The sequence below is a fragment of the Erythrolamprus reginae genome, chromosome 3 (genome assembly GCF_031021105.1).
Source record: "Erythrolamprus reginae isolate rEryReg1 chromosome 3, rEryReg1.hap1, whole genome shotgun sequence".
In the NCBI taxonomy this organism is placed as follows: Eukaryota; Metazoa; Chordata; class Lepidosauria; order Squamata; family Dipsadidae; genus Erythrolamprus; species Erythrolamprus reginae.
The window spans coordinates 215253914-215375809 of NC_091952.1; the positions used below are offsets into that span (position 1 = coordinate 215253914).

At 37.2% G+C, this 121896-nt stretch overlaps 5 protein-coding genes, 1 long non-coding RNA gene and 1 other non-coding gene across 10 annotated transcripts in view; 2 read left to right on the forward strand and 5 right to left on the reverse strand.

Annotated features, from left to right (window-relative positions):
• MYBL1 (MYB proto-oncogene like 1) overlaps positions 1-20745 on the reverse strand; it is a 23439-nt gene extending 2694 nt beyond the window's left edge. The window contains exons 1-13 of one of the 2 annotated variants that reach the window (XM_070747869.1): positions 20298-20745; positions 15768-15887; positions 15605-15676; positions 15296-15388; positions 13096-13316; positions 11915-12098; positions 11457-11528; positions 10183-10281; positions 7155-7388; positions 5457-5804; positions 902-1047; positions 413-527; positions 43-159 (exon numbers count right to left, since the gene is read on the reverse strand). In XM_070747869.1, coding sequence (XP_070603970.1) covers positions 43-159; positions 413-527; positions 902-1047; positions 5457-5804; positions 7155-7388; positions 10183-10281; positions 11457-11528; positions 11915-12098; positions 13096-13316; positions 15296-15388; positions 15605-15676; positions 15768-15887; positions 20298-20333 — 1857 coding nt within the window. In that variant the 5' untranslated portion in view covers positions 20334-20745. The remainder of the gene's footprint in view (positions 1-42; positions 160-412; positions 528-901; positions 1048-5456; positions 5805-7154; positions 7389-10182; positions 10282-11456; positions 11529-11914; positions 12099-13095; positions 13317-15295; positions 15389-15604; positions 15677-15767; positions 15888-20297) is intronic. The other variant, XM_070747870.1, reaches the window with a different exon arrangement.
• Positions 20746-21285: 540 nt separating this feature from the next.
• Positions 21286-21379, reverse strand: TRNAY-GUA (transfer RNA tyrosine (anticodon GUA)). Its single transcript has 2 exons — positions 21343-21379; positions 21286-21321 (listed from the first exon to the last, which is right to left on the reverse strand). It is a non-coding gene; the product is annotated as a tRNA-Tyr (tRNA).
• A 2645-nt stretch (positions 21380-24024) lies between these two features.
• Positions 24025-39632, reverse strand: VCPIP1 (valosin containing protein interacting protein 1). The gene is made up of 3 exons (XM_070747871.1): positions 36701-39632; positions 29949-30035; positions 24025-28792 (listed from the first exon to the last, which is right to left on the reverse strand). Exons 1-3 carry the CDS (start codon positions 39366-39368, stop codon positions 27918-27920), a joined length of 3630 nt encoding a protein of 1209 aa, XP_070603972.1. The 5' UTR covers positions 39369-39632; the 3' UTR covers positions 24025-27917.
• A 6615-nt stretch (positions 39633-46247) lies between these two features.
• On the forward strand, positions 46248-82201 carry SGK3 (serum/glucocorticoid regulated kinase family member 3). 3 transcript variants are annotated; one of them, XM_070747873.1, is made up of 18 exons: positions 46248-46376; positions 47442-47512; positions 63260-63455; positions 65916-65999; positions 66132-66204; positions 69948-70023; positions 72344-72431; positions 73879-73928; positions 74552-74609; positions 75582-75665; positions 75746-75877; positions 76373-76485; positions 76657-76693; positions 76795-76881; positions 77461-77556; positions 78842-78997; positions 80125-80214; positions 81199-82201. In XM_070747873.1, the coding sequence occupies exons 3-18, from the start codon at positions 63378-63380 to the stop codon at positions 81367-81369; spliced, it is 1473 nt and encodes a 490-aa protein (XP_070603974.1). In that variant the 5' UTR covers positions 46248-46376; positions 47442-47512; positions 63260-63377; the 3' UTR covers positions 81370-82201. The 3 variants fall into 3 exon arrangements, with proteins under 3 accessions (XP_070603974.1, XP_070603973.1, XP_070603975.1); XM_070747872.1 differs by lacking the exon at positions 46248-46376 and adding an exon at positions 46492-47104; XM_070747874.1 differs by lacking the exon at positions 46248-46376 and adding an exon at positions 46499-46708.
• A 5411-nt stretch (positions 82202-87612) lies between these two features.
• On the forward strand, positions 87613-99664 carry MCMDC2 (minichromosome maintenance domain containing 2). Its single transcript, XM_070747884.1, has 14 exons — positions 87613-87721; positions 87816-87946; positions 88034-88093; positions 89227-89422; positions 89881-90003; positions 90309-90416; positions 93024-93152; positions 94822-95059; positions 95348-95553; positions 96238-96404; positions 96771-96947; positions 97076-97218; positions 97862-97971; positions 99475-99664. The coding sequence occupies exons 1-14, from the start codon at positions 87616-87618 to the stop codon at positions 99639-99641; spliced, it is 2061 nt and encodes a 686-aa protein (XP_070603985.1). The 5' UTR covers positions 87613-87615; the 3' UTR covers positions 99642-99664.
• A 536-nt stretch (positions 99665-100200) lies between these two features.
• LOC139165023 (uncharacterized) lies at positions 100201-108281 on the reverse strand. Its single transcript, XR_011558725.1, has 3 exons — positions 107977-108281; positions 101467-101501; positions 100201-100640 (listed from the first exon to the last, which is right to left on the reverse strand). It is a non-coding gene; the product is annotated as an uncharacterized lncRNA (long non-coding RNA).
• A 3661-nt stretch (positions 108282-111942) lies between these two features.
• TCF24 (transcription factor 24) lies at positions 111943-116597 on the reverse strand. The gene is made up of 2 exons (XM_070747885.1): positions 116233-116597; positions 111943-113450 (listed from the first exon to the last, which is right to left on the reverse strand). Exons 1-2 carry the CDS (start codon positions 116587-116589, stop codon positions 113337-113339), a joined length of 471 nt encoding a protein of 156 aa, XP_070603986.1. The 5' UTR covers positions 116590-116597; the 3' UTR covers positions 111943-113336.
• Between the last annotated feature and the right edge of the window lie 5299 nt (positions 116598-121896).

Here is a 121896-nt window from a genome sequence, read left to right on the forward strand (position 1 = left end):
CTGTATTCCAGAAATTCTAGAGCTACATGCAGTATAATTTACCTCTAGTTTGCATCCTTTATGGACAGATTCTTCTTCTTCCTTGAAGAATATATCTGTTCCAGTTTCCTCTTTTAAAACCTCTCGAATATCTTCTTCCAAAAAGGCAAGAGGCTGTGACTGAAATTAAATGATTAAAATAACAGAAAATAGAATGTTCATCATTTTTAGTTACTAAAATCCATTGGTATTAAGCTCACATTTTATATTTACGCATTCAACTTTTAATATTCTGATTAAATTCTCAAGAGCAAGTGACTAGATATGATAATCTAAGTGGCCTCTTCCTCTTCCATTGCTCAACAATCAACTTTTAATCCTAAAATTAGGTTGGTCACATTACATAAGGAATTTGAATCAAAATGGTACATACTACAATTTTCAGAGGACCATATTTCTTTTCTTGAGCAGCTAAAGCATTCTTAAATGGAGTTGGAGTTCTTGGTGTTGTGCCCAGTAGTGATCTTCTAATAGTAGGTGTCCTAAAACTATATAAAATCCCAAAAATGTATAAGCAATTTTATACGATAATCAAAATAAATTGTTCTGAATAAAAAAAACTTTAAGCAGAATCTATTTATCCTTTAAGTTTAAGTTTAAGTTTAATCAGATTTGTATGCCGCCCCTCTCCGCAGACTCGGGGCGGCTCACAGCAACAGCAACACAATGTACAACAAATCCAATATTTAAATTAATTTTAAAAACCCTACAAGTTAAAACCAATCATACACACTAGCGTACCATACATAAATGTAACATTTTGGCAGTAAATATTAGTTCACTTATATTTACTTCCTTTTTTATTTCTCTTTATTTCAAAAAGCATATTTAATTTCTAATCCACATTAAATTATGTACCTACCCAGCATTTTCCTTTTGATCTTTGGGTGTTACATCTTTATTATGTAGGGGAGTTGTAATAAGAACTTTTTGGCTACAAATTGGAGTTGATGTAAATGGAGTATTTTCAAGATTAAACTGCTCATTTCCACAACATGTATTGAAGAACTGTATATAAAGCAAGAAAATAAATTGTACAATTTAACTCCAGCTGTTTAATGTCTGCACTACTTATGAACAGCTCTATAGCAAGATAATTATTCCCCATCTTATATTACAATTTAAAATATTCTTCCATAGCTAAATAGGCACATCAGAACTTTGTAAAACATATATCAATATGATCTACTTGTCATGACATTATATATTTTAAAGCGGAATTCCCCAAACTCCGACCAACTTCTGGCCCTTGAGCTGTTCAAAACAAGGACACCAAATTGGTGGTTGAATGTGCATGCACCCCCCATCCCCCACTTGCACAAGCCTTAGGCAAGCACCGGCACATTCCATGTGCATGAGTGACAGACACTTTTGCCTGCCGTCCGCATAGAATCATCCCTTTCCCCCCCCACACCCCAGCCAGTCCATAGAGCCAGAAAGATTGGGGAATTCTGCTTTAAAGAGTTGCTTATATAGCTGCATATGCATTTTCTCATAAAAAAACATTAATATTTATATAAAAGGAATAATTTGCCCCAAATATTATTTCCAATCTTAGGACAATTTAATTTGTTTGTAGCAATTGCCAATTGTCTTTAGCAACTGACAATTGCAAGAGCAAGTTTGTAGCAATTGTCAATTGTCTTTATAATCGATATGATTTTTTTCATTCTGTGCAGTTCTTTGTCTTTTCATTTTCATACTCGTTTAAAGCCATGTGTAAGGTAGGGCGAAAGAATCTACAGTACACATTATACAGTATTTCTGGGCATTCAATATACAGTGGTACCTCTACTTACGAACGCCTCTACTTACAAACTTTTCGAGATACGAAGCTGTTCTGCCGGCACGTCTCAACCACCCGTAACTACAAGGTAATTAGTCCAGGAAGACACACACCACACGATAAAAGGAAAACCCAAAAGTTTTTATAAACAGAAAAACAGAAACAGCTCCCTTTTAAAATGTCAAAGGGATTTTCTGGTACACACAAGGCACAGGTTAAATGCAGTCCAATTGCTCACCCAATAACTGGGAAATTGAGTCCAATTCTAAAGTCCAGAGAGTCCACACACACAATCCTGAACAGCAAAAACCACGATCTTGACGAAACAATGAATCAGATAAACTGCCATGAGGCTGAAACACCAGACTGCACTTTTATCTGTAGCACTAATTACAGCAGCCCCACCCAACCACAGGCGGCCTCATTTTCTCTTGTAATAATCCTTCAGTTATTGTCTCCTATGTATCACTCTATGCATGCCTGGATGTGTCATTCATTCTTGTTCAGAATCCAGGGATGATACAGGTGACTGATCTCCTCCTGGGCTGTCTGCCAAACTCCCTTCTTCCCTGTCACTCACGCTTCCTTGGTCAGAGGAGACTTCGTCGGCAGATTCTACTGGGAGCAAAACAGGCCTGCGGCATGTGGATGTTTCCCCTACATCCACCTCCACATTCCTTGAGGCAGGAGCTGGGCCAGAGCTAACCACAACAGAACCGGGTATTCAAGATTTTTTTGCCTCTTCTCACGAACCATTTTCTACTTACGAACCTTCACTTCTCTCTTGGCTTTTGCTGCTGCTGTTACTGCTGCTTCAAGCAGTGGAAAAGGACAATGAGAGGGGAAGTGGTGGTGGTCAGATTGGCGGCCGGAAGAAAAGGGAAAAGAGTGGGAGAGGTGGCAAGCCGAATGAAGCAAGACAAAAAGAGTGGGAAGAGGGACAGCGAGAGGTGGACTCATAGAGCCCAAGAGAGGGAAAAAGGTGTGGGGGAAATGGTTAGAGTGCGGTGGATAAAAAATGGGAGGCAAGGACTCATGGAGCTTGAGAGGAGAAAGGTGTGGAAGAAATGGTCAGAGTGGGGTGGATAAAAATGGGAGGCAAGGACTCATGGAGCTCAAGAGAGGAGAAAGGTGTGGGGAAAATAGCCAGAGTGGGGTGGATAAAAAACGGGAGGCAAGGACTCATGGAGCCCAAGAGAGGCTCTTTTCACCTTCCTTCATTGGGACTGCCATCGACTGCCACCTCCCCCCACTCCATTCGCCTCTGCTTCGTCCGCCCGTGGCTTTTTTTTTAAGCCTTAACGTTTTGGATTTTCCTAATGGGTTTGCATGCATTATTTACTTTTACATTGAAAAATTGCTTCTACTTACGAACGTTTGTACTTAAGAACCTGGTCACGGAACAAATTAAGTTCATAAGTAGAGGTAGCACTGCACTTTGAAGTAAAGTACAGTAATACCTTGTCTTACGAACCTAATTGGTTCGTAAGGGAGAGGTTCGTAAGGCGAAAAGTTCGTAAGACGAAACAAGGAAACATAGGAAACAATGTAAAAGGAATTAATGCATGAAAGAAAAAAAAGGGCAAAAAAATGCTGCCGCCCGGCTGTCACCTTTTGAAACAGCCGGGCGCTTCTCAGCATTCTCCCAAAGCTGAACCCGGAAGTTCAGCAAAAGTTTGGGTTCGGGTGGCCGCCCAGAAGCCCCACCGCCCGGCTATCACCTTTTGAAACAGCCGGGAGGCTTCTCGGCATCCTCCCAAACCCGAACGCCAAACCCGAACTTTTGCCGAACTTCTGGGTTCAGCGTTTGGGAGGCCGCCGAGAAGCCCCGCCGCCCGGCTGTTGTCTTTTGAAACAGCCAGGGGGCTTTTCGGCGGCCTCCCAAACCCTAACGCCAAACCTGAACTTTTGCCGAACTTCCCGGTTTGGCGTTTGGGAGGCTGCCGAGAAGCCCCGCCGCCCGGCTGTCGTCTTGTGAAACAGCCGGGGGGTTTCTCGGCGGCCTCCCAAACGCCGAACCTGGAAGTTCGGGTTTGGCGTTTGGATTCGGGAGGCCGCCGAGAAGCCCCCTGGCTGTTTCAAAAAGCGACAGCCAGGCGGCGGGGCTTCTCAGCGGCCACCCGAACCCGAACTTTTGCCGAACTTCCAAGTTCGGCGTTCGGGAGGCTGCCGAGAAGCCCCGCCTCCCGGCTGTCGTCTTTTGAAACAGCCAGGAGGCTTCTCGGCAGCCTCCCGAATGCTGAACCCGGAAGTTCGGGTTTGGCGTTCAGGTTCAGGAGGACGCTGAGAAGCCCCGCCGGCCAGCTGTTAGCTTTTCAAAAGAGCCGCGGAGCTGTCGGGCTGGTCAGGAGGCTGGAAAGGAGGTGGGGAATCCCAATAGGGAATTCCATGGGCGGAGCTTTGACGTCACAAAGACTTCCTTCCTGGAGTCCACGTTTCGGCCGGCCAGGAAGGACGTCTTTGTGACATCAAAGCTCCGCCCATGGAATTCCCTATTGGGATTCTCCACCTCCTTTCCAGCCTCCTGACCGGCCCGATAGCTCCGCGGATCTTTTGAAAAGCTAACAGCCGGGTGGCGGGGCTTCTCAGCGTCCTCCTGAACCCGAACGCCGACCCCAAACTTTTGCCGAACTTCCGGGTTCGGTGTTCGGGAGAACGCCGAGAAGCCCCCCGGCTGTTCCAAAAGGCAACAACCAGGTGGCGGGGCTTCTCGGCGGCCTGCCCAACACCGAACCCGGAAGTTCGGCAAAAGTTCGGGTTTGGCGTTCGGGTTCGGGAGGACGCCGAGAAGCCCCCCGGCTGTTTCAAAAAGCAACAGCCGGGCAGCGGGGCTTCGTGGCGGCGGGTTCGTAAGACGGAAAAAGTTCGGAAGAAGAGGCAAAAATTTCCGAACCTCGGGTTCATATCTCGGATTGTTCGTATGGCGAGGGGTTCATATCACAAGGTACCACTGCATATTGTAATCAGAAGAACGAAAAAGTTTTATTTTTTAAAACTGCATTTCTATTTAACTGTTTTGAATGAACTAATGGTTAAATCATTTTGTAGTTAAGTAGTTTTTTTTTTCATTTTAAACTCAATGTCTGGTGTCCTCAGTTATTTGGATATCATTCTGTAATCCCTTTATTTTATTTTAGATTTTATATTATGCTTTTACATTTGAAGTTTTCCCTCTGACTTTACAAACTATTGCAAGAGCTTCAGGTAATTGTAAAAAAATAATACAACATACGCACTTAACAATCATACTATTCCCCTTCAGTATAAACAACATTATGCACAGGACAGAAAGGAGCACAAAATAGTAAGTCAAAGAAATCAAAGACATAAGATAATATAAAGGAATACAGCTAAATCTAGTTTACATGACCTCCATTTATTATACCTTCTATCCTTGCAAAACATTCTGACTTATTACACTTCATATCTTCTGTTCTTTAAACTTTTCACACTATGCTTTTTGACGATTTAATTTTCCATCCAAACCGTAATTCTTTGGGCTATTTTTTCCTCTCAACTCATTCATGGTTTCCTTCATACCTTTGTTTTACATTTTGATCAATAATAAATAAAGCTGCAAAACATAAAGCTACAAACAAAAAATATAGTGGTAATCACTATATTTATTTACCTGAGAAGGGGAAAAAGGTAGTGTTTTCACTGGAGCTTGTTTTAAAATAGTATTGTTGCTACAGAGTCCGTCATTCTGTTCGTGGGCTGGTGATTGTTCTTCAGATTTGATTTTCTTCTTTTTGCGTAAAATTGTAGGAGGAGTACTGAATTTGGCTGCATTTGGAGATCTTGATTCTTCTTCATCACGTATTTTTTTGCCATCAAGTACAACACTTACATTAAATTGGCACTCCATGGCCCCATCATTATGCTGAATGCGCATTAATTTTACTGGAGCTTGATTGACTGGTGAAGGAGTCGTATCAGAAAGGTCAAAACTGGTAACATCACTCCATGCTACAGGATCCTCCAATATCCATCATCAAAAGAGAAAAAAATATAATCACAAAATCTCTTTAAAGTAAGAATTATTTCTCCCCAATTGAACTGGGGATATCAATGACTAAGCTATATATATATCAATTTAATATATAAATATAGATCTTAATTTTATTTTAAGGCGTATTTTTAATCCATTTTTATAACATTATAGAGAGTACTTGCTTAACAATTATTTGTTCAGTAACCATTCAAAATCACGATGGTTCTGAATGGAAGGACCGATAACCCATGCTCAAAGTTCCTGGTGTTGCAGTGCCCTCACAATCACGTTATTGTGATCTGAAAACTAAGCAACCCATTCATACTTATGACTAATTGCCTGCTGTGACCCTGTGATTATGTGATCACCATTTGCAATCTTTCCTGCTGGCTTCCTCAGGTCAAAGGCGAAGCTAGCAGAAAGGATGCTGCTGCCTTCCAAATGGACTCCCTCTCATTTCTAGAGACCGGCTGAAAAAGATCCATTTCAAAATATAAGGATTTTGGCAATGGAGATTTACTATCGATGAACAGGTGGGAAGGGTCAAACTCATCATCAGTCATGAGTCCCTGCACACCCACAACAGATCTAAGTGCATCCCATCTTGAATTGTTTTCTTAATTCCCGCTAATTCCCCTTGACAATTAGTGGTTCAGATTCAATTCAATTTATTAGATTTGTATGCCGCCCTTGTCCGAAGACTAGGGGCGGCTCACAACAACAATAAGCTTGCAATAAATCTTTATACTCATTTAAACTGTCCGAATTTCCTGATTTCCTCAATTCTTGGCATTTACAGCCTCAAAGATGTAGCATGGTTAGGTAAGGAAAACAGGATGCCTTAGGGAAGTGAGGGAGAGGCCCGGCAAGGCTGCAGAATTTTGTTCCCATCCAGGAGCTGGAAATCCTGATTGGATTTTGGCAGGAAGCCTTTTCAGCTCCTAAGCAGAGACACTCAGATGTGCCCTGCACCAGGCGTCATGGAGGCAACCCATTCTTCTTATCGAAGACTCCATCTACTTCAGACCCACAAGATTGCTTTACAACTGGAACTGGGAGTGCCAAGATTGTAGTCGCTGACCGAAGCAGCCACGATATCTTGCTTAATGACAATTTCACTCAATGACCACTATTCCAATCAGAGTTGTGTTTATTAAAGGAGGACTACCTGTACTTTCTCAGATAATCCCAACAATTCAGATGCTCACTATCTGTGTATTATTTCTCTCACAAAAATTAATAAACAGTTGATATTGTTACTACTACTAATAGTAAACTATTAAAAATGCATACATTTTTCTAATTTATTGCATTAATTTTATTATTAAGACTTACAGACTCAATGAGTTCTAGTGTTTCTGCAAATTCAGGTATGGTCTGTAGAGATGACAGCACTGCATTCGCTTCCACAGCCAAGTATTTGCTAGGTGAGGTTTGCTGATTTATTGAAGCTTGTGTATCATCTATATCATAAAAGTCATTTGTTTGCTCCCCAAGGCTATTTAAAGTATTTGCCATGTTATCTTCCATGATGAAGGTTCCAGACCAGTTAGAAAAGTTTCTGGCTTGCTAAGAACACAAAAAATGTTGCTGTTTTATTGAAAATTAACCATGAAAGATCATTCAAACTCACTATAAAAGATGCATGATTAATTAAGCTCACTGGCAATTATCAAAGTTGTGGTATAAAAATGGACCAGAAAATCAATATTCAATGTTCCCTTGTTTATCACGGGTGTTACGTTCCAGGATCACCCATGATAAACGAAAATCCGTGAAGTAGAGACACTATATTTATTTAAGTATTTATACACTATTTTAAGTCTTTATAAACCCCCCTCCACACTTTTACGCTACATAAACCTTTCCAATTCCCTTAATAACCATTCCCACGCTGTTCTGTGCATGTATTGTACCTTTACACTTACTATAAAATGTTTTGAATTCCTAAACCTACGCAATGAAATGATGCTCCACATAAAATGGCCGAGTGTAGGAGCAGATTCAGAGATGGAGATGCTGCGCACAGACGAAAAGTAAGCAACGCGCTACTGTACTGAGCAGCATTCTCTGGTTGATCACTTCTCCATCAATCAATGAATCGTGTGTTGTTTACAATCTCATGTTGGCAAGTAGCATCTCAGGTGGGTGAGTTCCGCAGAAATCGCGCGAAGTAGCGAAAATCCACCGTTTTATTTCCATTAATATTTTATAAAAACCCGTGATGCACCAAGTCCGCAAAAGGTGAACCGCGAAGTGGCGAGGGATCACTGTAATATGATTTTAATTAGTTCATAGTACAGTTACCTGGCCCCAGGAGGGAAATTCAGCATGTTCTGACAGGTTCTGGAGAACTGGTAATGGAAATTTTGAGTAGTTCAGAGAACTAGCAAATATCTCTGACTGGCCCCAGTGTGGGGTGGGAGGGAATGGGGATTTTGCAGTAACCTCCCCCTAGAGTGGGATGGGAAGGGAGATTTTGCAGTATCATTCTCTTCCCACGCCCATAGAACAGATGGGGGAATTTTTTTAATTTCACCCCTGCCTGACTCCATTTAATAAAGTGTCCTATTCCCCCCCCCAAAAAAAGGGGGGGGAGGGGAGAAAACTACAAAGGGTTATGCTGCTGATATAGCCATGTGGCACATTCTTAAAAGTCATACTATTTTGTCAAAACCTGAGTACTTCTGACTACTTATTAACCTTCTAAATCAGAGAGAGAGATTTGAATCATTTCATGCTGACCACTCTCACAAGAATTGCAGTTGTGTCTAATTTTAATCTGTCAATAATCGTTATTGTGGTCCAAGAAATCATACTGCTAAATTTCAGTGGCAAACTGCCAAAAACTAGATGTGTTTCATTTCCCTATTTTTAGGGTATATACTCATTCCTTTAAACCAAAAATAAATAAAAATTAATTATCAAAAACACCAAACGGAAGTCTCCAAGGCAGGGCAACATCCACTTGCATGATATTATGAAGTACTTCACCCCATCTCCTGTGCCCTTAACTTGACTTTTTTGATGGCTGCTAGCCATCAAAATATTGCTTGCCCCTGCCTAGAGAAGAAAATCTGGCTTAATAATTTTGCCAAATGATAGAGAAAGCATGCAGTATATAATCCTCGAACCACAAATTATGCAGAGTGATCCTCATGTTTCTCTCTCTCTAGACTTGTTTAGCTTTTCCTGAACCATCAAAGGAGATATAAAAGGGTGTTAACAGACTCAAATTCAACCCCAGCAAGACGGACTGGCTGTGGGTTCTGCCTTCCAAGGACACTTCCATCCGTCTGATCATTACTCTGGGGGTGGAATTTTTGACACCCTCAAAGAGGGTCCGGAACTTGGGCATCCTCCTCGATCCACAGCTGACTTTGGAAAATCATCTTTTGGCTATGGCGAGGGGGGCATTTGCCCAGGTTCACTTGGTGCACCAGTTGTGGCCCTATTTGGACAGGGAGTCTCTAAACAGTCACTCATGCCCTTATTACCTCGAGGTTCGACTATTGCAATGCTCTTTACATGAGGCTACCTTGGAAGAGTGTTAGGAAACTGCAAATTGTGAAGAATACAGCCACACGAGCGGTCATGAGCCTACCTAGGTAAGCCCATGTTTCTCCAGCACTCTGCAGACTGCAATGGCTGCCAATTGGTTTCCGGACGCAATTCAAAGTGTTGGTTATGACCTATAAAGCTCTGCTTGGCATTGGACCAAAGTACTTGCAGGACCCCCTTCTACCACATGAGTCCCAACGACCGGTCACTTGGCGAGACCCAGGGGAAGAGCCTTCTCTGTGGGGGCCCTGGCCCTCTGGAATCAGCTCCCCCCAGAGATTCGTACTGCCCCCACCCTGCTCACCTTCTACAAGAGTCTGAAGACTCATCTATGCCGGTAGGCTTGGGGCCACTAGACTCTAGCTCCCTGGCCGATGAATGTATTGTAAGTTAATTGATTGAATGGGAATGAGAGTTTTAATGGTTTTAAGTTTTTAAATTAATTAAATTAAGCTAATTGGATTTAGAATGTGATATTGTTCCTTTATATGTTGTAAGCTGCCCTGAGTCCTCGGAGAGGTGGTGGCATATAAATCCAATAAACAAACAAATAAAAAAGCACAAAAAGTAGTATGTAATCCTTTGTTCTAAAAAAGTCACAAGAAAAATATAGGCAATATTTAATGCCACCCAAACTCTTTCTTAGTTGCCCATAGCTCATCTGTTGAGAAGTGAAACATGATTTCTTCAACTATACTTCAAATACCATTACAGTGCATTTGTTCATTAATCAATTTTAAAGATGTAGAAAGACTTAATTGCCAATCAGCAAAAACGTTACATTTATGCAAGCAGCTCTTACTGAGGACACTCTCTTTCTCCTGATTTCATTTTCGGCTGACATAAGTAGCAATTCAAGTTCTTTAATTTTTTTCTCTTTGTCAGGATCATCATCAAATGGCTGGTAAAGTGGACATTGAGGGCAAATAGAACACACAAAGAGATAGAATTACATTTAGGACACATCACTAGGAGGTAATTTATAAGGAGCATTAAAATGAAATGATAACAGAACTTTTGTTAGAATTAAAATGATCAAGCAGTAAGTAAACAGTCTTAATGGTGGAAACACAGCTTGTAACATGTTCTTAAAATGAACTTAGCTATCCAATTCCCAACAATATGCTTCAGATTAATTTCAGAGCAAAGTTGAAATCCTGACAGACTTATAGTACAGTCCTTGGTGCTCTCTGAGCTTGGTTTATTTGCTGCAGACATTTCATCCCTGACTAGGTGATATCATCAGGTATAGAAGAGAGTGGGTTTTGCTTTCTGTTTATATACAGTAGCTTGCTTTCCGTTGTTGGGGGAAGCTTATTATCACAACGATGAAACTGCCCTGAGCACTATCAAACTTGAACTGGTACAGTATTTGAAACTGGACCTGATTATTATCAAACAGTGTAGAATTATTATTCTTTTAATTTACTGTCACTTTTTATCAGTCAGATTTAGCTTTGCACTGACATATTTATATATTAGGCTATAGGACTAACTTGCAGAATAACAATAAAAAAAGTAAACAGAATGTGGCAATATTTTAAAATACACATACATTCTGTAGACTGATGTTGATATACTGTATGTATAAGATGGCCAAAAGTAATTATTTTATTTCATAATTGTTCAGTGACAAAAATTATTCTTCAAATTCTTAAATACATTATTCTTTAACAAGATATTACTGAAAACAAATTTCCATTCAATTAAATTAAAAATAAAATAAGCTGTAATTCTGGAGAGAGAAGTAATGGAAATTTCATACGGTAGACCAATATATTTGATATTACTTTAAAAAAAAAACAACCTTCCAGATGTATGCACATCTGCTATCCAAGATCTAAAAATAATTCAGCTACATTAACATGATTTTAAAAAATCAAAACAGTTCCATTTCCTTGATGGAAAAAGTATTCAAATTATTGTATCCCATAATATGTCAATCCTTTCAAAATAACTGGTTGACTGGTGATAAGGTCCATATTAAGAATATTTTTTTCATATAACAAATATTTTTGTGTTGTCATCACAATGTCAGAGAAAGAGTAAAAGGTGAATATAATTACCCAAAATTACCTGAATAAAGTTTGAAGGAGCTGTAACATCTAAACAGCTGCTTTCTGTTGAAACATATTGGTAACCTGGTATCTAACAAATCAATAGTTATTTGCACAAATACAATCAATTATTTCTACACAATTATTTCTACAGAATAACTTTAAAAAATTAATTTTAGAAAAAAATAATTTGAACATTTCAAAGAATTACTAATTTGAGACAAAATAAGAATATTAAGATGAATAAAATTGGAAACCAAATATTTTCAGGGCCAAATATTTACAATATATTTTAAGTTTAAAATTGTATAAAAAATAAATCAATATGAAACGCCTAAACCAATGCTAAAATTATTAAAAGTTCTGAATTCTTTCAAGTTTCTCACCTAAATTATTATAAATTATTTGCAACATAAAGCTCTCACATACATTCTCCTATACTAGTAAAAAATATGGCTATAAAAATTGGGAACCTACATGTGTCTGAACTGGTATATAAAATTGATTTTGGGCATGCAGATGATCTGTAGATACACAACTTTTGTGAGGAAGTTTTGATAAGCAAGGGCGCTCTGTCTTGATTCCATCTTGTAAATATCCTTCTTGTTCAACTTTTCTTCGCATAGTAGAGTTCCAATGATTTTTTATTGAGTTATCAGTCCTAAATAAATAATAGGACATAATCCAAAGTCAAATTCTCCATAGCTACCCTAATTTCAGTGGAAAAGAATGCATTATTTTTGATTGAGACAATGTAATAAGTTGTACTATGTCCATAATGTAAACATTATATTTATTAAGTATTTCATAGAATTGAAAATTAAGCAGCAAGAAATAAGTTACAAATATTAAAATTACTTTTCCAGAATTTCCTAAAATAAAAAAAAAGTTTACATGTTTCTAAAAGAAGTATTAAAATGTTATAATACTTTTATGTTATCCCATCTCAAAAATATGGAAGAAGAAATCATGATAGTAATCTTCTAACAGAGATTTGTACAAGCATGTTCCAGAAGCCAGGACTGTTTCCTGAATTATGTGCAAACCTTCTCACTTTTGGTCTTTAGATCTTTTTTAATAGTTGAAGATGTCTTCTTTACTACTATTAGTTTCACGTATCAAAGGCTCTGATTTTGGGGCAAAAAAAGTAAATATATGTTGCTTCTCATTCAGGAGCGGAGGCACTAGTCTGAAAATGTCTGTTGAGCTTTTTAATATTCCTCTCTATCTGTCCTTTCACCCTTTCAAGTCCTATGTGTCCATGGTACAGAATGGGGTAAGATTGCATAGGATCACTGAAATGTGGTCTGATGAAAACTAGGAAGAAAGGGGTTTCCTGGGAGAGAGCAGGACAATAGGAATAGGAAGCAAGAGGTCTTCATTTTGGGATGAACTAAGATTTAAATCACTGGTGCTGCCCTATCAGTAATATTATAAAGCCCTGTCAGCACTTTCCTAGCATGGGATTTCCTGAAGAAAATGGGCAAAAACTCTGTATTGCCAAATTGAAGAATTAATCCAGTTAATTGTCCCGGTTTTCTACCAGAATGAACAGTTAGAAGCTCTAACTGGGTTAATGGAAAATTTATTAATATATTGTGCAAAAAAAAGGCCATATGACAGTATCATTTTAAATAAACAATTTTTAAAACCCTCACCTTCCAGGAAGCAATTTTGCAATTTCAGCCCATCGGTTTCCTAAACGTTTATGAGCTTCGTAGATGATTCTGTCTTCCTCTTCCGTCCATGAAGATTTCTTTACCTCTGGATTAAGATGATTGTGCCATCTCTCTCGACATTGTTTCCCTATCCTTCCTTTTAAGTGCTTTGCAATCAAAGACCAGCGTTTGGGACCATATTTTTGAACAAGTTCAATCACCTGAAATACCAATTGAATGCCATTGTTTTAAGAAAAAATAGTTCCACGTAGAAGCAGCAAAGGATCTCATTCTATTTATTTAATTAGCCACAATAATTCAGACTTCAAGTGGCTTACATTTAGGACACTAGTGCTAAGGAGAAGTGTAAAAATACAACGGATGAGATCCCACATAATGCTAAGACAGGCATTATGTGGCATTTATAGCATACTTTGTTTTAAAAGCCATAGCAGCTCATATTATTCTGTAATAAGTTGACTTATCTATGTGCCAGGGGTGAAATGCTACCAATTCTGGTCCAAACGTATTGGCAGCGGCGGCTGCCTGTGACTCAGAAAACTGGTAGCAGTTGCAGCGTGAGGTAGCAGCGGCAGCGCGAGGCTCCGCCCATCTCCCCATCTTCATTTTTTTTTTCATTTAACCTCTGCACATGCGCAAAGCCTTCTGCACGTGTGCAGAGGGTGATAAAGCACACACACAGTGTGCACTTCCAAACTGGTAGAAAAGATAAATAGATTTCCTCGCTGCTACATACACACACACATACACCTCACATTATGATGTAGCATTATGTATAAATCAGACCTAAAATCAAATTTAGAAGCTAGCTGGTGGAATGCAGTATAAAATAGAATATCTAAAGGGTAGGATACGGAACATAATTTGAAATAATGTTACAAAGCTAAATTATAACATTCTCTTCCAAATAGATATTGGTGAAATAACATATTTAATCTAAGGAAATAGAATATTATATATGTATCTATCCTTTAACCCTCATCTCAGGTATGTCCTCAAGATGCCTACAAAGTCATAACATTTGGCAGATAGCTGTAAGGAAGGACCGTCTACTCCATAGAGGCATGTCTAATTTAGGCATGTCTAATTCCTCTTTTCCCAGGTGTCTTTATAACTGCCTATACTATGCACGTTTAGTGGAATTTGTGTCTTATATTATCTTCTTAATGCAATTTCTAGTCATATGCAGACTTATTTCCCAAAATGTGCTTCAGGATAGGCAATGACATATATACAGCATCAGACTACACCTTGTTAAAGCCACTGCATCCTTTCTGGGAATCCACAGCATCTCTCCACAACTTCATACAATCCAGAGAAAAAACATGGGTCAGTTGTAAAAATATACTATAATATGCTACCTTTACAAGAGTGAGTACCCCTAAACAACTTATTTGGAATTACCGGTAAACCCAAAATGTTCCATAGCCATACTATTTATTGAATTTTACTGTTTTGCTTTTAACTTTTAACTTGTAATCCTCTTAAGAAACATTTTAAATGTTGGTTTTGTCTTTTATTAATATTTTATTTCAAATTATATTATATTATTATAAATATATGAATATTTAAAATATGAATTATAGAAAATAAAATTAATTTTGGAAATCCTTTTTTATATAAGATAGATTAGGTATATAGGTTAACATCTATTTTCAAAAGGAACAATATTAACAATTACGTGACGGAAGATATTAATCAATATATAATTTTTTGAACAATTATAGGCAATAACTTCCATATATAGGGGAGCATAGGAATAAAAGAATATTTGTTGCTTAAGGTTGAAATCAGGGGTCCTTGGTGCTCTGAGCTTGGTTGTTTTCTTGCAGATGTTTCATTACTGATTATGTTACCTAGTTAAGTTAATGAAACGTATCTAAGAAAACAACCAAGCTCAAATAGCACCAAGATTCTTCAGAACATAGGAATGTTAAAACGTATTGGGTAAACATATTAAATAGGAATGTATTCTAATTAAAGGCCCAGCACAATTGGGGTGAATCTCTATTTTAAGTAGCAAAGAATATGGATGCAAACATTTATAATGTTCTTATTTATAGCCTACTTTGTATTGAACTACATATGGCAAAAGAGGACAATAGATACCTGAATAACAGTACTGTCCTTCCTGAAACAAAATTAGTACTTAGGGGCAATATAAATATAAATCCGATACCCTCTGATCTTCTTCCTTAGTCCATGGGCCTTTAATAAGTTCTGGATTTAGGACCTTCTGCCATCGATGCTGACACTGAAAATCAGAACGATTCTGCAAAAAAAAGAAAGAAAAATAATTATTCTCTGTGCAGCTTGTCATCCTGATTAAAGATGTTATAAGATTCTAATATTTGTACAGCATTTCCTATAATGACTATGTATATAGATAGCTGTCTTCTTTTTTCTTATTGTTTATTCAGAGAATGATCCTGAAACTTCTGAACAGTTGAATACTAAATAAGAAAAACCAAAATAATTTTCCACTTACTTGTAAATGACTAGAAATAAATGTCCAGTCACTTGTACCATGCTGTTCTACTAGTTTTTTAAGTTTTTCATCCTGCAATAAATGATAACATTTTCCATGAATAATTTTTCAAGACTAAACTTAAAACTGCATGGAAGATAAGCCATGTTACAGTTCAGCTCACCTCATCACGGGTCCATTTTACTCTGTTACATATCTTTTTTGCCCCTTTTTGTTGTGGTACTTCATAGTCATGATCTGCATAATGAAGTTCATCATCATCTTCCTCACTGCAAAGTGCAAACTATTATTAAGTTAACATTGACAGTAAATTTATGCCCATGTCTCACATTCTTTAAAGATTTATAATCAACATTTTAAATTAAAAGGTATTGTAAACTTTAGGCATTTGTTCATACACCATTATTGATTGAACTGCTAAAGTCAAAGTAAAACTTTAAGAAGCAACCAAATCAAATCCTTTAAATAACAATAGCACTTATATACACCTTCATATAGTCCTCTCTAAGTGGTTTACAGAATCAGCATATTGCCCCTAACAATCTGGGTCCTCATTTTACCCACCTCAGAAGGATGGGAGGCTGAGTCAACCTTAAGCCAGTGAGATTTAAACTGAAGAACTGCAGCTAGCAGTCAACTGAAGTAGCCTGCAATACTGCACTCTTACCATTCGGTGCAGTGGTCAGTTAATTAAATATTTATTAAAATACATTTATACTTTTAAAATACACAGGATCATACTAGGTATATTTTGAATGATGTATAGGAATACTATGTTTCTGCATTTTTTAAACAAAAAGCAACCTAGGAAGAATGTCCCAATTGGAATATTTCTTAGTTGTCTTTTACTTTTACTTGTCTTTGAGGTCATGCCCAAATTACACCCTCCTCTATTTCACATGCTTGATTTATGTCCTATATCAGATTTTAGTGCTTTCAGGGAAAAGAATAGAGAATTTAAGTCTGAAAGATTACTTTAGTTCCACCAATAATACACTATTTTCTCAGTGTGCTTGACACCAATTGAAAATAAATGTGCCTATATACAATATAACATATGTATTACACAGACAATTCTCATATTGGCATAATCAAACAAAGTTTAGATTTGTGATAAAATCCATGAACTATTGTCATAAGTCTGATTTTGAGAAGACCAAATATACAATCAATCAATCAGAATAGAGTTGGACGGGATCTTGGAGGACTTCTAGTCCTCATGACTATACATGAGTGCTTGAAGGAAACTAATCAAGGCGAGAACCAATCTTCAACTAAGGATAAATTTAGTAATTGTCATATAAAATTGACAATGAGAACAATTAATCAGTGGAACCAGTTGCCTTCAGAAGTTGTGGGTGTTCTAATATTGCAAATTTTTAAGAACAGACTGGACAATTATTTGTCTGAAATGGTATAGAGTTTCTTGCTTGAACAGAGGGTTGGAGTAGAAAATCTGCAAGCTCCCTTCCAACTCTTTTATTCTACTTCATTATTATAAATTGAGTCTCGGTGGCGCAGTAAATAGAGTGCTGTACTGCAGGCCACTTCTGCTGACTATCAGCTGCCTGCAATTTGGCAGCTCAAATCCCACCAGGCTCAAGGTTGACTCAGCCTTCCATCCTTCCGATCCAGATTGTTGAGGGAAATATGCTGACTCTGTAAAAACCGCTTAGAGAGAGCTGTAAGGCACTATAAAATAATCTGAGTGCTATTGCTATAAAATATAAATAGAGGGCAATACTGATACACTCTGACTTTTTTTAGTGTAAGTTTCTATTAGAAAAAGTTGTGTTGCTATTATTTGTGAAAAGGAAAACTGAAGTAGGTACTCATTGGTGTACTTAAACAAAATACCATAATTTAGTTTTTGACAAATAAAGGTCAAAAACCTGTCCCTCCAATTAAAATTCATATTTCCATTGTTTATGGTGATGGTTATATTGGTCTGAGTAATGTACACCGTTGAGTCATCAAATTTTAAATATAATATCCCAACAACAGCCTATTTGTTCAGTTATGAATGAAATGCATAACCAGTCAGAACAAACAACAATTTTCACATGAGAAAATTTCATGAATTAAGGATAACTGGCAGATCACCCAAGAGAAAAAATTTTTAAACTATTTGGGTCACATTATTGATATTCTTCAACTTGGAAGAATTCTGAAAGAAGACTTCCTCACATACTGAGAAAACCTCAAGAGTTGAAATTTGTCAATTATTATTATCACATTACAAGAATGAAGAATTTATTCACAGCATCATGATAGTAAATAAAGCATAGGCCCATTCTTATAACCAAAAAGCATTAGTTCATGGAGTATTATTACAAATCTTAACTGTGAAAAACGTTCAAATTTTGTGTTTTGGCAGAAAAACTAATTTCAAGAATTATTTTCCTATATTTTATTAAAATATCCTTACTTAAATTAACATTTTGGGAGTGAAGGTACTACTTTTCACTAATCGTACCTCTGTACAAATGCCTAGGCTAGTTTATAAATGGCATTTTTCCTAGAGAAAAATAATATATATAAAGAAATAATATTTTTCTACAAGAAAGTTAATTCTATGCAAATATTGCACATTAGGAAACAATAATTAAACAGCAGCATTCATATTCAGAACTATTAAAGAAAACAAGTAAACCTTTATGTTTCCTTGAGAACAGTCTGCCATCTACTGGCTTCATAGAGAACTAATATTTACCAAATTAGGTGTTTCATTTACAATTACAGTCTTCTTTGCAAATGGTTTAAGCCAGATATTAAGTATTATCACATAAAACAGAAAACAGATCCCTTTTTTTCACGGTCTTTTTTGCTCAACTCCTTTATGTTTATTTGTGTCCAGGAAAATTTATATTAAAAAAGTATTTCTCAGTCATTAATATTTCCATTTTTAAATCTTCTAAGAAAATATATTGGTAAGATATACGTATAGGACTATTATATTATGTTTTCAGTTGATACTCTCCCTTTGAGTCAGAGACAGCAGTCATGATTCTGCAATATGGTTGATTTACAATTCCGAACTCTTTCAATCATCTTAGGTCAATTCTTGAATTGAATCCATTTCAATTCTTGATCTGGCAGTTCTCTAACTGCTTCTGGTTGGCACAATAGTGGTTTGGACCTTATCATCTGTCATAACTAAACAAAGTTATATAAACTATAATTAAAGTGGTTCAATTTCCCATATTATAATTTTAAAAGCCCATTGAAAAGCCCATTCTATACCTTTTATTGATTTGGATATAAGTTCTGGCAATTTCAAATTATTTACAAAATTGTATTCACAATTCATAGTTGACAAAATAAAAACTTAATCTAGATATAGGAAATAAATCATAACGTAGGTAGGAATGCCCTTGAAGGTAAACTGAAAAATATATCTAAGATACTGATTGGAACTGGACAAACTAATAAAATGATACCAATATTATATCCTTTGATTTCCACTTTAGGCTCAATTTAAATCTTAGAATTAACTACTGAAATCCATATATTATCTATTCATTATAATAGGCTTCAGGCCAAGCATCCTTGCTTGCTGAAGAATAATACATTGTTGCTTAGTAGTAGCCAGCTGTTTCAATAATCCAATGAAATGCCTTCCCTTGCTTTATTGTCTTTTAATAATAAACTTTCTGCACCTTGGATCCTTTACTCCTCTGTATATTTTAGTGTTATGTTTCATCGTTTTACCTGCTTTTTCCTTTGCATTTAATGTTATTTTTCTTTATGTGTTTGCCGTCCTCTGAGAAATTAATTAAAACAAGAAATTTATGCCACGAACATATCAGTTTGAAACAAATTACAATTATTAATTAGCTATTTACTTTTTCCAATAAATGAGTAGAAAAGCAAGAAAAGATTTCAATATCCAGGCAGAACCTGATTGGTTTACGTGCAAAGTTTTGACCAAAGGCTAATACTTTTATTGTTCCCTTCTGCAATCCTTAAATATTAGTTTTGCTACATGCTCCCATTTTATTTATTTATTTATTTATTTATTGGATTTCTATGCCACCCCTCCCCGAGGACTCAGGGAAGCTCACAACATATCAAAAATACAAAACAGTATTCTTCTCAAAAATATTTATTTATTTATTTATTTGTTTCTTTATTTAGTTATGACCTTTATAAGCCATCCAACTCCAATTGGACTCTGAGCGGCTTACAAAAGATAACAATTAAATGACAATAAAATTCAACCTGCAATAACAACAGCAATTTAAAAAAAAACATTAATCACCGGTAAAGAGAAAGGTGAAATAACCTATAGGAGAGAAAACTAATTCAGCAAAGAACCACGATGCAGGGATACATCAAGTCTCTTTCAGACTCTTCTCTCTCACATACTTTTATTTCTGGTACGTATACATTAAAGAGTGAAACAAGAAGCCAAAAACGGGTAGCGGGAATATCCCCCCCCCCCCCCCCGGTACTTATAGTTTTCCCCGTACAAAGATGCGGCTTGGCAACCCAGTGAGGAAAATAAACCGGAGCAGAAACCCTCCCGTGATCCGCGGAGAGAGGCGGGCTGGGTCACTTCACAAGCCTTCGCCTAAGGAGGGTTGGCACGGCCCGGTTCCCCGGCGGGAAAGAGAAGGAAACTCAAAGAGCCGGGCATGGAGGTTGCCAAGGCGGCGGGAGAGCGTACGGGGAGGGGGGAGAGAGCACTCACCTGCGCGGCCTCTTCGCCATCCTTCGCGTGCACCATTAAAGCAAGGCGAAAGGAACGGGGGAATGGCCCCCGCCGACCCGGGAGCGGCTCGCTCAATGGAAGCCGCCGGGCGAGGGAAGCGCTGCTGGGTGATGGTGGTTGTTTTTTAGCCCCGACCTCGCCTCATTGCCCGCACCGGCGGCATGCCCCCTCCCCACACCCAGACCCCCACCCAAAAAAAACGGTAGGGGGAAAAAGGGGCTCGCGGGAAACCAAGCGAGCGGAGCTCCTCGTCCGGCTGCTGCCCCTTGCTCGGGCCTCCGCCTCGAACGCCCGCTTTTTCCAGAGGCGCCGCCGCCGAGCTCGCGGGGTTTTTGTTTGTTGTTGTGGTTGGTTGTTGTTCTTTTTTCCCCCTTCCCCTTTCCCTTTTTTTTCCTCCTTTCGAGCCTGCCGCCGAATCTCGCGCCCAGCCTCCGTCCGGCAGCCGCCGTTTGAATCTGCGCACGCGGACTGACGCCCCATTGGCTGCGGCCGAGAGCACGCGACCAAATGGGGGGAGCTTGAAGCGAGGGGAGGGAAAAGGGGGAACGGCCAGTAAGAGGAGGGAGGTGGCGGGATCCCGGAGAGGTTGGGCGAAAGGGGAGGGGGGAGGGGCTTATTGGCGGGCCTCCGAGCCCAAGGGCTGCTGGGAATGCGAGTCCTCGTCTCACTGAGGGCGAGAGACGAATGAGGGGGGGGGGGGGGGTTCCATGTGTTTCCAGCGGTCAGCTTATGGCCTTAGCGCATGTGCTATTTTATCTTCATTCATTCCCCCCCCCCACCACTGTTTTAAAAAGAAAAAAAGCTGAGGCACTTATTTTGGTTTTCTTTTCGGATTACAGTAGTTGTATAAAGAGGACAGGTCCGTTTTAAAAGTATGCTTTCTCGGTAAACGTTAACTTTAATCAGGGAGGGTACGAAACTTTACTGAAACACCAGTTTTTTTAAAAAAATCAAAGAAAAATAAGCCTCCTTCGAGCCGGAATCGAACCAGCGACCTAAGGATTCCCGTAGGAAACTACCGCCTCTACAGTCCTCCGCTCTACCAGCTGAGCTATCGAAGGGACCTGGAATGCACTTGTTAATGCCTGGCATACAGATGTGTGTTGGCAGTAATGACATGGAGCATAAGGTTTTGACGTAAGGCCACGAATACAGTTTTATCTTTAATCTCTACTGTGTGGCGCCTGGAAATATATTTCCTGACGAGAAGTAGGTATCTTCCCTGTCAAGCTTTCAACTTTTCAATTCCGACATAACGCTGGTCAGCCACGGAACTCGACGAGTTTTTGGGGCGTATGACCCCAAATCTGGGCATGTGTACCTGAAATAAATATCCCTGGCTTTAGTTCACCCTTACCGCGTTTAAGCGGGGAGAGGGGGGCAAACAAAGTAGCTCGATTTAGTTGTTTGCTTCAAAACTGCGGCACAATTCCCAGATCCATAATGTACATTTTAAAGAAGAGCTGTCTTTAGTCTTTCTAAAAGCAGGTATATAAAACAAAAGGTTTTTAAAAAAGAAAATATGCCTGATATTCGTTGTTATTTAGGAACAAAAAAAGTTAATTGACATATTCTACATACTGCTTAAAGAAAAAAAAATCACCAGCTAAAAATTACTGCTTTTTCTAAACCTATAGTATTTAGAAACCCAGTTATCGTTTAGTTATGATTGAGCGGTTGCAATATTTCTCATACAGAGCATAGATTGTATGTATGAAGCCTGGGAATATAATATAATATAATATAATATAATATAATATAATATAATATAATATATAATATAAATCATCTCGAGGTTCGATTACTGCAATGCTCTCTACATGAGGCTACCTTTGAAAAGTGTTCGGAAACTCCAGATCGTGTAGAATGCGACCGCGAGAGCTATCGTGGGGCTTCCTAGATTCGCCCACGTTTCTACAACACTCCGTGGCCTGCATTGGCTGCCGATCAGTTTCCGGTCAAAATTCAAAATGTTGGTTAAGACCTTTAAAGCCCTTCATGGCATTGGACCAGAGTACCTCCGGAACCGCCTGCTACCGCATGAATCCCAGCAACTGATAAGGTGCCACAGAGTTGGCCTTCTCCAGGTCCCGTCGACTAAACAATGTGTCTCTGTGGCGGCCCTGGCCCTCTGGAATCAACTCCCCCGAGATTACTACTGCCCCCACCCTCCTTGTCTTTTGTAAATTACTCAAGACACACCTTTATCGCCAGACATGGAGTTGAGACACCTTCCCCCAGGCTTTTTATATTTATGTTTGGTATGTATGCATTGTTTGGTTTTTTTAAATATGATAGGGTTTTTATATGCTTCTTTTTAATATTAGATTTGTTCTGCCTTAATATTGTTTTTTACTATTGTTGTGAGCCGCCCCGAGTCTCCAGAGAGGGGCAGCATACAAATCTAATAAATACATAAATACATAAAATATATATTATTATATTATATATATTAGAATATTTCAGAGACGAAAGGGGGGATTTGCTGCATGGGTAACAGTATGTGTGTATGTATGTATATGTATGGGTTTTTAGCCTCTGCTAGCCAAAATGGGGGGCAAGGGGGCTGTGTGCAGCCCTCTGCATCATTTTGGCTGCCAGTGTTGCAGGAGGCCATCCACACCCAAAATGGGCCGGGTAGGGGGATGCAACCATCCTAAATACATGCCAATTGCCCCAGGTTTGATCACATTTTAGTGTGATTTATTGAGTGAATGTTAATGAATGTTTTAAAGTTAGAATTTTAAAAGATTTTTAATTATATTAATTGGATCAATTATATTATTATGTCTTTTATATATGCTGTGAGCCGCCCCGAGTCCTTGGAGAGGAGCGGCATACAAATCCAATTAAACTAAACTTAAATTAAACATGACTGTTGGGACACTGAAATGGTCATTAAGTGCAAGGACCAGTCATAAGTCACTTTTTTCAGTGTTGTTGTAACTTTGAAAGGTTGCTAAATGAAGGGTTGCAAGTCAAGGACCAGCTGTATGTATATTTTTTATTTCTTTGGGCTCAGGACATACTAACAAACAATACAAATTTTGAAAAGTATTTTTTAAAAAATCCTTCCACCCCATTTTCCACTAATAACACATTGTACAATGGTAAATAGCCCTTTAGTTCAAGAGCCTATAATTTATCTCACATATTCTTCATACATAGGAAGAAGTATTCAGTATTATGAAATTTTTAGTATTAGTTTCATTATTATTATTGAAGGTAGTTAAATTTAAGATCAGCCAAGTATTTTATGGGTGGAGACAATCTAGAAATTATTTTAGTACATTTCTTCAAAAATGAAAAAGCAGGATATGTATCTAGATGAACAAATTCACAGATCAATTTTTGACCACAGGTCAACAGTGCTCTAAAAAGTTATTCTAACTTCTATATCTACACCTCTGTGCTCTCCAATCTATAATGGATATGAATTTAAAATTATACATGTGATTGTATTTTCCAACTAACAACTTTCCAAATTAAAATGTCCCTAAATAACTGGCATTCTGAAACAGAAACAGCTGAAAAGTCTACTTAAGATGTAAAGTTGGATAGAGATGCAGTTCTGTTTAACAAGGGATGCCACTGGCATAATTACTCCTATTCCCCTACAAATAAATTTTCCTTGATGAAAGGCATGGAAAGTTGGCCTATAATAATCACCTCAGTAAGAGTAACTTGATACAATGACTAGGAAAAATTTGTTTGGCTTAGATTTTTAATATTGCAATCAAAGAAAATTCAAAATACTGTACAGTAAAATGTAATATAATACACTGTTATAATACACTATTATTACATTACAAATAAAAAAAACAAATTAGTACAGCAATCACAAATAAAATTCAAATGTGCTGAATGGCCAGCATTGTGAACATGGTATCATTACTACTCTAGTTTAATTCAATATGTAAAGCACTTGCCATTTTAAAAGATATCCTAAATATATACAGTGCTAATGCTTAATATACATTTTTTAGAAATCAAATTACTTCCAAAAGTGCACTCTTTTCTGGCAAATAATCCTCAATAAAATAAAATCTAAAAATATTGGTTACAGTTCAGTCTTTTGCTACAATCATGGGGGCAAAGCAAGAATTGTGACTTAAATAATTTTAAATGCAGCACCTTAAAATGTAGAAGACTATGAGATATCAATAAAATTATTGGAAGAAATATTTTTGAATACACAACTCAGGCTACTGATGAAATTCTAACAACCAGCATATCAAAATTATCTAAAAGAAAAACCAGTATAGATTGAGATCTTGTGTTGTATGCTGAGCTGAATATGGATATGGTGGAACAATCATCAAAACATTTTGTTAGATTACTGTATCATAATGAAATTCTTTTTTGATGGGAAAAAATAGTCACTTTGATCTTCAAAAAGCTACATTTTCCATATCATATTATTAGGATAAAGCATTCTTTACTAAAACAGTGAATAGGAAGCATAACTCAGGAAATCCTATATCCTATTTCCTATAACATACTGTTATTTTCAATCAACCAACTAGAATTTAATGTTTAAAGTTGCAGAAGAAAAATAGAACATAAGAAATATTTTGCATTTTTTAAAATGAATCTTTGTTATTATTTTTTTCTCTTGTAAATAATGAGGTACAAATCTTCAAAAGTTACAGAAGACATAGTCCAGCACATAGGATGTTATTTTTAATTGCACATGGCCTATGTTTAAGTTTTCAATAAATACAGAAATGTAACAAGGGGATATAATGTATCATAAAATACATTTACATCTAAATTAAAACCTGCAAAATGCCTTAATGCCAGCAATTTCTAAAATGCATTTTATTTTTATTTGCATTTTTTCCTCTGGTAACACAGAGGCTATTCTCTTAGTAAACCAGTACACTGAATACTGCCAAGCTTCTGTTGTACTAATATTTATATTATTATTTACAGAGAAAAATTCTTTGCTATTTAATAACAAATTTGTTTAACCTGAAAGGAACAGCAGTCTGAATTCAAAAAATCATGATCTTCCAATTATCAAACTGTATACCATTCCCTTCAAGAAAACTGTGATACAGATAGAGTTATACTATTTATTTCTTAATGAAATTCAATTCAGACGTCATTACTATTTCTTTTGCCAGATCCAACATTTTTCTCCATTAATTATTTTTGATTAAATCATGAAACAGGCAATACTACAGCAAGTTATATGAACTTAAGCTTACTGAAATTCAGTTTAGCTGCAACAAGATGCTATTACAGTCAATAGTTTTGAGCATATATTTGTGCACCTCAGTTTCATTAACTTTGATAGGGATCAGCCTACACTTTGTGTGCACAGTTATAGTATTAAACCCTAATATGTAATGTTTACCAAGCATTTACAGATGCAGCAGAAAAATTCACATAGCTCCTCCTAAGTCTTTAATAGTTATTTTTTAAAAAATTGGGCATTTCAAAAATTTGTTGTCACACAAAGGAAAAAAATACAAAAATGAAGAATGTATTCTCTGTCTAGAAAAAAAAATAAGAGTATTCCCTAAAGAAAAGGTTCTACAGAAAGAATACTTAACTCTTAGTCAAACCAACCAGATTAAAATTAAAAAACTATTTGTGCCTCTGCAGCTTACAACTTATCCTTAGTCATACATGAATTTTTAGTGATACTGATCATATTCTGTTTATTCCCTATAATCATTATTCTATTTCTTCATTACCCAGAGTCACTAAACTGTCAAACCATTTTAACAATTTACATTCAAATCAATACAAAATTGCCATTGTTTTTACTCAAGAGTCTTTGAAATGTAAGCCCTGGCAATGCTGTCGTTGCCAAACAGTATTTACTTCACAATAGTTTTAGCACCATAATTCCAAGCATTATATGACAGAAGCCAGATTTTTTTTAAAAAGGATATCCAGTGTTGATGTCCTGCTATTCAGAAAAGGTGCTGCTGCTTTCTTGTTTATATCAGCCTGCCTATACTTTGTTACATGCTAATTTTGAAATTCATTATGGATTTAGCCGATGTCAGAAATATTTATCACCCTGTGAATCCCCTATGAATGTGCAACAGGTTTTTTGGTGTCCTGGCCACATGGTTGTGTATTTTTTATCAGTTTGTAGTAGTTTTCTGATTATGCAGGCATCTTATTCTGTATGGCCTGGATCAATTTCAAAACTGTATATTGACTCTTCTTAAAGAGCAAAATTATGTATTTAAAATTACTCAGTCATGAAAAGTGTGATTTGAAGGCTTTGTACACAAATAGTGCGATACAAGATAAAATCTGGAGGATTCCCTCTTAGGACGAAAGACAAATGGTATGTAAATGCATAAGATATTCAAGTGAATTGAGACAATTGTTCTCTCTAAATAACTTTCCCACATTAAAAAATAAGCCTTCCCTTTTTGGGGGTATTTAATCATAGCACTCCTTAGTAATTTTGTGTGATGGTAACTGCAAAAAGTTTAAACATACTTTAAGAGTACAACTATATAATAAACTTATAGACAGAAAAAAGTCATATGTGCCCAAGCCCTGGATAATAACTATGAACTTAAATTTTATTTCCTATACTTTTCTATATTGTCTTTCACCCATTCAAGTTTATTTTAATCAGATGTAGTAGTAATAATGCACATAAATAAAAATATGCGAAGAGGCAAAAAGTGCAACATTAGCATCAACATAAAGTTCTGCTTTACTGAAGCAGTCACTTTTTCTTAAAAATTAAATCTGGTGAACATGCTGCTTAAAGTGGATCCAGTTTAAGTAAAGTGATGTATTACAGTAAAATCTTTAAGTATGTCCTATGTGAAAGGAATTTATTAATTCACTGAGAAACCCCCGATGAAAGTTCTGTTAAATTTGATTAATCCAACATAGGAAGCATTAATAGGGATCACAGATAATCACACCTACTTGTAAAATGTTCCTGAATCAAATCAAATTGTTATTATTCTGTTCTTAAAATGCTTGCATTTTATTGTCTTTGACCATGTTATAGCACTTTAGCAACTCAAAACAAAACATACTATCTCTTGCCAATAAAGCAAGGAATTATAGATCAGATATTTTTATTTTATGTTTTTTACATACTATCTTCCATATCTTCCTTTACAATTTTAAAGAACTATCAGTAAATGTACTTCAGCATTTTGACTTATCCAACTTCAGCATTTTGACTTATTTCAAATGTCAAGTATAAGCAAATGTTGTTTAATGAAATATGGACTAGTATCTGACAAACAAGTACATTGTCAGGTTTTATTTTCACATATCAAACTGAAAAAATATATTAATGATTTCATAGGGGCTGGAGGATTAAGACTTTAATGGAAAATTACAAAAGAGAGAGAGAGAGATAACCCACAATTACAGATTTTTTTTTCTCAGTGCTTGTTCTAATAATATACAGGTAACTGAGAGCTAACCTGGCAGCAGAATGTCAAATTAAAAGTTACTGTCTATCACACACTTGCTATCATGCAATGAGTAACATATAATCTTTTGAAACATACAAGATTCAATGACTAAATTAATGTGGTCCAGCCAACAAACTACATTTGCACAGTAATCTATTGTTGATATCATCTGCTAGGCTTTTCATGAATGATCCATTGGCTCAGTTGTATTAGTGATTTCTGCATCTTGGCTATCCATCTCTTCAGGTTGTTCAACAGAATTTCCTTTTTGGGCTTTTGATCTTGTGGAAAATGAGGTTGCCAATACATTTGACATATTACTATCAGTTATTTCTGTATTCAAACGACCACTGCCACTTGATAAATTAAATGATTCAGTTACACTCATTTGAGGGCTCTTTGTTTTAACTGACGAACTTGTTGCCTCTAATTTCCTTTGAGAAAAATCGTTTGTTGCCAATTGCTCTGTATTTTGATCTCGCAGATGTCTGTCCATTGATGCTTGAATTGAAGAAACCATTTCCTGCAATTTTTTCCGCTGTGCCTCAATTAAATTAGGATCAAGTTGTCTACTATCTCTCATTGTTCCTACTCCAGGAGCTATCCGTATAAGTTCACTATTTCCAGACTCACCTGTGTACATGGAAGGGTCCAATTTAGCAGAATTGGTATTGAAATCTGTACCTGTGTTTTGCTTTCTTCCAAGTGGAGCTTCCCTAACTTTTGGATGAAGCTGCTGGCTACTGGCTCCACTGCCTAGAGAATGGCCTTTTCCTTGAAATGCAGTTACATTGTGGAGTTGCTCTGATTTCTTTTTAACTACTCCACCACTACCTAATTTTAGCAGTCCATGTGAAGGACTTGCTTCCCTGCTTCTTGAAGAAGCCTCTGCTCGTACTTGATTTAGGGCCTCTTTAACCAAGTCTTCCACATCAGAACCTACAGGGAAATGACCAGCAGCGTCCACACAAAGTTCCAATCTATCTTCTGTTGCATTGTATACAAAGGTCTTGCCAGGCAAGTGTGGAAAAGTACAGTGTTCACCATCAGCCAGACCTGCAAGAGTAATAAAAATGCATATTTATGACTATTTATATTTATAATATACATTTATAATAAAGATTATAAAATCATGAAATATAAAAAAGTAAAGTATTATTTATATATCCCAAATAAATTTTAAAATAGAAAGTGAAAAATAATAGAAGACTGCCTAAATACGATTCAATGTCCTAGTGAAATGTGCATGTGGACTTTTCTCTTTAACATTAACTAGAGATTTTATATAGCCACAACAAAGAATATATAAAAATACATACCGTACTTTAATTAAATGCATGGGTATTTTGTACAAAAGGTACAGCACATGCCAGAACAAATATTAATAAATCTTAATAAAACAGATAATTTGTTGGGCAAATTACTATTTTATCTTTTTTCCTAGTGGTATTTTCTTTTTCAGAAAGAACACAATGATCTAAGCTTCAGAAAGAAGCTATGAAGAATGTGTGATAGATAACCTCTACAAGACAATAACAATATGCAATATTGAAAATGGATAAATTTTAATTAATAAATTCTGTCCATTAAATGAAGGTGAAGATTATCAAAATAAAATATCTAAAAATGGATTCTTCATTTTTATTTTAAGCAGAGAAAAGGTAGAAAGTCTTGAGGGAGGGAAATATAAGGAAAATCCAGCCCTAGTGCCAAATTCAGTTCCTGTTCTTCCCTTATAAAATTTGTGGAGAAATATATTTATGGCTAAAGAATGCAGACAATATTATCTTGCAGGTTATGTCATCTTGCACATTATATGAATAATAGGATTCATCTATCTGTCACTTCTGCTATTGCTAAGGTGAGGGAGAGATTATATGTCTCTATAATGGCATATAGAGACATATAATGTCACCCTCATCTTAGCAATAGCAGAATGACAGATAGATGAATCCTATTACCAAATAATATCAGCACATCCAGTCTTCAGATCTTTAAGTTTTATAATACATTTGTCTTCCATTTTAATTCTATCACAATGGCCTTTTCAGTTCTTGACTTGAATTCACTTTTCAGATTTTTGGTTCTAGATCAAGAACTTCACCATACAGATAATTGGACATATCAGTCTAAGGTAGTTAACACCAAAGTGTTAATATATAAAGCACAGCATGATAGAAAAGATACATTAAGATAAAATTAGAAAATATACCCATTGTTTTCTTCATTATATTGTAGAATACACCACCCTGCTGAAACAGATGAGGAAGCCCCTTTGCATAAGACCAAACATCTTCCCCTGTGAATACAAAGTAAAAATTAATTTAAGAAACAGAATATAGATAGCTTTTTCAGTTAAACCATGTTTTTGAAAAATCAGGATGATGTGCTCTTAATTTTTTTTAAGTAACATTGCAATCACGTCTTAATACAGTATTTTAACTGCAAGTTGCCTTTGAAAACCTTGCAAAAAGGACTATATAAATATTTCAAATTAATGCATGATATAGATATGTAAAGAATTCCACTTCTAAAAGTCTTGATAAGCACTTGCCCTGGATGGTTCCTCTGAGATCTGGATGGACCCTTCTCCATTGTTATTCAGAACAAGTATGAAACCTAGTTCTTCCCTGAGGCATTTGGCAAGGGAAAATAACACCCTTTACTTCATCCCTTCTGGTCTGTCTGACCTGTCACCTTTTGATTTTATTGCAATTTCTTTATTTAACTGTTGCAAACTGTCCAGGCTTTTTGGGAGTTCCAAAAGCTGTCAAACATCATTCAGAAGTACAGTCCAGCTAAATTTCAGCATGATTCAGAGAGAGGACAGAACAATCTGTTGTTCTGCAGAACGCTCCATTCTCTATCAGTGAACTTTGCAAATCCCAACACACTACATGCACACTTGGACACTTCTTGAAGAGTCATAGCTGCTATATCCCACTAAGGTTCAGCATAGCCATTTCAGGAGCCTTCCACACATTCCCAGGAGGCATATGTAACAAGACCAGCAATTCCAGCAGAGGTATCTTTTGTACATTAACAGATTACGTGAGAAAGTCCTTGAAGTACTTACTGTATGTAGCTATCTCAAGTTAGAAGATCAGCAGAACACGGTTCACTTTGTCTACTACAGCTACAAGTTAGATAAGGAAAATCAAGAAACATCCCATAAGAGATTCATTCAGCTTCCAAGAAAACTGAAAGACCATGTCCTTAAAATCATCAGTCCATATCAATATAAAGAGACACTACTTTTAATATACTTATACTCCATCACAATAAAGGCCATTTAAATTCTATCCTACCCCATTTCTCCTACTTTCACTATTCACATTTTGAAAACTCACCTCATACAGGGCTAAACAATAACAACAATTTTCTGGTAAAAAATTCAAGAAAAATTGATTGCACAGAATAAGTATTTGTCTTCTACCACAGATAAGTAAGAATATTATCTTCTAACATTGTTTTAAAACCAAACTGTATCTTTGTTATCAAATTATTGCCATTCTACACCATCTGAAAGTCTATGAAAATTCCATCTTTCTTTGTTAGATTTTATGCTTGAAACTGCCTTCAAGATTACTTAACATGTCACAGTAAATTTAGACTACAGTAGTCCCTCACCTATCGCTGGTGTTACGTTCCAGACCTGGCCGCGATAGGTGAAATCCGCGATGGGGAATTTATCGACTGATAGTACTTATTTAAGTACAGTATTTATATTGTAATTGTTTGGTAAGTTTTCATTGTTTTAAGTGTTTATAAACCTTTCCCACACAGTATTTATTTTAGATACAGTATTTAAATACAGTATTTACAATTTTAGATTTTTTTTTTTTTTGAGAAACCTGCCGATCGAGTTCGGCGGGCTGTTTAAATCTGCCGATCGACTTCCTCAGAAACCCGCGATGAAGTGAAGCCGCAGTAGGTGAAGCGCGGTATAGCGAGGGACTACTGTATTCACAAGAAACCAAACTTTACTAGTTGAAAAATGTCCCAGGCAATTTAACTAACAAGCTTTGTTAAAAGGCATAAGCTTCCACAGCTCACAAAGGACTATAGACTCTCCTCCTACAATGTCAGGCAATTCAAGAATCTGACAGAATCTCTAAACATCTATAGATGAACCATTTTAATATCATATTTACTTGAAAGGAATATGATTCTGAATTTGAAACAATCTTCTCATTCCTCCAAAAATATTAAACAGAAACTATTTTCCTGTGTCCATATTACATTCAGCCTCAATCTATGATGACTTCTTATATTTTTTCAGATATATATGGAACACTTTCACATTTGTAACAAAAGATACATGATTAATCTAGGAAATAACCCCTGATAAAAAGGTCACAGTAACCCCTTCCATTGCTAGGCTATTCCCAATCCAATCTGTAGTGAAAACTAGATCAAGGGCATGACTTGCCATTTCTGTGGCACAATTATATTCCACTTAAAAAATCATTAACAAACCTTCCACCAAGTCTTTAAAACTCACATTTAAGTAACTTGAAAGCATCTTGTACGCAATTAGTTAACACAATTCACACAGTTCAGAAGTAATGAGAAGAGTGTCAGTATGTCTGTATTTATTTCAAACTTAAGACTGTCTCTTGCCATTTTCTTGGTTGATGCACATGAAGAGATAGATAGTTTCTGCTTTTGAACAATTTCCTGTTTTGTCCAAACTTTAATAAATTAAATTAATAATGGTTTTATAACATGATTTATAATAATCCAATTTTAATAATCCAAAATTTAGATATAATTTGTCAATGTTCTTAGTTTGAATAATGAATAAGAATAATAAGTCCTGTTCATAAATAAAGAATAGACAGAGCATACAAAACTGAGTTGTGTACAAGGTATTTACTTATGCTACGATTTGTAATGTTTGAGTCAGGCCACTCCAAAATATACCATTCAGTATAACATACACCACTCTGATGCCTCCAGATGCTTTGAACCCAACACAGATATTATAAAGGTTTCCAATTCTGATAGTAGTAAACCAGGTTGGAAAAAACTATCAATAGTACATTTACTTTTCATACATAGTCACATGCATACAGCCACACATATATTAGATGCACACTTATTTGTCTTCCTCCTCTCCATTTTTTCTACCATACATCAAAGCATAGCAATTTATGTTAATCCAGTTTTCAGACTTTCTTGTTTCTCTCTTACCCACTTAGAGACATTAAGATAAGGAAGAAACATTAGATATTTTGAATGAGGAAGAACACCTGAAGGATCAACTTTTTCCAAGGATCCCTACCCATCCAATTAGATCGAGCAGAATGTGCATGCTACAGATCGCATCAGCCAAAGAGTGTCAGCTGGCAAGGATTAGACAAGATTTTTCTGTAGTGCCCAGTTCTATGAAGAACATTTTTATTGTTTCAAATAATATAATATTTTCAATGAGCTGGATGTCTGCGAATCTCCATAGACATATTTTCAATTAAAAATCAGTCTTTTTTCCTGGAATCAACTTTTCCTCTTGAATGCAAGTTGAAAAATGTGAGGAAGAAATAGCCTTCCTTCAGAGTTTTTATTATTATTATTATTATTATTATTATTATTATTATTATTATTAAATATTATTTAGATTTGTATGCCGCCCCTCTCCGAAGACTCGGAGCGGCTAAATGGCCTCACCCTATTAGACTTTTGTAAGACACCCAAACCTGGCTATGTTCCCCTGCCTGGGGTGCTGAATATGTTAGGGGTCCCATTTCCAGGCTGTCTTGCTAACTTGCTAAGTTTCTTTCTTTCTTTCTTTCTTTCTTTCTCTCTTTCTTTCTTTCTCTCTCTCTTTCTCTCTCTCTCTCTTTCTTTCCTTACTTCCTTATTTATTTATTTGATTTATATGCCGCCCCTCTCTGAAGACTCGGGGCGGCTAAATGGCCTCACCCTATTAGACTTTTGTAAGACACCCAAACCTGGCTATGTTCCCCTGCCTGGGGTGCTGAATATGTTAGGGGTCCCATTTCCAGGCTGTCTTGCTAACTTGCTAAGTTTCTTTCTTTCTTTCTTTCTTTCTCTCTTTCTTTCTCTCTCTCTTTCTTTCTCTCTTTCTCTCTCTCTCTCTTTCTTTCCTTACTTCCTTATTTATTTATTTGATTTATATGCTGCCCCTCTCTGAAGACTCGGGGCAGCTTACAACATATAAAAACAAAACAGAATATCCTAAATCCAATCAAATTTAAAACTAGCAATCTAAAACTCAATTTCCTTACAAATCAATCTTTGTCCTATGTATATTTAATCTGAATGTTTTTAGTGTTTTTATTGTTTTAAAAACTTTTTAGTATTTTTAACCGTAATATATTCTTTGAATTGTAAGCTGCCTACAGTCATTGGCTGAGAGACATGACTGTAGAAATTGAATGAATGAGTGAATGAATGAATGAATGAGTGAGAGAGAGAGAGAGTGAGTAAGCAAGCAAGGTACTTTCTTTTCCTTACATCTTTTCAACTTGCATTCAAGAGGAAAAGTTGATTCCAGGAAAAGTACTGAATTTTTATTGAAAATATGTCTATGGAGATTCTCAGACATCCAAGTAACTGAAAATATGATTTTATATGAAAAAATAAAATTATTCTTCTCTCATACAAGACATATTGTTAAGATTTCAATTCATAAGATTACACAATGAAGCTTTATTTAAAAAAATAATTGCACTGCTTTATTTACTGTATTTTTTGGTGTATAAGACACACCTTTTAACTTCAAAAAAGTGCTTTAAAAATTGGGTGTGTGTTATACATCGAATGTTGCCAAGGCGGGATGGGAAGCAGCGGCTCCCTTTGAAGAACAGCAGTACCGGGAATGTCATGTCAACGCACCAGGGCGCAACCAAATCTGAGGAGGTCAGCGAACAGGCCCTAATTGTGCTCCTGCTCCTTGAAAGGAAGCCGCTGGAGGCGCCTCAGCAGTTGCTGCCATGTCTGCTGCTGCCTTCGGCAGGACCGGCTAACTCGGGTGGCCCTGATCGCCAGAGGGAGCGTCAGCCCCCACCCTAAACTTCTGCCTTCAGGGGCACCTTTGGAAGGGTGTGGCGTCAATGAAGGGCACTTGGAGGGAAGCTGCCTCAGCCAGGGAGAGACGGCATCTGACACTCACCCGGCTCGGCTGAGGCAGCTTTGCTCTGAGCGCCCTCACACCTGCCCACCCCTGCCTTAACCAAGCCGGGTGACTGGTTGTGGCAGGGACCAGTCAGATGCCGCCTCTCCCCAGCTGAGGTAGCCTCCCTGAGGCGCCCTTCACTGTCCGCCGCGCCCTCCGAGGTGGTAGGCAGCCCCTTCATTTCCATATGCCGGGTCCCTTTAGCAGCAGAAACCGGAGCCGTGGGTTGGAGCCCAGCTAGAGAGAGAGATTGAAGAAACCTGGAGCATGGAGCACAGGAGAGGAATCGATCCCGCTCAGCTGGATTTTACAGTAGGAACTGGTGGGGAAGAATGCCCACCGCCGGGAGGTGAGGTGGGGCACGCAGCGGCAGCTACCATAGCAAGCAGGCGTCCTCTCGGTGCTCTGCGCCCAGCGGGCCTTTGGAGGAGGCCTGCTGGGCGGCCCTAATTGTCCCGTCGGAGGGCCTCAGCTCCATCCTGGCTTGGGAGAAGCCTGACTGGTGGAGGAATTCTGGGAGTTGAAGTCCACTAGTCTTAAAGGTGTAAAGTTTGAAGATCCTTTCACTCCTAATCCCTAACTCAGGGGTCTTCAAACTTGATAGCTTTAAGACTAGTGGACTTCAACTCCCAGAATTCCTTTGAAGACCCCTGAGTTACAGGTTAGGAGTGCAAGAATATTCAAACCTGGCAAGATTAAGGCTTGGGGACTTCAACTCCCATTCCTAAAATAGCATGACTGGTGAAGGAATTCTGGGAGTTGAAGTCCACAAGTCTTGAAGCTCTCAAGTTTGAAGTTTATAAAAAGTATACATGGTTTTAAAAAGTATACATGGTTGTAAAATGTATTCTGCTACACTGGTATTTTATTAAACAATATAATACTACACCATTTGGTTCAGAATACTTTTTTCCTTGCTTTCCTCCTCTAAAATCTAGTTGCGTCTTATAAACCGGTGTGTCTTATAAACCAAAAAATACGGTATATTGCCTGGATTGGAAAGTCCATTTCAAATTAGAGAACACAAACAATTTCACAAGGGGGATAATAAAAGGAAGAACATTCTTGCAGGGTTTTCTAGAAACTTGAAGCCATTCTAACATTATCCGAAAAGGGTTTTTTTTAATTGCAGAAATATAATGCTTAAGATACATATATCAACCAGTTTTCTATATGTCATGCAGCCTGCAATCAGTTTTAAGATCTGCAAAACATTAATGTTAATATTACCAATTAATTTAAATGAAAAATTTCCAAAACATAATTCCTAGTAGATCTGGCCAAACAGCAGATAGTGCTTAATACAACAGCTAATTTATATTAATACATCAACTTTGTGAATATAAATTTAGAGCAATTTTCAGATTTAAATCCATATTTTAATTCCCCATGGACTTGAATTTCCTATGAAAAAAGTATACTGTAATCAACAAACATGCCCTATGTTGTACAATCTACGATGTATATTAATATTATATTTTAAATACATAGATTAAAATTGTGCTTAATATGACAGAAAATATTTCAACACCTCACATTTGTGAACATTATATCAGTGTTTCATAAATAGCATTCAAGAGAAAGTGAAATAAAATAGGGGTTTTGTCTAAATTTGCAACTGCCGTAATAGTTTTTCAAAGTTTCATTAAGGCACAGTGTTCTCTAAACAGAATTATTTCAATGAGTTCAATCAATACAGGATTTCCATGTTATTTAATATTAAAATGCTCCTCACCTACATTACTAAGAATTTATCTGAACACTGTACATTTCTAGTTGTACAAATATTTTTATACTTACAAAGGAGATTAGTATTGCCTTACCCATAAATGTTGCAAGAAGACACAGAGAGTACATTTCCTTGTCTATTTGCTCTTGAAGTTCCTTGGAAGAAATTCTGCTCGTCACAGCAATATCATCATGCTTCACAACATGAGCCGAATGCACTGAAGTAGCCTGGTTACTCTCTTCCTTCCCTTTAAGAATCTCTATGGTTATTCTATCCCCATGTAGCAGAGGAACAGGTTCATTTTCTTGCCCTTCCTTAGGTGGCAGCAGCTCTTTGGGAGGAAAACCAAAGCGAATACATTGCAAATGTGGAGGAACATTAAATTCTCTAGCAATGCTTTCCTGCAACTCTAGATATGTGGTAGTGGATTTCAAAGTGAGCATGGTCTGTCGCCCATCATTTGTTGTTATGCGGATTTTCTTTTCTTTTGTAGATATTGGAGAATAAGGAGTCTTGGTGGGAGTTGCAGGTGCAGAGGACGACCCATCAGGAATAGTACCAGGAGACACAGTTCTAGCTGGGCCTTTTTGTACTTGCTTCCACTTTTCACTTTTTCGTTTTTGCATTATAGGTGCTTGTTCTGCAATGTTTTGTTGAATAGTTCTTTCAGTTTTACTCATATTCAGTTCTTCTTTGTGCAGTGTTTTTGTTTTCCGGCCAGTGAGAATAATTTTGGTTGGAAGCTGAGATGCCAATTCTTGTTCTTGTTGCATATCATCAGCTCTTCGGGCATGAGCACTATCAATGTTTACAGGAGTGTAATCATCAGGGTTCTTTTTGGCTGTTTGATGCAGTATTGTATTGACAACTTTCTGGACAAGAATCTCACTACCAAATTCTCCAGGAAAGTGCTTAGTAACCAGCTTCATTGCAACATCATATACATTGCTATTCAGAGATGGATCACTTTCATATTGGAACCAATACACTGTCTCCCTTACCACTCTCCCACCCCACTCTAAAGTAATAGGGAAAGCTTCAGGGAGATTGTCATATTCTTTGCCTTCCCAATAATGTTTGAATCCACAGCCACATTTACCACCTGTTGATCTAGTATTAGTTCTGTCCCCATCCAAATATACAACAGAGCCATCATTTCTCACACGACGCACCAATGCGCCGTGGCACCAGTTACAGGCAGTCAGACTACTCAAACTGTAGTCTGGTACTAGTACATCCTTTACAGGATTATAGGAACATACCAAACTGTTCAGAGGAAAACTGTAATTTTTATCAGGTCTTAACTGACCATGGGTACTTTTTGCAAGATTATACAGTTTCCCTCCTGGAGCTAGCCATTCTGGAGGAACATGAAGTTCTGAAAGAGCACAACAAATGAGACACTTGTGAAGTCGGTTGTCCATTACTGCCTTTTTAGCAGCTGCTGTAACATCTTCAGGCTGAACTCCTATCACACCAGTCCGCCGATAGAAGTACTGATGAACATCAGCTACTAAACTGGGATGAATGCCATGCTTATCCATAAAAACTTCCTCCATGGCTGCAACCAGCCTCATCAAGTATTTATCATGCAAACTTCTGTCTCCTCCAATCACACAGCTACCATCGTCTTCCAATTTAATATACTTTTTAATAAGGTTTTGAGGTACTCCCCAAGCTTTAGGAAGTAATTTCATAGGCAATTTAGGCAAAGCAGCACCTTTTATTCCAACCAGAGGAATATAATGATTACGCCCAGAACTACTCCAGGCAATACAAATTGGTTTGTTTAGCATGCCATCTTTCCCCATGCATTTTTCTTCAGGTATCAATCCAGGAAGGAATGTGGCAGAATAGTCCCCTGAACTACGCATTCCACTTAAGGAATCCAAGAGAATGATGGGCCGGTGTAAAACATTGGCCAGTCCAAAAATGTGGATGTTTCGAAGGCCCATCGGTACACCCTCAGGAGGAATAAATAAGGGGTCACATTCATTGATTATGTCTTCCCATTCCACTGCATCGATGAAATCGTGAAAAAGGGCTTTATATCGGCTGAGATTCTCCATAAAGTGCTTCTTGAGGTTCTCCCGCAAAGCATGCCAGAAGAGTTCCCTACCCACCAGCGCTCGGGAAATTGCATGGACTAAACAATGGCCATCCCCATCCACATGGACTGGGATGAGGCACTCCTGGCTATTATTCGCCTTCTTAATATCCTCCAAGGTGTCCTGCAGGTACAGGAGGCTACCCGAGCGATCTTTGCCATATCCTACAGTGTCAACATGCTCGGGCTCAATAAGAAAGGCACGGTCCCCAAGAAGAGCACAGTCAAAAACGTCTCCTTGGTTCATCTCGGTGAGGAGCTTAGCTTTGCCTGTCTGCTTATCCATGCCATAGCGGGCCAGGATGGGCGAGAGCAGCTTGCAGTGGTAGTTTGACAGGCCCATAACTTTCACCAGCTCGGTGTTCTTCCTAGGGGGCCCCGCCCCACTCACTCCTAGCAGTGCGTTCCGCAGCAAATTGTGCAGCACCAAGTCGGGATCCGTCACCTCCTCCACTCCCAGCAGCTGCCGCTGTTCATGACGCTGCCCACAGTCCGTGCACTCGATGCTCCCGCTGCTGAGAGGGCCGTGCGCCGGAAAAAACAGGCGCGCCTGACACTTGGGGTCGGGGCAAGTGCCCGAGAAGATACGCCGGTCCTTCTTCTTCGGGACCAGCGTTGCCACCGGCTGCTGCTCCTGCTGAGGCGGCTGAGACATCGCTTCGCGCCTCCTCCTTTGCCTCCCTGCGGCTGGTCTCTGTTCCCCCCCACTTCTTTCCGTACGCACCCGGTCACAGCTTCATCCCCGGTTTTTTTTTTCCACCGGCACGCACGGAACCTGACGAAACTCGCCCTCTTCTTATTACTCGGAACAAATCCCTCAGCGAACACGTAAACCTCCGGTACTACCGCTTACTGCCTCTTCACTACCGTAGCCGTTGCCCGCGACGTAACGGCCTTTCCCCTCCCTCCTTCCATGCAGACGGCGCAAGCGCAGCCAGCTAAGGTAGATGGGAATTGTAGTTTTATTTTCCAAGGAAACCAAACGGCGTGGTATCGAAGGCGGAGTAGTCGTAAACTACTACTACCGGCATGCAACAGCGTACAGGAAAAAGTCGACAGAGGGGAGGGGGAGAGAGAATGTTTTTCAACAAAGACGACTGGGAAATGTAGTGTTTCCGTTTCAAAGAAATCATTGGAGCTCCTATGAGAATGGAAACTGAAATGTTTCCTAGAATGCCTTGCTGTTGTCTCGTGACTTTTTTTCCTGAATCTTAACTTGATGTGGAAAAAGTTGTCTAGCTACCGTAGTGCGAAAAACCACATTTTCCTCTTCCTCAATTGATGTGAAGGGTATCTAAATCGGATTTATTTATTTATTTATATTTGTTTGTTTCTTTATTTATTTATTTATCTATCAAACATGTACAAGATAGCAGGTATTGGTATATACATATACATAAGTAAAGTAGATGCAGGTAAATTAGGTAGGCACAATTATGCACGCTACTTATTTTTTAGGTTCTTATTTACGTCTTCCCAATGTAAGGATGATTGATTTGTGTTATATCACTCAAGAACTGTTCACTGAATTCAGTTGCATATAGTAAAGTAGCACAGTAAAGATCATTTTGTACTACCTTTTGTATGTTTTAGTTCCAGTATTGCAGTGTTCACCAGAAATATATACTATATATAGGTACTCGGGAAACGGGTGATGAAGTAGATGGTAGTCAATCAAAGCATATACAATATATTAATCCTGCTACAGAAAAATGCCACAGAACTGTGTATTAGATTGATAACCAGTGTAGGGTTGCAATGAAACCTTAGAAAAGATATTTATTCGTCTTCCACCTTTATTATTTTTACAAATAACTCAAAGCATTGAACATTTCCAATACATTTTCCTCCTATTTTTTTCCACAACCACCCTGAGTTGGGCTGAGAGAAAGTGACTAGCCCAAGGTGACCCAGCTGGCTTTCATGGCTAAGCCAGGAGGGTTTCCCAGTTTCTAGCCCAGCAGCTCCCAGTTCTGTGGAGATTTTTCCATGGACAAGAGGGGGCATGATTTCGTGTGCTGCCTGGATCCCACGGATGGGGCTTCCTTGTTTGTGTGGCCCAGTTTCTGGCATGCCACATACTGGTACTGGTGTATAGACCGAGGTTGGGAACACCTATTCTAGACTATTCTTTAACCACTAAACCAAACTGATTTCCTATTTACATATCATAATGTGCCTATATTTACAAAGAACAATCATGCAGACAATGGCTTTCTGTGTGCCATTATGGAAGTGAAAGTTGGATTTTGAAACAGGATAGAAAAAATATTGATGCTTTTGAATTTTGGTGTTAAGGAAACATCTTAAGAAAATCACCTTATCAAGGCTCCTTTAAATACAATTAATGTACAACCAACTGTATTAAGAACAACAATAAGCCACAGCATGTATCTATGCAAGCTATTTAATAGAAATATGACAAGCATGAATATGGTACATGCAGGTAAGGTATATTATTATATTCCAAATTCTTTCTTAGAGATAAATGTACTGATCAGCAGTCTGAAGTATTAATCTTTTAATAATACAAATCTCTGTTTTGGGTTCTTTTGTGAATATATTCAGTGATATTAGGAAATAAAGATTCTATTATCTCTGAATGACCTTGTTTGTTTTCATCTAGATTACTTCTTTTCCTTGTCCTCCCAATTTCCACTCTACTGCTTTTCTGTTTTACGCAATATAATCAAGAAAAATAGCTGGCAGATTCTGTTACCAGGACACAAAAGAGCCAAGAATTCCATTAGGAAATTATGAAGTGAGTGGCTGAATCTTCTCCCACCCCCAATAATGACTATCAGTGGAACCCAGAGTCAGGAAGGACTAAAATGTATTAGATTATAAAATCCTTGTTTAATTGTTAGGATGAGCTAAACTATAGAAAATAACAGATAACTTGTTAAAGAAGACACTGCACAGCTATTCCATATGTTGGGAACATCATTTATATAAATATATCTCAGGAGAGCATATATTGTACTAACAGATACAGTGTTTCCTCGATTTTCACGGGTTTGAACTTCACAAATAGCCTATACCAGTGTTCCCTCTAATTTTGGGGGGGGGGGGCGGAAAAGTATAGTGTCTGAGCGGCAGTCCCTTCGGGACTGGGCGGCACAGAATAAATAAATAAATAAATAAATAAATAAATGCTGTGTGTCTATAACAGTGAGCTCATAATAGGGCAACTCTATCAATATCAAAATGCCACTTAAATAGTTGAGCTAGTTTCAAACTAGATTTTGATTTTTTTTCTCTCTTCCTTACTCCCATTTTTTTTCTTTCTCTTTTCCTTCCTCTCTTTTTTCTATCTGTTTCTCTCTCTTCCTCTCTTCCTCTCTCTCTCCTTCCCTCTCACTCTTTCCCTCTCGGCTTCTGGGCAGGTTTGGAAAACTCTTGAGTTGTTGATGATTTTTAAGTGAGCGATTGCTCACTGCTCAGCTTAGAGGGAACTATGGCCTATACCACGGTTTTTCAAAAAATATTAATTAAAAAATACTTTGCAGGTTTTTTTCTATACCATGGTTTTTCCTGCCCGATAACGTCATACGTCATCGCCAAACTAATAATTTTTGCAAATAAATAAGAAAAAAAATTATTGTCAATAAATAATTATGTTTATAAATATCAGGATCATTAAGTGTCTTATTCAATAGTGAGTACCAGTAATAATGGTAAGTAAATGGTTGTTAAGGGAATGGGAAATGGTAATTTGGGGTTTTAAAGTGTTAAGGGATGGCTTGTGATACTGTCCATAGCCAAAAATGGTGTATTTACGTCTGCCTCTCTACTTTGCGGAAATTCGACTTTCGCGGGCGGTCTCAGAATGCATCCCCCACAAAAATCGAGGGAACACTGTATTTGAAACAAGAATATTTTAAATCTTGGAAAAGATAATATAATCTCAGGTTATCTGAAAAATAAGAGATATAAAAATTTGTGTAAATATTCAGTTAGGAAGAATACCAGAAAGAGAACTCTTGCTGAAGCAACTTCTGCTATCCAAAATGGAGAAACCCATTTTTCTGCACTTGTAAATCTGCAGAGAATGCTTTACAAGCCTTGATACAGCCTTGTCTTTCAGGGTAAGGCAGTTGCTATGCTATAATATGACACAGAATTGCTCCTACAAAGTCTTCTTCCTCCTGGAGGTATTCAGCCCAAGTTTTCAGAGAGTAACTTTGGGAACCTTGATTGTGTTTCCAACGCTGTCCAGTTCTTGAGGCAGGATTATGGTAAGACTGGTTGATGCTTTGAAAAGAGAAATGTGAGCAAAGCTGTTGCCCCAGCTAAATAATAGTATATTTTTGACATTGAAAAATACCATAGAATTTTCATCTTTCAATCCCAAAAGAAGAAACATATCAACTTATTCCCTTTGCAGACAGGTTTTGCCCTTGTCATTTGGAAGCAGTTGAAACAATGTGTTGTGCACTGTTATACTGTCATTGTGTTGCTTTCCAACTTGAGGTAAATTTACTATGGATTGGGTAATATCCTAATTCCAATCCAATGTAACTGTTGTAAATCAGATAAATTATTTATATCAATTTTCTTCACAATTTTAATAATGACAGTATTTTTATAGTTGCCAACTTCTGCTTTGTAACCTCTGTTAATAGCAAATAAAGGATAAAACTTGGAAATTTATCAACTTTTTATTATTTCTAATGTGTCTGCTATTGTTATTATAAAATTGTATAACTGTTTTCAGTTTATTAACTACCTGACACAAGTTACTTATAATTTAGGATAATAAAATTATTTAGGTTAATTTGCTTTTTGGTCATGGAATACAATAAATGATCTGAACTGATCCAAAGTGATAAGGATGCTATATTTTAATTTATGAAACATACTTAGCTTTTACCCTATATTGAATGCCAGATTAGCACTTCACAATTAAATAAATAGCTCAGAGATAGAGTAATTAAGATTCAGATATACCAATCTTTTTTTTTTTTTGCTTAATTATAGTTGATTACTGATTTCATATAAAATGAGTTGAAATGCTTAAGGGAAATGTTTTGTCCTTTGGAGGAAAAAAGGACATGCGAGTACTAATGAAATGAAGAATCAACATTCAGTTACACTGTATATACACAGAACATTCCCCAAGGTTTCTAGATCTAAACTACTTGGTGATAACTGATGAGTCTAAAAATTTATACTTTTCTGTTACCATCTAACATATTTCAGTCAGAGTGTACCGTAAGCAGCAAGTAAACGCAACTCTCCCTGTCACTATGATTTTATCTGCTAGCTTGGTAACAAAATATCTGCAAGAAATCAGAGAGCATCAAGAATCCAACATTACCTCAAACTTTTTACCTGTATAAAAGAGGCCATATTGAGAGGGGAAGAAAGAAAGTTGGGGAAAGTTAGCACAGAATAAAGAGCTATTGTCTCATAAACTTTCCTGTTTTTCAGCTTACTAATTGAGACCATCTTCAAAAGCTTTCTGCTGTCCCTATAAATAAGAAACCAGAAATTACCTTTGAGCAGTGGCACAACTACTTTAGGCAGCTCATTTTGCATGGCATTAAACTGTTATCAAGAACAATAAATGGGGAAGAAGTTTTGAATATTCTGCTTCAGAAGCCAAATCACACTCAAACTAGGCTTATATACTACAGTATATTATCCAGTTTGATTTAGGGAGAGTGTGTTCATCTCCTAGTACAGATGTTCTTTGGTCAGCACTACTGAGTAAAGTAGGTGGGATGAAGAATTTGTAGAAATATAATATTTATGGAACTTTTCGGCCACAGGCAGCTTGCCGTTTCTAGGCCTTGGACCTTAAGAAAGAGCAAATGAAAGCCTTTGCCATATGGATTCCGAGATAATTAATAAGAGTACTATTACTCTTATTACTATTTTGTCAAGTCCTAGACAAAATGTTCCAGAAATGGTCAGCAAGCAAAACCCACATACTGTATTTTGGATACATGATGCCAGCAGAAGATGGACTAGAAAAAATATATGCTGGTACGGCTGAGGAAAACATAAGGGAAAGACAATGGTTAAGTTGAATAATATGGATCAAAGAGATTAATGTGTTGTCCTTGGAAGCAGTACTATTACTAAAGATAGATCAAAATGCTGAGCTTTTGCCAACATGAGTTGATCCCAATTCAATGGTCATAAAATGAATAAGTGCCTTTATTTGCTGCTTGCAATTTTGTTTTTAAATGGTCTATCTATATAATTTAAATTGTCAAGTGTTTTTCTGGTGCTATTTAATGCAGACTGCCTTAAAATATATGTAAACGGATTAGGTATTTATAACTTAATATATTATTGTTATTATTGTTGCTGTTATTTTTGTTATTGTTGATATTGTTATTATTATCATTTCACCAATACAACACAGCAAACAAAATCACCACGCTGGACTTCGTATTTCATCACCAGTTGGGCGCTTCCCAAGCACATAGGACTGTGTGATGTAACAGCGATTATGTGTGCTAATCCCGGTAAAGCAGCTTTTTGCAATTGACAGAGATTTTTTCAATTCCGATGGTTTTCAAATGTCTGCTGAGATCCTTTGGCACTGCGCCCAGTGTGCCAAGGACCACTGGGACCACTTTCACTGGCTTATGCCAAAGTCATTGCAGCTTGATTTTCAGATCTTCATATTTCGCAGATTTCTCTAGCTGCTTCTCCTCAATTTTGCTGTCTCCTGGGATTGCGATGTCAATGATCCACAAAACTTTTTCTCCACAATCATGATATCTGGTGTATTATGTTTCAAAATTCAGTCAGTCGGAAGTCGGAAGTCCCACAGTAGTTTTGCTTGCTCATTTTCGACCACTTTTTTCGGCTTATCATCCCACCAGTTCTTTGCCACTGGTATATGGTAGTTCTGGCACAGGTTCCAGTGAATCATCTGTGCCACAGCATTGTGTCTATGCTTGTAGTCAGTATGTGTGATATTATTATTATTATTATTATTATTTTGTTGTCAATACAACACACTATCTATGCTGGATTTCGTATTTCATCATCAGTCGGGCGCTTTCCAAGCACCTAGGACTGCGTGATGTAGCAGCAAATTATGTTTATTATTATTATTAATATTACTATTATTATTATTGGATTTATAATATTTTATTATATTATTAGTATATTTTATAGTAGTATAACCTAATTAGTATATTATTAATAATATAATAAGGTATTATAAAGGAAAATAAAAATGAAGACTGCAAATTCTCTTCTTGTCATTTTTAACATTTCTGCTGGGGGTTCTTTCGATTTTTGACAGCCATTGCTGATATTGTATGATGCTATTTTAACAAAGGATGACGGACTTACTGCATTTTGCCTACGGGGCGGTGATTGACGGCGCCTATGTACTAAAAACACACGGATTTTTTTTTTTTAAAAAAATACCAATTCCCCAGGTTCTGAGCCTGAACTACACTTCGCCAGGACTCCTTAGACGTTGCAGCAGGTATCCGCCAGGGGGCGAGAGGTCCTGCCGAGTCCGTGTCAAAGTCACATGAATCCAACGTCGGAACGCGTCCTCGAGTGACCCTGGCGCGGTTTTTTACACTGGGAGAAAAGAAAACCTCATGGCGTCTCTGGCTGTTGTTCCCACAGCAGCCGGAGAAGGAGTCGCCGCCGCCGCCTCCTGGCCCGGTGCAAGCAGAGAGAGGTTCGTACGCAGGGCAGGATTTTGTTCGAGTCTTCTTTTTTTTTGTCCCGCGCTGACGAGCGAAAGCTTCGGGCGGGAGAACGGCGGCTCGTCAGAATCAAACTGCCCCCCCCCCATTCTACAGGGTGGAGAAAGCAAGGCTCCACCCTGCGCAGGCAACCGGGGGTAGGGAGCGATTGGGTGGCGTTTCTCCTGCAAAATTAGCCAAGGGGCGGCGGTGTCCCGGGTTGTTACGGCGGCTATCGGACGAGGGGAAGAAGGAGCATCTCCGCCTCGGGGGTCGGGAAAAGCCTCGTCAAGCCAGGGAAGCGGCCGCCCTCGCAATCTTGGTGGTTTGTATTTTGAGGCGCGCCCTTTCTCGGGTTACCACCACGTCAGTTAAAGAGAAACAGCCCCAAGCGGCCAGTCGCGCGCAGGGAATGAAAAATTAAAGTAAAAAATAAGGAAGCGAGAGCGATGTCAGCTTGCAAACGCTACAAGCCTCTTGTGGTTAAAAAAAAAACAACCCACGTGCTTTGGGGGCTGGGAAAGAGGAAATAAGTTAGGTCGCAACGGAGTTACAGGCAGGGTTTGTACCCCCCCTCCGCCGCCTCACTTCGTTTTTCTTGCTTTTGAGGAAGCAAGTGTGTGGGGGGGAAAAAGTCCCGTTCACTCAGGACGGAGTTATTTTCATTTTCTCTGGGAGCTGAGGAGTTGAATTGTTCAAAATTCCCCGCACGCCGGTAAAGGTAAGCCCGGTTGAAACGAAGTAGACCTCCGTGTAAATCGTTGAAACGAAGTAGAACTCCGTGTAAATCGGAGTCTTCGGAGAGGGGCGGCATACAAATTTAATATATTATTATTATTATTATTATTATTATTATTATTATTATTATTATTATTATTATTATTATTATTATTATTATATGCTGAGCAGTTTTCCCCCTCTGCTGCTAAACAAGTCTTAAGCAGTTAGTGATGGGAGGTGTTTGATTCCTTATTGACCCTAAAGAACCACTTAAGTATATATTCGACCCTACATCTCCCCAGTGTTTATTTTTTTTCTTATCCCTTCCTTTCTTTCAGCTGGGGCTCTGTATAAAGGACTGTTTCTAAAAAGAAAACAACTACAGCATGGATTTTGAAAAGATGCCAAGGTAAGAAAAAAAGAGATCTGTCATAACAAGTCTGACAGGCTTTAACTGGGATATTTGTAGCCTTAGGAAATATATCTGTCTTTGTCAATTGTACACTGTTGCACTTGCATAGAGAAATTTGGTTTAGGTAAGAAAAAAATACAGTACATACTTTCTGTATGTGCAGTACAGAAAGGTACAGTGGTACCTCTACTAAAGAAATTACCATAATTTGTTCCGTGACCAGGTTCTTAAATAGAAAAGTTCGTAAGTAGAAGCAGTTTTTCCCATAGGAATCAATGTAAAAGCAAATAATGCGTGCAAACCCATTAGGAAAGAAATAAAAGCTCGGAATTTGTGTGGGAGGAGGAAGAAGAGGAGGAGAACAGTCACTGCCCAGAGCAAAGGAAGCATTTCTTTTCTCTGGGTGCTGGCAGAGGTTTATTCCCTCTCCAAATGCCCAGAGAAAGGAAAATGCTTCATTTGCTCTGGACTGCCAAAGTCTCCTTAAGTGCCACCGAGATGGCCGGGATTAAAGGGGGAATGGCAGGAAACTGGCCGGGCCTTCATGCCGCTCTCAAATTTCCTGGGAAATTTTTCCGGGTTCGGGTTCTTAATTAGAAAATGGTTCTTAAGAAGAGGCAAAAAAATCTTGGACACCTGGTTCTTATCTAGAAAAGTTCTTAAGTAGAGGCATTCTTACGTAGAGGTATCACTACATATTGAAATTTATTTTGTAAATTTATTTCCACATTTATGCTTTCTGATTAATTGCCAGATAAAATTATGATTGAGTGAGATTAAGTCTTTTTATACAGATTCGTTTTTTGACAGTTCTTAGAAACAAATTAATGCACTGCTCAAAAAAAATAAAGGGAACACTTAAACAACACAATATAACTCCAAGTAAATCAAACTTCTGTGAAATCAAGCTGTCCACTTGGGAAGCAACACTGATTGACAATCAAATGTGCAAATGGAATAGGCAACAGATGGAAATTATTGGCAATGCCAGACCTCATGTGGCTGGAGGGTGTCAGCAGTTCCTGCAAGATAAAGGCATTGAAGCTATGGAATGGCCCGCCCATTCCTTAGACCCAAATCCGATTGAGCACATCGGGGACATCATGTCTTGCTCTATCCACCAATGTCACGTTGCACCACAGACTGTCCAGGAGTTGGCGGATATTTTAGTCCAGGTCTAGGAAGAGATCCCTCAGGAGACCATCTGCAACCTCATCAGGAACTTGCCCAGGGGTTGTAGGGAGGTCATACAGGCACGTGGAGGCCACACGTAATACTGAGTCTCATTTTGACTTATTTTAAGGACGTTACATCAAAGTTGGATCAGCCTGAAGTGTGTTTTTCCAATTTAATTTTGTGTGTTACTCCAAATCCAGGCCTCCATTGGTTAATAAATTTGATTTCCATTGATGATTTTTGTGTGATTTTGTTGTCAGCACAGTCAACTTTGTACAGAACAAAGTATTCAATGAGAATATTTCATTCATTCAGATCTAGGATGTGTTATATGAGTGTTCCCTTTATTTTTTTTGAGCAGTGTATATTGGATCAAGAAAGAATTTAAAAAGAAGCCAACTTTCCTCTGAAGTATAACTGAAAGATTATATTACTGATCTTTAGTTTTGAATTTCAAATTATTCCTAGGGGCATTTTGACTTTGAGACAGCTTATTTACAGAATGTGACACTATAATATTTTAGACACATTTAAATCAATAATGCAAAAGCTCCTCGTGATTTTATTTATTTATTTATTTTACCAACAGATTTTCTTAAATATTTCCAGTGCTAATTATGCAGGTAGTAAAGTAGAGATAAGTTTCTCAAGGCATATTTTTAAAAGAGATTTGTAATTGGAAATCCATAGGAGACTCTGTTGGAATACTATTTTATGCAGGTACTAAATTAGATGTCAGTAATTTTTGGATTGTTGTTTTAGGAACATAATAAAGTATGTCCTATTTCTTACTTACCGTATTGTATTTGTCATATTGAGCTTCTAAAGTATTTAGACCACTGCAGGGAATGGGAAGAGAAAAACTATGTCCAGAAATTAGGACAGAGAGGAACAGATGAGTTTCACTAAGGGAAATTAGTCAATACACAATTTCTCCAGAATTTCATTGTATAAAAACATTGCGTAATTGAAAATGCACTGTAACTAATAAATGAAGATAATGGTATGTAGTTTTTAAAAAACTGTAATGAGTAATGAACAAGCCTTCACATTTTTTACAAGTTTTCATCAAATAAAAAGGGCAAGTGAAAAAAAGAACATGGGAATATCAACAATATGGCAGCACGATGCATTTACAGATCACAATGGCAATTGTGATCTAGAATTGCTGTTGCTAAGTGACGTAGTAAAATGCAACATGGGTACCTTGATTGATTATCACAATTGAGCCCAACATTTCTGTTGCTAAGCAAGACAATTGTTAAGTGAGTTTTGCCTCATTTTACGATCTTTCTTGACACAACTATTAAATGTACTATTGCAGTTGTTAAGTTAGTAACATGGTTATTAAATGAATCTGGCTTCCGCAGTACCACTTAATTCATGGCCTTAGAAGTTCAAATAATCACTGAATGGGAGGTTATGACATTGGACTATCTGTATAGCGCAACTGTAAGACTATCCAAGATACATTTGCAATCTATATTTCTCTTGCCTTGGAATAAGACCCATAATGGTATCAGCTCTTTAGCAACTTCCTCAGATTGTAATTATGTTCAAGCAACATTGTCATGAAATCATCCCTTACAGCAGGAGTCTCCAACCTTGGCAACTTTAAGACTTGTGGACTTCAACTTCCAGAATTCCTCAGCCAGCAGAGAAATTCTGGGAGTAAAAGTCCACAACTCTTAAAGTTGCCAAGATTGGAGACCAGTATTGGGTTCCTACTGGTGTGCCTGACACCATCGCACTGGTAGTGAAAATGGAACTGCGCAGCAGTTCTAAGTGATTGAGGAGCAGGTAGGTGCGTCTGCAGGGGATTTGGCTTCTGCACATGCGCAGGAAGCCAAATCTCGTGCAAGGACATTCATGCGTGCGAGATTTTGCCAATTTTGGGGGGCATTGCTTCTGTGCAGCAAAATGATGCCGAAAATCGGCAAAATCTGGCATGGGGCACATGTCCTAGTGCGAGATTTGCTTCCTGTACATGTGACGTAAAACAAACATTTGGGTTATTTACAACACCATTTCTATCAGAGGTTCTTATCAGAGATATGTACATTTATACATTGCTTTATTAACATTATGATTGCTCATTCTTTGTACTATAAATAAAATTACTTCTACTATTAAACTCTTAAAAGAATATCCATGTATAGTTTTGCTTCATTTATCATTTCTTTCTTTTAACCAGTTATAGAAATTGTCCCATATTCTGTAATAGTCAGAATCCTCTTTCTCTTTCAGTTTCCTTGTGAACATGTCCATTTTTGCACAATCCATAATTTTTTAAATTATCGTTTCCTCTTTCGGTGTCTCTTTATTTTTCCATTGCTGCGTATAACCCATCTTTGCCGCTATCAAGATATGAATAATCAAGCACTAAATTTCCTTTTTATAAATCTTGTTAAAAACACCTAATAAAACATTGGCGTGTGATTGAATACGTATTCTAGAGATATATTTTTACAGTGTCCTCCAACAAATTTACCATGTTCTTTCCTTTACTACCCAAGTACAACTGTTCACATGAGTGGGCTGTAGGAGAATGAAGTTACCTCAAGAGGTTATTGTATAGTGAATTATTTCTGCTCTGTTCTTGGAAGGTGAGGCAATCTTTTCGTTCCCCTAGAAGTAAACAAAGTCTTTACCTCTTATTACCTTCCAAAGGACAAAATGTAATTGCCTAGTGATTTTCTGGGAAGTACAAAATACGTTTTGTTGTTATAAAAAATAAAATGGGAAAGGGGCATTTCTGTCTGTGATTTTTTTAAAGATCAGTAAAACTAGTGAAACAGTTTGAGTTTCTTAGAACCAAATATTTCAGGACGTCAAAAACTATTTTTCATCCTTTCTTTTTTTATAAAGGATGACTAGGAAATGTTCAGCATATATAAAATAGAAGTAGAATTTGAAATAAGGTGAGAAACCTTAGTTTGTCCTGTTATATTGAAGTTACTATTTTGCTATATACAGGGGTGGGCCCGACCCTGAACAGTGGGGAATGCGGTTCCAGTGGTGGCAACCAGTGCTTCCTCAGACCTCCGACTGGCCTGCCCTGCCACAAACACTGCCTTCTCCGCCGTAAGCCCTTCATTCTCCCGCCGCGAGCCCCTCGCTCGCCTCTTGCACCAGCTTCCCCCCACTGCCTGCGTTCGTGCCGGCTCCCCCCACCGCCCTCGCTGCCGTCGTTTGCCCCACCGCTCATTCTGGCTCCCTCCACTGCCCATGCTCGCGCCGTCTCCCCCCTCCGCTCGAGCTGCTGTCATTCGTCCCGCTGCTCGCGCTCATGCCAGCTCCCCACCACCCACACTGCTGCCATTTGCCCCGCACTCGCACCAGCTCCCCCTACCGCCTGCGCTCGCACCAGCTCACCCCACTATCCGTGCTACCGCCATTCGCCCCAAGAGCGAGAGACTAACGAAGATGAACGGCAGCACCGCGGGTGGCCACTTACCTTATTTTTGTTTGTTTCCGGGTGCAGAAGAGAAAAAACCAGAAATCTTGCACACACACATCCTTGCACGAGATTTGGCTTCTGCGCATGTGCGGGGAGGTGCACACAGGACGCACGCTCGCACTCCCAGCCCATTCTGGTAGGGCCGGGAATGGTGGCCCACCCCTGGTTATATAGTATTACATGACTTACTTACTTACTTACTTACTTACTTACTTACTCACTCACTCACTCACTCACTCACTCACTCACTCACTCACTCACTCATTAGATTTGTATGCCGCCCCTCTCCGGAGACTCCGGAGACTGCTAGGACCTAAAGAAATCTAAGCTGACATCTCAATGTGATCAATTATGTTCTTATAGTAAAAAAATTCATTGTTAATGGTTAATGAGCTGTGATACAACTTTATCATAAAACACTGTGGCTTTCTATATAGCTTTCCAAGATGTAATGAAATAAGGTACAAAAAACCCTGTGAAGTAATATTTACGAGTAAAGTTGGAGTATAAATACTCTGAATGCTGACTTTGAAATATGTTCTACTAAATATGGTCAACCTTATTTATGATCAGGGTTTAGCTCTAAAAGAGAGCTTACACATAGGAGTGGGATAAATACAATAGGAGTTCAGATTTTCTACAGTCTTGCATAATTTATGATATGGCCAGAGATAATTACAACATTTTGCTTCTTTTTAAAGGATGATTGTGACATTTCTGGGAAGTGAAACAGCACTGAAAACAAAGAAGTGGCAGGAGTGAGAAAAAAGGCCCTTGAAAAGTAGCACTAATCATTCTTGCATTATAAAAGGGTGGTTTAGTATTATCACATGCAAACAGAAAGTTTTTTAGTATATGAAGAACTAACAAGGAAATCTTTTAATGATTGTGTCATACAACAGAAGAATTTGTCTCATCTTTGTTTTAATGTTTTTCTGTTCTTGTAACTTTATTTCTTTTTTCAGATAATTGTTTTGGAGGCAGTGTTGTGTCAGAAACTGTGAGAATAACTCTGGAGACAAGCTTTTGTCTTGTTCTCAGAATTCTTCGTAAAGTTGAAACATATATAATAACATTCAGTATGTTAATTTACAGTCACTTTAATGTGTGCACCTGGTACTGCTGGTTTTGAATCCCAAATTCATTTATAAAGTAGAAGCTTGATTCAAATAACTAGAATTCACTGAATGTATTAAACTGCTGACTCACACCAGGAAGTCAAGATAAAACAAATCCCCACTGAGATACTAATTTGTAATGCTGGTGTCCAAAGGTGGTTGCTTTGTATCTCCAGAGCTGAAGCAGATCTCAAAGAAGTCCACAGCAATGTATGGCAAAGAAACTGAGCATCAATAATAAGATTGATAGTGCTATTCTGAGACCCATAAAGAGTAAATATTTACGGTAATACAACAGTCTTAGTTTAAAATTCCAGTGGTTATGGTGGTTTTCTTCCCCAAAAGGAAGCTAGCCTTAAATTTAAAAAGTATTCATAAGAAAAAATATATATAGACAGACAAAAATCTAGTCCAAAGCCATTTTTCTCCTTGCCAAATTAAGATGATAACTTTTGCAGAAAGTTCACCTGTCAATTAGGAAAGTAAGGAGAAAGAGAGAGTAATTAATTCAAGCTAGTTGCCTGTAAACAACTTATCCCACTTATAAACTGAATTCTTATCTGGAAATTTCAGCTATTCTCTTTCCCATACATTGACACTACAGACATATACTGCAGGGATGCTTGAAGGCACACATGTATACATAACTATCCTATGGTGGTTCACCTCCTAACACTCCAGTCGATCGCACTCAGTGTTAGTGGGAGGTCATAGGTCGACTCCTAGGTCCCTCCCTTGTGGGGGTCCTCGGGGTTGGTCCTTTCCCCCCTGCTGTTTTATATCTACATGAAACCGCTGGGTTAGATCATCTGAGGGCACAGGGTGAATTACCATTAGTATGCTGATGATACGCAGCTATACATCTCCACCCCCTGTTCACTCAGTGAAGCAGTGGAAGTAATGTGCCGGTGCCTGGAGGCTGTTAGGGTCTGGATGGGTGTTAACAAGCTCAAACTCAACCCCAACAAGACAGAGTGGCTGTGGGTTTTGCCTCCCAAGGACAATTTCATCTGTCCATCCATTACTCAGGGAGAGGAGACTTTTGACCCTCCTCAGACAGGGTCTGCAACTTGGATGTCCTCGATCCACAACTGACCTTTCAGCTGTGGCGAGAGGGGCCTGGTGCTCCAGTTACAGCCCTATTTGGGCAGGGGGTCTCTACTCATAGTCACTCATGCACTTATCACTTTGAGGTTCGACTACTGCAATGCTCTCTACATGGGGCTACCTTTGAAGAGCATTCAGAAATTACAGATCGTGCAGAATGCAGCCGTGCGAGCGGTCATGGGCCTTCCTAGGTATGACCATGTCTCTCCAGCATTCCGCAGGCTGCATTGGCTGCTGATTGGTTTCTGAACACAATTCAAAGTGTTGGTTATAACCTATAAAGCCCTACATGGCATCGGGCCACAGTGTTTACAGGACCGACTTCTGCCGCATGAGCCCCAGTGACCAGTCAGGTCTCTCAGAGTCGGACTTCTCCAGGTCCTGTCAACTAGACAATGTCGCTTGGCAGGGCCTAGGGGAAGAGCCTTCTCTGGGGGCTCCGGCCCTCTGGAATCAGTTCCCTCCAGAGATTTGTACCACCCCCACCCTCCTTGCCTTCTACAAGAGTCTGAAGACCCATTTGTGCCGACAGGCCTGGGGACATTAGACATCAGTCCATGGCTCACAAATGGAATTGTTAGAAGGAGAGTGATTGGTTTTTAAGAAATTGGGATTTTAGATCAGTTTAGTTTTTTAAAATTGGATTTAAGATATTTTGTATTGTTCTTTTATATGCTGTAAGTCTTCGGACAGGGGCGGCATATAAATCCAATAACTAACTAACTAACTAACTAACTAACTAACTAACTAACTAACTAACTAACTAACCTTCATTTCTTGCCAGAAACAGCAAAGAAAAAAAACGTGGACCAAATTTTATATTGCATTTCTATTATAGGTGAGCTTGTGTTGAGAAAGAAATGCCTTTATTTTCAATTGTTTGGGGTTGTGATATTAGATAACTAGGATATTTCATGCCCATGCCTTCATTTATTGCCAAATACCACTGTATTTGAAAACAAAGCCTGTCTTCAGTCCAAGGTTTAGGACAGCATGACTATGAATCCCAGAATCATTCTATGTGTGGGTGAAAACAGTGCCGCGTTTGTATTCATAAGAGTGGAAGAAAGCTACTCATTGCAAAAGCTACCTCTCCTGAACAATTCTTTCTAATCTTGTTTTTGAATATATTATTATCCTTGGAACAAAAAAGCAGGTGCTGGTGTAACACTACATTTGCTGTATCTATTTGAAAAGAAATTGTTGGACCCTTGTAAGCTGGTCAGTGAGATCATTGTTTGTTTATTTATATTTCATGTTTCATTTCTATATAGGTTATTCTCCAACTGGCTCTGAAATCTTGAAGGAGTTTGTTGTGTAAAACACAAGTAAAATTTTGCCTCATCCTTAATATGTCCATTATATTAATGTGAAAATGGGAAAGCAATTATTACACACAGTTGAGACTGCTTTTGGCAGTCTATTCTGCCTGGCTTCATCTATTGATCCATATTGCACGAATTGGACCCGCTCTTAAGTATTTTATTTAATTGCTTTCATGTGCAGAATAAACTTCCTAAAGATGCACCTACTCTCAAGGAGGGACATGAGAAAGTTTTTTGTAGATCGTTCCTAAAACATGGAATACTTTTATTTGAATGGTGTATGTTTATTCCATTTGTTTATTTGTCTATTTCTGTCCAACCTCGACTTGCAGGCAAGGTATATTATTATTTGCAGGACAGATTCATGATTTAACTTGATAGCTTATATTGGAAATCTGTACAAAAGAAAATAGTCTAGGCATCTATTTAAATATTGGGATTAAGTTATTAAAGTGTTGCTGCCTCTGAAGACCCCTGAGTTTGCAATCCACTGCGGTGTTCGGAGCCGTTTTTTGCCCTGGAGTGCGGAACGCCAGAAGGAAAATCAGCTGGGAGGCGGAAGATGGCGGCCGCTAGCTGTCATTAAGAATCTTGACGGGACCAGGAGCTAACTGGGGCTCGTTGGAGCCGGAGACTGAAAACTGAGCCGGGCGGATTTGGAGGACGACTGCCCCTTTCCTTCCTCCCCGACGGGCCCAGGAACCGAGCGTGGTATGGTGGGAGCGCTCGGTGCTGGAGGGGCCATCGGGCGGAGGGCTATTACGGAAGAAGTGGGGCGGCCGTTATGGTGAAGGAAGCCGGAGGAGCGTGGTGGAGGCCAGTGAGCTGTGGCATGGCTTTGGAACAAGAAGGAAATCATCCCTTCGGAGGTGGAAGCCGAGGAGAACATTGTGGAGGCTACTGGCCTGGGCCGAGGTTTGTAGCGACCGAAGGGTGGCGATGCGGTGTTGCGGAGGGATTGGAGGACTGGTGATGTCACCCGACAACTACAGAGACACGGGGAAGAGGCTAGGCGGAACATCGAGAGCTGGGCAGTACTGCTGAGTCAGAGGGGCCGAGACTGGTGGCTGAAACATAGAGAACTACAAAGCCTACCTCAGAGACTTTGGAGGACAGAACCCATATACTTAGAGAAAGACCTGAGGGTGTCAGCCTGTGGCAGGGGTTGTCACCACAAATCTGAACAAAATACACTAGGACTTCTTTCCTAAACATCTTTCCCTGAACACCCCTACCCCAAAACTCTCCCCCCACCCAAAGCCCTCACCTTTTAGATCTGAGAACTGAGGTCTCATTGCTGACCTGATGGACAATTGATTATACCATCAAACAAAATTAGTTTATATTAACTTATAATTTTTATCTTATATTTTTATATACTTATATTTTTAATGTTTTAGTGTTTTAAATTGTTATTAACTGCTATTTTACACTGTTACTAATTTAATTGACTTTTAACATAATTGGGGTTCTAAAGTAATGGATGACTGGGATAAATATGCTTGTGGGTATGAGTGGAATGACTGGTATGATTGGGTGGGGGTGGGTGGGGTTATGGTATGGATGAGTTGAGTGATAGTAGTGTGAATGATAGGTCTGGCCCACCTGACGCTCGGGAGACAGGAGAGGAAGGGGCACCGATCTCTGGAGTGGCAGGGGGTCGGAATATCCCTGTGTTGCTGGAGAGAGGCAGATATGGCGGGGGCCACAGAGTTAGCCGTTCCAGGGGAACGAGGGATCGTTGCTTAATAACGGTCCCTTGTTCTGGCTCTGTGAGCCCAATCTTGGGTACTGGTGGTGAGTGTAACTCTGGCCCTGGGCTCATGTTGCTGCTGCTTAATGCCAGGTCGGTGGTAAATAAAGCTCTCCTCATCCGGTATTTGATCCTGGATGAGGAGGCCGACCTGGCATGTATTACTGAAACCTGGCTGGGCCCAGAGGGAGGTGTTCCTCTCTCTGAAATTTGCCCAGCCGGGTTTCAGATATGGCATCAACCTCGACCCCAGGGAAGGGGGGGGGAGGAGTGGCTATTATAGCCAGGGAGAGCCTTTCCCTGCGTAGACTCATTGCTCCGGAAATTGCGGGTTGCGAGTCTCTCTTGATGAAGTTGGACTTAGGGGTTCAGGTGGGCTTATTTCTCACGTACCTGCCTCCCAGCTGCGTGTCAAAAGCCCTGCCTGTGCTACTCGAGGAGGTAGCCGGGTTGGCGGTGGAGTTCCCAAGACTCATTGTCCTGGGGGACTTCAACCTGCCGTCACTCGGCGAAACCTCTGGGTTGGCACAGGAGTTCATGGCCACCATGACAGCCATGGACCTGACTCAAGTAGTACAGGGTCCGACTCACAAGGGAGGGCACGCACCTGACATGGTATTCCTTTCCGAGCAACTGAGTAATGGTCTGAGACTAAGGGGCTTAGAAGCATTGCCTTTGTCATGGTCAGACCATTTTCTACTACGGCTTGACTTCCTGGCTCCAATCCTTCCCCGCAGGGAGGCGGAACCAATGAAGATGTTCCGCTCCAGACGCCTGATGGACCCAGAGGGCTTTCAGACGGCGCTTGGGGTTATTCCAGAGGCACTCGTCCACAGTTCGGCGGAGTCTCTCGTGGAGGCCTGGAACAGGGCTGCGGCGGAGGCTCTTGACCGGATTGCGCCTTTGCGACCTCTCCGTGGCGTTAGACACCGTAGAGCCCCATGGTTCAATGAGGAGCTCCGGGAGTTGAAACGCCAAAAGAGATGTCTAGAGAAGCGATGGAGGAAGAGTAGGTCTGAATCTGATCGAACACTTGTAAGAGCTTTTATTAAGACTTACAAAGTGCCGCTCAAGGCGGCAAGATGCACGTACCATGCCGCCTTGATTGCATCAGCGGAATCTCGCCCGGCCGCTCTGTTTAGGGTGACCTGCTCCCTTTTCAACCAGGGGGGAGTTGGGGAGCCCTTGCAGAGTAGTGCCGAGGTTTTTAACACGTTTTTCGCTGATAAAGTCGCTCAGATCCGGGCCGACCTCGACTCCAATTGTAAAACAGAGTTGACTGACAACGAGTCAGTCGAGGTGACTGGGGCACGTACTTGTCCACCTGTCTGGGAAGAGTTTGATCTGGTGACACCTGATGAAGTGGACAAGGCCATTGGAGCTGTGAGTTCCGCCACCTGTGTACTGGATCCGTGTCCCTCCTGGTTGGTTTCGGCCAGCAGGGAGGTGACACGGAGCTGGGCCCAGGAGATTACCAACGCTTCCTTGGGGAGGGGAGTTTTTCCAACACTCTATAAAGAAGCGCTCGTGCGCCCCCTCCTCAAGAAGCTCTCCCTGGACCCAGCCGTACTTAATAACTATCGTCCAGTCTCCAACCTTCCCTTTATGGGGAAGGTTGTTGAGAAGGTGGTGGCACTCCAGCTCCAGCGGTCCTTGGAAGAGGCCGATTATCTAGGTCCCCAGCAGTCGGGTTTCAGGCCTGGTTACAGCACGGAAACCGCTTTGGTCGCGTTGATGGATGATCTCTGGCAGGCCCAGGACAGGGGTTTATCCTCTGTCCTGGTGCTCCTTGACCTCTCAGCGGCTTTCGATACCATCGACCATGGTATCCTTCTGCACCGGCTGGAGGGGTTGGGGGTGGGAGGCACTGTCCTCCAGTGGTTCTCCTACCTCTCTGGCCGGTCGCAGTCGGTGTTAGTGGGAGGGGTCAGAGGCCGGCTCCTAGGTCTCTTTCTTGTGGGGTGCCTCAGGGGTCGGTCCTCTCCCCCCTGCTATTTAACATCTACATGAAACCGCTGGGCGAGATCATCCAAGGACATGGGGTGAGGTATCATCAATATGCTGATGATACCCAGCTCTACATCTCCACCCCATGCCCAGTCAACGAAGCGGTGGAAGTGATGTGCCGGTGCCTGGAGGCTGTTGGGGCCTGGATGGGTGTCAACAGACTCAAACTCAACCCGGATAAGACGGAGTGGCTGTGGGTTTTGCCTCTCAAGGACAATCCCACCTCTCCGTCCATTACCCTGGGGGGGGAATTATTGACCCCCTCAGAGAGGGTCCGCAACTTGGGCGTCCTCCTCGATCCACAGCTCACATTAGAAAACCATCTCTCAGCTGTGGCGAGGGGGGCATTTGCCCAGGTTCGCCTGGTGCACCAGTTGCGGCCCTACCTGGACCGGGACTCATTGCTCACAGTCACTCATGCCCTCATCACCTCGAGGTTCGACTCCTGTAATGCTCTCTACATGGGGCTACCTCTGAAAAGTGTTCGGAAACTTCAGATCATGCAAAATGCAGCTGCGAGAGTAGTCATGGGCTTACCTAGGTATGCCCATATTTCACCATCACTCCGCAGTCTGCATTGGCTGCCGATCAGTTTCCGGTCACAGTTCAAAGTGTTGGTTATGACCTTTAAAGCCCTTCATGGCATTGGACCAGAATATCTCCGAGACCGCCTCCTGCCGCACGAATCCCAGCGACCGATTAGGTCCCACAGAGTGGGCATTCTCCGGGTCCCGTCAACTAAACAATGTCGGTTGGCGGGCCCCAAGGGAAGAGCCTTCTCTGTGGCGGCACCGGCCCTCTGGAACCAGCTCCCCCCGGAGATTAGAACTGCCTCTACTCTTCCTGCCTTCCGTAAACTCCTTAAAACCCACCTTTGCCATCAGGCATGGGGGAACTGAAACATCTCCCCCTCGGCATGTTTAATTTATACATGGTATGCTTGTGTGCGTGTCTGTTAGTATATGGGGTTTTTTAAATCTTCAAATATTTTAAATTTAGTCGGATTATTTATGATTTGTTCCACTTGTTGTGAGCCGCCCCGAGTCTTCGGAGAGGGGCGGCATACAAATCCAAATAAATAAATAAATAAATAAATAAATCATGTCTGTGCTGTAACATGGGAAGAAAATAGCACAAGGATTTAAAGACTTTTTCTTTTGCTTTGTATATCAATAGTATACACATAAATAAATACATAGGCATATAATTGTATGTGATTTCAACATATAATATGTAATTGTGGAATTTAATTGTCTTGTGTTGTTTGCACTGAGTTCCATTATTTTACATTCAAGGCTGGGCAAATTGAAACTTCTTTTCTTTTCTAGCTGTCAGTGTATTTTTGTATGAGAATATTATACTTGCATACCAGACTGTATGCCTATTCTTTACGGATTAGAAGTCATTTATTTTTGAACTATTTGCTTAGATTTGCTCTTTGCAAGTTTGGCTGCATAAAAAAATGAATTTCTCAATATGATTTTCTTTCCCTGGACTGTTTGTTTAGTCTCTTGCCAGAGAGATGAGATCCTGCCAGGATCATCAAATCTATTTCTTTGCCCATTATTTGATACTTACATTTCATCATTTGATGCTTAGGTGTTAAATGCAGTACTTAGAGCAATAGCTTATGTTTGCAAAAAAAAACCCCTAATCCTGGGATAAAAAAGGCCCTATAAATCTTTTTATAAATGTGATTATTTATTTATTTATTTATTTATTTGCTCGAACATGTTTGAACAGAATCTAAGCTTCTGGGCGCAACTGAAAGCCTTTGAGCAGATCTAACTCTGAGTCACAGACACAATCACAAGCCAGGTTGCATAAATATTGTAATTCAGCAGCCATGTTTTACGTTTTATGTTCACCAGCATGATACACATCTTAAATTAGCAGCTTAAAACTGAACCAGTCTTTTTTCATTTTTCATGTTTTCTTTTGATCTGTGCATACATTAGGATCCTATCCATTGGGGATTATTGATAAGAGAATTAATTAGAATCTAGCTTTTCAAAGGAAAATACCAGGTTGCTTTAAGGCAACATATCATATTTTATATTAGGCAGATACTAGCTACTCTGAGTAGAATGTTCTGGTTCACATGTTATAGTAAACCATAGTGTGGTTTGTTTAAGGCTGTTATATTGGCCAAGCCCAGCCTTGGTGCTTTATAAACCATATTCATGGTATAGTGTTACACACAAATTCAACTATTATTTTGAATTATTAACTTACGAATATATCAAAAAATACATAGGCTGACAAATAGCAGGCTGCAGACAATCTCCTTTCATTAATGGTAGAAAACAGCTTGGTTGGTTGGCATTTTTTTGCCAGCAGAATAAGGAACAAAATATGTTTTCACAGCATCTGAGCATGTGCAGTGACATCATTATCAAAGCCCACTCTATGTTACAGCATAACTATATAAACGTTTATGCAGAAATATCACTGCAAGATGGTACTTGTCATATCTTCTCCTATTTAGATTAGAAAATATGCATATACAGTGATCCCTCGATTAGTGCGGTCTCGATTAGTGCGAAACGCTATACCACGGTTTTTCAAAAAATATTAATTAAAAAATACTCCACGGTTTTTTTGCTATACCACGGTTTTTCCCACCCGATGACATCATACGTCATCACCAAGAGTCACTTCTCTGTCTCTTTCTCTTTCTTTCCTGTCATTCTCTGCTTCAATCATTTTCTCATTTCTCTTTTTTTCTCCCCTTTTTTCTATCATTTCTCTCTCTCTTCCTTCCACTCTTCTCTCTCTCTCTTTCTTCCTCTCTCTCACTCTCTTCCTTCCTTTCTCATCTTTCTTTCTCTCTCTCTTTCTCTATCTTGCTTCTTCCTCTCACACTCTCTTCCTCCCTCTCTCATCTCTTTCTTTCTTTCCTTCTCTCTCTTTCTCTATCTCTCCCGCTCTTGCGAGCGAGCGAGCGGCCGGGCGGGTGAACGGGCGAGCGAGCGGCCGGGCGGGTGAACGGGCGAGCGAGCAGCCGGGCGGGCGGGTGAACGGCGGGCGGGCAGGTGTTGGGGGGGTGGGGGCAGCCGACATTCAAAGCAATCTTTGTCGGCTTCTGCACTTTCGTTGCTCCCCGGCTCCACCATCTGCGCATGCGCGGTCATGGAAAAAGGGCGCGCATGCGCAGATGGTGTTTTTACTTCCGCACCACTATACCGCGTAAAATCGATTAGTGCGGGAGGTCTTGGAACGTAACCCCCGCACTAATCGAGGGATCACTGTATAGACTTAGTAACCCTTCTCCAAATTAAAGATACTGGACTATGTCGGGAAGAACAGATAAGAGAAGAAATAACATAAATATAATTCTACATTTATACTTTTTGAATTATATCAGTGAGAACATATTTATTTATTGTTTGACCATAAAACCTCAACCATAAAAATCCACCTTCATTATTCTGTTCTTCACCTGCAATGGTATGACAATATGTTATTCTTTCAATAGGGTGTGTGATATTTGTCAGGAGCTAGCAGAGCAAATAAAATACATAATTATTTCATATTGCAGTTTACGTACATACAGTATAGTGACAGAAATATTTCATAGTTCTAAATGTCTTCTATAAAATGTATATTCAGATATTTAAAATATATTTCTTGCGTCCGCATGCATAATCTCCAAGCCTTTTTAAAAAAATGAATATTCTTGTTCCACATTCACTTTATAGAAATATGAACTGGGAATAAATTTTTAAAAGAGGAAGTCAGATTTTATAAACCACATCAGTTCTTGTTGCTCATTTCTAATATTTCATTTTATTTAAGGTTTTCATGATGGAATTTAAGTTTACACAATAACGACTATGTGTTTTAAGTCAATGCTGATGATACTTTCTACGTCCTGGTGTGATGGTCTTGAGTTTTTGCTCGAAAGCAACATAAAATGGATCTGAAGGAAAGCCGTCCAAGTGTTAGCATCCCCAGCTCTGATGAACACAGAGTAAAGAAAAAAAGATTTACTGTAAGTATAGAAACAGAAAGGGCTTCATTGTACAGTCAATTTCATAATCTCTTCCTTGCTTAGTTTGAGGAGACTTCAGTGCTACACAAATGAGAATAGGCCGAATTTAACCATTTTTCTCAGGGTCCAGCCACAGAGGGCTTTGGCTTCAATTCCAAATCAGATATATATTCCTATAATCCTATGCTATTCTCCATTAGGCAGCTGAGACCATTAACTTCTGAGTCAACCATGTTGCAACATATATTGCAAGGTTTGGTTTTAGCCTGCAGTGCTGGAACTCCATATAACTTGGGGATCCAACTGTATTCTCACTAGCAGGAAACCCACCTCCTGGCTCCAAGGCCCTGTCCAACATTTAGTTATCTTGTGAGCACCATAACTGTACAGAACAGGGAGTTGATACTATGAATTGTGTCAGCTCCCTCCCATAATTATAGTGGTGATGTTTTAGAAATAACTATGGTATGATTTTTAATTTTTATTAGTTTCTCAAAATGCAAAGATAAAATTAAAATAATGGGAAGTAATGGAAGAAAAAGGAAGGAGGGAAAGTTTAGACGGCGTGACCTGTTGGCCTCCATATTCTATCTATCATGACTATCTGTAATTACCTTTTATTGGATTTACAAATGAGAATGACTAAAGGCTTGAAAAAGCCTTTGGAGAAAAGAAAGTTTTGAAATGAGACCAAATCAGATAACAACAGTCGATTAAAAATTAAATATCAAATTTGATTAAAAATCAAGATTGCCAGAAATAAAAGGAAGGAATATAAAGTTGGTTTGTTTGACCAATGTTAAAATAACACATGTTTAAAATTCTGTTAACTCTTTAAAGATGTTTTGTTGAAATCTCGACTGAAAAGTTGATATTTTATGGATTTGTAGCTAGATAAGGGATTATGATTAAATATATTTATTTGCAAATTTATAAGGTATAAAGAGCTATTAAGTTAGTTTATACTGACGTGCAGCTCAAAAATAACTTCTCTATATATTTCTTTCTTTCTTCTTTTTCTTCCTTTGCACTGTTTATTCTTTTTATTTCTCCTCTCTCTGAGATTAGTTTGTACTTGCTTTTATTATTGTAATTATAACTTTGAATAAAAAATGTTTAAAAAAAACAAACAACAACACCAGGTCATTTAAAACTTAGGTCTGTTTCTATATAGACATGCCAAACAGAAAAGTTAATAAGTTCAGAACATCAGATTCACTTTTATACCTTTGCATATCTATTAACTGGGATCCAGTCAAATCTATTAATATTTAGAATAACTCAGAACATAAAAGGATTTCGTGATTCTGCATACAGCATGATGTACTGTACATAAACAAATTCAGCATAAAAATATTGTCACATCTTTATATTGGCTTTAACTACTTTGATATTCTATGTTGCATATCAAATTTACTGCATTGGTTTTATTTAAAAAGTAGAAAGAAATAACACAGATTATTTTAAAAACTCCTTTAAATACAAATACATTGCATTAGACATTTCCCTTCTTTGTTAGTCTTGGTATTTTACCTATGCTTCTCTGTTCCTTTCATTGTTTCCTGTTCTTCCTTCCCCACCCCATTTCAATAATTTGTTTGGATCTGGTTTCTGTTTTTCGTTTTTAATTTTGGCATTGGGTTTTCTTTTTAATTTCATCTATAGAGCAAATTAGTTTTAACTTTGGGTCAGTCACTCTTTTCATCTCAGCCCATCTCATATGGTTGTTATTGTGGGGAAACTAGGAAGAAGGAATATTGGATATGTTTGCCACCTTAAGTTATTTATAAAATAACAAAGGTGGGATAAACATAAATAAAATAAAATAAGAAATGATAGAACAAGCTACTATATATAAACAGTGAGCAAATCCTGCCCTCAAACACACTGCTAATGTTACCTTGCTGAATAATGAAACATTGGTGAACATTCAAACACAGAAAGCACCAAGCATTCCACATTTTATTAATCTTTGCTTAACGTAGATTATTAGTAATGTTTCTTAATGCAGTTGTTTGGGAAAAAATATGATCACTTAATTCCATACCTGTATGAAATTTGCACTCAGTTGGTTGTCTAATTTATAGGAACTGTTTTTCCTAGATTTTATAAATTGATGATTTCCTGCAAATACCTCAGTTTCTTTCATCAAACATGTCTATAAATGCATTTAGAAGAGGGGTCCCCAAACTTGGCAACTCTAAGACTTATAGATGTCAACTCCCAGAATTCTCCAGCCAGCTATACTGCCTGGAGAATTCTGGCAGTTGAAGTCCAACTTTGAAGACCTCTGATTAAGTAGAAAAAAATATGAATGTGTTCAGCACTGGAGAATGCAATCTATTATAGCATTAAGTCTCTTGATGAAATATTAAATGATAATTAAGCAAATGGGATGCATATACAATAATCCCAAACATTTTTATAACACGTTTCATTAAAAATTGTTTGTATCAACAGGTCTACAAAGTCTTGGTCTCAGTTGGCACTAATGAATGGTTTGTCTTCAGGCGGTATGCTGAATTTGACAAGTTATATAATACAGTAAGTAGGGAAGTTATGCTCATATTAGTGTGAAATCCTCTGAACCAATTTCTTTTGCTATATTGTTGGTACATCATTACTGAGAATTGAACTGATTTCTGATGTTAAATTATATAATTTTATGTGTTTCAGCTAAGGAAGCAATTTCCTACAATGAATTTGAGAATTCCTGCTAAGAGAATATTTGGAGATAATTTTGATCCTGGTAAGCAGATCTCATTTAGTTCTCATTTTATCTTTATTTCAGTATCAGTGATTTCAACTTGAATTAAGCATTTTTGAAGGTTTTCCCCTCTATATAACAACAACAACAGAGTTGGAAGGGACCTTGGAAGTCTTCTAGTCCAACCCCTGCTTGGGCAGGAGACACTACACTACTTCAGACAAATGGTTAACCAATATCTTCTTAAAAACTTCCAGTGTTGGAGCATTCACAACTTCTGGACGCAACTTCTGATCAATTCTTCTAACTGTCAGGAATTGTCTCCTTAGTTCGTAGTTGCTTCTCTCCTTGATTAGTTTTCACCCATTGCTTCTTATCCTACCCTCAGATGTTTTGGAGAATAGCCTGAGTGCCTCTTCTTTATGGCAATCCCTGAAATATTGGAACACTGCTATCATGTCTGCCTTAGTCTTTTCATTAAACTAGACATACCCAGTTCCTACAACCGTTCTTTATTTGTTTTAGCCTCCAGTCCTCTAATCATCTTTGTTGCTCTTTTCTACACTCTTTCTAGAGTCTCAACATCCTTTTTACATTGTGGTGACCAAAACTAAATGCAATATTCAAGTGTGACCTTATCAAGGCATTACATAGTGGTATTAACACTCCAGTGATCTTGATTCTATCCCTTTGTTAATGCAGCCTAGAACTGTGTTGGCTTTTTTAGCAGCTGCTGCACACTGTTGGCTCATGTTTAAATGGTTGTCCATTAGGACTCCAAGATCCCTCTCAGCGTTATTACCGTTGAACAAAGTACCACATATACTGTACCTATTTTGTTTGATAGCGCCCAATGTCAAGATCTTTCAGTAACTTAAGCCTATATAATAATAATAATCATAATAATCATAATAATCATAATAATCATAATAATAATTTATTAGATTTGTATGCCGCCCCTCTCCGAAGACTCGGGGCGGCTCATATTCTAGAGAGTTGGCTATTCCTGCCAGTTTTGTGTCATCTGCAAATTTTATGAGTTACCTATCTATCCCTTCATCCAAATCGGGTAGGCAAAGTTGGCTCTTCTATGACATGTGGACTTCAACTTCCAGAATTCCTGAGCCAATCATGCTAGCTCAGGAATTCTGGGAGTTGAAGTCCACATGTCATAGAAAAGTCAACTTTGCCTACCCCTGGTCCAAATCATTGATGAAGATATTGAAAAGTACTGGGCCTAAAACAGAGCCTTGGGATACTCCACTGCATACTTCCCTCCATGTAAATGAAGTTCTGTTGAGCACTACACATTGAGTGCAGTTGGCAATGCATCTGGTGGTGTTGCTGTCTAACCCACATTTTTCAACTATATCTAATAGTAGGTTATGGTCTACTTTATCAAATGCCTTACTGAAGTAAAATAAATCGACAGCATTCTTCTGGTCCACTAATTTCATCCAGTCAGGCTGATCTGTAGTTTCCTGGATCTATTTTTTCCCCTTTTTTGAAGATGGAACTACATCAGCTCTTTTCCAGTCCTCTGGCAGTTCCCCAGTCCCCCAAGGTCTTTGAAAAATATAGTTCAATGGTTCTGAGATCTTGTCTATCAGTTGATAAAATTGTGATTAGTTTTATTAGTGTTATCAAAGGTAGGAATAATTCGGTTTTTAAATGAATGAATCTGAATATAGGCAGGTCTTAAAATTCCCGCTTTTTAGTCTGATGCCTTAATCAGTAGTCCAAACTGGTATTGCATTGCGTTGTATTATATTGAACTTTGCTGTACTGTACTGCTACTGCTTGGCAAGCAGCATGCATTTAGAATAGTTGCAGCAATCTGGAACCATCTGATTATCATTTCTAACCTTCCCAATTGGCTCCCAATAAACATAATCAATGAGGAAGCCAGATTCACTTAATGAACACATGATTCACTTAATTACGATAATTCACTTAACAACTATGAAAAAAAATATCATAAAATTGGTTGTGACTCTCTTAACAATCCCCTTGCTTAACAACAGACCTTGTAGTCTTAATTGTGTTTGTAAGGTGAGGACTACCTCTATTGTAGTTCTCAGGTTATAACCATAATTGAGACCAGAGGTTATGTTAATACTTGTATTTTATTGTATTGTATTGCACTGCACTGCATTACATACCAAGCTAATAGCAGTTATTGGAAAAATTTAAATATAAATAGACTGAATATGAATGCTTGTTTTGTACCATCCACATGATGTAATAGGCTTACCAGTATTTACCAATCATGTTCAAAGAAAATTTAAGCTAAAGCTAGGAAATATTACATAAGGAAGCTTAAAATTTTTGTATATTTATTCAAAAAGTTCTGTGTATCTCTGATTACATAGAACCTCTTTCACTGCATTCTATGTAGCCTAGGTAAAATATTATCTGAGTTTCAAAGCAGCTTTTATATATTATTGGTTTTTTTATTATCAGTTTCTTCAAGTGTAATTTAGGATTAATAACTAGCTTCTGATTTGAGATGCCCTGCTTTCTTATATTTTCCTCCTAGCCATGCTTATTTCAGTTATTTTCCCATCCCTGATTTCCTACACAGGACAATGTATTACTGTGCTAATATTAATAAAAATGTGTTTGTATTGATCATATTTTCAGATAACAAAAGTTATATAGGAATGATAGATTTGTTAAAATTTTCAAGTATCTATTCATTATTATTAGTATTAGTAGTAGTATTAATCAAATTTGTATGCCGCCCACTCCAAAGGATTCTGGGCGGCTCACAACAATGAATACCATATTTCACCATATCCTCCTTCTTAAAATGACTGCACCATTAAATCTATAGTTTAAAGGATTTGGAACTTAGAACTAAGGAGAAATTTCCTGACAATAAGAGCAATTAATAAGTGGAATGACTTGCCTCCAGAAGTTATGAGTACTCCATCACAGGAGGTTTTTGAAGAAGAGATTGCATAACCATTTCTCTGAAATGATATAGGGCTGTGATGGCCAAACAATAGCATGCTTGCACCAAGTGGCACGCAGAGCCATATTGGAGGGCACACAAGGCCTATATCAGGTCCAGTACATATGCACACACTAGCCAAGTGATTTTTGGCCTTGGGGAAGGTCGTTTTGCCCTCCGGAGTCTTCAGGAAGCTTCCCTGAGGCCCCGAGTGCAAAAAACCCACCCAGAGGACAAACCAGAAGCGAAACAAGCAAACAGGAAGTTTGGAAAATAGACTTCTGGTTTGCCCGTTGTGCTGTTTTTCACACTCCGAGGCTTCAGGAAGCTTCCCTGAAGGCTCAAAAGTGCAAAATGGGCACAACGGGCAAACTGGAAGCCTGTGCACATGCGTGGGGGTAGGGGGAATTTTGTGCATGTGGAACATGGGTATACATGCATGGGGAAGGGAATGGGTGTGGGCACAGGCATGCATGCTAGCACACGCTCACACACCCTTTCGGCACTCGAACCAAAGCAGGTTCGCCATCATGATATAGTGTTTCTTGCTTGAGCAGGGGTCGGACTCGTTTTCTGTTAGCCTACTATTCTGATACAATTTTTTTAAAAAAATAAAAGGTCTATTTATTATTTAATCTAATCTGTTTTACCTGTCTACTGGTATTTATGGGATGCTGGAGAGCAGCCCTGATTGCACATACAAGAGCAACTTTTTTCCCCTATTTTTAAATGATGTAATCTAAGAAATCTATATACTGTATTTAAATGTATATATTTAAATTTTGAAACAGGCATTCTAATATCTGATCTTTTCTCATTTGTTTTTCAGATTTTATTAAACAAAGAAGAGCAGGATTGGATGAATTCACTCAGAATTTAGTTCGACAGCCTGAGCTTTGCAATCAGTAAGTGGAGCTTTGTTTTACCCTCAAGAGAATAAAATTATATGGTAAACTATATACTGGAAACCACAATCCACATGTACCTTCTAAGTGATATACAGGTAGTTCTCAACTTACAACCATTCCTTTAGCAATCATTCAAAGTTACAACAGGAGTGGAAAAATTGACAACCGGTATTCAGTTAAAACCATCTTAGTGTCCCCATGGTCACACGATCAAAATTCAGGTGCTTGGCAATGGGCATGTACGTACGATGGTTGCAGCATCCTGGCATCATGTGATCACCATTCACAACATTCCCAGCCAACTTCCAACAAGCAAAGTCATTGGAGGAAGCTGAATTTGCTTAATAACCATGTGATTCATTTAACTGTAATGATTTGCTTAACAATCATGACCAAAAAAGTTGTAAAATTGGGCCCAACTCGCTTAACAACTGCTTTGCTTAACAATAAAAATTCTGGTCCCAATTGTGATGGTAAGTCATGGACTACTTATCTTGTAAGAAAATATCTATAACTTTTGATTACCAGATGCTGCACAAAATGACATGGAAAGTGATCACCAAGACATGCTTTTGGCGGGTCAAGGTTAGAGTTCTCAGATGTGGTGTTCAATATTTTTTTTAAACCACTGGAGAATTATTGCAGAATTGTTGCTAAAATCATTACTTAAGCCTTTAATAATAGATAGCCTGAGCCTATCCTTTGATTCATACAGAGGTAAAGTTTGAGCTTTTCTGATTGAAGGAATTTATGGCTGATTAAAATAATTCTTCTGAATAATTCTTCCATAACTTATGACCAGTCACTTAACAATTATTTGCTATGACCAGTTGATTAGCAGTCATTCAAAATTAAAACGGTCCCCCTACCTCAAAAGCTGTTTATGACCCAGATTCAAAATTGCGATATCTGGAGGTCCCTTGGTCGCATTGCTGCACTGTAGCTGTTCGACAGCTGGCTCACATTTACAGACTTTGGCAGCATTTCATGATCACATGCCCATGATTTACAGTGTTTTTGCTGGAAATTGCCATCTACTTCAATTATTAAAAATCAACCCGTTGCAAACAATGGGTTCATTTAATGACAGGGTTTCACTTAACTACTGTCTCATTCAATTTACAACACCACATTGACTTAACGGTTGCTACAAGAAATGTTAAGAAAAGTCATAAAATTAGGTTTGGTCATTGAATTACCTGCTTTACAACTTTCACAACAACACCCAAAATTGTGGACTCAATCGTGGTCATAAGTTGAGGACTAGCTGTACTGGTGGCTCAATGAAGACTAATAAGTTTGGCAGTTAAAATTAGATAGAAAGTCGAGCTAAGCACTATGGCCCTAAGGGTTGGGGATTCCTGTGGTAGGTGATGTCCTGTCCACAAGGTAAGTAAGAGTAGTTCAGATTCAGATTCTACTTATCCCATGGTTGTGTTTCCTCTGGAATACATAACTAGGGGTAAAGAGGTTGGCAGCTTTACTGCTGGTTTACTATGGCTTATCCAATTTCCAATTTTTTTGGAAAATGTTTGGATTGTTAATTCTTTTGAAAATATTTTTAATTGATCAAATTTCTGATACTTTCATTCATATATAATTGTGGTAGTGATTTTTAATGTTAATACAAAATTTAACACATTTAAAGTTAAAAATGACAACAATATTAAAAGTGTTATAATGGAAATTATTTCTTCCTGGTGGTATTCGCAAGTGATCTATTTAGTATACAGTGTTCCCTCGATTTTCGCGGGTTCGAATGACATCATATGTCATCGCCAAACTAATAATTTTTGCAAATAAATAACAAAAAAAATAATTATTGTTAATTAATAATTATGTTTATATATATCAGGATCACTAAGTGTCATATTCAATGGTGAGTACCAGTAATAATGGTGAGTAAATGGTTGTTAAGGGAATGGGAAATGGTAATTTAGGGGTTTAAAGTGTTAAGGGATGGCTTGTGATACTGTCCATATCCAAAAATGGTGTATTTACTTCTGCATCTCTACTTCGCAGAAATTCGAGTTTCGTGGACGGTCTCGGAATGCATCCCCCGTGGAAATCGAGGGAACACTGTATATTGTATCAATGGAAATGGAAATATTATCTTAATTAGCTCTGATGTAATTTACTTAATTTTCTGTTTGATTTCAGTTTTCAGCTATTCATGATCATAATTTATTTTTTGTTTTGTTATATTTATTTTATTTATTTATTTAATTGGATTTGTATGCCACCCCTCTCCGAGTGTGTTATTCACATTGAAAAATATAATAAAGCATTATATAATCAGTTAAATTATCTTTCCTAGTCCAGATGTAAGATCATTTCTTCACATGGACAATCCAAAGCACCAATATGATCCATTTGAAGATGAGGATGAAAGAAACAGTCAAAAGGTAAACTATTTGGGGGGGGGGGCATTCTATGCTTAAATTACAGAAGTTATTTTATTTCATCAACCCTACTGGCCTTTTCAAATGTCTCTCTTGATTTATATTTCAGTGGAATATAATAGTAGCCTCACAATGTTGCTATTTCACATTATTCAAATTTTGGAGTCCTTTACGAGTATTCCTAAACTATTTTTAAAATACACCTAATCACTCGGAAGATTTTGGTGAAGATGCCAATTCTTATATCAGTAAGCATAGGTTTTTGAATCTTTGCACTTCCATCAATGAAATTACAAGAACATCTACAATACTTTGTAATAGAAGAAAATATGTAAGAACATCCTTAGTGTAGTGTGAAATGGAGGGAGTAGGGTGAAAAATATATAGATATAATCAGTCAGTCTCTGACCCAGGCATTTGTTCTGTTTTCTTTGATGGGGTTGACAGTCTATGGGTCATATTGATCCTTGTCATTCTTTTTTTTTCCTACCTCAGAGTCCTGCAGTATTGTACTGATGAAATTCGATAGCAGAATGGCAAAAATAAATCTATAAAATAGATTTATTAATTTTATTTTATTTATTGATTAGAGTTGAAAGGGACCTTGCAGGTCATCAAGTCCAACCCCCTGCTCAAGCAGGAAGCCCTACACCTCCCCAGCCAGATGGCAGTCCAATCTCCTCGTGAATATGTCGAGAGTTGGAGCGTTCACAACCTTGCTGGCAGGCCGTTCCATTGGTTGATCACTCTAACCGTCAGGAAGTTCTTCCTTATTTCCAGGTTGAATCTCTCCTTGGTCAGCTTCCATCCGCTGTTCCTCGTCTGGCCTACTGGTGCCATGGAAAATAGTGTGACCCCCTCCTCTCCATGGCAACCCCTTAAGTACCTGTATACTGCTATCATGTCCCCCTTAGATGTCTTAAACATCTAGAAAGATTAATCCTATCAGTTGTACTTTTAAAATCTTTTAAAGAGTCTGGAAATTTTGATCTCAACAAAAGCTGTAGATATAGTAAGAACATGTCTAAAAGATACACAGAATTCCAAATACCTTTTCAGACTTTAGTTTTTAATCACTAAGTTTCCTTTTCAATCTCAAAGCCGTTTATGAAAACAAGGTGGATTTTCTTTTGGACAGCACACAAAAATATGTGGGGAACGCAGACTTTGCTCCTAAACATAGAAATCTGCCTGAGAAACATTTTTTTTTAAAGGAATTTATACTCAGTGGTGTCAGGAATGTCTCTGTAGTGATAAGGATTACAGTCATTAACCTTTGTCCTTTTAAACACAAAGTTACAAGAAAGATCCCCCCCCCCAAAAAAAAAGAATACTTGAACATACTACAATGCAATCTGAAATCTGAAATGTTACGATTAGACTATTTTTAACTAATGAATTATCTATAAACTTGATTTGAGTTTAATTTGTAATTTTTATTTTTAAACAGATAATTTCTACCTCACAGAACATCAACTTGGGACCATCTGGAAATCCTCAGTAGGTTTTGGTTAAATACAAATTAGTCTTTGCAGTTACTTTGTTAAAGCGGAGCGATAGGATGGGGGCTGGTTTATGGGCAGGTTTAGGAAGAAATTGTTGTAATTTGGAACGAAGAGAATACAGTATTGTCTTGCAAGTTATTAAGTACAAATAAAAAAGGGGAGAAAGGATGAATTTGTGGAAAGTCAGTAAAAGAAATAGTGATGTGGAGGATAATGAGAATGCACATGCATAAAATAGGAATATTATGTAGAATAATTGGTGCTCTAGAACAGTGTTTCCCAACCTTGGCCACTTGAAGATATCTGGACTTCAACTCCCAGAATTCCCCAGCCAGCGAATGCTGGCTGGGGAATTCTGGGAGTTGAAGTCCAGATATCTTCAAGTGGCCAAGGTTGGGAAACACTGATCTAGATGATTGAAATATCGCAGATATGTGATTGTTAAATTTAACTCTGATGGAGAGCACAGTAAACACTGAAGCAATCATTATTGGAGATGGGGGGGAAATAAATCTAGGAAGATAGGAAGAATATGTGGCATGATTGCCATTCAACTATTAAATAGCTACCTTTTATCATTTTGATTACCTTTTTTTCTTTATCCTGAAACTACTCCAGTGCTAAACCAACAGACTTTGACTTCCTGAAAGTTATTGGGAAGGGTAGCTTTGGTAAGGTAAGTTTCCTTTTATTATTATATACTCTTTGCTCATACCACTCCATTTGAACATTTTTTTAAATTTTATAAGTGGGATATATCTTTTTGTTGATGATATAAAAAGAAAACTTTTCGAAATCTAAGATGTATGCCTTAGACCAGTGTTTTTCAATCAGTGTGCCGAGACATGGTCAGGTGTGCCGCGAAGCTCAGAGAGAGAAAGAAAACAAGAGTGAGAGAGAGAGAGAAAGAATGCAAGAGAGAGAGAAAGAAAGAGAGAGAGAGAGAGAAAGCAAGAGAGAGAAAGAGAAAGAAAAAGAAAGAGACAAAAAGAAAACAAGAGAGAGAGAAAGAAAGAGAGAGAGAGAGAGAGAAAGCAAGACAGAGAAAGCAAGAGAGAGAAAAAGAAAATGAGAGAAAGAAGGAAAGAAAAAAAAGAAAGAAAGAGAGAGAGAGAAAGAAAGCAAGGGAGAGAGCAAGAGATAGAGAGAAAGAAAGAGAGAGAGAGAGAAAGAGAGGGAGGGAAGGTGGGAGAGAGAAAGACAGAGGGAGGGAGGGAGGGAGGGAGAAAAAGAGCAAAAAAGAGGAAGGAAGGAAGAGAGAAAGAAAGAAAGAGGGATGAAGAGAGAGAAAAAAAAGAAGGGAGAGAAAGCAGGAGGAAGAGAGAAATAGAGCAAAAGGGAGGAAGAGAGAAAAAAAATTTGTCCAAACTTTTTTTAGCCGCGCCCCCCCCCCCCCCCCCCAATGTGCCCCAGGATTTTGTAAATGTAAAAAATGTGCCGCAGCTCAAAAAAGATTGAAAATCATTGCCTTAGACATCAGAGACCCCAGTTTCAATCTCTGCAATCTCAAGGGTGATTTAAAAAAATTAGAAGTAATCTAATATCACTGCATTATCTCTCTATGGTTGCTACTTGTCAGAAGAGGGGGGGGGGATACTTTAATTCTTCAACAGGACGGAGCATATTTTCTATGAAAATTCTTCTTTAGGTTCTTCTTGCAAAACGAAAATCAGATGGAAAGTTCTATGCTGTAAAAGTGCTGCAGAAGAAAATTGTCCTAAACAGGAAAGAGGTAAAAGGAAAGAGATTTTGTTTTTCCTTCCAATTAAAAAAAAATTCCTATTTACTTATTGACCCTTCATTTCCTCACAGCAAAAACATATCATGGCTGAACGCAATGTGCTCTTGAAAAATGTGAAACATCCATTCTTAGTTGGGTTGCATTATTCATTCCAAACGACAGAGAAGCTGTACTTTGTCCTGGATTTTGTTAATGGAGGAGAGGTAGGTATATTTTTCAATCTTTATATAGTAGTCAAATATCATCAATGTTGGCCTGCAGTTTAAGAGAAATTGTAGTACCCAATTGTAGTGGCTCAACATAAATTGATTCCCATTGCAAATATCAATTCATTTGCTAGCGTGCTACTGTAAATGGAATATTTAGTGTAAAAAGTATATTCATGATTTCTATTAACCAGAAGTTAATGAAATATGGATAGCATTCACAAATAATTTGAAACCAAAATCTTTAAAATCATGGTTGTTGGTTGTGATTATGTGTGAACTACACCATTGTAGTAGTTTTTGTAGCAATTGCAGCTGTAGCTTGCCAAGGCTACAGTTGTGAAAAAATAAGGAAATGATTAAAAGGAAGGATGTGAATAATTATGTTTTTTCATTGTTTTGATAGCTGTTGATAGACAATTGCAGAATATGTTAATCTTATTACTAAGAATAACACTATTTTCTTTTAACCGGCTCCATGCATATTTACAGCTCTTCTTTCACTTACAAAAAGAACGCACCTTTCCTGAACACAGAGCCAAATTTTATGCTGCTGAAATAGCCAGTGCACTGGGCTACTTGCACTCCATACAAATTGTATACAGGTAATGACTTAGACTAAAAGGGAAAAGGAAATGTCATCCTATACTAATATATGTTTACTTTTTTCATTTTATTATTTGTTGGTTTATTTCTTATTAATAGTTACACAAGAGCATGATTCTTGAAAGAGATTTTATTTACAGTGAATTTCCTTCTTTCTCATTAATGCCCAGGGATCTGAAGCCAGAAAATATTCTCCTAGATTCATTGGTAGGCTGTAAATATTTCTTTTTATTTCCAAGAAATTTTAAATAAATGCAATCACTAAAATTCTTCATTGTTTGACAGTAGGTTTTTAATTTTCAATGCAGGGGCACGTTGTCTTAACAGATTTTGGACTCTGTAAAGAAGGAATTTCTACTTCAGAGACTACTGCAACATTTTGTGGAACTCCAGAGGTAAGTTAATTTACTTGCACATTCTCTCTTCTCTCTTTCTCAAGATGACCATCGGGATGCTAGATAAGGTGCTTAAAAAAATTATGGAAAATAGTAATCAAACTTAGCCAACAGTTCCTCAAAAATGTATTGTAGCAGTGTTATCTAATTATCAATATCATAAGAAAGTTACAGACATAATTTCCCTTAGATTTGTATGGCACTTCATCATGTCCTGATTCAAATGAGTGGATCTCTCCCCTCCCCCCCACCCCCAAGCTTTGAGCTAGAGTGGTTATCAAGGTCATTGCAAGATTTAGAAGAATTAAGTTTTGGGTTGACTTTTATTTACATAAAATATTTATATGACTGCCCATCTGAAAATACAACTCTGAGAAACTTAACAGCAGTAATAAAACCACAAACCATAAAATCATAAAAGCAAAGTAAGCTTCAAAATATCAATTGTTTTTGATAATAACATATATCTAAGACATCGATTTTGATTTCTGTTAAATAGTTGAGAGTCATAAACCTGTGCTTAGCACCAAAAGGATTTGTGCCTCTTAGTGATTGGTTGAAGCTATTTTTCCCTTACAGTACCTGGCTCCAGAGGTAATCCGAAAACAACCCTATGATAACACTGTAGACTGGTGGTGTCTTGGAGCTGTTTTGTATGAAATGCTGTATGGTCTGGTAGGTAATCGCATGTTTCAAACTGCATACCTGATTCAATACCTAAAAATATATACTAGATACTAAAAGGAAATAACGGGTCACCATATATCTTAGCTCTTGCTGTTGGAATAGGATATTGATCAAAATGATCCTTATTCTGATCTAGTAGAATTAAGTTCACAATGAACTTATCGTAAGTTTAATTAAGCTTAAATTAACTTTTAATTTTGATATGAAAATATTAAAAACATAAAAATATCTACAATGTGTATGTGCAAATAGACTGCTTTATTCCCAGCCAAGTCTTGTGGTTTAGTCATTCGCTTCTGATGTTCTCTCAATTTCCTGGCTGTAGTGGAACAGATTATGTCACCAAGCATAAAAGAATAAACAGCTGAAATAGCAGTGCTAGTATTTGCTCCTAAAGTGAATGAAATAATTTAGAAAAAGCTGACAGTATGTAGGAGATTTCTAAAATCTTTTCACTTATCTTTTCATTCCTCATTGATAATAGGATAGCATAGATCATTTTTGGTTTTTGTAGTAACTATATTAAACTGTACATTTTTGGTCTTTAGGAAAATGCCTGTTTCTTTCTACCACCAGACTTTGCTTCCTATCTCAGTTATAAAATATTTTGGTCTCATCAATAAAGATATGTACAATAATTTTGAGTGAGAATATCACTCAATCGTGTCACAAGCCATTTTGTTTAAATACATTCTTTAAAAATGCAACAGGATTTTGATCTGAGATCATGTGTTGGAAAAATAGCAGTTATTGCCAATTAGAATGAAGCTATTTTCTTCCTATTGTCCACAGAATCAATATTTCTTACCAGTCCATGGTGTTCTTTTATTTTATACAATGGACCTATTTTTACACCATGATATTCATCAACAATATTTATTTTCCTAAATTTTTAGATTAGGTTATCTTTAGGATCTGGAATCAAATTTGAAACTAAAATATCTTCTAGATCCTATAGAGAAATTAAGTATTCAATTTAAATGATCCCTAATCCTAGGTACTAAGAAGTTCTTATGGCAATTTAGAAACTGTTCTGTTGCATGAGTACCAAGCAAATTCTAAAATGATGGCTCAAGTCCTAAAACAAATCATCTTTCATATCTTTATGATATGCACTTATTAAGCAATATGTTCTCTTCAGTGTTTCTCTGTGAACTTTAAGGGTGAATATTCTGAAGCATGGGTGATTGTTGTAATATCGCTCTCTCCTTATATTTCTTAAACAAGTACACAATTAGCTTTCTTCTGTTATCTTTTCTTAAAATCTCTCCAGCCACCTTTTTACTGCCGTGATATTGCTGAGATGTATGAAAACATTCTTCATAAACCTCTCCGTTTAAGACCAGGTGTCAGTCTTACAGCTTGGTCTATTCTGGAAGAACTCTTGGAGAAGGAAAGACAGCACAGACTTGGATCTAAAGAAGACTTTGTATGTACAATATCTGATTTTAAATCAAGTAGTAAATAAAAAAAACATTTTTAAAAATTATTTTGTTACTATGTGAAATGCAAATATCTGTTCCTTTTTAAAAATATTATAGGTGATCTGAAAATTTTAAATAAACAAATTTGGGTACTACATTTCATTCCAGCATACATAATATATTTGTTTCTTAAATTTATTTTGCGTTTTACTACAAGGTTTTACTACAAGGTGACTTTTACTACAAGGTGACTCTAATCTTCATTGGGACTTAAGCATAACTAATTTTCTTTGAATCAAAAGTTAAACAGCATAAGGTGTTTATGTGGATTTTTAAAAAATAAACAATTTATAGAATGTTGCCCATCTTCATTACAATTGTGTTTTATATAGATGCACAGCCTTTATGGTACTGAATTTCATATATATGCTTAGAGTTTTTATAAACTCCATAGGATAGGTTGACATTATCCATTTTAGGGAGTTAGCCCTAGCCCAAGGCAAGGAGAAGACTCAAGCCTTCTAGGAGAGTTGGGAGAGAGGGAAGGCCTGCGAGCTAGTAGGCCTCCCTAGCTAGCTAAGATCTCCCATCTTGTGACAGGTTTCGATGTGCCAATGGGCCTAGCCAACTTGCAGCTCTCTTGGAATTGTATGGGCAGGTGAGCTACCAAGTTACCAAAGTTCCTGTTCTAAATTTATCTATTTTAAGAATAAACTAAGCAATTTCTAAAATTGAAATTATACAGTGAACAGAAAATTACACGAGAGAGCATTAAAGTACATTATTGTAAGACAATTATGTCCATCATAGCCTTCTTTTTTATACTCTGGCATTGTTGGTAATGAATAGCACCTCAGGACAATTTACATTTACAGAGTATTAGAAGCACAGTTCATTTTAAGGATACACGATTCTGCCCCGTAACTTCAAAAATTAAGCTCTATGTGTTAATACACTCTCACCAAAATGTTTTATATCATACATAGGAAATTCAGCACAAGGTACATAATCTTTTGGAACCTGAGTTTAATCAAAACAGGAATATTTGTTAACTTTGTGTGAATAATAGCAGTTTTTTTATATATTTAAGACAAATTAAATAACTTATATTAATCTCCATTTTGTATTTCAGATTGAAATTCAAAGGCATCCCTTCTTTGAATCTGTCAGTTGGAATGACCTCTTACAAAAAAAAATTCCACCACCATTTAATCCTAATGTGGTAGGTCCAATTCCTACTATCTTATTCATTATGTCATCATAGCTAGGATGAAGGAACAAAATCAGGAAAGGATGAATGGAAATGAACATAGTATTGCATAATTGCAACCAATTCGTATTCTTTGATTGTTGCATAATCTCTAGAAACTAACTGTCTATGTCTATGTATAGTAGTATATTATATGGTGCATATTAGACTGTATGGTGCATGTTAGACTGTATCCAGTTATAATAGAATCAGAATGAATGAATTCCTGTTTCCTTTCTCCACTGCCTTCAGGGCAGAGGGAATAATTGGAAATCTCATTGTTCAAGTGTAGGATTCACTGCTTAACAAGGTAGACTATAGCACTAATGGCGAAGCTATGGCACGAGTGCCATAGGTGGCATGTGGAGCCATATCTGCTGGCACGTGAGCCCTTGCCGTAGTTCAGCTACAAATTGCATGTGTATGCTGGCCAGCTAATTTTGACATGCACAGAGGCTCTGTCATGGTATTTTTGGCTTCCAGAGAGCCTCTGGCAGGATGGGGAGGATGGTTTTACCCTCCCTCTGCTCCAAGGAAGCCTTTGGAGCCTGGGGAGGGCAAAACACAAGCCTATTGGGGCCACCAGAAGTTAGGAAACAGGACATTTCTAGCATCCAGAGGGCCTGCAGGTGGTGGGGAAAGCTGTTTTCGCCCTCCCCAGGTATTGAATTATGGGTGTGGGCACTCGTGCATGTACACTCTTTTGGCACCCAAGGAAAAAAAGTTTTGCCATCACTGGACTATAGTATCTGTGGATGCTAAATCTGTAGATGCTAAACTCTGAGTCTTTGGAGAGGGCTGGCATACAAATCTAATTTATTATTATTATTATTATTATTATTATTATTATTATTATTATTATTTTGTTGAAAAAATCTTTAAAATCATTTTAAATGGGTAATATATGGAAATATAGGTCGCTTCCTTGCAATATTTTACATTTGCTTTATTTTCTAGTTTGGTCCAGATGACATCAGGAATTTTGATGCAACATTTACAGAAGAAATGGTACCCTGCTCCGTTTGCATTTCTTCTGATTATAATATTGTAAATGCTAGTGTACTGGAAGCAGATGATGCATTCATTGGATTTTCTTATGCACCACCTTCCGAAGACTTATTTCATTAAGCTGAAGATTGGAACATTGGAAACTATCTCTAGAGGAGTGATGAAATTATTTGATTATGAACAGTTTCTGAAATATATGCTAAAAGTGCCTCACTTGATCTGCTGAAGAACAAATGTTTTCTGCTGTATTACAAGGATAATGGGCATTTTGCATTCAATTTTTAGACTGTTAAACATGCTGCACAAAAATATTTTTTAAAATGCATTTAAGTAAAAGTTCCTAACCTTGAAATTTTTAAAACAAAGATAATAGCTGTTTTTCATTCACTTTACATTAACCTATCTATATCAGCTATATTTATGATCAGCACACCCATTTAATGGGCTTTGTAATATATTGAATTTCTATGCTTGAAATACTAATAATTGAAATGCAATTATTTTGGTAAACTTCTGTATAAAAATAAGCTTAACTACCATTTGTTTACTTAACTGGCAATAACCATACTAGTTTACTAACTAGGAAGATATACAGTAATGTATACAATATCACTTGGTTTAATGTAAACTTGTGCCGCTATAAATCATGATGGGCATACAAATGAAGTCATTTATCACTTCACAAGTACTTGATTCATTCCAGTTACAAACAGGAATGTATTTTCTAAGTTAAATAATGGTGGAACAAACTATCGTTTAATATTTGTTTACAACACATCTCACAATAACCATTTTTCCTCTTCTTGTAGAAGAAGCTGTCTTTCTCTTCATGAAATATAAATTTAAGCATCACTGTACATCCATTTGTAGAAGTGAAACACTTTCCTTCTATGGTGAAAGCTAATATATTATAATTTGATTATATTAAAACATTATTTCCTTGTTATCTGTATTTTAATTTCAGTTTCTTTTTGTTTCTCAAACACTTGTACAGTTTGCTCCAAAATTATGTACTAATTTCGGGCATGCATGCACATTTATCCCAGTATACTTCGTGATTTGAGGATGTGGGAATGAGCTTCAAAACAGTTTCTTTGCGAAATTTGAATAGTTAATACTTTTTTCTTGGCTTTAACAGCCTCTAAAATTTTTCTTTGAATATAAATCAAATTTTTGTTTTACAAATTATTTTCACTTTAAAATATAAAGATGTTTTTCTTTGGTTTAGTTGTCCCATTCAAAGTAAAAGGATAAAAAAGTATTTGAGACAATCAACATAAATTGTAATATTGTCACTGTTTATTTTTCTCACTAAAAATAGAACTAATATTGACTAAGAAAATGCAAGTAATCATATCTTTAAAATACATATTAAATATATATTTAAGTTAATAAAAATAAGATGTGTTATTTCAGGAAATCTAATTTCAATAACACTAAAAAAAATGATAACTTGTGAAGATGTTTAACAAGATGTATATACCCTCTATTATTACACTGATTAACAGCCTGACTGTAGCAAACAAAATGCAGATAGTCAGATAGTCATATGCCCAAAATTTCTGTTGTTAAGTGAGTTTTGTCCCATTTTATAACCTTTCTTATCATAGTTAATTAAACCACTACAGATGTTAAGTTATTAACACAGTTGTTAAGTGAATCTGGCTTTTCCATTGACTTTGCTTGTCAGAAGGTCACAAAAGGTGACCATACAACCTTGGGACACTATGACTGTCATAAATATGAGTCAATTTACCAAGTGTCTGAATTTTGATCATGTGATCGTGGGGATACTGCAACAGTTGTAACTGTGAACACAGTCATAAGTCACTTTTTTCAGTGATGTTTTAATTTTGAACAGTCACTAAATTAACTGTTGTAAATTGAAGACGGACTTCCATGTATGGTATATACAAACATAATCAAAATATCCAACCCAACGCCCACTTTTATCGTCACCATAACATTCTTCATTGGAGTACTAACTCTTAAAAGAGTCCAGTAAGCTCATTTTAATCAGTTATATTCCTCATACAAGATCCAGTTTTTTCACACAAACCACATATCCAATGAAGTAGCTAGTCAAGTTCATAAAACCATGGAGAATATAGATTATGTGTCTCAATTCAAAATGTATTACTGGACTGGTTTGGTAACTGTGGCGGCACCGGCTCTCTGGAACCAACTCCCCCTGGAGATTAGAACTGCCCCTACTCTTCCTGCCTTCCGTAAACTCCTTAAAACCCACCTTTGCCGTCAGGCATGGGGGAATTGAAACATCTCCCCCTGGGCATGTTTAATTTATACATGGTATGCTTGTGTGTGTGTGTCTGTTAGTATATGGGGTTTTTTAAATCTTTAAATATCTTAATTAATTGGATTATTTATGATTTGTTGCACTTGTTGTGAGCCGAGTCTTCGGAGAGGGGCGGCATACAAATCCAAATACAGTGATCCCCCGATTATCGCGAGGGTTCCGTTCCAAGACCCCTCGCAATAATCGATAACTCGCGATGTAGCGGCACGGAAGTAAAAACACCATCTGCGCATGCGCGCCCCTTTTTCCATGGCCGCACATGCGCAGATGGTGGAGTTTGCGTGTGGGCGGCGGGGAAGACCCTTCGGCCGCCCAACAGCTGATCTGCTCCGCAGCGCGGCAGCAGCGAGGAGCCGAAGATGGGGTTTCCCCGTTGCCCAGGCAACGGGGAAACCCCATCTTCGGCTCCTCGCTGCTGCCGCGCTGCGGAGCAGATCAGCTGTTGGGCGGCCGAAGGAACCTTCCCTGGGTCTTCCCGCCGCCCAGGCAAAGGGGAAACCCCAAGATCGCTTGCCGCTTGCCCGTCACCTGCTCGCCCGCCCCGCTCGCTTGCCGCTTGCCTGTTTGCCCGCCCGCCCGGCTGCTCGCTTGCCCGTTTGCCCGCCCGGCTGCTCACTTGCCGCTTGCCCGTTCGCCCGCCCGGCTGCTCGCTTGCCGCTCGAGAGCAAGAGGGGGAGAGATAGAGAAAGAGAGAGAAGGAAAGAAAGAGATGAGAGAGGGAGGAAGAGAGTGTGAGAGAGGAAGAAGCAAGATAGAGAGAGAGAGAAAGAAAGATGAGAAAGGAAGGGAGTGACGTCATCGGGTGGAAAAATCGCGATATAGCGATTCGCAATGATCGGGATCGTGAAACTCGGGGGATCACTGTAATAAATAAATAAATAAATAAATAAAATTGCCTTGATTGTCCAACCTGTACTATGTGAGTATAACCTTGTTAATCTGGATCACTCAGGAAATCACTTGGCAAATATATGTAGCCATTTAGTAAAGTTGTGAGTTGGGTGCCATCAGCATGCTCACACCATCAGAAAGGGCATGTATACTAGAATTAGAATGTCATGCATTCTTCTTCAATGATCCTATTCCATATTCCAGAATTGGCATGAGAATGTGACTTTAGCAAACTTCTACTATTCTATGGTGTCCCAAATGTATTAATTTTGCCAATCTTATATAATTTCTATATTATTCCATTGAGTGAAATAATCAGGGTCTTTGGGACTAGAGACTGCCTATATGCTAATGATGCCTAGCCCCTCCCACCCTTTTATAATTCATTACTTTTCAAAAATCTTGTATTAAAAGGACAGAATCAGCAACCTCCTGAGATCTGTGCTGCCCCCACTTTATTGGCCTTCCAGAAAGCTGTAAAGACCTGGCTTTTCTGACAGGCATGGGGCCATTGACCTCGGGGGGGGGGGGGTGTTACTAGGGAGGTTGGTCCAAGAATGTATGGATAGCTGCAATAATTTTAAATTGAAATGTTCTTATATTGATCCATGTTTATTTTCGTTGTGAGCTGTCCAGAGTCCCTAGGGCAGGGATAGGCAAAGTTGGCTCTTCTTTGACATGTGGACTTCAACTCCCAGAATTCCTGAGCTAGCATGATTGGCTCAGGAATTCTGGGAGTTGAAGTCCACATGACATAGAAGAGCCAACTTTACCTACCCCTGCCCTAGGGAGTTGGGCAGCGTAGAAATAAATATAAACAAATAAACACTTCAGAAACTATAGTGGTGAATAGATAAAAGACCAGTTAAACTAAGTTTACGAAGAGGGGCGGCAAATCTAATAAATTATTATTATTATTAATAAACCGATAATTGTTAAATATTTTACTATGAGCGGGCTATGCACATAAGGAGCGTTTACTTTTTTCTGTAGGTTTGCTTATATTGGCTTTAATGCTAATCAAGCTAATCAACATCAACGAATGTCTCATGAATAAACTCAGTGTTTCTCAGCCTGAGCCACTTTAAGCTGTGTGAACTTCAACTCCCAGAATTCCCCAGCTAGTATGCTGAAGTCCACACATATAAGGTTGAGAAACCCTGAATTAACTGATCTGAGGTAAAACTTATGCCTGAATTTGTCAAAGCTGCAAAATCTTGTCAAGCACAAGGTTGCTGTACAGCATTGTGAGATTGGCAATGGGATTACCAAGCACAGGGCTGTGAAGCAGTATATAAATCTAAATGCTATAAAATCCGCTGCTGCTGAAAGAAAGATGAATGAAGCAACCTTGTCAGTGGCAGAAATACATGAAGGAGAGGAGGGAAGCGGAAAGAAGGCCGAAGGAGGAGAAACAGGCATAAATGTTTAAGAGAAGATACAGAAAGTTTATTAATTAAAGAGTTAGTTTGAACAACCGTGTCCCATAATCCATGGCCCAAGAGAGATGAGGGGAATGGGGGAGGGAGGGAGACGGCAGGTCAACATCATTCATTGGAATTATCATCTGAAGGGGCTTCTGGGTTCATTTTCAAAATCCATTCAGCTGTATCCTTATGACATGTTACAGGGTTATTCTTTTTTAATAAGTAGAATTAAACAGATCGCAGGAAGGAATATTGTTTCCCTTACCCTACTCAATAGTTGGAGGTGATTTTATATTGCCTTGGTAAGGCCCTATTGGGATACTGCGTCCAGTTTGGATGCCAGGATGTAAAAAAGATGTTGGAACAGTGCAGAGACGAGTGGCAAGATGATTAGGGACTGGAGGCTAAAATAGAGAATGGGTTATTGGAACTGGGTATGTCTAACCCAGTGTTTCTCAACCTTGGCAACTTGAAGATATTTGGACTTCAACTCCCAGAATTCCCCAGCCAGCAAATACTGGCTGGGGAATTCTGGGAGTTGAAGTCCAGATATCTTCAAGTTGCCAAGGTTGGGAAACACTGGTCTAATCTGATGAAAAGAAGGACTAGGGATGACATGATAGCATTATTCCAATATCTCAGGGGTTGCCACAAAGAAGAGGGAGTCCAACTATTCTCCAAAGCACCTGAGGGTAGGACAAGAAGCAATGGGTGGAAACTAATCAAGGAGAGCAGCAACTTAGAACTAAAGATAAATTTCCTGACAGAACAATTAATCAGTGGAACAGTTTGCCTCCAGAAGTTGTGAATGCTCCAACACTGGAAATTTTAAAGAAGAGATTGGATAACCATTTGTCTGAAATGATGTAAGGTTTCCTGCCTAAGCAGGGGGTTGGACTAGAAGACCTGCAAGATCTCTTCCAACTCGGTTATTCTGAATTAACCTATATTCAGGCACCTTCTTATTTGACAAATATCAGTACTGTAATGCTATGTGATCACCCCACAATACACATCATTGTCTCTTTCAAGTGCTGCATGTTACAAGCCTTTTCATCTTTGGCATTCACTCCCTGCCAGCTGAAAGCCTTCCCATTCAAAAAGTCTACTAGCCTAGACAATTTTACACTTTATACCTATCCATACATGTAAAATCATCCAAGCTGATTATTGTTATATTTTTACAATTTATTCAATCTTCAGTTTTGAAATTAATCAACTAAATCTCACTGACCTTCACAATTGAAATTAATAATAAATACATCACGTTTAGTAGTCAGGAGGACTAGATCTAATTGCCCCAGGTCTGGTGACACAAGTGAGTCTTGAGACTCTTGCGGAAGGCGAGGAAGGTGGGGGCAGTGCGAATCTCTGGAGGGAATTGATTTCAGAGGGCTGGGGCCACCACCAATAAGGCTCTTCCCCTAGGCCCCGCCAAACGACATTGGTTGACAGGACCTGGAGAAGGACAATTCTGCAGGGCCTAACTGGCCGCTGGGATTCATTCAATATAGTTGTATTGGGAATATATACAGTATAGTATTACATTTATCTTTTCAGTGTTCCAAATTTCTTTATTATTATAAGATGTGGCGTTTCATTATTCTAATACAGTTTGCTTATTTTATTTTTTATTGCCCATTTAACTATCCCACAATTATATTTTTTTATTCTTCATAGAAACATACATTTGTAATCTAAGGATTGGGTGGAAAAACAAGATTGGAGAAAATGAAGTTGAATCTTCTGAAAATGAAAGAAGCTGCTTTACTTTATCTTGACAGGAGTGGTGGTCTTCATAAATTTGTTACTGACTGTAAATCATATTGTAATAATGGTATTTACCCAAAATTATTATTAAGTAATCAGAATTGTTTATCTTAAAACAGTAAATAGGAAATTTTAACATTTATTCATATCTGACCTTTCAGAATCTAGCCAAACTTGTGCTGTTTTCCGGTTTCTAATATTGGTAAACCCATCTGATATTACTGAGTTGGATGCTACCCTTGGAAATTATATTCTGCATAAACCTGTGAAGAGTACCCAGATTTTTCAATCAGTAAGGAATCTTAAATTTTGATCAAATATTCTGAGTATTCTCAACCATAATTTTCTCATAAATTGAACTAAGTTTTAAAATTAACAGGTATGTTTTACTGCAGTTAAAACATTGTCATTAATTCAACAAATAGAGACTGAAGCTCAGGTGAGTTTTCACCATTATTTCAATCCTATTTTTTATAAAATAATTTGTATTTTAATTACATTATGCCAGCAAATGACAAAGTTTTGTTGTTGTTTTAATTACCTAGCTTTCTACCCGATTGATTTTTTCTCTTTTGTATAATTTTTTAAAAATATTATTCTTAAGGTAAAATGCATTTATTTTAAATTCATTTATGGTAACATTGGATACACAGGAAAAAACAGTGAAAATATCCACATGCCTACAAATGTTCATTCATAGACACTTCTTGTTGTTTAGTAACTTTTAACATTAATAGTAAAAGTAGATTTCTATGTACCATACTATCCTCAATCACAGACTTGTTCCCAGTCTATGATCAGCACTGAATCACTGTATGTAATGGAATAGTTTGCCTGCAGGTGTATATCTCAGAAATAAAATTACAAAAAATAAGATGCGGAACTAAATTGATCTGTAGAAGATTTTAAACTTTATACAAATAACCTCATTTTAAGAACCTTTATTTATATAATGTAAGTCAACTTAAAGAGTTTACTAGATGAGCTACTATAGTAGATGACACAGGATTTATCTTGTTTTACTGAAAAAAATGTGCTTGCATTAAAAAAAAGTTGACATAAAAATATACAGGATAATTTGACTTTTAAGCTTGTGGGTGAACTGTATATTCAATTAAACTTTGGAAGTAGAATGGTGTGATCATTTAATATTTAAAAACACATCCTTTTTCCTATTTGCAGATGTCCCGTTAAATGTCTCTTGTGTTATGTGGGTGTAACCTTTTTGGGTCTATGTTTCCGATTAATTTGGGGGGAAACAGACTTTATACTGTATAGTTTCATCTACTCAGAATTCATGCTACTCTGCTGGACTTCTTGGGCATGTTTAATTGGCCAAGATAATACAATTATTTTATTATTTTTTCCCGTATTGATGTCAATTTGGCTATTTTAATTCATTAGCCTTGGCAAACTATACAACCTAAATGTGTCTCTTTGTTCAAAAAGCATTACTTACTCCTGCTTTCTTCCTGGCTTATTTATATAATGATATTATACATTTTAATAATGACAATATTTAAATGTCTGTCCTATTTGTAATCAGCTCAATCACTTTTAATTCTCTTTTAGATGAACATAGTCCTGAAACTAACACATTTACCTTCCTTGCCCTGTTACGTTCTCAGTCTTTGCAAATTTCCATTTGATCATACTACTCAGAGGTTTTATGTGGCAGAGGGAATAGTGATTGCAACGAGTATCATAACAAAGTATACCCAGGGAGCAAAATTTGTTTGTTCTGAAGAGACATGTCAGTTTTCTGAAGGTATGTTAGTAAGTTTGAACTCAAATTAGTTTGAACTCAAATTCTTTAATTTTGAAGCCCAACTTTAAAGTCTATAACTTTGTATATTTGTATATTTCATTGCCCATGTGGATTCATATGTTAGTCAAAATTATTTTCCTACAGCATATAAATAGAAAGCAAGAGGAAGCAGAAAATAATTATTTTCTTCAATATTCATCCTGTTTCTACTAATCTAACTTTGGTGGACATAAAATACAGATTGTAGCCAACCAAGGCAACCATATCAAGATACTATAATAGAGTAATTATCTGACTTGGGTTATAAGTGATATAAAAGGGTGGTCATGTTCTCAGTATGATATGGAAACAGCCTGTTAAAGTGCATAGATTTTGAGCAGTTTTCTGATTTTAAGAAATGAAAAATATCTGCTTCTGAATTTTTAGAAAACCGAATTCAATTTTTTATATGATTATAGGGTTTCAATATATAAGAGTACATACTGCTGGAGCCACAGAATCTGCAACACTAAGAAATGATTTTGTATGCAGCTTATGTATGTCACCATTGAAAGAAGACAAGAAATATCGAGTTCTTGGTGGTAAAAACTGAAAAGCTTAATTAAATATTAATTCAACAAGATACAATTTAAAGGGATCCCATTTAAGGGGGATGGCTACTAGACAACATAGAGAAAACGGAGAACACACAAATGTGAACTAGGTTTAGAAAAGTACAGTACATGAATGGCAAGTGTGTGTACATCAGTAAAATAGATACAAGTGGAATTTAAAAATAAATAAATTAAACCTTTTTTAGGATCAATTCAACAAATAAGAGTTATTTGAAACAAAAATTGTGTATTTGTGTGTTTTTTATATATATACATATATATTTCTTTTTAAGATAAACAAATGATTGAAATGATTGACTCTAAAGCAGTTAGCTTGTTTCAGGGATTTTCTGGAAGTAAGACACACTTCAGATTTCAATCATTTACAGTGTTTCTAAGAGGTAAGACATACATTTCTTTGTTGGCTTTAAGCATTTGCATTGTTTTTCAGAGCAAAGCCTTCCCAAAATAGCCAGTAGAAGATACATATTTACATAACAGGAACATTATATTTCCAAGTATTTTACAATCATATCCATTTATAATGCATCCAGTCCAAACACCCAAAGATTATCCTCTTTTTTTCTATCCATCTGTGCTCTTAAGAATTCCTACAGCTCCTATACTTCCCACCCAGTCAACTCCTTCCTTGGATGAACTGACACATCTCCCTAAAATTCTGCTGTTATGATGGAAAGGCTATAGTATCCCAGCATCATTCCCAGTCAGTTTTCTGTTTTCCAGAATTCTTCACATTTGCATAATTTGGTACAATTCACAGGTTAGAAATCTGAATTTAAATTCAGAAACTTCTTTTCACCATTTGGTTTCAATGTTTTCAACAATGTTATTTCTTAAATTCCTGGGAAAGATACTTTCTGCATCAATTATTATATACTTTAAAATTATTGTATGAATGAAAAGTGAGACATGTTTTACTTTTCAAAATATTCAGCAAGGATTTGATTAGAAGGAAGAAAGATATTCTACATTCTTAGTGTATTTGTCTTGGGAATAAAATATAAATGTTATGATATGATTATTTTAGATTTAACTTTTGTATAAATCATGAATGAATAGGAAATAATAACAATAAAATTCAAGGCTTCAATTAAATAAAGAGAGCTACTTTAACTACTGCAGCAGTATCTTGTCTTGCTGAGATTTGACTTCTCTTTTCCATTTCTTATAACAAAAATGTTGTGTGGTAATCTACCATATTTTAATATTATTTAATTTAGCTGTTTCTCCTTGCCATTTCTTGTTATGATCCAGTTGCATATACAGAGTGTATTCCAAAAGTAATGCAATTTTTTAAAAAGTAATTTATTGAACAGATTTGCACAAACACTTAAATTCTTCAAAGTACTGTCCTTGGGCCTCTACACATTTTTTTCAGCGACTCTGCCATGACCGGTACACACGCCCTGGAAGGCATCTTCGGGGACCTTTCACAAGGTCTTCGTCACTGCTGATTGGATCTCTTCTATGGATGAAAAACATGCCTTGCCACAACGCACTGTGAGTCCGCGAGTTCCTGGCCAAACACTAGGTGCCAACGCTGCCCCCCCCTATAGTTCTGACGTCACCTCAGCAGACTTCTTTTTGTTCCCAGCCCTGAAAGGAACCCGTTTTTCATCCATAGAAGAGATCATTACTGCATTACATTACTTTTGGCACGCACTCTGTATATGCACTCTAAACTGTCACGTCACCATAATAAAAATGTATACAAAGCTTGAAAAAAAGCCATTTAATTTTCTTGGCAGAAATTGTGGTTAAATCACATCTGTTTGGACTTGTTTTAAGAATGTATTCCCCTATTAATTTCAAGAAGGCTAATACTGAGCTATGAGCCTCAATTACCCTGACTTAGAGTACTCTCTCACGGCTGTTATTGTGTATTGTTTCTGCTGTTGAATTGGCAGAAAAGTTAACATAAATTGTATTGGCCGTCAACTGAATTTTACTGTGCTTTAGCAATGAAACCAAAATATGGTGTTTTGCTTGCAAAGTTCCTGCAGAAAAATCTCAGGCAGTAACTTATGTACTCTTGTGCTTTCTTTCTGATTCCAGTCACCAATTACCTTTTGTAACATGTAAAGGAGCAGGGCTGGGAGACTAACAACATATAGGTATTATTTTGGGGTGCAAGTGAAAAATAATTAGCTTCTGCAGAATACATTTGTAAGCCAGATTTTTCTGGATGGTGAGGGAATGGGACTATCTGCTGGCAGACCAACAGCATTGTTTAAATCACACACAAACTGTATCTGTCAATTGGAAAGGTATGAGGGTTGCATTAGTATTATAGAGAAATGGAAGAAATCAGCTATGGGAGATCAGTTGTCCTTGGCTAGGACAAACATTAGAATCCATCTGATGGGACTATTATAGATAAATTATAGCAATTCTGCAGCAGAAGCCAAACTGAATGTAGAAGTCTATGTTTGGTGAGAAGCCAGGAGATATTTTTTTTAAATGTAGTCCTATTTTTAAGAAAGTAGATGTTACTACTATTACAATTGTTAACATTTCAAGATATCAATGTTCCTATTCAAAACAAATAAAAAGAATCATGAAAGTCACATGTCTAATGTCTCATTACTGAAGCCAAAATGCTATATATATCAGAATCTAATGAATAGATAGAAGGATGAATGTTCACGAAATGGTTAAAAAGAACTCACTATATTCCTATCCTGAACTCATCATTGTCAGCCTCATCAAAACACTATGGATTTGTAATATTTGTATTATTATTCTTGAACTATATCTATCGGTATTCAACTAAGGGGGAACAATATGTGTATGTTGCTTTTTTGGCACACTTTTTTGTTTCAATGTTTGCTTTGATAGTTGTTTCCCTTTTTTCGGTTGAATTTATATTTTAACTTGGAAAATTGTATTAAAAATATTTTTATATTATTGCAAGGGATATGAATGAGTCCATAGAATTATTCTGCCGAATGGAAAATCCTCACCTGCCTATTTGTATTTTTTCCAAGATGAATTATCCAATGAAATGAAAATGGGAAATCAATATAAAGTTATAGGAATTCCTATCTGTATGCAAAGTTGCTTACAAGCCTCAATTTGTCTTGAAGCTAACAGCGTATATCCTTCTAATTCTTCAGGTAGGACAAGAGACCAGTGAAAATAGACAATATAATATGCTTGTTCCAATAATGGGTGACTGACATGCAACTGTCTCTTCTTTTTCATCCCAATTTTCTTCATCAGCAGTTCTCAAAGTGTGATCTAGGGACTTCTGAATGTCCCTGGATTCTTTTCAAGGGGAATGTAAGACAAATATATACATATTTTAAAATGTCTGTTTTAATCTCTAATACAATAAATACTGATATGTATAACCCATCTATTTGGGTTTTTAAACATTTTTAACACAGGTACTAAAATGAAAATATTTGAGAATCACTGCTTTATTTAATATATTTGCTGTGAAAAAAAAGTATTTGAATTTTCAGCACATTTATTCTCTATAATAATGTTTCCCAACCTTGGCAACTTGAAGATATCTGGACTTCAACTCCCAGAATTCTGGGAGTTGAAGTCCAAATATCTTCAAGTTGCCAAGGTTGGGAAACACTGCTCTATAAGAGAGGCAGGGAGAGTAATATCTGGTGAGCTCAGGAGCCAAAAGTTCCTGAGAAAGAAGAGAAAGCATTCAAAGCATGGCTTCTAGAATTCTGTTCATCTCTTTAGTAATAACTCTCCTCTGGGTGAGCTAAAAGTGACATTGATTTCATGGCACATAATCCATCCATCCTGGATCATGTAGGCAGCAGGAGAGAGGGACTATGGAATGAGAACAGTTGGCAACATTCGGAGGCATTGCTCAACTGCCCTTCCAATTGAGATGCACTGGAATTTTTTTACTCTGCTGACCCAGAGCGGAATGGGACAACTTGCCGCAGCCAATTCACTGTATTGCCAACTGGACATGAGACAGTTCACCGCCATGAAACAATTTAACAATTAAATTTAATTATTTAAAATAAATTTAAAAATATTTTAAATTTTGTAATTCACATTTCATTTGCTCCCACTTTTTCAATCCTTTAATTATTGTATTGCACCATTTCTTTGATAGTAGCATAACTCTTGTCCCACAGTGAGTTGTGGTGAGTTGGTTATGACAAGTTGTGCCATGGCAAATTGTCAGAGCACCCCCACTGAGTCTGATCAATTTTTAAACTTGGGGTTTTTCTTTCGTAAGTTTTTTCCCTACTCAAAATTTGACTCGTTTGCTTGTTGCAAAATGAATTTTCATTGGAATGGAAAGAATAAAAATCCACGACTAAATAACATTAATATTGATCTCTTTTTGTTTTGTACTATAACATGAATTTTAATTTCAGAACCAAGTATCCCTATTCTTAATCTGATCTTCAAAAACAAACCTAAATCTTTTTCTGCTCTAATTTTGTTCGCCTAGCTAACAATTTTTGTACGCCACCCAGACTCCATCAGGAGCTGGGTGGCCTATAAATCCAATAAAACTTACCGTAAATTAATTTTCATCATGTATCCCCTGAAATTGAAATCTTTCAGGTCCCCACGCTTTTTTATTAGAATTCAATAATTTATCTCCCCTTTGAACTAGAATTTTAGAATCTGATATTCCTTTAGTGCTGTTTATTTATATCGTTTCCTGATGTACCTATAATGAATTGAATCCAGAGTTGTGTTCTACTGGAAGCAGCAGTTTCATTTATCTCTTACCTTTACCAAATCTCATCCTTTAGATGTTAAGGTATCAATCTTGTTTTTGTTTTGTATCAGGGCCTTCTTGTGTCAGTGAAAAAATTAAGTACCTGCTTTCTTTGACTTCAAATTCATGTTGGAAATTTACAGCAATTCTGGCTGATAGCTTTGCTTCAAAAGTCATTCCATCTGGCATTTATAATATTCTGAAATTGTCCATAATGTTGAGCTTAGTACAGACTCTTGATGGAGATGACGAAACAGCAGACTACTTAGATCTTTTGGTAATAACAAATGATTCTCTTATACTGGAAAGGTAATTATTCTTTGTTATGGAGATGTTATTATCTTTCCCCAGTAGGAAAACGTTCTCTCTCTCTCTCTCTCTCTCTCACACACACACAATTTAGCAACCTGTATTTTATGGTATCAATAACTGATGTTGCTACAATCCAAATTATGCATATAATCCCCTTTTCTGCATGCAGTAGGTATGTAGATTTATTCAACTGAAATTCAGTGCCATGGTGAATTATCTGTAAATTTATTTATCTAAAATACTGCAAATTCGTTGGTGAATTATTTGTTTTCCTCAATCATCTAGAATTATGAATTATAGTATATGTCTTGTGCCTCGAGGCATTCGGCACTTTCCATCTTGTGAAGTTTTTCCAACTGTATCAAAAGATAAATTTGGAACCGGAAGTGCTATTATTCAGGCTGGTAGTGCTTTAATGGCTAAAAATGGAATATGCTTCATTGGAGAGCTGACTTCATATAAGAAAGAAAAACTTGAACAACTACAAGCAGGTACAACAATTAGCAACTATTTGTAAGACCAATAGTTCAGCTAAATTGCCTTACAATTTTGAAATCCCAGATAAATTCTTTTAAGATATTTCTATATCAGTCAATTTGAGAAATGTCAAGCTCCATTACCTGATAAATGTACATATCAAACTACACATACAATAGTTTAAAAAAAGAGCCTAAACTAATCATGTTTTCTCTAGATTCTGGCAGTTCCAGCAGACCTGGACTAAGATGATTTTCATTTGTAAAGATTGCTATTTTCACTACAAAAATAATCCCCTAAATATATTTTGAATTATCTGAAACAGACTGGGAAATACCCGACTTATTTAACAGAAGCCCTCCAATCAATGCTGGTTCATTTAGTAAATAAGTCTACGGAGAGGGGCGGCATACAAATCTAAATAATAATAATAATAATAATAATAATAATAATAATAATAATAATAATAAATAGAATGAATTCTTCTATTCATCGTGATAGACTGGATCCAATCCATGTAAACCTTTTGAATGATACTTTTGACAGAGGAGCATTATAGAAAGAAAATTTCTAAAATTGGGAAATATGAAAATAATATCCAAGTTCCCTTAATAGCAATGATTTAGCACATACTGTAAAGTAAGTTATATAAGCCACCATATTTTAAATAGAATTTTTCTTCTTGCTGTTTTGATTAGTACTAGAGAGCAGGACAATTACTAAATTCATTCCAGGAAAGAAATATGGAGAAACTACTGATCAGCAGGTTATTTTTCCAATTCAAACTAGTTTCTGGTCATTTATTGATGCGGATTTATCTTCAAAAAAGCATACACAACTGGATAATACTGTAACTGGCCAGTTGGTGAGTCTATACTTACAATAGTAATTATACAATATTGATTAGGAACAGTAATACCTTTTAGAAAGGCACTATAGATAAAATGCCAAGTTAGCAGGCATTTTCTATGTGTTAATTTTCCCAGTCAAGAAACATATTTTCATTATTCTGTAACACCTTGTTTTATCCAAATAACATAAACAAATTAAATAAAAATCATAACAGGATAAATAATATCCAAGAAATTACTCCCATAACACATATAAGCCCATTAAGTAATATTCTGAAGGTTCCTTTCTGAAAAATATTGAATCTTGCATTTTTAGAATTTTTACTTTTAAATATTTTTAAAATGTTAACATTTTGTTCTAAATTGCTTTTTACAATTAGGATTTAAGCTTGATATCAACTACCCTGATAGATGCATTTGGACTTTTGATATACTGCAATGAAGCATCATGTTGTCAGTCTCCATTTCCTGTTACAAATTTCATTTTTAAAAAATCTATTAATTCAGAAGATATATATTCTGTCACCCAACAGCTCCAAACGCAAGATTATGAGGAAGTAAGTAGTTATTAGAAATTATAACAATTTTTTAAAATTAAAACATTTTATTAAAATATTAATATTTTATTATTTAATATAATTACATATATTAGTGGTTTTTCATAAAACATAATTTATCATTTCAGTTTCTTGCTTTTTCAAAGAATTTGCATGTAGAATTATGTCCAGAATCAGAAAGGTTAATTCATGGCTACTATCTAGCAAGTCGAAGAGTCAGAACACAGCTCATGAATGGACCTAATATCTCAGCAACTTCACTAAAAATCTTGTAAGTTGACACTTGCTAATTAGTAATTACTGCCCATCTTGGTTGGACTAATAGATGAAATGGTGAGGTGTACTAATTAGCAACCCCTGATCTCATTCAAACGTGTATCCGTAAATGTGCTTCCAGTGACATAGAAATCTTTCTCTCTGTCCAGGTATTAGTCCAAACATCGAAGCACTATTGCTTAGAACATACATCAAGTGTGTCTGGTTCGCACAAGTATGTTGTCCCATGCACAAGTCAAAGAAAGCGTTGTCCACTTTGATCCACATATTCAATGTCTTTTCAAATAGCACTGTTAGCTGTTTATCCCTAGTAGCTGTTGTGATTCTGCTCAGTTGGTTTTTTAAGTCCAAGCAAATGAGTCATTTTCACTGCAAGACATTCTGCTAGTGATCAGAGTAGACCCCTGGATTTTTCCTATCCAGTTTTCAAACAGCACCAAGGTTACCATAAAAAGGCCACTAAACAAACATATTAATCCTTTTATCAGTTTATTTGTTCAGCAATTGGGTGTGCGTGAATGAAATAGTGTCTATACATGTATATTACGTACTCTGGAATCATAAAAGCAAGATTTTCAATGAGAAAATTAGTCATCTGATATGTACAATGGATTTAAACGTTTTATTTTTCTTTGTAGGATTTCGTTGTCCAAAGCGCATGCTAAGCTGAGTCTAAGGACAAAAGTACTCGAACAAGATGTTTTAATTGCAGTGTTATTGTTTGAATCATCTCTTACTTTAAAATATGGTAAAAAAATTAAGTCAGGCAATTGCTCATAAGTCCAAGTAATAAGGGTTTTTAAATGTTTTAATATTGGATTGTTATATGCTGTTTTTATCACTGTTGTTAGCCGCCCCAAGTCTACGGAGAGGGGCGGCATCCAAACCCAATAAATAAATAAATAAATAAATAAATAAATAAATAAATGCATAAATACATAAATACATAAATAAATAAATACATACATACATACATAAATAAGGTCACATAAAATCCTTAACAGGAGACTTCACACATTTAGCTGAACACACAAGGTCGAAGATGCCAAATAGTAGGCAAATGCTGCTCATGAGATTTCTGTTGTCTTTCCTCTTATCAATAGGCTGAAATAATGTTATTGAAAAATAATGGTAGGAGATATTTTACTATTTGCCTTGTAGTAGCATATGTTTCAATTTTCAGATTTGATTCAACGCAGATGATGTGTGGGGTTCTTTGGTGGAAGAATTGGTTTGGAAAATTAAGTATGTTCTGTTATTGCTGAACTATTAATAATCTTTAAGGTTCAACTTTATGAAACCTATAATACTTCAGCGTCTGAAGCTCCTATTCTTGAGGTAGAAAGTAAATAAATGTTTATATTATTCTTAAATATAGCTATACAAGGAATCATTTTCCAATTGACATTGGAAATTGAACAAATGCAAACATTTGAATCTTCAAGCATTAAGATAATTTTTATTCACTGGTTATAATAATTTTTTTTAAAGTACAGTACTATGTTATCCATATTACAGCTTTTTAAATAAGGTTTCTTTAAGGCAGTGGTTCTCAACCTAGGGGTCAAATGACCAATTTCACAGGGGTTGCCTAAGACCATGGAAAAAGACAATTTTCCCATGGTGTTAGGAACTAAAGCTTCTATTCTGGCACCTTGGAATGTATTTTTATAATCCGACCAATCAGGCGTTTACAGTGGGAGTGTCCCTCTGATCTTCCTGCTAATCAGCTGAAAGCTGTGTTGGGAGAATTGGCACTAGACTTATGACTGGGGGTCACCACAACATGAGGAACTGTATTAAGGGGTCGCGGCATTAGAAAGGTTGAGAACCACTGCTGTAAGGCGTTATTTGGACCCTTTTGTTCGGATGAAAAACGTTCCCTGTGGGATAATTCAAAATCAAGAGGGTATGTCACCATTGTTCTCTCCCTGGTGTATCCTCTCTTTCAAGCAACAGGTTGGAGATCATATAGCTTGAATCTTATTAGCAGTCTGAATTGATATACAGTATTACATAGAGATTGATATTAGGGTGTAGGTAATTTTAAAGATAAATGGAAAGGCATTTTTCCCAAAAGGTTAATTTTGCAATTATATTTCAAATATGAAAGAATATTTAACTCTAGCAACTTTCCAAATAAATTTATAATTTGTTTTTGAAAATGTATGTTCAAAACAAAATTCCTAGACAAACTTGTGATTTTAAAATTTGAATTAAGTTAAAAGATTAATTAATTTTCTTTACACAGGTGCATCTGTATTTTGTGTGGCTCCTAATGCACTTTTTCCATTTGAACTCAATTCTGAGAATTCCCTGAATCAAAGGGATTTTTACTTGACGGAGTGCTACCAACAATTGAAACAGTTCATTGCGACATATGGGCCTGTGACACATGTTCTCAGCAGTGAAATTTAACAATGCACAATACTGAATCCAATTCTCAGGAAAATTAATTCATTCATCTAGCCTATCTTTGTCCTTCCAAGTTATGTTATTGAATATATTAATGCTGTAATGACTCAATGTTGTAGTGCAGGGGTGTTATACTCAATTTGAGGGCCGCGTAGGGTTGTGTTTGACTGCAGAGGGCTGGAGTAGACATGACCAACTCAACGTCATGTCATTTATGTCGGGGGCGTCTGTGAGGCATGAGGGCGGATTGGGCCCCTGGGCCTTGACTGTGATCTCCCTGCTGTAATGTTTCAAATTTAACCTTTTTTTAAAAAAAAAGTCTTGCATTTCAGCTAAAGCTAACATTCTCTTCTTGCTGTACATAGTGTTTTCTCTATGTCTTATTGGATTTTTCTTAATTTGAATGTTATAACAAGCATAGGAAAGTAGGTACATTTGTTTTAGTTGTCTCAACAAATTCTGTTAATGAAATTGTATTCAAATTCTTCACATAGGAGTTTACTTTTCCCTCCCAAAAATCAGAATCAGATTCTATAATATAAAACAAGAAATGAAATTTAAAGGAATTCAAAAATATACAGGTTGTTTTTATTCAATTTCCCACATAATATAAATGACAGTTCATTACTAGACTTCAAAATGAATAAGTGCTCACTAAGGCTTACAATAACATTAAAAACAAAGATATACATATATAAGTCAACCACAGCTGTGAGATTGGATTTTACACACATGTATGAAAATAGTATATAAATAACCATGTATGGCAAGTGTCTTTTCCTTGCCCAATCTTCATGCAGAAACAAGAAAACAAGCTAACAAAAAAAAATACTCTTTCCCAGAAATCTAAGAAAAAATATGGTGAAAAATATCCTTAGGAAAATGCTGAAGTGTTGTCTTATACATTTAAAAAAAAAATAGAATTACATCAACATTAAAATAAAGGATTTGTTTAAAATTTCATATTGGAAAATGATCACTCTTCGATTTCTTTTTTATATCCTGCAAAGAAATAGGGAGATCAGTATGTCACATCAAACAGCAGCAAATGTTATATTAAGGTAGTATATTAAATAAAAATGGTTCATTCAAAATTGTCATTTTTGTTTTCAAATTAGATAAAACTATTTTCAAATTAGCAAATCTTTAAAATTTTGAGTAAAAATCTCAAATGACACAAATGTTTTCATTAAACTAAAGTTTAAAAAACACATTTAAGTTCAATTTTGTAATAAAAATATTTTGACTACATAATTTCAATTATTTGACATTCCAAAAGCAATATCTCTAGTCATCTAAATAGTTCATTCAATTTAACTTGTAATCAGATTTGCTTCTTAAATTCATGTGAAATTTTCAATCATTTTAAACTGATAAGTAGTTTTTAAAGATAGAATTCTCAAATTCTGAACAAAGGTTCATGACTACTTGGGGAAATATGCCAATTAAATCAGTTCAGAAAGACATTTTAATATACTATATTTAAATGTTCTAATCTAAGCAAATACTTTTCATGGTATAATTAAAGCTTTATTGGCACCTCAGAATTGGAAATACACATCATACATTCAGATGGGTAAACGGCAAAAGGAAATCATCATTGTGCCAGTGATAAAATATATATTCCATTAATAAAAATATGTATTAAAATATTTTTCATTTTAGTACCAATTTGCAAATATTTTTATTTATTTCAAAAAGGAAATATAAAGCAAGCAAGCATTCATGTAACTTTAATCTTCTAGAAATAGGTATTCTTCTTTTCAAATACATTTATTAATCTAAATCACAATTCTTACTCTCTTTATATAGTAAGAGCAATACTCACCATTTAATATGGGATCCAATGAGGTATACTGATTGCTCCAAAACAAAAACAAAAAAAGGAGAAATCAAACAGTTGGCAATATTTAAGTGTGATACTATTTTTATGTAATAAAATGGAAGCATTTAGGATTTTTAAAATTTTGCATTTATGTATAAAATATATTTATGAATAAAAAGTATTTTATTGCTTATAATTGCTTGATATGCAAGTACGGTATATAGGAGATTTCGTTCTATACTATCTTCAAAGAACAAAAACAAAGCACAGCTAAAACACTGAACCATCTCCTTGAATGTACATTGAATCTTTTTCCCCTCAAAATAATACATTAATAAAATTATTCTCTAAATTTACTATTCCTGTTGCCATTTCATAAGGGAGTTAATCTGTACCCATGATGATATCAACTAATATTATCACTGAAATAAAATAGATCATTGTACTTCCTATGCACATAAACTTCAATACAGCTGCACAGTATTATATTTTATTCATAAATACAAAAAGAGTACAAAAGTTGGATAGTTACAAAGAGAAACCTAGAATGGTAAATGTGTAAAATATGTTTAAGATATCAATATGACAAGAAAGAAAAAACATGGATTAGCCAATGGACAGGAATATATGATTTGATGAAGCAGCTACAGCTAGTCTCTCTGAAAGAATCACGAGCTGACTATACACTACACAAGGAACTTACTAAAACTGGGCAACAACATCTGAATGCCCCATGACTTTAAAACACCCAAAAGAATGAAATATCTCAGTTGCAAAGACAATAATTGAAAATAACTTGCAATATGTTGAAGTAGTTATAAAATTCTAAAAAGGCCTTTATTCTACAATGAACTGACTTGGACTGTTGCTGTCCGAAAAATTATGGGGAAAATACAAAGGAAGGGTTAAACAAAAATACGAAGGAAGAGTTAATCCAGCATTAAACTATTTTATTCTTGCACCATTCTAACAAATGAATCTTCTTATAGTTACTTTGTCTAATAAGAATGAAATTAAGGTTAAGGATTACAATTTCCACTCTTTGGGACTCTAGCTATCTTAACTAGTAAAACATTCCCTACAGACTTGGCTCAGGCTGAGAGCTAAGTACACTCTCCCCCCAACCATCAAAGTCTCAATCAAATGGTATCCCTAGGCTTAAATTTACAGTTACAGGGTGAAGAGGACAGAGGTCATGGCTCCACGATGACTCTCTAGCTAATCCCTACACTGACAAAGAAGCAATTAATCATTAGAACAAGGACATCTTAGCTGATGCTACTGATTTATGAAGACATCAACTGCAGTAATGATCACTACTTGCACAATTCATCATTATTCAGACAGCTTGGCAGGGTGGAAATAACTCAAAATAATCAATACTTGAAGTATATTTTCCCTAGTTTCTTGAAAACCTTAAATTAAAAGCCACCAAATTCTAGAAAATATACCCAAGTGGAACCAGGGGTTAGCAATTTTATACACAACTAAAAGACAGACGCATTAAAATACCTATTACATATACACACATATGCTTCAAGGACAAAATTTATTGTCTGCTCCAGGGGTAGTAAAACTTTAATGTATTTTATGTCCAATCAAAAAACCCTGGGTACTATGTATTATAATGGGCACTTTTTTTGAAAAGAACTTTTTATTCTTGCAGGCATTCTTTTATTATGTTTGTCATATATTATGAATTTTATGAAACTCTGCTGTACTTTACAATACATCATACAATATCTCATGCACAGCAAACATTTTTTTTGTTTTGAGGAAAGAAAAGTAATATTGGAAATGTTTTGTTACAATTACAAAGATAGCAGACTCCTATCATTTTTGTGCCTGAAGCAAATGAGCACAAAGCACTATTGTCTAAATTTTTTTGAAAATAAGGAAGCGCAACATAAACACAACACATTAAACTTCAAGTAAGGGTAGTCCTCATTTAGTGGTCACAATTAAGACTAACTTGGTTATTAAGCAAAGCTGTCACTAAACAAAACTGTGACTGTGCTTATGAACTTTCTTTCTACTTACTACCGGTATTTTGCTTTACGGACCTATAAAGTTCATAAATGTGGGATGTGAGTACCATTGTGCAAGTTACAATGGAACTATGAATGAATCCTATCCTAACAGAGAATGATAGATGGACAAAGACTCCTGAGAATACAACAGACACCCAAGAAAACAATCTGATATATCATTGAACAAATCAACCCAGAATTCCCATTAAAGGCTCAAATGACCAAACTCAAATTATCTTTCTGCAGACATATTATTTAATTTATTAGATTCCTATGCCGCCTATGGGACGCCTATACCTATGGTACTATTATGAGAAGATTGGCAGAAGAGGACAATCATCAGCAAGATGCATAAGTCTTACAATGGCAATGAATGTACCATTGGCAGACTTGAAAGAGTAAGAGGCAGATTGTCATAAAGAAAACATATGTGGTCAGTAGTAGCTGAAATTAACGTGATGGCTTCATAGCTTGAGAGCAGGCCTTGGTCAAGAAACATGGAAAAAATAAAATTCCTAGAAAGAACTAAATAAGTTGAATATGAAGAGCCTAATAACAAAACAAGAAGTATTACAGCTACAGTATTTTAATCTTCTAAGGGAGAAGCTCTATTCCCATGATGGCGAACCTATGGCATGCGCCCCAGAGGTGGCATGCGTCACCCTCTGATGGCACGAGCTGTCGTTCCAGTTTAACTCTGCTGCACATGTGCATGCGCCTCTCAGCTGCTCTTCGGATTTCTGCTGTGTACACAAGTGGGCGGGGGTTGGGCAGTGGTGCACACACAGGGAGCCACATGTGCATTACATTTTGGAGGCTTGTGCATGTGCGTGCAGTCACACATGCGCATGCTTGCTTTGCGCATTGGGTCCCGGAAATTAGTCAACTTAGAAGCTACCACCAAACTTGTTTCCTACGAATGTTTATTTCAATAATAATTAAATTGTCTTTTCTGCTTAACTATCAATAGTGGTGCAGCTGTTTGGGTTGTCACAAGATCTTTTCTTGCTTTAGAGTTATATAAATCTTTCAATGGAGATAATTCACCACACACAGAAATACAACATGCAGAAAGCCTGGAAAGCATTATTATACAATAAACTTGAAAGATGTGTCAGATTTAACAATTTGAAAAACTCTCCTATAAAAATATTGCTGTGAATTCCAAACAATTCTTCTGAAGAATCGGTAAATTCTTTCTAGTTGTTATTAATTTTAGTTTGGAGAAGTAATTACAAGGAATGTAATAAGTATGCCTAAAATATTTTTTAAAGTATGATTATCTTGTTTGCAGATATATTTCAAAACATCCTTTTGCCTACCAAAATATACTTGGAAAATGATTTCAAGTTACTATACTTCACAATTTAGTACAACTATAAAGTTTTTCATTGCTTCACTCTCATAATGTGAGTTTTCAGGTTTAGTTATAGGTTTTTTTAAAAAAAAATATTGTGTAGTGTTCCAAATTTAATTCTGCATTTTTTCAGTAGTTCCTCATTTGGCACAATAGCACAGCCAAGAATTTGGTTATCATTTGTATTATGTAAAGATTTATTACAAGCTCAACTTATACTTCACTATCAAAATCAATTACGAGGAATTATCTTCCTAATTACATGCTAAAAAATTATTATCAATAGGTTTCTCTGCTAAAATCTGTGAAGTAGTTCAGAACTCTTTATCTGACTTGTAACACTAAAGCAGGGGTGGGTTCCATTTACCTTTACCACCAGATCACATCGCGTGCAATTCTGCTTCTGCGGGTGCTCAGTAGCTATATTCAGCCTGAAACACAGCTGAGAAGCTGATCAGCTGTGCTTCAGGCAAAGGAATAAAGGTAAGTATAAACTCGGACTTGGGTGGGAAGGTCATTTTGAAAGCAGCAGCAGAGGGGAAAAAACTTCAAAACAGTAAAAAATTTCAGGAAAAAACAAAACAAAAAAAGATGGTGGACTGCCCATGGACTGGCACCAGATCTGTGACACCATCATAACATCACCAGCAGGCCGCTACCAGTTTGGGCGATCCAGTCTGAAGCGGCAGAGACCCACCCCTGCACTAGAGATGTTGTTTCATCAAACTATTTTATCTATAATTATGTACTGTAATATGTTATGCCACCACAGATAAAAATCTGAAGGTGAATATATTCTTTTTCAAATTCTACTTCTACACACAGGTTTTTCTATGTACACTACCTTAAGAATATAATTTACCTTAACTGCAATATATTAATGCATCATATATTATTGCTAGGTAACTTGTATACTTTTGCACAACAGCTCCATCTTGTGACATTTGGAGGCTTTGAAGTAAGCCAGGGTACTATTTAATAACTTTCCTGCCTTTATATTTAAATATTTAAATAATATAAATAATTCATTCTCCCAAAACTCTGTCATCATCCCAGCCTCTGTAGTATGATATAATCAATAAATTCTAGAAATTCTTCAACATTCACAAGCATAAAAATATTGGGACCAGTTTGCAATTTCAGCAGCACTACACTGGAAAATGCGCTATTAATTTATCCAGTAGGGCAAATGTAAAAATGAAATCCAGCATAATTTGGTAATATTTTTGCAGGTTCCAGTACTGCCAGTCAGTCTGTTTCAAATTTTTGTTGGCTGAAATAAATTTTACTTTGAAGTGGTTTTTAAATAGTCGCTTAAGATTAGTTATTTTACTTAAGATTCTTTTGAAGTTAACAATTAAATTATTGCATCTGTACTCCTTGAATTTATTATCGCTGTTTGACATTAGAATGATTTGCAGTCCCATAAAGTGGTAGGTTTAGTAGCTACTAGCCCAATAGTCACTGCGCCAACCTCGACAGGTAATTTTTTTTAATTTAAGGAGTAGCTGCTTCGTCCATCCCTGATCATTTTTTCCATTCAATCCCAGCACATATCACATCAAAGCAGATTCAGCTCAGCATATTCATATCTTCCCCCCCATGTTATCAGACAGAAAGTCCAATTCAACAAAAGGAGTTTAATAGTCCGAGAAAAGGAATTGATCTTGTAAACTCCATTTAAAAATTTCTGAGGATTTATACAGGCCAGTAATTACACTGGTCAACAACAAAAAAATCATCAACAAAGGTAATATGTCTGATTTATGAATTTGATGTGTTGATTCCAAAATATGCTTAGTTTTGCTCTATTATACAAAGTTTCTGATATAGAAGCATTTTTCTTATTACCTTATTTCTGCATTTTCAATGTATGTGGGTAGTTACTGTTTTCTTAATGTTGCCAGTATATTTCCTGTACCTTATTATAATGATGCTGCTGTGGAAACTACTTGCCACAGAAAAACTATATGCATTTTTGAAATCCGAACAAAAGGATTCATAAAAGTACAAGGTCAACTGCGATGATTACAAAAAAATTGTTTTTGTACAACTGTGTTACTTTTTTCTTAATGTCGCCAGTATATTTCCTATACCTCATAATAGTGATGCTGCTCCGAGGAAACGATACATGCTACAGAAAAACTACAGGGTCATTCTGTGTCCACTTGACTGATTTTTGCAGCCTTATTTGAAAAGAAACCATCACAGAAACATATATGATAGAAAAAAACGCGCTCTTTCTAAAGAAATGAAAATGATTGAAGGTGAGAAAACAGAGAGCTCTGTTTCATCACCTTCAATCATCTTCATTAGAAAGGGCACTTTTTTTTCTATGCTGTTTTCTCACCTTCAATCACCTTCATTTTTCTTCTTCATTACAAAGAACAGGTGATGGTTTCTTTTCAAGTAAGGCTTCAATTTCACCCAGTCCACTTGACAAAGAATGACCCTATATGCATTTTTGAAATCAGAACAAAACATGATTTATAAAAGTACAAGGTCAACTGCGATGATCACACAAAATTTTTTTTTTGTAGACCTGTGTTATTATAGAAGCAGATACAGACACAAAAGCGATCAAAGGTTAAACTCGTCTATTAGGAGTCTCCTATATATTTTTTTAAAAGGGCAAATTTTAAAAAACGAGCATCCATTTTGTAAAACCTTGGGGAGCGAACTAATTTGGTGTCACACCAACAATAAAAAGCGGGATCGCTCCTCCCTACGCAAGAATATTGTCCTTAAAGCAAAAGTCTTCAAACTTGGCCACTTTAAGACTTGTGGACTTCAACTCCCAGAATTCTCCAGCCAGAATTCTGGGAGTTGAAGACCACAAGTCTTACAGTGGCCAAGTTTGACCTCGAGAGATGAGTTGATAACTGACTAGCTGGGGGGGAGGGGGGAAGTTAAACCCCTCCGCCGATAGACAAAATGGGGTTAAAACTCGGTCTATTTTTATAAAATAAGGAGCTCTTTGGTTTCTTGAGGGGGGGGGCACCATACTCTTTCTTTTTACGTTCCACCACCTACCTCAGACCGAAGAATCTCTCGCCCCAAGACCTCTTTCCTGGCGCAGCCAAGTTTTTTTGGGAGGGGGACCCGAAGCAATAGCATATAGCTTACCTCGGAAGCCCTCGGCTGCCGTCCGCTAGAAGGTCGTCGTCGCAGCCTTATCTTGCTTCCATCCCGTTTCTCGGGTCAGAAGAACGGAGGCGACCGAGCGGTTCCGAGGGGGAACGAACCTGCCCAAAACTGGAGACAATGCGGGGCCCGCCGGATCGCGTTCGAGAGCCATCAACTGCAGGCGATTCGAAAAAGCATCGCGCGCCCGCGCGCAGCTCCTCCGCCACGCGGCGAGGCAACGTGGCGAAGGAGCTGCGCGCGGCGAGGCAACGCGCCAAGTCTCGCGACGAGCCGCAACGGTCTCTTTTTTTGAAGATCACGTGATTCGGGGGGGGTTTGGCCTGGGTGGCCCCCTTATCTCCTCGGTAGGTCCATAGAGCGGCGAAATCTTAATACCGATCTGGGCTAACTTTACCATCCCAAATTGAATAGGATACTTTCGGAAATTATTTTGAAGCTGCTTTTAAAGTTAAACAAGCCAACCTTACTCGTTCCTCAAGTTTCCCTTCGTAAAAATGGCGCGACCTCTCGCGATAGGATCGGCGCTTAAAATATATATACAGTACAGTATACAGTACAGTACTGTACTGTATATACATATATATACCGGCTCACGATGCCTTGTGGGAAATGGAGTTTCGTACCTGGCCGGGTTTAGGCTCGTTAAAGATAGCGAGCTGGAACTCCACGAGCTGATAGCCGATGCTAGGAAGGCAGAAAGGCGTATCAGAAACGCGCCTTATTACTATTGTATTAATTTTTATAGCCACCTAATCCAGCTTACAATATTTTTTTATCTATCTATATATCTGTCTGTCTATCTATCTATCTATCTCTATCCATCCATCGACCTACCTACCTACCTACCTAAAACATGTACAAGATAGTAGGTATTGGTATAAACATAAGCAAAGTAGGTACAGATAAATTTGGACAATAGGACAGGAACGGTAGACATAGTTTTTATGTATGGTATGCTTGTGTTGTATGTTCTTTTAAATAATGGGTTTTTAGATTTTTAAATATTAGATTTGTTCTCTGTACATTGTTTTATTATTGTTGTGAGCCGCCCCAAGTCTGCGGAGAGGGGCAGCATACAAATCTAATAAATAATAATAATAATAATGGTGCGCTTAGGCATTTCTAACATGGGGGGTGCACAGCAGAGCTTTACTGGTCAAGCGGGAAGGGTGGGGGGGGGCTTTCCAAGAGTGATATCAAAGATATCAAATGAATGTCATGAAGACAAGGTGTGTCAATTATGTATTGCCACCATCAAGAAAACAAAAATTAGTGAAAGGAACCTGGAAGATGCCAGTGAAAAAGCATGGTGAAGCTAGTGAAAAAGCCCTACATGGCATGGGACCAGAATACAGTAGTACCTCTACTTAAGAACTTAATTTGTTCCGTGACCAGGTTCTTAAGTAGAAAGGTTTATAAGTAGAAGCAATTTTTCCCATAGGGATCAACGTAAAAGCAAATAATGTGTGCAAGCCCATTAGGAAAGAAATAAAAGCTCGAAATTTGGGTGGGAGAAGGAGGAGGAAAAAGAGGAGGAGAACAGTCCGTACCGAAGGAAGAAGGTGAGAGGGGAATCAAAAAAATCCAAAACCTTAAGGCTTAAAAAAAACAAGGGGAACTCTGAAGTGGTGAGGACAAATACGTGCCTCACATACACTGCGCCAGAGAGAGAAACCCAGGTGGAATGACAGGAAACTGGCCGGGCCTTCGTGCCGCTCTCAAATTTCCTGGGAAATTTTTCCGGGCTTGGGTTCTTAAGTAGAAAATGGTTCTTAAGAAGAGGCAAAAAAAATCTTGAACATCTGGTTCTTATCTAGAAAAATTCTTAAGTAAAGGCGTTCTTAGGTAGAGGTACCACTGTACCTCTTGCACCGCCTTTTTGCCTCATGAATCCCAATGACCGGTTAGGTCCCACAGAGTCGGCCTTCTCCAGGTTCCGTCAGTTAGACAATGTTGTTTGGCAGGGCCTAGAGGGAGATCCTTCTCTGTGGTGGCCACGGCCTTCTGAAATGAGCTCCCCTCAGAGATTCGTACTGCACCCCCTCCTCGCCTTCCATAAGAGTCTGAAGACTCACTTATGCCGCCAGGCCTGGGGCCATTAGATCTTTGCACCCTGGCCAATGAATGTGTTGAGAGAATGTGGTGTGAATAGAATGATTGTTTTTTTATAGTTTTTTGGGTTTTCTTTTTAGATTTTTAATTAGTTAATTAGATTTAAGATATGTGTACTGTTTATTTTATATGTTGTGAGCCGCCCCAAATCCTCGGAGAGGGGCAGCATAAAAATCCAATTAATAATAATAATAATAATAATAATAATAATAATAATAATAATTTGAAATCCATCGGAATTGACAAAATCTCCATCTGTCAATTGCAAAAGGCTGCTTTACTGGGATCGGCAAATATAATTCGCCGCTACATCACGCAGTCCTAGGTGCTTGGGAAGCGCCCGACTGATGATGAAATACGAAATCCAGCATAGTGATCTCGTTTGCTGTGTTGTATTGACATAATAATAATAATAATAATAATAATAATAATAATAATAATAATATAATAATCCTCTATTTAGAGGAAAACAATTTCAAAGGTAATATTAACAGTCTACTATTTTATGATAGACTTGAAAAATTGTAATATAATTTAATAGTTATAAAACTATTCCACCCTGTATTATTTTGAAACATAAAATAAATTCTTTTAAAACAAGGACCGTTGGCCTCTTACCGAGCTGGCGAGGTTTGCGGCGTGGGCAGGGAAGCAGGCTGCCATTTTGGGGCGGAGCTTGCGGCCCCGCGTAATCGATGGCCGCAGCAACGTCATTGTGGTGCACCTGGCACTGATTGGTGGAGGGGCTGCTGGGGAGGCCCCTATATAAGGGGCCTGCTCGTGGTGCCGCTCCTCTTTGTTCTTGCTCTCCGCCCCCATTTTGATATATGCACCCCTGCAGGTCATGTGACTTAATTGGTTAATTAATTAATTGATAATGAATTAATAGTGACCCCATTATACCCAAACTTTCTGTGTCCGAGTGTTACTCTGCCTTCACCGCAAATAGTAGGATTCTCAGATCATGAGTTTAGTATAACATTTGACTTAGAGATTATCTTTTATAACCTGTGATTGTATGTAATACACAGATCTTTTTCCGCATTGCTATATTTCTTTTATTTTTGTGTGCATATATATATATGTATAATATGCTGAAAAGGTCACTGTAATTCAGTACAGCTTAAGATATAAACCAAATACTGTATTGCTAAAAATCTTATGAAGAGTTTCCTGTAAGAAAATCCTTACTCGAATAACCTAAAGACAATGTGCAATTATTCCTTGTGAACTAATAGTGTGAGAGAGTGTCTGTGTATGATAAGAAAAAGAGGGAAGCAACTCTCAGGAAATGTTAATGTTAGGAATGGTGAACTGCATCTACAAAACTCATATTATGAGTTAAGAATATTTTTAAAGAAATACCAAAACAAAAATTGACAACTTGATGGCACGTAATTGTCATTGTTGCATCAAAATAATAGCATTTTAGATGAAGTTTTTCTTTAACAATAGAAACGTGCGTTTTTAATACTAAAGATAAAAAAATACATTGCCATAATTGGCTTGATACATAATGATAATTTACTTAAAACCCCAATTTTACTAAAAGATGTACAATTCCTTTCATCTGATTTTCTTGGCTTCCAAGGAAATGTTTGCATTAAAAAAAATCAAGGTAGTTTTAAGATGTACATAACAATAAACATTATTTTAGACATAATTTTGCAAATGATTTATTAATACAAAAAGAAAAATTGTCTGTACTTGTAATCACTGTTGCTTACATGCAAATATATTAAATAAAATTAACCAAACATGCAAGCTTCATATTCTGCAATGAGCATCATTTGTAAAGCATATGTACTGGTATATGATGAAGCAGAAGTACCGTAAGCTCTTTCCCAAAATAATTGGTACTTTCAGGACACAGATAAACAGAACCAATAGCAAATTATATTATACAGTAGGTTTAATAGCCATGTTTAATCTACAAAGCTGCAAACATTAATTTTATGCCACGTTGGTGTTTTGGAATAACTTTTGTTTCTGTTTTTAGCTAGTTAACAAAATAGCATCTAAGTAATATTTCCAGTGGGAGAGCTGTCTTGATTTGCAATAGCAAGAGCGAAGAATCTTCAAGCTCTCTACAAACTGATAGAACGGTGGGGTATACATTTCTCAGGATTAGTTTCATTAAATGGTATGAATTGTTGTGAATTGAAAAGTGATTATACATACAATATAAATATAATGATCCAATATTTATGAAAAATTGATAGATGTATAATTTGTAACAATAAATAAATAAAAAGGATTTTGAACATATTTTCAAGCAAGTGTGTAAGCTGTAATTTATTCTTCAAAGCAACATTATTTTTGCTGAGATACACTATAACATCAAAAGAATTTAATGTGTAAAATTCATACATCCAGTTTTGCAATGTTATTTCTTGGATTAATTCTTTAAAATACCAGCTACCTTAATATTGAGAGCTTAAGCTGACATACTGAACACAATTGCCATTGAACACAATTGCAGTTTAGATTTCTGACTTGCTTATCTTTGAGCATAACAAATGTTGAGGACAACATGTGTGAGAAGACTATCACAATTCTATGACACATGGCAAATTATAAAAAGATATATCTGAGTATATCACTGTAATACTTGAAATAGTTCTGCAGACACTTCTCAGTTAAAAGTCCCCAAAGCTTGGATGCATTATTAATTTTTATTAATTTTATTTATTTATCAAATGTATTTCCGCCCATCCTACAATTCAAGGTGACTGTGTGGCTTAGTTTTTAAACATCAGCTTAAAAATCAACTACAGTATAAGATTATCTTATTTAATTTCTTCACAATTGGGGTACAACAATCCAATTCCATTCCTTATCAACAAAGGTCGCGGAATGCCTGAAAATTTTCCACTACACTACATTCGGCCATTTCTTTACAAAGAAAAGGATGTGTTCTCATAAACAAAATGACACATGAGCTGGTATGTTACATATTTCAATAGTAGCAACATTCACACAATGAAAAGTATCTTTTGCTTTTTCAGAAATAATAGCTACTGGTATGTAAGAAACAAATTATACCGCACAACTGAGATGAATACCTTGTTCCTGGCTGTGAAGAAAGCAATTTGAACTAACATGCTGGATTTCAGGTCTACCATCAAAGAATGCTGGTCAATTGGAAGAAATATCACAGATATTGGAAGACCTTATTTATATATATCTGGAATAATAAATACAACAGGATTTAAGAAAAACCAGGATTAAATTTGAGAATTTGTTGATTGTTCTCCTTGATTTACATTTTCTGCTTGCACTATGGGATTCAAAAATTGTCCTGATGCTCCAATGTATAGGCGTGATCTCATTGGCCATTTCTACAAGATGAAGATGCAAGATAGATTAGTATTGCTTGCACAAATGCAGGAAACCATCAGTTTTATTAGCAATTACATGAATTAAGCCAGTTCATTTAAGAATGTGTTTATCATTATAAGATGATAAATTTTCCCATTCTTTATAATTTTCTGTTTGCATTGGACCAATGCGTAACGGTATATAGGAATGCCCATAGGAGACAGAGAAAAACCACAGATGGATAAGAAGTAGCTGAGCTTGCAGCAAAAATGCGTGTGACAAACTCAAAAGGGACATTTCCTAGTTTTTTTGGGCTGTAAAAACAATGGGGGGAATACACTTTTAGATTTACAGGGTCTGTTAATGAAACTACAATAATAATTCAGCTACTTCATCAGGGTGTGTTTCTTGTCTTGATCACCTTGCAAGACTGACAGACATCATAAGAGGGAGAGCTATGTAGATTGGTACAGAGAAGGAAGATCTTGCTACCTCCTTATATACCTTCAGATTGAGCTCTCACCTCTATTTAATTTTATTGTGCTGCATGTCAACAATTACCGACAGTTTATCTCTACAAAAGATTTACAAACTGGTGGCAAAAGGTAAAAAATAATAAGCCAGCATATTTATTACATTTATTAAGTTTAAATCATCATAAACTACTGTCCTGCATTAGATATTATTGCTCAGATACTCTGTTTAAAGAAGAAAATAAGGGTGTTTTCATTCATGTGTGTTTTCACACCAGATTTTTAAAAGAATATAAATGTTTTCATAAAAGTACACCACATACAAGATGAGATTAGTAAATACATCTGTAAATTTTATATTTAGAAAAAAATGCAAAGTTTAATAGGACTTACATAACCCTACACACCCGCACATACACACAAGCATTTTGATCTGTGCTTGATTATTCCAGATAAACACAACTAAATGGGATTTATTTTCTCATATACACATATCAGAAAATAAATCCCATTGATTTAGCTGTGGTTACCTGAAATAACCAAGCACCAGATCAAAGTGCTTATGTCACATGTATATACAACGAGCGCAGGTTTCCAATAGTGAGATTTATTAACATAGAAATAATTGCTCGTGCCATTTACTTTTCAGTGTTATTAGCAAGACCTAATGTAAAATCATAAATTCCATTAATCTGTTAAAAAATGGAGAGTGAGCTTTCCTGGTTTTATAAACTATACTGCTCAAAAAATAAAGGGAACACTCAAATAACATCCTAGATCTGAATGAATGAAATATTCTTATTGAATACTTTGTTCTGTACAAAGTTGAATGTGCACATGAAATTGCATGTGAAATTGATTGTCAATCAGTGTTGCTTCCTAAGTGGACAGTTTGATTTCACAAAAGTTTGATTTACTTGGAGTTATGTTGTTGTTATTTTTTGAGCAGGATAATTTCAAAAAATTAGAAAGACACTAAATGATGGCAAAGAGATATAGAGAAACATTGCAATGCCATCCAGTTTTGCAGTTTTGCCTGATGCCTTGCAAAAAGGATAATCTGATAGATGAGATCTAAACAGAACTTCATATTGCAAGTAAAGTGTCACCGTGAATTATGAAAATATTCTTTTTCTAGCATTTCTGTGACATGTCTCTAAAATATATTTTTCAAATGTTTACCTCTGACATAATATACAGCCTATTGAATAAAAACATACAATTCATAAATCTTCAGTAGTTAAATATTATAATTCAGAATCAATTGGACCACATTTATGGCATGTCTATTGGTCATGGCCAATACCTAGCTTCTTGACATTGATTTGAAAATGCTCCTGAGATGTCAATATGGCTACAATTATTTTAAGAATATGTTATATTTTCTGCTCTACATTATCATTTCTGCTGTATGTATTCCTATGTTATAGCCAGAATGATTTTTTAAAAACCATTCAAAATATAATTATTTTTTGCTAGAGGACAAATATGCAACTAATTATATATCAAGCCCATCACTGGTCTACATTTCAATAAAACTATTTTTTAAAAGTGTATACATTCAAGATTACTGTTAGATAATGTTAGTTTTGGAAACAAATATTGAAAGGACTACTTACATGAAGGTTCATTTAGTTTGGTTTAAGGTAATTCTTGATCACTAGGTATTCAAGTAGTAGTTTCTTGAATTAAGTTAAGTGTAATTTATTAAACAAATTACTTATTAAAGAGCTAGAAGCAAGGAGAAGTACTTTTGTAGTTTGAACTTGCAATGTGAACTAAAGATGGTTCCAAAGGCAGTGGATTTTACATTGGTGTATATATTTGGACATATCTTGGGAGAAATGGAGCAATTTGAAATAACATGTTTTTGAATTGATATCCAGTTTGAGATTGCCACTGTCAAAGTGCTTGTGTAAAACAACAGAATCTACTTTTTGGTGGGACTAATGACATTATTTGAGAACAGGAAAAGGGATATCTGGTTCAAACAGTTTACAAGCCACTATCATAAGGCATGAATTGCTTTGTAATAAATGGGAGTCACTTAAAACCTTGTCTCTGGTGTTGGGCATAGTGATTATGATACACAGAGGTTTAATGCTGTATCTATCTGAGGTGTCATATGGAATCACATCAATGAACTGTGGTTCAGTTGGTTCTAATTGATTCTGCTGAATCTGTAATGCTAAAGCTTTCTTGTATAGACTAGTGTCCTTGTGTATTAGCATGCCCTTTTGCCTGAAGATTTCTGCACAATGGAAAGGTTTTCAAACAATGCTATGATTTGACCTTCTAGTGGAAGATCTACTTGTTTTGCCTTGCTTACCTTAACAGGGTGTAGGTAGCCATCCCCTCTCAGGGTTCCTAAGGCCTTGCCAGGCAATTCTTCTTCATCCTGCAAGCTGCGGGTGAGATGGGCAATGTAGGTGGTGGCTAGAAGCAATACGTCCAACTTGGAGAGCTTAGTGTCAGGCGGTACAGAAGGCAGAGTTCTCTGTAACTCCAAGAAGGCATGTCGTAGGGTCTGCACTCGGCTACGCTCTCGGGCAGCGTTGGCTGCTGCAGGTCTCCCCAAAGTTGCCCCAGTCTGTTGTCCTAAGGAGCTAGTGCCAGATGTGGAGGGTGGCAGAGAGGCATTTGAGCTTGGAATATTGATGTTTTCAGGTGCATTTTTATAGTCCATTTGTAAGACCAAACCTGCAACCAACATGATGCAAATTCCCTGCATGAATTACCTTGAATTGTCACGGCAACAATTTTTTTAGAACTACATTGCTATCTGATTTTTAAGAACTTTCTGTTATAATTTTCAGTATACTGTAATATTCTCTTATTGTGGTATCCCTCTGCCAGCAACACCAACCTTGCAGTTTTATTTTGAAGATGAGAGAATTCAGCTGAAAAATCATCAGTGCATAGTTCTAACAACTGATTCACAATTCTAATACATTCTTAGAAAATAATGACCACATTCAAACACTATATTAGGACATATTTTAAAGCATCTTAACTTGAAATATATTTGGCGCCAACATTTATTATATTTCAGAAGAAGTGAATCCTCAGCGAATGTGACAGTATTCAGAAGAAATTATTAGAGTTGATAATAAATAAAATGTTCAGATAAACGTAAGAAGTAACGCTGTGCACAGCTCCCAATTTTATAAATATATAAAGTACATTTCTTTACAGTAATGTGGAAGTGATTTCTTCCTAGATTTTTAGATATTTTAACACATTTATTTTTTACTTCCCAGTAGTCTCAAAACTACAAACTGGGGTTCTGATTGATTCTGATTCTGGGGTTCTGATGGTTCTGCAAGTAAATACCAAAGAGATCCAATGCCATCCGTATTTGGGTGATTATTTAAATGCTTCTACTACCACACTAAAACAAACAAATATGCAAGAATGTAAGACTCAATTGTGAACTCATTGGTTGAACTGCTTTCCTTTTTGGTACTGATAGATGTTGTCTTAAAAGATTAAATAGATTTGAAATATTATTTGGAATTTTAAAAAATGACTGCTTTTGCAGTCTGCAAACCATAAAGTACATTGAATCTAACTTGCATTTGCATTCAGTAAATCTGATATTTACTGAAGACTGTATTCACCGGGGCTGTCTTATAAATTATACTCTAGTCTTTATAGTTATCAATAATGGTCTTTGCTAGCAAATCTAGCAAACAATTTATAAAAGCACATTAAATTTATGTGCTGCTCAACTTTGTTATTTAACTTTAATAAAACGATTTTTCTTAGTTACAGACTTTTCTATTCAACTGACGATACTTTCCTGAAATCAAGCAATGGAGGAGAGGAGACACAAAGCAGTAAAAAGAAGGTAGAATTGGAAATAACAGCTCTCTAAGAAGTTTTTTCAAGTCCTCAATTTCAGTTTGAAGTTTGTAAATTTAAAATGGATTATTGAATAATACATTATGTATACTAAACATAATACTGGTAGGTTTTTTTCCTGAGTTAACACACATGGTTGCCCTACAATTATGCCTTTTATAAAAGCGTTATAGTTTTAAAAATGTATTCAATTCTTTTTTGTTTTAAAATATTTATTTGAATAATTACTCATTACTTAAAGTTTTAGTATTTAACATTTAGCTTATTAAAATTATATATTAAAATTATTTCATAATTGGGCTATTTTACTGCAAAAGATTGTATATGAGTAATCCAATTGACTGAAATGTTCAATTAAAGCTGTATTTGTGTGCCAGTCAATGAATTGGCTGGATATTTAGAATGTATTTATACAGTATATGGTTTTATTTAGTATTCATTCATATACTAGGGAAGAAAACTTTTGGTGTAGAACACTATTCTACACAAATGGTACATAGATGGAAAATACACTGCTCAAAAAAATAAAGGGAACACTTAAAAAACAGAATATAACTTTCAGTAAATCAAACTTCTGTGAAATCAAACTGTCCATTTAGGAAGCAACACTGATTGACAGTCAATTTCACATGCTGTGGTGTGAATGGAATAGTTGTGCAAATGAAATATTCAATGAGAATATTTCATTCATTCAGATCTATGATGTGTTATTTGAGTGTTGCCTTTATTTATTTTTTTGAGCAGTATATTTCTGAGGCTTATTTCCACGTGCATGTTTAATACGGGAACAATCAGACTAAACAGCCCGTATAAATTGCCATCCCAATTTAAAACGTAAAACCGATGGGAAAAAATCCCACCGATTTGAAAACCATATAGTGTATCTAAATTCACGCTATTTTTATTCACAGTCCTATTTCACTTAGAATTTCTCTATGTATTAAAATATATACGTATACGTATTTACATGCGCACTAACCATATAAGACCAGATTCATTTAAACCTATTGTACTTCTAAAGTAAATCTCCAGGGCAAACCAAAACTCGTATTATGCGCTTCTCGTTACAGATTTACAGAGGCTAAATAGATTCTTTTAAAAATGATTTGGATTGTCTTTTACACCGGGGAGTATCGCAACGCTGCTCTCTAAGATTGCCTCACTCGCACAACATTTTCTCATAATGAATGAGAAACAATTCCAAATAACAGGATATACGAGCGAATAAACGGCGGTTACTGGGAAAGACAAGTTCAGGAAAATGAGAGGGATCCACATTAAGGCTTGCGATTCAAACTACTTTTGACGATCTTTTTAAATCCCTCAAAGGCGCGATCTTGGCCAGATCGCACAACTGTGGCTCAAGGAGGTGTGGTATAGCAGTGTTTCCCAACCTTGCCAACTTGAAGATATTTGGACTTCAACTCCCAGAATTCCCCAGCCAGCGTTCGCTGGCTGGGGAATTCTGGGAGTTGAAGTCCAAATATCCAAATACTGTATCTTCAAGTTGCCAAGGTTAGGAAACACTGCTATACCACACCGTTCGCTGGCTGGGGAATTCTGGGAGTTGAAGTCCAAATATCTTCAAGGTGCCAAGGTTGGGAAATATTGTAGGATTAATAAATCCCCGTATCTACCCAAAGGGCGCGAAGGGAGCACGGCGAGAGTATTAAAAAAAGTTACCTCAGGAAAGAGCTTACTTGATCTCCTGGGGATCCCGATCGGGGAGACTGCGCGGCGCTGCTCTCCCGTTGCAGATATAGTCCAGGACGGGCGTAGGGAAGCCCCAGGCTTTTTATAAGGGTTGGGGGAGCGCCTCCACCAGCGCTCGGGTTGGGCTGGCGCCTCCCCAACCCACCCCTTGAGCGTCGCCCTCTGCCCTGCCTGGCCGGCTCTCTCCCCGGCGGGGGAATCGAGGCTGCTGCGGGGCCGCCTCCCGCAAAGCCGCAACGGGTGTGTCCCCCCCTTCCCATCTTCGTTCGCGCTCCGAGATCCAGCCGCCAGAGACAGGATCGCCTTCGAATTGTTACTAGCTAGGTTGCGGATCCACGCGATTTTGTGCAATTTATCAGGTGGCAGATCCACCACTGGTGCGAGACACCCGAGCAGAATCTGGGTAGTAGAATAAGCAGGCACATTAAGTCACTGCACACAACTTTCTTCTCAATTGTTTTAATATTAGTCACTATGTTTTAAATTAGTTATACATACCAATGTAAAAGTGTGCCATTAGGAAGGCCTATGCACCTTCCCATAAATGCAGTGAGACTTAAAAGTGATCATAGATCCTGTTATATTGAAGGCAGAGATGTCTGCTTTGATAATCAAGACAGTTGTTCATTTAATATATATGTTGGGCTTCAAACTCTCACAATCTAACCAGCATCCATTCTGTTTGAAGATTATGAATGCTCACAGCCAATACAGTTTAGGAAAAGTTGAATTAAATACACCTCTTTATTGATGGCATTATAACACAACATTTGTGAAGTTATTAACTGGATGTTTTTCATTTCCTCTGAATATCAATAGAAAGATTTGAGGATTTTGTTTCTTTCTCCCTCCAAAGATGAATATATGTGCAGAAAATAATTGGAATTAGAATTCCAAACAGCTACTTGCCTTTGAAGACACACAAATGCATTTATCAGATGCTTGATAACATTGTACAATGTAATTCATTGGATTTTCAGTAATCAAATTTATTTATTTTTCACTCTGTCTTGGTTAAGATGGGGAACATATTGATTTTGTTATAATCTATGGATTAACACTCCTATTTATCCACTCATTAACTACATTTATTGAGCAGCATTTGTTTCTAATTATAACTGCAATTATAATGAGTGGAAACTAAACCACAGAATCTACACTCCTGCTGGTTGCCTGGTAGGGTGATGTAGCAGTGTAATAGCACCTTTAAGCACATGAAAGACAGAGCAAAGCAGATCTCATTGTGGAATAAGGTAGTGGCAGCAGAAAGGATTTAGATCAGTGGTTCCCAACATGGGCCCATGCCTGACATGGGACAATTTGATTTTTAAAGGGGGCAATTGAAACCTTTTTTAAACCAAGTTAAAGGGCTTTTAGGCTTCCCCCACGTGAGAAGGAGTTTACTTTTTGAATAGTAAGAATAATATAATTATATGTGGGGAGGGGGGGTTGTCAGAATTTTAGAAATTCTTAGGTGGGGCATGGCCAAAAAAAGGTTGGGAACCACTGATTTAGATTTATCAAGCACTGGATGAAATTAGTTTCCCTGAAAGTTTTGAAAGCTTAGCATGTGTTGTTCCCCTTCGCTTCTGTCTTCAGAAAACGCTTGATACAGTGAAAACAAATGCAATGAGTCCTCTTAGGCAGAACTTGGCAGCAGCAACATACATTTTCAGGCATATTGCCAAGGCTCAATGGTGGATTTATTTATTTATTTATTTATTAGATTTGTATGCCGCCCCTCTCCGGAGACTCGGAGCGGCTTACGAGTAACAATACAAATCTAAAAATTTAAAACAGATTTAAGACCCTTAATATAAAAAACAATCATACATCGCATACAAACCATACATAAAGCGGAACGGCCCAGGGGAATCAATTTCCCCATGCCTGACGATAGAAGTGGGTTTTGAGAAGTTTGCGAAAGGCAAGGAGGGTGGGGGCAGTTCTAATCTCTGGGGGGAGTTGATTCCAGAGGGTCGGGGCCGCCACAGAGAAGGCTCTTCCCCTGGGTCCCGCCAGATGACATTGTTTTCTCGAAGGGACCCGGAGAAGGCCAACTCTGTGGAACCTGACTGGTTGCGGAGATTCGTGCAGCAGAAGGCGGTCCTGGATGAAGGAGTGCCATTTCACAATCAACAGACTGCTAAATGAGTAGCTCCTCCCACTATCCCATACAAACCCCCAGCATATCACACCACACAATAGATAGAAAGCACACTGGAGTATCCAAGAGGAGGATTCTATATTTGTTGTAACACCGAGAATGACAAAAGTCTCTTTTACAAACATTGCATTGGAGCCTCTCTGGTAGGAACAAACATTTTGCATTATAATAGAAGAAGGGATGTCAACACAATTGGGAAGGGGAAAATTATGAGTCAACAGAATCTGTATCTAACATATCCAGTTAAAG

What these genes read in the sequence shown, in the direction of transcription:
- VCPIP1 (XM_070747871.1), bottom strand. Translation starts at nt 39,368, where the DNA reads ATGTCTCAGCCGCCTCAGCAGGAGCAGCAGCCGGTGGCAACGCTGGTC. An exon ending in TCTTCTTGCAACATTTATGG is followed by an intron (nt 30,036 to 36,700) that starts GTAAGGCAATAC and finishes TTGTATTCACAG; the next exon opens with GGGAAGATGTTTGGTCTTAT. An exon ending in TATAATGAAGAAAACAATGG is followed by an intron (nt 28,793 to 29,948) that starts GTATATTTTCTA and finishes TTACTCTTGCAG; the next exon opens with GTCTGGCTGATGGTGAACAC.
- SGK3 (XM_070747873.1), top strand. Translation starts at nt 63,378, where the DNA reads ATGGATCTGAAGGAAAGCCGTCCAAGTGTTAGCATCCCCAGCTCTGAT. An exon ending in TTGACAAGTTATATAATACA is followed by an intron (nt 66,000 to 66,131) that starts GTAAGTAGGGAA and finishes TATGTGTTTCAG; the next exon opens with CTAAGGAAGCAATTTCCTAC. An exon ending in TGGAGATAATTTTGATCCTG is followed by an intron (nt 66,205 to 69,947) that starts GTAAGCAGATCT and finishes TTTGTTTTTCAG; the next exon opens with ATTTTATTAAACAAAGAAGA.
- TCF24 (XM_070747885.1), bottom strand. Translation starts at nt 116,589, where the DNA reads ATGGACTATAAAAATGCACCTGAAAACATCAATATTCCAAGCTCAAAT. An exon ending in GCTACCTACACCCTGTTAAG is followed by an intron (nt 113,451 to 116,232) that starts GTAAGCAAGGCA and finishes TTCATCTTGTAG; the next exon opens with AAATGGCCAATGAGATCACG.
- MCMDC2 (XM_070747884.1), top strand. Translation starts at nt 87,616, where the DNA reads ATGAAGTTGAATCTTCTGAAAATGAAAGAAGCTGCTTTACTTTATCTT. An exon ending in GTACCCAGATTTTTCAATCA is followed by an intron (nt 87,947 to 88,033) that starts GTAAGGAATCTT and finishes TAAAATTAACAG; the next exon opens with GTATGTTTTACTGCAGTTAA. An exon ending in GACATGTCAGTTTTCTGAAG is followed by an intron (nt 89,423 to 89,880) that starts GTATGTTAGTAA and finishes ATATGATTATAG; the next exon opens with GGTTTCAATATATAAGAGTA.